We start from the raw sequence: 141,637 nt of genomic DNA, 5'->3' as shown, positions 1-141,637 counted from the left end.
ATCTTCCAACTGCTTATGTGCGACAGAGTTGGGGGAGGAGGGGGCTGGGGTCTATCTCAGGCAGCACGAGGCAGGGGGGTACAACTTGGTTGCGATTTCAGTCCATTCACAGGAACAGACTCTCGTCCGTCACCTTCTGGTATTCATTCACTCACTCATTCATTCCCATTTTCCTGTTTCATGCACCATTGTTTATAAATGATGGTATAATGGTTTGCCACGCACTCTCATCAAGTGTCTTGGGGCAAGTGTGTTGTGAAAGGCGCTATATAAATACATGCACACAGTGGTACCCGAGACGCCAGTCAGTCTAACTGCACGTCTTTGGAATGCGGGTGGATACCTAGGGAAACCTCTGTCACACAGGAAGGTCACGCCAACGCTACACGCACATGGAACACAACCCTGGGATGACAGTCGCCATGCCAACCTAAATAAAAAAAAAATAAACAGAATAAAACAAAGCAAACCACTATACCTCCACAAGAACTAGCATCCAGGAACCCTGTCCAAATGGTGGCAAACAAAAGCAACACACAAAATAAATACCGGGACTAACATCTTATATCCCTAATTCACTAATACACTGAAATAAAAACAGCAAATCTGATACAGTTTAAATTCAAATTCAAAATAAATCAACAAAATATTCCCATTTTCAGTATAATTCTCACATACACATGTAAAACCTCTGCATCTCAAATTAAGTTACACAGATGGCGCGTAAGTATTAATATATTACTGTAATACTTAATGTATGAAGAAATAATGTTCATTCAATAATAGCTGTGTAAGCGATATTAGCTTTGAGTCCAGTTCGCATAATGCTGAATTCATCTGTTTTAGCAGTACCAGAGAAAGAAGACATGCACCAAGAAAAAGATCATTTTCTTAGTAAACTAAGGGTACTTTCACTGATTAAAAGTTTAAAAGTTTCACCTCGAGTTTGCGACAGATTCCATAAAACAAGCCTCAGCATCAACATGACAGACACTGCGGAGTGACATACACATATGGGGCTGTTTTTGCAGAGAGAAAATGGTATTTAAACTGAAATGGGTTTAAAAATAGTGTGGATATATAATCTTCGATTTCCTAAGGTGACCTCCAAACGTACAGGGACCCTGGGCAAGATATGTGGTTATGGATGGATGGATGGATGGATGGATGCACAATCAAAACTGTCTTGCATCAATCATTGTTCCAAACATTCTGAAACAGCTGTCTCTGTACTGTGATGTTCACACAACCCTTTCCGGTTGGTTCTCCCCGGTGCCCCTCGACTCCTCTGCGACGAAAAAGGATCAACATGGCGATAAAGAACTCAGGAAGTCTATTTTTATACAGCATTTGGAGAAATCTGGGGTACGGCAGGAGTCTTTCGCATTACACAGCGATAAACTATTTCCAGGTGTTTGACAGGTAATAAATACCAGTGATTTTACAAAAAAAAAAAAAAAAAACACCTTTAAGGACCTAACTTAATTCATAGCGGTACCTGGGGCGTGGTTAATGGGTCAGTCTGCCATTGGAATTACCCCAGCTGAACTCGCCGGTCCATGGGGGATGGGTCTACGTCAGAAGATGAGGAATCCTAGCACCAATTCACTTGTTATTGGGCTGTCTAGGTGACAAGTATACCTATAGAGTGAGTATTTATTTCCGAAATGTTTTGTTCCGTTTTCTTGCGATGATGAATGTTTCTTTTATAAATCCATCGCTGGCTTTTAAACCATAAACAATATTTCTCTGGGCAAAGATTCCTTGTGCAGCAGTCTTGGGGAACCTTGAGATTTCCTGGGCGTGATTTAATGGCTCATAACTGCTGAGGAGCAATCCTTCACCCAAGCCGGCTCAGCCTCCACACCCAGCCGGACTCTCAGGCCCGGAGAGCAGAGAGTGAACTCCTGGACCAAGCAGATTACCCATGATTCCCTGCAGGAGGTTCCACAACTCTACTCTCAAACAACAGTCTTATCATAGACAATATAAACAATGATCAGGTATTCAGGTAATCAGGTATAATAAATTCTTTATTATTAATGATCCACCATGGGTGTTGATCAGATGTTTTTGCACTTGGCCTCGATCAGTGTGTCATTGCGATTATTGTTTATATGATTGTGTAGCATGGTCAAGGAATCAATGCTACTAATCATCTGAAAAGATAGAGGTAAAGAGTTATTATGGACAAATTCAATAACATTACACTTCTGCAGTCATCAGTCCCCTCTCTGTTGAAGAGAATTTGTAGATGCACTGTTCAAACTCCCTTGGGCCCCGCATCTCTGTCAGTCAGTCTTCCAATAAATGTTTCAACCTGGCAGCTGTTGTTTTGGTCGAAATCAAAGCCACAACAGGTTTCTCCAGAATTCGGAATCAGGTCGTCATTCTCTTGGTTTCCAGAAGGATCCCGATCTTGCTCCTCAGGAACATTTGATCCAATCGGCCCATTTTTGTCACCTCTTCACGTGTGTTTGGTTCAGGTTGTCTGCCGATGTTGTCGGGATGATTGTCGGGAGCAGCAGGTCATAATAAAAACTCCGGCCATCATCCCAGTTATGAGTTTCCGGTGTTTTCCAGGGATGAGTGTCAGCCCAGGCCGAGGCCGCCCAGCCCTGCATGCGGGATCGATCTTCAGCAGCCCGAATCCGACTCGCCTTGCTGCCCCAAACAGAAGCTTGTTGATTTGGGAACGAGAGCCACAGTTTAGTGCCGTTAAATTGGTAATAAATACACTCAGTCACCGAAGAAAAAAAAAATCATTAGCTCTCTATCTCTAATTGTGTTTTCCTTCCCCCTCATGCATAATCATACCTTATACCAGTTTCTAATTAACAATGCATGAATTAATTATGCCTTCATAGGATTTCTGCACGGTGAATCCACAAGATAAAACAGATGTCCATTTTCCCCTTTTTTCACAATTTCTGGAGTCCCCCCCCCCCCTTAATTGTATGGTTCCCATGTTACGTCGATGGCAGGATTAATTTCACAATAGATCAGGATTATTGACCTTCTCATCAATGTTACTCTATTTCTTTAAAGTGCTAATTACAGAAAACAGGGGAAGCAAATTGCATTGTAACTTGCTCAGTAGTTTTGCCAATAAGGGAAAAAAAAACATTTATCCATTTTTTTCCAGACATTCTCCGAATAGTATTTTCAGCATTTTAAAGGAATCATATACAGTTACACAGTATGACTGAAATGTGAACTTCCCCGGGACTCATTAACAAACTCTCTACCAAACAGCCCCCCCCCCCAACTGGCTACCCGGAACAATCAAAGGGTCATAAACAATTAACCACATCAGTGACTGACTCACTTGCAGTAACGGCTGATAAACACAAGGGCGGCAGACATGCAATGGACTGGCAACAGACCGGAGCCAGACATGCACGAAGGATGTTAATGGCAGGGGCAATGCTAGGATTTTTTTTTAGGTGGGGGCACAAGAGGGGCCATAATTCATACAGAGGGGGCAACCTTTTCATTAGCCAATGATATGTTTTCAATCAGTGAGTAATAGGGGAGGGGGGCAATCATCTTTCAGCTGGGGCCAGTGACCTCTGTATTTGACCCTGGTCAACAGCCACCAAGGCAGAATGTGAAGGGGTGGATCTACTGGGCGTTCAGAAGGAGAGTGTGCCGGGGATTATGGGATGGGATCACCCAGGTGACAATACTAGTATAACCAGGGCAATGTTGGTAATAATCCAAACCCTTCCTACCAGGGCTGACTAGAAGTGCAACACGCTAGACGTGACACACCACCCAGCCCGTCTCCGCCCCCCCCCAGCCTGTGTCGCTAATAAACTCAAAGGTCAAACTGCTAGTAAATCTATTAGTGGGGAATGAATCTCTCCAATGTCTTAATGCACTTTTAATTCCTGTTAGCAAAATTTCATCCCCCAGCAGTTTGCAGCCTGCTAATGAGAAATAAAACGAGGGCACTGAGCTGGGGGGTGCTCCAGGGGGGTAGGGGGGTGTGTCTGACAGCCCGCTGCCTTCCTCCCATCCCGGGGTGTTCTTCACGGGCCGGGGCCCGTTTCCAGCTGCCTGACTCTGATGGGTTAATTACAGAGTGAACCTCCATCTGTTTCCAGAGAACGCCGACTCCGGATCCCTTAATCCGTCTCGTTTGGAGACTTCGAGAGGCGTTACGGAGGGCCGGCTGAGGTGGGAACCAGAGGCAAGAGCGACTCTGACAGGCGGGACACACCTCTCTCGTCCCGGAGTAATTAGAGGACAGATTTAGCGAGACAGGAAGTCGTTTGTCAAACGTGGCCAGACGCGGAAACGCAGTGGCTTGATTGGCCGGCCACGCGACGAGAGCTTTGGCCGGACACAGACCTACCCTCCCCTAGAACCTAATACCTAATCGCTCAGAGCCCTTCCAGGTTCAACAGACAACAGTTTAGCAGAAAAAAATACGATGTGTAAGCCAGAACATCCAGCTGATTTCCATAACCACTTATCCTGTACGGAATCGTGCCGAGACTTCAGGAAACACGGGCTGTATGGCAGGGGATACACTAAATTGCATGCTAGTCCATCACAGGACACACTCACTCACACACTATGGCCAATTTAGAAACAAAAACTCACCTGTTACTGAGCTTCAGGAGGAAATTTAGTACATAAACCCATGCAAACACAAGAAGGGCAGGATTCAAACCCAAAACCCACTGAGCTCCTGCCAAAATTCAGATTGGGCTGTTACTTAAAACTACAATCTCAAAAAAAAAAAAAACTTATGGTTGTGGAGAAAGTGAACTAGCTTGTATGAGCTATAGCTACTCTGCAATTTAAGCTGCCAACGAGCGTTTCGGGGAACACGCGCAGCCCGCGCGTCGTTAACACTGCAGGGTGTAATCGCGGGCGCGCACGCCGGCCCCCACTCCATTACCAAACAGAGCCTTTTAATCAATAAAGAGATAAAAGATAGTTTAATCAAAGACATATTTCCTTGTTTGCGCGATGCCTCCGCGCACATGATCTTTAAAGTGAAAACGATGCATAATGCACTCCCACCGAGTCACTCATCCATGATAATAAAGAACGGAGCAGTCAGCAGAAAAACACACCCGGCCGGCAGACGCACCACGGCCGCCAGATTGCATTAGGACGTTTATATTAAAGGAAATTGCATCCTGTAAACTGCCCCCCATCCCTTCACCGCTGCCCAGCGGCTATTAGGACCCGGGCTATTTGTCCAACACGCTGCCGGCTAATCGCAACAGCCGAGGCGCGAAATGCGATTACGGGGAAACCCGAGCCAGCTGCGCCCGGGGCCGGCTGAGCTCACTCCCGGCTAACGACCTGCAGGGCGGCAGGATCGGGTTCCTTCCTTCGGGGTTAAACGGCTCTTGACACAGAAGGACGGAGGAAAGCGAGCCAGTGCTTTTCTTTTTTTATTGACTCCCGTACGTGTTATTAACCTCCTTCAGGCTCCTGGAGGCTTTTCCTGTAACGCGGGTCTAAGCCCTACGACTGACTTCCTAGTTTATCTTATCTACCCTTACAATAACGACGTACTGTATAAATACAGAAGGATTCGAATCCATATCTGTTGCCTGCCCTCGTAAAACGGTCCTGATTATCTGGATAATTAACTAGAAAGAAAAACCAAGTACACATTAAACACTAAAAAAAGATAAAACAGCACAGCTGAAGCTTAGTTGTGCTTCTGAGCCTTGGAATTTGTAGCTCGCATTGAGGAAAAAAATGTCACTTGAGCAACACCTTTTAAAAGCACAACCCATGAAGAGATTTAATTCTCCATTTAGCTGTTGCCAAGTGGCATGTTCATTTAACTTAATTCATGTCATATGCTTATATTAGAAGGTTTTTTTTTAAATAGATATTGAAGATGCCAAGGGTGTAAATTACGAGGGAATGCCCCCCCCCCCCAATAATCAAAACCAGCCACTACAACCCCCTGGACCCCATGGGTGGAGACCTCAACCCTTCACCCCCCCCCCAAAATGCTCAACCCAAAGTTATGCTCTTGTGCTATTGTACTTTTTAAATCTAATTTTAATGGCAGTCAAACACCCAGCTATTTGCTGTGAAATGGATGCTGCAACTACATTTTCTGGTCATAAAACAAAGTTCTCCAAGCCGCAATCGGCTGGGTTAAATCCATCTTTCATAACTGTTTAGCCAGTACAGGGACGTGCTGAGTTTGGAGGGTGTCCCAGGAGGCAGAGTGAGCGGCTAGAGATGCCAGTCCGTAGGAGGGCACAAACACACACGTTATGCTGATTTGGCTAATCGCATGTCGTCGGACTGGTTTCAGGAAGTCAGGGCTCCCCAAATAGTTCTGAGTTACAGGGATGACTGTCCTTAAAATGACCCGCAGATGTCCATGCGGATGGGTCCGGTTCTGTTGGCTTATGGTTGGCACATTTTCTTCCAGTTGAACCTATAACAAAATTTCACTCTTTGTTTCGCTCACCAGCTGGAGTTTGCACCCTTTAAGGAGGAAAAAAGCTGGCGGATGATCGGGGGAAAGAGTTGACACTTACGCACTGACGTGTTTTCAAATATCTGAATCGCGGCGACACATTTCCATCCGCGCTGCGTCCTTGGAGCAGACAGAGGCGGAATCTATTTGAACTTTAATTGAAGGTACTTAAAATATGGCAGCCACATCACGTCAGCACGCCAGCCGAACGTGTGAATTAGAGATCACAGATTAGTACCCCGGAGGTGCTGACATGGTTACAGCCAACTGATTGACATGAAGCATGAAAAAATATGTAGTGGTAATCTGTTCTTTTTTTTATTATATACTGACTGGCATCTTACCGCTTACTAAATGACAGGGATATATCATGGGTGTTTAAAATGGTTCCCTACTGTCATTTGAAGGTGGATGAGATTTGGGTCTTACTACAGCAGAATGAAAAGGGCAACACCGTAGATTCCATACACCTAAGGGGCTGTATTTTCTAGCAGAATATTCACCCTAAATGGCGAGGGAAACACATTTTACATGTATCACATGTAATAGACGCTTTTAACTAGTGCGGGCAGGAATGGAACTTTGTGGGAGGGACAGGTTGGTTGGACGGTGACTTTACTGACTGCCATTGGTCGAAAGAGGCCGTGATTGACAGCACAGGCTAATTCCAATCTGCTGTGGGTTTCAAAAAAGGGTTTTATTTTAGGCGAGGCTGTTTCAGAATTCACATGCCTACACACGAAAACAAAGATTAAATCGTCTAAATGATTTTAAAAATAAGGTTTAAGGTGAAGGCGTGTACAAAATATAACCTTTGATTTAAGTGAGTGAACGGAGTGAACCGGCGTGTGAGTGACTGGTGTGTGACTGTGCCCTGCGATGGGTTGGCGCCCCATCCTGGGTTGTTCCCTGCCTTGTACCCTTATCCTCTGGAATAGGCTCTGGACCCCCCCCGGTTTCAGGAAATGAATGGATGGATGGAAGGAAGGATGGACGAAATTATGATTAATCCACAAATGGCAAAAAATAAAATAGAACAAGCTTCACATCTCCGCTGTTTGTCATTTACAGGCAGAGTAATTTATTTCAGGAAATTTTAACAGTCTTAGAACTTAAAATCCTTCAGTGATTTTATAGCCTGGACCCAAATACCACGCAATGCACCAAAGACGCCAAGTGATACAACACAGAGCATACGACACGACAAACACAAGAAATGAGCAACAATTGCAGGATTCCAGTGGTTTTGATTTTGTGACCTTTACCAAAGCACTTCAATGGTAGCCTTGAATGAAAAGAGCACTGGAGTATCCAGCAAAATGCAGCAATGGAGACCTCCGTCCAGCAGAGGGTAGCGTAGTCTCAGAGGGACACTAATCTGGAAAGAGCACCCTCAGTTGCACTGCAGGGATTGTGAGGCCCTCTGAAATCTGAGGATCTTTGGGTCAGATCTTTTAGGGCACAAAGAAGCCAATGCCAGTTATTCCAAATGAAGCAAAATTTTGAAATGATTATTTTTTTTAGTATCACATTTTTTATGTTATGCAGTTGATTCAGCATTTTCATTATTAACATGATTTCTTTAACATATCACATCAACACAGACATCATGCTCCTCCAAGCTCTACAGTCATATGGCCATGCTTCAGCCCAACAGCTGATCCATTTTGGCTGCAGGACCAGGCTGTTATTAACACAGTGTTAAGGGAGGGGGGGCTCAGAGCAGTAGCCGGCAGCCGCACTAATAATGATTCATGCTTTCCGTCACGCAGCCCGACAGCCCGGGTTCGATCCCTGTTCACGGCACTGTAACAGGAATCCCAGGAACATCATCATAGCCCCGCGTTGCTGGTGTTGGGTGTTGACATATTGATCTGCCTTCGGTTAAGAGATTTGATAGAGTATGCCCCAGTGCTCTCTCAGAAAACTTAACAGGAGACAGATTGGGGGGGGGGGGGCGTCCTAACAGGTAAAGTTCCCAATCGGGGGGCAACTGTGTGCCACATACAGGCTAGAGGACTAGAGAGAGCAACACTGGCTGATGGGGCAGGGTGGGGTTATGGAACCAAGGGGGGGGGCAGTGTGGGGCAACCGGACTCAGGCTGTCAACACCTGTTCATGTGAGATCTAATAAAAACAGAAAACAGAGGAAAAACAGTCACATTCTGGGCCTGAGAATATCTCCCTGTTTCCGCCGCTCCGGCCATCTAGGCTAATGAAAATAAGGAAGCGACGGGAAGGGGAGGAAATAAAGGTGTCCGAGCGGGGCGATCGTGGCCTGGACCCGGGCTGAAGCTCGTTAAGCAGGCTGGCTGCCCCCCATCCCCGACGAGCGGCCCGGAGAGGCAGAGAAATGCTCATACTAACTACAGAGGAAACCGTCCGTCAGAGACGGCCCATTGTTCTGCTGGTTCCTGACAGGCCGTGATTTAGCACCGCCGAGGCCCAGCGCCCGGGTCAGAGTCGAGCTGCAGGCCCTGAACTATCTGCCCATAAGATGGCAGCATGAATCATGGCTGACCCAGTGCTGGCCTCTTCCCCGCGCAAACATGACAAATCTGGTGTTTATTTACTTAAACAGGAAAAGCCAAGAAAAAGTCCCGAAAATCGATACCGCGGCCTAGAGCCGCCGCTTTTAGCCATGGAACCCCGAGCTATTTTACAACCCACAGCAACATGGTTAACCTCCGCACCGTGTGAATTTAAAGGCGCCGTATCCATTTGTACAGCTCGTCGCGAAGTCCGAGATCTACTCACTATCCTGAACGGCACATGTGTTTTCCTTCTGTTAACTCTTTTCTTTATTTTTCCATTCTTTTCAAGGTGGATCAAACAGCTGAGATGTTGCAAACAGAATGATCTGCATGGCACCCATCTTGCAGGCAGGAGGTCAGACCTCCTTCGAATTCAGTGAGGCTTCCATCGGCGTTTCCCAGAATCGGAAACATTTACCGGCTTGTACTTTTATATACAAGGAATTTACTTTGGAGTGTCATGGCAAAACATGCAAGAAGAATCTAGACAATCAACATCATAAATTATATACATAAATAACATTTTTAAAATTATTGTCTCATCGCATCCTAAAACCTGGAACACCACATAAATGACCAAGGATCCAAGGATGATGATCCAGGAACAACTCAATCTGGAACATGCAAAACCGGTAATGGAAATGCCTTCCAAGCCAAGGTTCTTTTGCCGCACCTAAGTTTGGATGTTTACGTTTCCGCGTGTCAGTTGTGCTCTTTACAGGGTGCAACATGGAACCTACTAGAATCTCTGCCTCGCTCGAAGCCATGTGAATGCGGTGAGAGCCTCTCCCACGGTGGGAGGAGGAGAAAAAGCTGTCAAGGCTTCTGTCATATCCTCCATCACTGCCCATCCCTGGTAAACCAAGCGATGACCAGGGATGAAAGTGCTGGAAAATGGAAGTAATTCTAAACCATTTTCTGCCCAGAAGCCCCCAGCATCAGGAAGACAAATGGGACCAGGCCAATGACAGAGTGCCTGGCCCACAAATCACCAGCCACTGCCCCGTCCAGTCCTCCCCCCGATCGCCCTCCCCCATTAGTCATCAGCACGCAGAGACCAGCAGCCAAGATCAGTAATTAGACAAGGACAAATAGCCAGCCGTAGACACGGATGGCTCTCTCCGCCAAATAAGGGGCCGTTACCATACCGACCGGTGGGCAGGGCGCAGGGCTCCGGGATAGAGGTTCTGCCCATTCGCTGGCAACTCATTTGTTACAGGCATTCGCACCTTGCTTCGGAACGCTCCCCCATACCCTGAGCGTGCCCTTTCAGATCCGAGGCCAGCCCGAAGGCTTACCGAGAGGGTACCGTGCCGGTGGCAACAGCCCGTGAATCTGCAGCTGGCTCTCTGCCAATCTGGGAGCTCGACCACGCAGGTGGTGTCCGCAGACACGAGGTGACACCACCCCCCGTCCTCTTACACGTTCGGGGCAGTGAGTAGCCCATGGAACCACGGGCACATTCAGTATTTCTGCCAACCCCTTGGCATCGCAGTCTAGTACGTTTCATTTCAAAGATGTACATTTATTTATCAGACAGGCGCTTTTGTCCCGTGTGAAACCAGCCTACAGCTGTCAAGGAGCCACCTAAGCTTAAGTGGCACCAACTTAAGCCTTCAAACAAGGTCAAGTTAGCATCAGAACAAGAGCTATATGATATGCTGCAAAAATAGTGAGAAGTTAATAGAAAAAAATATTCAAAATCAGAAACAAAGTACAAAAAAAGAGTATCCTGGATAAACAAGAGACTAGCTAAGGGGAAGCAGATGAAGACAGAGCAGGTGAGCAGCTGGAGAGCTACTTGGCACAAGGTGGACTCTGGAATTCCCAATTTCCACAATGTGATGCAAACACAGTGGCGCAGTTACCGACGGCGTCGTTCACGGAGATGAGCGGGACGCCTCCCCGTACAAACAATTCGTCACAGCTTGAAATTAACACCGTCGGACAGACGCTCACCCGGCTTCTCTCTGGGAGGCCCTGGCCCGAGATTTCATTCCGCAAAGTCAAACGGGAAATAAATAAATAAGACCTGAGCAATAAAAGGTTTCAGGGCACATTAGGCGTAACGTTAGAGGGTGGAATTAGCTAAAATGAGTCACTGGTGAATCAAATTACACGGGGGGTGGGAAGCAGTCAACAAAATATAAATTGCTATTCTATGAAAAAGAGCGGGGCCCCGAATTCACTAAGGGACGGCACATAATGATTGTTTGGCCAACTCACCGCGCTGCGCCGTGACGGCAAGGGCCTTGGGATCACAGAGTTTGACCAGCACACAGGGAGAGTCCCACTCGCAGTGGGCTCCTATTGATTCTGTCCTGTGCCTAATTATTTTTATTGGATTTCATAATCATCGGGACCAAAAAAAGCTCAGGACCAAGCACAATTTTTAGTCCCGTTAACACTTTCTAAAGCGGAGAATGAATAGGTATAGTTAATACCTGTCCCCAGATATTTGAACTATCAAAAGGATTTCTTTGCAAGCTCATGCCGTACAGATGTGTGCTGGGCAAAGAAAAAGACCTGGAGTTTTTTTTTTTTCCTGTCAAAATGATTGTCGTTTGGCATCGTGAGTCACCTGCGTGATGTAGCGACATTTTTCACAACGTCGCTCCTTTTGTTTGGAGTGTAATGAAAAGGGCCTCGGTTAAGCATCATAAAATGTGAAGCGGGGCAATACTCCACCTGCAGCAGGCTTTCTGGTCATCCAGACATGAAATGACCCATGGCAATAGGAAAACAATCAACAAACAAACAATAAACTTAACAAACAATGAACTGAACAAACAATGAACTGAACAAACAATGAACTGAACAAACAATGAACTGAACAAACAATCACCGGGTTTCTCTTGGTCAAAATCCGGCTACTTTTTTCAGGGACTCTAATGACAATATTCTGTACAGGGAACTGTTTTCGTCTGTGGTGCATGAAAAGCAAAGGGAATGCTGGTTTGGGGGTGATTTAAGAATGTTTCGCGGCTTATGGAGGCCCCAGAACACAACCCAGTCCTGTCTACCACATAAACCTATTACTGAGTGCAAAATGTGACTTTCAGATATTTACCCCTGTGTCACACAGTAAATTTCCATTTCCTTAACTATAACTCCGTTACCAGAATTTTTTGGATTTAAAAATGTTCAATCTTCAGCAAATAAGTATGGTATAAACAATAGCTGTCATCTCAGTTATATTAGAATGCTTTTTTTAAAAGCAGACCACTTTGCTCTGACTCCTGGAAAAAGCACACAAACAAATACCATTTCCCCCCCATGCTATACAGGCAATACAGCCAGGGGTGTTTTCCACTGCTGAGTCGACACCAGTTGTGGTCACACTGTAGAATGTAAGACAATATATAAAGACCCGTACAAAACGCAAGTTTCCAGTGTACACTGAGTGACAGCAATGGAAAAAATACAAGAATGATGGATGTAAAAAAGTATTTCCGGGGGGGACGGACGACCAGTAAACCTTCCCCATGATGGTTAAATCCAATTGTCCTCAAGTGCTCAGTAAATTCCCATAAAACAGGGGGAATTTTATAAACGAAACAGGCAGACTTGTCTTTTCCTTTACTGTCACTCTGTCATGGTCAGCTAGTTACATCTGGAAGCGGTCAAATGGTCAGTTCTGTGAGGTGCGACCACATGAACATAACTAACATAGTGGGCAGTGGTGGCTTAATGGTTAGGGAGGTGCACTTGTAATTGAAAGATTGCAGGTTCGAATCCCCGACCAGCAAGGCACCACTGAGGTACCCTGAGCAAGGTACCGCCCCCAAGTGCTGAATTAGCTGCCAAATGCTATGTCACATATGGGTGAAATGCAGAGGACACATTTCATTGGTGTGTCAACAATGACAATTAATCAAAATATAGTTAAGCCAGGTGGCTGTCATACCTCCAAGGTCCTGGGATAAAATGAACTTTATTAATCCCACAAATGAAATGTCAGCGTTACAGCATCAGTTATAGACAGGACCAGATGATTCCCAATCTGGCTGCATGTGTGCAGACTGCATGTACTCCCTATGTTACTGCTACAGTCCAAAGGCTTTCGGTTAAGCAAAATGGTATCTACAGTGCCCATAGAGTGTGTATGCGCCCTGCAATGGACTGGTATCCTGTCCAGGGTCTCCTGTAACCCTTGAATGCCCACATTAGGCACCTGTGACCCTCCTCTGTAATGAGTATTTTTTGTTAATCCCATGGACTGAGCTCTAATTCTGAATATTGGAACAGGGGCCCTTCAAATATGCTGAAGCTGCTCATTCAGAAAAATAAGAGCAATTGCAGATAGCTATGGGGGGTGCATGAGTCCACACGTCCGACACAACATCACCAGTCACGCCAAAGGTACGTTAGACAGCTTTCCAGGTCACTGGGGACAAGTGGACTCAGATGTACCCTGATTATCACAGTACAGTAAAAGGACTGTGGTCTTCTAGGGACAGGCCCAGCTTGGTTCTTAAATTGTGTCCACAGACCGGCCCTCGGGCAGAAACAGGACCAAAGTCAATTTTTGTGGACAGGTGACCACAGCCACGCTGGCAATAACACGACAATAATGACAATAACGACTTGTACAAAACAGCAAATTTGTTTCCCTCCTTACTGTAACTTCAAAGTTTCTCAACCGTTACCTTCAAGGTACAAAAGCTGGCCCACAGCAGCAGCTGTGCTACAGAATGTGAATTTAACAGCTTTGTGTATAAGCAGCTAGTTCCTGTGGGTTTCCTCTGGGTACTCCGGTTTCCTACCACATGGCCAAAAACATGTAGTTCAGACTAATTGGTGCATTGGAAAAAAAATGTCCTTAGTTTGTGCTTTTGTGTTACGTGTCCTGTGATAGGCTGGCTTACCTCATACTCTGGGCCTTGCCAGCCTCCTTCATTGGATAAGCAGTTACGGAAACAGATGGAGAGAATTTGATTGGCTGGGCTGAAGAACGAAGAAAGTGAAGCATGGTGGTCACCAGAACATGGACTCAGTCTGAAGTGTATTTGTTTACCCAAAACTTCATATTTCACCCTTCTTCACACTTGGACATGAACGCCTAATTTATTAGCTGAAATCTCCAGTTTAAAATCCCCCCATAACATCCTGTCACCAGTGGTGGTGTTTACAATAACTCAAATCACTCAAAGTCACTATGCTAAAAATTAATTAGACACGTTCCTTATTTAGAACAGGCTGAAGCACCATGTTCTGCTAACCAGCTAGCTAACTATGGTCTTCTGACTTTACTCACTAGCTGTTTATTTAATTTTTTAAACATTTGGGGAGGGGGACAAAATTACTTTTTGAGTAGCGGCCCTGAAACAACGAGTCCATCCCTGGCTGTCACCTTAAATTAAAAAAAAAAACTCAAAAATGAGGAATTTATCACCAACCTTTCCCTAGAATTACAGCCTGCAGTCTTCCAGCTATCCGCTAACAGAAACCGAAGACCCAGGTAGATTCTGCAGTGCTGTGCATTGTCCAGAGTAGCGTTTCAGTGGCGGCCAGCCTTGAGCCAGACGGTGACATCAGTTCCAGGCAGGTCGGCTTTCACTCTTCTGTGCTCCCTAAACACAGTCCTGGCACTGAGGAGACTGCAGTTCAGATAAGGGCTGAAAAATCCAGATGAATTATTTGCGTACATTCAAGACTCGCGCAGAGATAAGGAAAGAATTAGAGGAAGAGATAGAGAGCGCGTGCGTTTGTGCAAGCGCGCGCTTGTCAGGGAGTAAATTAGGCGCCAGTTTAGGGAGAGAGACGCCACAGACGGCCATTAAAGGTGCTGGATCTGAGCGGCGGGGTGGACGGACAAAGACTCCCGGGTTTCTTTAAAGGGCCGTCTGCGTATGAAAGATAGCGTTCGTCACCAGTCAAGCAAAAATGCAAAGGCAGAAACATAGGAGCGGGGAGGGGGGCGCTTTCAGCGCCAAACCGCCCCGTAAAAAATTACCCAGAATCCTCAGCTGATATCAGAATTAGTGCCACATCACAGGAGAAGTTTGAAGGTGCATGAAAGAGTCTCAAAACTCCCCGTAATTACTGGCATTTCCCCGAACGCCATTTATCCTTCCCAGCATGCACCGATAACTTTTAGCTGTTATCCCCCTTATTAGAGTTAAGCAACATAATCGCATTTTTGTGATGATCGCGACTGTTTCCGAACCTACTGTTCAACCCATCAAATTCGCACTTCTGAGAATCGGAACCGTGCACCTCATTTAAGTCTTTAATTGTCGTCAGCATTTAACGCTGAAACGTAAACCAGCAGCCCGTGAAAGTGAAAAATAGGACCGCGGGAGACGAGCGAGCCCCCGCCTCCCTGTAAACATATGTTAACATGAATGTAATTATGCCAGGGTACTCCCCTTATATTTCATGATTTAAGACCGGCTTTGGAAGTCAGACACAAGGACCATAAACTATATTTTTAAATTACAGGGGAGTGGTAAATTAAACCATTAAAGGACATGAATAAAGCCCTTAAGTAATGAGGGGAATATGGACATTTGTTCATAGGCAAAGTGGCTTTCAAGTGAGTTTGATCCCACATCTTTCTACAAACAGCACCGGTGCATGAAGAATAGAGAACACAGTCATGGAAGTTTAACCTGGTCTACTGGAGTTTGTACCTCTAATTTACAACAGCAGAAATTAAAAGCTTGTTTTTTTTTTGTTTGTTTAAAATCCGAATCAGTTGTCACTTGGCTGTATTATGATTCTGCTTTGGTGTTTTTCATGCCCAGATGCTGGAAAGCATAGAGGTCTTATGGGGCAATGGCTACGCAGCAGAGAGTGGTATCCAAAAATTCCACATACATGGGGAATTACCCACCAGACACCAGGCTAAGGCAGCACCCTGAAATTCTTCAAACGAGAGACCATTATACTCTAATGGTCAGCAGAGGAGTAGGTACGTGTCTCTTACACTGATCTGTTTTCAGGATGCAACACAGTCTCTGGGATGGTTAATATTCTTGCCAGCCCATTACAGAGGCTTGCAAAGGATTAACTCCTTATGCTCTGCAGTCCTTCAAAACTGCACGGAATATGACAGCAGGGATTGTGAAAGACTAGCATGAAAAAGTATTCGAGTGTAAGTGGGGATAGCGTGTGGCTTAGTGGGCTAGGACTGTGCCTGTGATCGGTAGGTCGCTGGTTCAAATTCTGTGGTCAGCGGAGTGATGTCACCATTGGGCCCCTGAGCCAGGCCCTTAACCCCTAACTGCTCCAGGGACTGTCTGACCCTGCTTTCTCAAAAATGTAAATTGCTTTGGCTAAATAAAGAGAATGTAATGACACATTTTCCCCTAGGAAATACTCGAGTAATAATAAGAAGAAAAGAAGTGTCTGCCGTATGCAACTGGCTCTGTAGGGAGAGTCAGGTGTCTGGTGTTTGTCATACTTATTTTCCCGCCTTTTGCATAAGCTGTTGTGTTCTGTTTTGTTTTAACCCTGGTAACCTGGTCCATCCTGAGTGGTGTAGTTGTGCATACTGGATCTTTTGTCCAACACAACTACCTGAGTTTGGCCCATCTTCTTACCGCATTTGTTCAATTATGTCTTGCGATAACGTTCTGTGTTGTGTCGATCCTGTTCCCGCCATGACACTGTTATTCCTGATAAGGAATCGCTAATCGCAAAGAAAGCTACCTTGTCATTCTCGGTCCCCACATTCTCAGAAAAAACGGTCAAAGTTTGTACCTTTGCTTGTCACTGGGGCTGTACCCTCAAGGGTCTGCCAATTGTACCCATAGCTGTAGGTAATTGTACCTTTTAAGGTACAGAAATGGACTCTGAGGAACATTTCTGTACCACTGATGGTACATTAATGCTGTTTGTACCTTTGGGATGTTCCTCAGAGTTCTGTACCTTAAAAGGTACAATTACGAGGGTACAGCCCCAGCCCGCATGTCGTGTGGGCCCATTTTATTTCACATCTCTAACACACTGCACTACTGAGACTCATTGGCCCTCTGTAAAACTATCCGGGATGTATCTATGGCAACAAGTCTGACCTCTGACCCCCCCGCAGCACCACCAGTCACAGAACTGTCCTGAAGGAGCCTGCTTCTCAAAGCAGTTAACTTGACACACATAGTCAAGGAGATTTTCCCACCTGTATGTTTGGCATCCCAGTAAGGTGGGGTGCTTCTGGCAATCAGCTGTCAAAATGTGCACGGGGAGGGGGGGGGGAGAGAGATGTGGGCTCACGGGCCAGTGGAGAGGGCTTAAATTCCAGTGAAGATGTTTTTGGCCTTGATCACCGAGCGGGTCGATGCCAGCTGATTCCCTCTCAGATACGTCTTATTTTATTAGTGGGTTCAGCCTTCTGCAGCCCCATTCCGCCGTGATCAATACCCCGACTCGGCCACACCGTATTTTTCTCACTTTTAGTGCCTTAACGCTGTTTAACCGTGTGACCTGATAAACAGCAGGGCCTCCCGAAACGCTGATTTCCTATCGATTTCTCCCTCAGCCCCTCCGTCCCACATGCCCGTCACTCTCGCATTGTTTTTACCTCCAGTTATCTGCTCAGTTCCTCCACCTTACAGAGGCAGCGTCGCCATCACTGTGGTCGGTAAAGGGCCGCGGTGAGGTTTTCCGGCTAGCTTGGGCCTGGAAGGATTTCTGCAGATGGCGGGCGGACCTTTAACCGGGTCAGTCTCCTCTTTTCAAGCCCAAATGGTGTAAAAACATAAAGCCCAGAGAATGGCAGAAGGGTAAGGAAATTCTAATTCTTGGTCAGAGGAATGTCACACTTCTCTGTTTACAAAGAGACATTAAATAGCTTCCAAATAGGCTGCCTCATCCACAGAGACCGCGGTTTCCTCTGGGCCTGGAAACATTTGGCTTCTCTGTTTTTCCAACCATGGGCCAGACGACGACAAAAACCCCATGCTTGAGAGGTCAAACGCAAGCTAAGGATGAGTAGGGCCATCGTCTGCCAGGCGTACTTTGAGATTAAGTCCCAACTTACATATAATACCCAGTCTTGATAGTGGCAAAAATAGTATCATGCAACAGATGAAAGAAATTGTTAAAAAAAAAAAAACTAAACTGTCACGGCTGTGACACAGAGATGAAAGCAGAGCCTCAGAAGGGGGAATGAACAGAGCTTTCCTTCCTTATGCTTGAGCCATGATTAATGGAGTGACTTTTGGGTACAAGTTTAGTTTAGAAATGATACCATGAGGTTCATGGGTAGGACTGCATCCCAGCAGTCTGAAGTTTAAAGCTCTAAAATTTTATAAAATTATTTTTTTTAGAAACTTTCTATGCTATTGTCAAGATATACCAAGCCACGCCACAACAATTTGAGCTGTGTATCTTATAAATCACGTTCTTCACCCCGTTTCTCATCATAACCCTAAAGGCTGGAGCCCGCCTTCTTGTCGGGCTGCTAGCTCTGACGTCACATTCTGTCATTGCATAAGCACAGTATCATCGCACAGCCGATGGTCGCTACAGAACATTTTTATGCAGTTCTGTTTATACCTTTAAGAAAAGCGGGAGGCGGAAGAAGCCTATATAAGTAAAATAACTTTTAGGGACACCAACGTAATTTTATATATTCATTTGAATGTATTTGTTTTATTTTTGCATTCCTCAGTCACTAATACTTATAGCGCCGTAGCCAACTGTATGCCTACCAAATTTAAATTAGCAGTAAAATAATTTGTCTATTCATATATTAAGCTTGTTTTTAATCTGCTCATAATTAACTAATTTCTCTTAACTAGGCTAATACGTTAGTTATTCTTTAAATATTATTATTATTATTGTTGTTGTTGTAGTAGTAGTCTTGTAATCAACATACCGGTGCAGGTTCCTTGATGCAACAGAAAAACAAACAGGATTCGTCAGTCACCAGCCCGGCAAAGGAACGACAGCCGGTTAAGGATGTAGAGTGACTCTCAATCCACAGGCCGGTGGTTCGGGTCGCCAGACTTGTCCTGTATAACCCTTGAACTAAATAGTCAACCTGCAATTTCTCCAGTTTAATATAAGGTTATGTTTTGTGTAAAAGCGTCAGCAAAGCAACTACATGTAAAAGTAACCATCCGGAATCGTATCGCTCCATCGTGGCTGATTCGTATCTAGGAATACTTTAATGAACCCAGTTTATAGGCGCAGCGCGATTTCGCCTTAATTTTACGTAAATAGTCAAACTCCTTGCACTACCAGCCCTGTGATCATTGTACTGGCTCATTTCATTATTTATGCAAAATTAAACCGGTCACTGCTCCAACTTTGGAGCACCGCAGCCCTTATTGATCCTGTTCTTGAAGTGTTACCATAAATTTCCTTGTCCGGGCTTTAATGGCACGGCGAGGAGTGCCTTATCATTGCGTGATTTAGAGAGATCAGCTGTAAATCGCGGTGATTGCAATCGCTCAGCCGCATGCCGCCCCTGGCTTTTATGACGCCCTCTCCCCCATCTTAATTTTTAATCAACAGTAATACGCAACGTAGCACATCTATATCGTCTCCAAAAATGACAATAATTTGGTTACTTAGGATATCCTGTTTGTTGCAATCAAGAGAGCCGTGCAGGCCTATGTCAATGTTAAAATGTTAGTTTAGTTAAAGCAATACTAATTATTTCGTTCTTAAATATTTTATTACGTTTAAATATTTAACACTGGTTTAAGTGATCAATTAATGTCGACTATAAGCTCACCATGTCACACCGAAATACTTAGTGAAGATCCAGCCATAACCCTACTTAGATGAGAGCAGAAGAGCTCATTCTGCTCTCGTATTCCTTGCTCATGACGGCCACACAAGTAGATCACTAGCACCACCTAGTGGTGGCATTGTCCCATCGCAAAGCCCAACGCATTAATCATGACCAAGGGAGTGTAAAATTCAATCGGCTTCCTCCATCCATTTCAAGTTGCCGTCTGAAGGCCGGCCTTGTGTGCCTGGAAAAAAAAGCTCCCTACACTTCATCAGGACCCTTACTTCATAACAAATGGAGTGTCTTTCCCGTGGAGTTCTGCCATCGGAAAGTGCCGCTCTCTCTATCCATTTAATTCCGGGAGCAGTGGAAGGGTCAGGGTACGAGCTCCTAGCTGCATTGAGTACCCGGTGCTTCCCACTCACGCAGTAAACTACCTTTTAGGAATTGTTTCTCAATAAGAAATGATCAGTCCATTTATCTGAAGCAGGCTAGCTGTCTCCCCGCCCAGACCTCCAATATTTTTCGTTTGACCCGATCAGGGCTGTAAACTAGACTGAGACACTTTCAATTTGTCACCGAAGCCAGGGCTTTCAAGCCCAGACACCTGCTCCGAATGTACAAATTTCTCCTGCGTGAAATTATTCTCATTTTAAAATTAATTTTCAAAGCCCTGAAACGTTTGCAGCGTAAGTTCAACTAAGTGTAAGATCTATCGGAAGTTTATCCAAAATATTGTAAATAAATCAAAATTTAAAATAGGCCTACTAATTTCGTACACAAGGAAGTATCTGGCTTTTTATTTTTTGGGGGTGGGGGTGGGAAAGGGGGAATACAACATATATTTTGAATCAGATATAAGTAGATCATTTTTCATGTCTATAGATATGTCACACGCGACTATATCTCCTCCTTAATCTGATGTCAGGTAGCTGCATCATTAAGAAATGTCAAATTTTCCTCCGACAGACTGGGGTTGTTTTCATGGAATGTTCAGGGTCTATGTTGTGATTGTGATTTAAGGGTGACAGAAAACCTAGACCTTGCAAAATAAAAAACGCAGATTTAATGTGGTACATTTCGCTGAAATTTAGTTTTAGCGTCCCAGTGTGAAACTGCACAAATGAAGGTGTATAATGAAGAATTATTTCTTCTGAAGTATGATATTCTGTATTTTTTTGTTAAAAAACGGATAAAAATAAATACCTAACAAATTAATTAAGCAAAGACCTATTCTAAGTAGGGTACAAATTAAACCAAATTGGGTCGACTGATAAATCTTTAATTGCTGTGGTTTCGCTTCTTGTGTTAATGAGAACAAATGAACGTAACAGAATTTCACAAAATATTTGGCCTATTCCCCATTTTTGGGGGAACGCGGCACCCGTTACCTGGTGAGGGTAATTTAAACCAGGGCCGGCCAATATTATATGCCGCATAGGCGAGAGCCTAGGGCGCCAGCTTCTGAGTGGACGCCGACTTGCCAGACAATTTCACTTTGCTTGGGACGGTCATGCTAGCTTAGGGTGCCACATCGACAAGGAGCGGCACTGAATTAAACTACGATGCACCGTCCGCAGCATCGTCTGCTTCGGTCATCCCGCGACTCCTCCGGACCGACACTTTCCCCCACTGCGCATGTGCAGATGAGTGGAGGTGGGAAACCTGGGCTGCACCAGACCCACGTTTTTAAACATCCTCTAAAATGTTTTTTATATTGGGCTGCTTTGCGTGCAGTAGGTCTTTGCTGACGACCCGTTACCTTGTATAGCTTATTAAACCACATCGATTTGTATGGACAGCACAGAGACGTAGATGAAAATCGTCTAAATATTTTAATTTAGATTTTTTTTTTTTAACTGTTTTTTGTCTTTTACAATGGTAACAATTTATTGCTCGCATTAGTTTTATATTGGCAACAAAAAAAAGTCATATTAAAAAGAGCTTATAAATCTTAGTAAACACGAATGCTTTTAAAATGGAAATAATGATTCCATGCGGAAAATTGTTTTAAACTTACAAGTCCCAATTAGTTCTATTTGACAAAAATCCTTATTAAGAACTCAACCGGTACATTGTAAGCGGTTTACCGTGAACTAACTCACACGGCACGAAATATTAAAACAGTGCTTAACAGGCCAGACGTAGTGTCGGTTTATACGTGGCTTCACGTTTTCGGTATTCTCTGCTAAATCCAAAAAACGACAATACGTGAAACGTGAAGTTTAAACGTTTTCCCTGTATTGCATGTGGTTCAATAGTCAGCCTCAATTAGTTAACTAGTCAGAAGCTTTTCTTTAAAATCGGGGCTCTTCAGGCTTAGAGTCATTAATTTATCCATCCATCCAGGGGTGGTGGGGAGGCTCATAATCCAGAGATTTACGGCACCTAAAGGTAGCTTAATTGACGTAATTGTCATACGCCTTTCTTAAAGTGAATGTCGGTGATGGTGTATTTTTTTGTGTGCTGCCATGGGCAGGCACTGTATCCAGGGCGGTGCCTCAGGGAATAGACTCAAGGCTGAACACTAGCCCACACTGAATCAGCGACCCTGATTCTGGGAGGGGGGAACGGGATGAAGATTGTGTCGACATTTTGATTTTTCAGTTCGTCCAAATAATTTTGAGTTTCTGGTGTTTCAGTGTACCTGTAAAACCATGAAGGAAGTGAGTACATGGGGAGAAAAAAAATCAGCAGACAAAAATAAACTGTGAATAAAAGGTGCGAGTTCTGGTCTTCGAAAATGGCATCAAGTCAAACCTCTTGGAAGGGCATCAACAAGCCAGAATCGTTTTATTTTTTTGGCACAGCTATGGTCTGCATTTGACCTAAATGACAAAGAAAATCTGAAAAATGATTCAAAGTCGGGACTTATTTGGTTGCTGAAGTAGTACGTCGTATCCGTCAGTCGTCATTAAAACATATTTACATGAACTTGACAGAACAGTCTTTTGAAACATGTGTCAGACTAATTGCATCTCTTTGGGGTTGTTTTCACACAGATCTCTGTCCTTAGGATTACGGCACCATAATTTTGCTGACGCCATTTGACAAGATGTCACTTGCTGATAATGTCATCCTGAAAAGCAGCTTTTTGTCAGAAGGGGAAATCCCCGCATTATAAGTTGAACTGGAGTGATGTCATTATCTTTGGGCAAAGGGCATATAGTGTTTCTCTGTGAAGACATACAGACAAAATAACAACACTTCCAAATTATATATTTATGAATGATTTAAGGGTTAAGCAAGCCAATTTCAAATAAGATTTTTTTTTTAATCTAAGTTTTCATATTTTTACACACACACACACACACACACACACACACACACACACACACACATACATTTTGGTTCTTTTCTCTCAGTTTGCAACAGCCTTACAACTCTAGAACACATGGGACACATTCGTTCTGAAGAACAGATCATCAAACACTTTAATGTACTGGTATCTCACAGCTTTATTTCAGGATGTTCTGGACAGACCTTGGGAGATGAGCCTTACAGAACAGGAACTTCATAACTTGAGCTACATTTAGGCTGAGTACAGGTTACAGGTTACATTTACTTCTTGCAGTCGACTAGGTTAATAAACTAGAGTTGTTCATTAGTTGTAATCAGTTTTACTTATCATGCAAGAGCATTGGACTGTATATTTATTTAGCGGCTTTGTTTGACATTTTCCTTAGTACTCCTGTGTGTTTAACAACAGTTAAATCTAGCCTAATATAGGACAACAATCAATATACAACCATGCGAGCATTTATCAATAAAGTTATAACAGTAACCTTACTGAAATGAAAGCAGGTTTTAGTGGAATACAACACCGTTATATTTGCTCTCAGAAACCTGTCACTCAAGGCTACGTTCTTCCTGGAAGCTTTGTAATCCACCCACACACAAAGGTTGTCCGTATAATAACTAAGAAAGTTAACAGGTTAAAAATCAATGGATCACATAACATGTGGGGAACACGATGAAAAAAAAGCAACAAATTATGGCTTATTTCTGTTCCACGGGTTTATAAGAATGTAACAGTGATACAATTCACAGTGTTTACACATTCCATCTATTAAAATCGCAAGTATGGTTCAATTAAATTTGGCACATAATGGTTAAAGGCCTCAGAATTTAAGCTAAGGGACGATGATGACTAGAACTTGCCCAGCAGACAAAAGAAATCCTAATTTAAAGGTGTCAGAACAGAAAGCGTTGGCTCACAGTTTACTCAGCTTCTGTTAAAATGAGTTCTCCTGTCGTCTAACTTCTCGGATACTGATGCTAGGTGGCAGGAAACCTGAGGTCACAGGTGCGGATTCTCAAGCCCAAGCTGTCGAACCTTGTGTGTGTGTGTGTGTGTGTGTGTGTGTGTGTGTGTTTTTAAAGAAATGATTACATGGGGGCTCCTTCCCATTCCCGGTGTGCATACCTTGCTGTCCCACAACTCAAAAAAAAAAAAATAAAATAAAAAATTAAAAATAAATACAGAGCTTGGCATCCGGCTGACACAGAGGGCCCCCTCGGCCAGATCCGAACCCGCCCTGTCTCTATATACAGGTGTGCGGGGGGGTGAGGAAATAAATAAACACCTACACCTCTATCTAAACACAGATGGAGCACAGTGTTGGTGGACTTGTCCCCCTCTCCTCCGCACGCCTGCTGCCCCCATAGCGGTTATTCCCTCCGCTCCGCTCTTCGGTGCGTGTTGCCCGAACGCTGAAGGCAGAGCCAACTACCCATCTACCTGCCCCCGCAGGCGCGGCCCGCGGCCAGGGCAGCTGCGTGGGGGCAGCGGGCTGCGGCACCCCCGCTCAGATGACCTTGGCTCTTTTGCTGCCCAGCGACCCGTGCTGGGAGAACACAGAGAGCGAGGCAGTGAGTGAACGCGGAGCTCGATTCGGGAACATGTCGTCCACCCCCCCCCATCCCCCCTCCCCCATAGCAGCTGTACCACACATCGGTCAGCTCTCCTCCGATGCATCGTCCTAAGACATTCAGGCGTTTGTGCTATAAGGTGCAAGATATGCGACTACATTTCGGGGCACGGGAACGTCGGTTCTCCTTTAATGGTGGACGAGTCACCCGTCGCAATCCGGCGAGCGCATTATCAGAGAGTTGTTTGTTTTTTCCGTGCCGACCCCCCTACCTTGGCCTGCTTGTAAAAGTGTGGTGCCAGCTCCACCAACCAGGAGGACTCCACCGCGGTCACGTCACGCATGAAGTACTTGGAAGTCTGCACCACTTCATTGTAGACCACCCTGAGTGGGAATGGGCGAGGCGTGAGCAGATACAAAGCGCCGTGTGGCAGAGGTCGACCTGATCCCCCAATCTTGTGAGGCGGCTTACCATTTTGGGGGCTTTTCGGCATAAAGAACTGAGCTGGGGTGGATGTGGAGCTCCCGGTCGTCCCGCAGGGTCCTGGGGCAGAGAGACCAAGGTCAGGAACCACAGGTACTTCAGCCCGTAAGACACCGGACAGCAAGCCTACGGGAGTCAGGATCTCACCTGTATGATCCGGAATGGTGCAATCGGGCGGCATTGGCGAAGAATCCCGAAACGATGCATCTTAGGATGACATCAGGGTCACCTGGACGGGCCACAGGGTGTGATGATAGGGATGGAAACCGCCAGGACCTTGCAGATCAGCCGATACCGAGCAGGGGAAATGCAACACCCACCTTCGCTGGAGGTACGAGGAACCTTGAACTTATTCATGAGTCGCCGTAACTGCTCACGGACCGTTACTGACCGGAGGAGACCCTTGTAGTTAAGAAAATGTTCTTGGCACCACTGGGAGCTCTTCTGGTGCTGGAAGGCAGGGGTCCCGAAGCAGAACTCATAAGAACTTAGTAGGTAGTTTGACAGACAATGTAGATCCTCAAGGGTGACCTGTCTCACCTTGATGAAGGCCTCGTAGACGTTCAGCATGGTGAGGTGGTCTCCTTCAGCAACTGCAAACTTCCTATGTTCTCGTGCCTGCGGGGAGCAAACAAACACAGACACGAAGATAAAAACGATGAGGGTAAACGATTTGGATGGGTATCTACTCCCCTCCAAGAAAGAGGGATGGAGACAAGCTCCAGGAAACCAGCAGTGATGGCGGTGATTTCCAGGACAGAATGGTTGACGGCAAGACATTCAGCGTCATGATTTGAAACATCTACGTTGAGAGATCCTTAGATCCCGTACAATTCAGCCTTGTATGAAACATATCCCAGCATGCACTGGGCATCTGCCAAATTCACTGCTGCCTGTCATCGCTTAATCCTTGCCACATTGAAGACTTACAGAATTCATGACCATGAAGCATCTTCTCAGATGTCTATTGAGAGTCAACCTACAGCCTCCATTGGTGTTGGACACACCTACCTGCTGGTTAAGGCCATCAGATCTGGAGATTTCTGGCTCAGTTTTTGGCTTGACTATTATTGGAAGGAATTTTCAGGCAACAGAGACTTCACATGAGACCGTTCTCTGACCGCATGTGTAAAAACATCAAAAGCCAACACAACCGAGCGTAAAACGAGACACAGGCAAGAGTGAGCAAGACGAGGCGAGAGAGGAAGAGGTTTTCTTGCCTTTGCAAGGTTGCTTGCCACTTTTATATAGTTCAGAGAGAGGTAGAGAGGAGGTGCTGTTGGTGCAGGAGAGAGTGAAAGAGGAGGGCAGACCCTCGCCTGCCCGCGTTCTGGAGAAGCAGAGTCTACACTGATGAAGAATGGGGCTTCCCAGCAAAGAGAAAGACATTTCCATTTGTGAAACTGGACATGCAACCCACAAGTACTCAATGAACAGCCCACAGATTAGCAAACCCATTTACAGCGGGGTCCAAAAAAAAAAAAAACAAATGTGCCATACTGCAGCGATTACATCATCGTGACTAATGTTGGCTAATGTTGCGATGACAGCATGGGATCGATAATTCTCTGTGTAATATCCTGTAATGCCAACTGGCCACATGCGGTTCTGGGATTGACTACCTGCACAGTCCCAATCACAGCAGTTCTATGCTATATTTATGATCCTATATTTATTCGTAATTAGTGTGTAATCGTTTATTTTTATTTTTTTTAATCACATCTTTTTGGCATCAGGTGGAACTTTCTAGAATCTTCAGTCCTGAAACACATGTGCGAGCACCCAGTCGCCGCGGTTTTACGGCAACGGCCAGGGCTACCCCCCCAGGACTGTGCCCCAAAATAGCCAAAACTCACAGCTGCTTTCTTCTGATTGGGCGGTGAGACGAAGATGTTCTGGATCTGCATCATGGCCGCGATGGTCACGATCTCCTTGGAGCATCCGAAGTTGCCTGACTCCAGCAGCATCTTGGCGAACATGGGCCCCAGGGGGAACTCAGCCATGTGCACGCCCATGGGGTCAGTCAGACGCCCGTACTGGTCCAGGCCTGCGGACAGAACGTAGCGTCCTTCAAGCAAACGGACCCTCAGGGGTAAAGCTAATGGCAGCTGATGTCAGCTAATAAACACAAAGAACATCAGCACAGTGGACCAGGGACGTTTTGTGGCTCAGTGGTTTAGGACGCTTTGCTTGAGATCGGAAGGTCGCAGGCTCAAATCCTGGAATCAGCAGAGTGGTGTCACTGTTGGGCTCCTGAGAAAGGCCCCTAACCCCGAGTTGCTCTAGGGACTGTCTGACCCTGATTTCGCAAATACACCAAGGTTAGGACGCAAAACGTCCTATGCACCAAAACGTCAAGGAGAGCCAAGTTACTGCTCCAGATACTCCTCGACTTAAAACTAACCGCACTTGCAACCCTACTGACCTACACATCACAAATAACAAATTACTTTGGCGTCACAACAGGTCTGGTGTCAGCCAACCATCGGTACCATAACATGGCTGCCTCGTCTGCCACGCTAGACAAAACAGCGTCTGGTGGCTTTATTTTCATCGCTCAGGCTGGCATATATATACGCAAACAAGTGTCTGCAGTATTTATTGTTGTGTAATCAAAGTGAAAGATCTGGTGGTAGGACTTGTGCTTCAGAACTTTATAATGTTCAACTTATGACCTGACTGTTGGAAACTAAACCTGTCATTAATCAAGGAGTATCTGTAGTAATAACTAAAACAGAACCAGCCAAATTCTGCGTTTCTTTGGCATACAGTAATGATCTCATCAATACAGCATCTCTTACAGACACAGGAAAATTAGACGCGAGTTCTAAGCCATCAACTAACACCCCCCACCAATTCTACAGACAGACCAGCTGACCTTGAGAATTTGGCCAACTTTTAGGAGTGGGTCTGGAACCAACACAGCTTTTTCTTGTTCTGTTCTCATCTGGATTCCAACCCAAATCAGTTTTATTCATTGCATATTATTTATTTATATTTTATCCAAAGCGACATACAAGTATTTTTTTTTGAGAAAGCAGGGTCAGCGATTGGGGGTTTAAGGGCCTTGCTCAGAGGTCAACAGCGAAATCACTCTTGCGACCTGGGGATTTGAACCGACGACCTTCCCGATCACAGGCGCAGCATCTTGACCCTCTGAGCCCCCCACCGACAAGTGTCATTAACAAGCACCTTCCCAACCCCACCAATCAACCACTGTAACATCAATCTCAGACAGGATTCTTACTGTTACACACAGAGGCAAAACTATTTAAATATTAAAAATAATTTAAAAAACGATGGGGATTCTTACCACCCAGCGCATAGAGAAGCTCCAGGGCCTGGACCATAGACTGGGCTGGCGGAGGCTGCAACACATAGGCAACCATCAAGACACGACCAAGGGGCTGCAATGAATGCTGGAAGATCATGACGAGGCGTCTGGGGGCAGGAGAATCACTGGGCCCGCAGGCAGGGTGACCCCAAGACCACATCTGGCTCCCGTGGACACTCACTGAGAGGAAGCTGAAGCGGAGGACGTTGTCAATGCCCAGGGCTTTCAGCTGCAGGATCACTGGGGCCAGATTTGTGCGCTGCATCTCGGGCACAGTGGACGCAGGTAGCTTCTCGTAATCCTCCTCTGTGGAAGAGCAGACTTGTGTGGGGAACACGGCCACAGATCAATTTGTAAGAGGTCCCGCTCCAGCCCAAGAAGGCCAGAACCAGGGTTAGGTTTTCTGTTCCTGGGGCGCCACTGAGAAAGTCACTTCAGGGCCCCCCCTCGCGGAATTCAGATGTTTCAAAAACTAAACAAATGGCTAATGAGTGGAGTCAGAAGACCATACCTAGCTAGCTGGATAGCAGAAAATACTACTTCAGCATCCCCTGAATAAGGAACAAGTTTATTTCATATTTAGCGTAGTACCTGTTTCTGGTCCCATGTGTGGTTTGAGTGCCCCACTGTTGCTGGGAGGAACATACCTGTGTAGAGGCGGAAGCACTTTCCAGAACGGTAGCGCCCCCCTCTGCCGGCCCGCTGACTTGCGGAGGCCTTGGAAATGGGCATCACCACCAAAGACTCAATGGCCGTCTTCGGATTGTAGGCCCGTAGTTTGACGAACGCACAGTCGATGACAAAAACAATCCCGTTGATGGTGATGGAGGTCTCGGCGATATTAGTCGCAACGATCACCTGGCCACACATCCCGAAGCGTTAATTTTGCTAAATATGGAGAACGGCAGCTTCTGGAAACAGGTTTACATCCAGCATTTTTTGTAGTTTACCTTCCGTACAGTAGGGGGCACTCTCTCAAAGACCTTCATCTGCTCAGCATATGGCAAGCCGGCATACATGGGAAGGACACGTAGGTGCTTCTTCATACCGTAACGGGACAAGGACCGGGCCTGCTCCACTAACATGGACACTACTTTCTCTACCTCCTCCTGCAGAAATATGAAGTGTAACCAACACAAGACAGCTAATGAACCCTCACGCAACACAATGTCTACATTTACCCCATTTACTGATGGCCCAATAACGTTTCCACATGAGTGTTTTCACAATGTTCCTAGATACATTTTTCCATGGTAAATCGTCTATGGCTTCCTTATTATAAAAAGAATAGCTCATTCTAAAGATAACCGTTTCATATAATTGCAAAATGCCCTCCCAATAGGATCATGAGAAAAATTCTAGTTACATAGCCGGTCCGGCAGGCCCACCTGTCCTGTGAGAAAGGCCAGAACATCGCCATCATCCTCCGTTTCATGGATTTTCAACACAGTCTCCACTGTCGCCTTTACGTAATCAGGAACAGGACTAAAAAGAATCATTAGTGAAAGTGAAATTCCAAATGAAATTAAACACAATGGCAACTGATTGAGTACAAGATCTCTCTCCTCACCCACCAGTGCATTTATGGAAACGCTCCTCTTTACTTAAAAGAACTGATGACAACTCAAACCACAACACGACCCCCCCCCTCGCTCTTCACAGTTCAATCGCCTCCATGCCCCCAAAACTAATGTCAGCACGATGGGCGATTGGACCTCTGTGCTGCTGCGCTTCGCCTATGGAATGTCCTTCCTGACACACTGAGGGAGGCCCAATCTACTGACAGTGGGACTTAAACAGCTTGTATCATTCCTAATTTTTTGCTTTATAGCTCTTGTTTTTGATTGTTGAGGTTTTGTAGCTCTTAGAGCTTTACTCCAAAAAAGTGCGTTATAAATAAAATGTATTATTATTACTTCCAATGCAAGAGTGGGCAAGTTTGTATAACAAGGGTTTCAAGGCATCAGGCCACAATTACTGAGTCAAAATCATCACCATGGCAACCATCGATCGATCCATGGGCGGGGGGGATCTGGCATACCTGACCGTGTAAAACACATCCACAGGGAACGTGCGTCCCTCCACCGTAAGGATGCCACAGGTGTCTTTGGTCGGGTCGCCCGTCTCGTTCAGGTTGAAGAACTCTTGGAATTTCTTTGGGAAGATACAAGGTGTTGCATGCGTGCATCATGAACGAGAGAAATGCAGTCATGTTATACATTATGCAGCGTGTCCCTGCAATGGACTGGCATCCCAGCCAGGGTATTCCCCTGCATCTCCTGGGACAGGGTCCAGACTCACCACAGCCCAGTAATGAAAAACAGTAATGGATGATGGATGGATTGTACTGTGCATGTAATTGTCCCAATTTGAACACTGAGCCAAAGATTATGTCGTTTACCGTTATTCACGGTTGTGTTTTCTTTTCCCACATTTTCATATTTTTAAGGGCTCCTCCAAATGAACTTGCTCCTTATGGGTCTTACTTGACTTGACAAGCCTAACTTGGTTTATCCTGAGTTTGGTTGATTAACGGAGGACCAGAGCAGGCTGGTGTGGTTACAGGGACCTAATTAACAGATTCGCTAGCCACCGCGTCTACACGTGACGCCGGGTTACCTTAGCATCGAGGGTGGCCGAGGCCACGATCAACCGAAGATCTCGCCGTTTCCTTTGAATCTGCGTGGTTCAGGGAAGAGAAGATGTTGTTACCCAGAGGTGGGGGTCAGACCACAGCACAGTGTGAGAGGGGAAGCCTACACATCACCTTCTTCAGCAGGCCGATGGCTATATCTGTGTACAGCGTCCTCTCGTGGGCCTCATCCAGCATCAGGACACTGGGAGGAGGGAATGGTGGACTCACTCTTACCGTTTCCTGTTATCTATTCCTGTTATCAAAATCCACGTACTTGGTAGTGTGCTCAGCCAATGACGTCGATTTTGAAATAGGCTCAACCAATAGAAAACCCTGTGTGATGAAAAGGTTACCTGTACTTCTTCAGCAAGGGGTCGGCCATCATTTCCCGAATCAGCATTCCGTCTGTCAGAAACTAGAGGGAGGGGAGGGGGGGTGATTACGGTTCATGGCTAAATTAGACGGCACCAATAGCACGGGTCATGACTTCCTGTGCTGCATTTACCTTTATCCGGGAGGCATGGGGGTCAGAGCAGTCCTCGAATCGGATGCTGTAGCCCACCTCGTGGCCCAGAAGGGCACCCCGCTCCTCCGCTACTCGATTCGCAATCTGGGACGGAAGGATAGAGGGAGAGAATGTGACCAACAGGTGAGTGTGAAATGGACCATTCCTGGAGTGCGTTGTTGGTGGGAGGTGGGGGGGGGTCCTATGTTTATTAATAGTTAGCAGGACGGAAATAGCTAGAGAATAGAGAGAAAGCGGGATACTCACTGAAATAGCTGCCACCCTGCGAGGCTGGGTCACCCCAATCACCTTTCCCTCTGCTGCCCATCCGGCCTCTAGCAGATACTGAGGGAGAAGAGAGAGCGAGAGAGAGAGAGAGAGAGAGAGAGAGAGAGAGAGAGAGAGAGAGAGAGATGACACACTGAAGGAGAGGCACAGCAAAGGCCCCCAGGGCCGATTCTTTCAGAGCACAGCTCTCCGATTCGCTTTTCTAAAAATAAACATATACATTAGCATCAGTGGTGTCACAGCTCTGCCCGCTTCATGACACCGAGGTCGCAAGTCAGTGCTGAAAAAACGAGCTGCGAGGATTCAGTACGGTGCGTATGAAAGAACAGGAATAGCGAGTAAATAATAGAGTAAATAACACATAAACAAATATGGAGGCAACAGCGGACACTAATGACACTCGTGGTTTGAGAACAGGGTTACAAAATTCTGGGAATCTTCCCATTAATTCCCATACATTCCTGTTAATTCCCCTGGAAAGCTTCCAACTTGGAATATTTCCAAAATTCCTCAGCTTAACTTCCCATGGAATGGAAGGTTTCAGGAAAGTTTCTGATAAATTTCCGCCCCTTTGCAACTATAATTGTGAACGTATAAAAAAAAAAAAATGAAACCAAACAAGCACAACAAGATACAAAGCATGCTACAGAAATACTAATTAATTAGGTAAATACCAAATACCATCAGTTAGGGTTAATTTTTGCACATACATTTCTGATCATAGAAGATATGACTGAGGTCATTGTCTCCAGCATCTTTCCGGTGACAGGAAACCGTACAAATCCAAGGCGGTTTTTGCATAAGGCTGTACCTTACTGGATCAGCCACTGGGGGGCACCATCCGAGTCACATACCCACCTGGGGAATCTGAGTGCTTTTCCCACACCCTGTCTCACCAACAATCACCACCGTCTGGTAGCTTTCAACCAGGTACAGGATATGGTTTCTGTGCTGGAAAGGGAACAGTTTCGGGTAAATTTTAGCAGTTCGACAGAAAGGCATCGATAACAAAAGCATAATGTACCGAAACATATACAGTAATGAGCACAAAGCACCAAGGGCTTAACTTCAGGTCAGACATTGGAGGGCTCCACCCATTTAGGGAAGTCTAGGGGTTGATATTGGCCAGTTTTAATTATTGGGGAGGTTACCACCCCCCATAATTTACACCCCTGCAAATCACTAATACATAATTTATTGCTGGGAAATACTCCACTTCTGTGCACCATTATCAAAGACAGGCCATACTGCACTATCGATCTTTACTCTCCGGTGACATCATAGTTCAGTACCTTGAAGACCGGCAGTTTCTGTCTCTGCTTCTCGATAGACAGTGTGTTGTGGGGGTTATAGATAACAGGACAGCTGATGGTCTCGGTGGTCAGATCCCTCTCTTCAGACACACTAGGGCTGTCTGACCCTGATGGGGTAATATTTGTCAGCATTGTCAAAGCAGAACTTTATACCAATATTGATATTTTTAGTATTTTACTGTTATTGAACATCCTGTTTTACAGAGACACACAGACACAGACATAAAGTTTGGGTTCGGTCCCAGAATCGTCCATTTACTCAACACCCCTGAAGCAGTTTTTGGGACTAAGGGCTTAGCTCAAGAGGCCAACACTGCAATAACTATATTGCTAGCCAAGGGATTCGAACCAGCAACCTCCTGGACACAGGTACATATTGCTGACTCACACAGTTAACACAAACCGAAGTGACCCACAAGTATCTGGAGAATGGTGTGAAGTCCCATGTCTGAATCCTGCTGTGTTATATCCTTAAATGGTTTTACTACAGAACATTTCACATTTTAAAAAAGTGTCATTTCCACTGTCCAAGCCTCAGAAGTAACTTGGGACTGGTTTGTGTCTTGGGGGAGAAATTCACTCAAGCTAATATCTGATCCTACAGTTAGCAGACTTTCATAATACATTAAGTTATTTAAACGAGGTTTAGGATTAAAATGCAGGCGTTTAAACTCCTTGCGAATAAGGGAGAACAACCTTGCCGAGCTTCAATGTCGTCCTCTGTTTCCTCGGTTAATGGATCAATAACCAGACCGAAATACGTCAGCCCTCATACCCACCAAAAATAAAAAGCAAACTGAGTGCTGCTGAAAGAAGTCAGATCCCGCTAAAACCCTTCAGTAATTTAAACTAACAGCATTCTAGCATAAATGGGAAAAAGCCTTTAATGGCGATTTTAGCCTAATTATGAACATGGAAAACAAATTACCTTATGGTATTAAACTCCACACACATTTCCACACGTAATACAATTTCACAGTTATTTTCCATATTATAGCACATTAACAGCACGGTTTGCATGTGTTTTTGCTATGTTTACGTCCAGAATTGAATGAATGTCCATGACGCAATGGAAGTATCTGTTCTAAGGCGGAAGGGAGATGCCAGCAGAAAGAGGTCGCGGTTGATCGCGATTTTAGGAGCTTCTGCAAAGCCGTGACAACCTCGGTTACTGGATACATTACATGTTCACTAGAAACTGTAGATGTGAGGTTCATGATCTCATCGATGTCCTGCACGATCGCTAAGCACCAAGAGGGCAGCCGCCTACCGGCGATCCGACCTGTTTTTCTGTCTTGAGCTGTATTTTAATATATCAGTACAATACCGTCTATCAGGCTACGAACATGTATATAGCAGGAAAATTCTTTTATTTTCGGTTCACTTTCAGAGTTTTTGCGGACGATTTTGCAAACAAACAATGTCTGCCGGTCCCACCTGGCACGTTGCAACGCGCTTCTTTAAAACAGCTGCCAGGGACATTTCCGTATAAAACGCGGGATGAATGGTTTATATGCATAAGAAACCGCATTTCAATCCCACTGTGGAGCAGCGCGCGTTAAGGTTCTTACCGGGTTTCCAAAATTTCATGGAGGGAAGGGGCGCCGCCATCTTTGGTCGCAGGTCATAATAGAAACTTTATTGAAGGGGATGGTGAGAGACAGGCTGCGGAGTACTGGGCGGAAGGGGGCGCTGTCCACCTGCGGGACACTGCATGCGTGTCTGTGTGTCAGACTGCTGGAGCACATGGGTTCAGGAGGAAAAAATATACATATATGAAATATTATTTCTAAACTAATAATTAAATCTAAGGGGGAAATTCGAACATTAACTTGCTGAATTTTATCTGTGGGAAAATAATTTAAAAAAAAAGTAAACCCGATTTTAAATAATAGGAAACCCCAAGAAAATGATCTTGGTAAATGGCAATACATTCAACGTGATGTCTAGTTCGAGCATGTTTCGTTCTTTTTAAATAGAATTACATTTAGGCGTAGGATGTTACCCATAAATTCTGGACTGACATTAATATATGCAGAAATAAATTCAAAGAAATCAATATTAAGATCTAATGACTAGTCAACGCTCTAACACTTAAGTATGTTACAGTTCATTTTATAGCATATTATTTTTCCGGCATGGGGTCTTATTAAAATGCATTTTGATTGATATTTTATCGTACAATTTTTTTTCTTTGCTTTAGATCAGGTTTAAACTATACTGCACTTGTAACAAGCTCACTTAATGAAACCATTAAAAGTGAATTCCAGAATAATTTAATGAAATTCAGAATAAATGCATGGCATAATTAAAAATTTTACAACACACACTTTATTGTAATCCTAAAAAGGACCAATTGCCTTAACATTCTCAAGCACAGAAATAATGTACATTTTAAAATTATGAAAAATTCAATGCTAACAGTAGCCTAAACGCTTGTGTGTACACCCATTCAAGTTACTTTACAAACTTCCATTTCCCTAAACATTTTTAATATTACTATTATTTTACTTTAACCTTTTATACTTTGTCCATCGACGCAGAGGAGTTCCCTGCATTTCCAGACCCTGACTAGCTCTATTCTCCTGGCCATCAGTGTCTTTCCTCCGCCGTGGGCTCAGGGGGAGGTTTGTGAGCTGCGCCAGCTCCCGGCGATTGGACAACAGTGTGACCATGTGATCCAGCTTGCAGCGAATCCTGGAGTAGTGGTGCCGTCGCGCCTTGGCCAGCTTCTGGAAGCGGTCGCTTGGGGCACCGTCGGGCGAGTGTCCAGAGCGCGACCGCCCTCTCATGCCGGCGGTATAATAGGACCGAGGTTCTGGCACCGGTCCGCAGGAGGCAGGTACCTGGAGATCCGTCTGAGTGGCAGAGGTTGAGAGGCACTGCCGTGTGGGCTGGTCCGTCTGCATCGCACGATCCATCAAGGTAACACTGGTTTGACTGCAAACAAAACCTGAGGACTGGGAATCCAGCACCGGAGAGTCCACCCCTGACTCCACAGTGTTCCCATCAGACGGAGCAGCAGACACGTGTTCCGGCCTATCTGCCACTATCGTGGACGTGTCGGATGAAGGACGGCCCTCACTGGGTCGTTTCCCGGCCTCGTCATCTGGCTCAAGATCGCCCCCTGGCTGCCCACGGTGCTCCTCGCCCACGGTCTCCGGCACAGGAACCTGGTGGGGCTCCCGCTTTAACAGGGACCTGACAGGCTGAAGATCCCTGGCACTGCTGGTCTGGTTACTGGCCAGAGCCTGGGGACCGAGAGGCAAGGACTGGGCATAGAGGATCCGGAACTCCAAGTCGAAGTTCTCTGTAATCTGACCGTAAAGCTCGATCAGATTGCTGCTGTTGAGCCTCCCGTCTGTCCAGTTGAATCTGATGAGGGAAAGAAGAATGCAATTCAAATGATATAACTAAATTAATATCGCTAAATTAAACACATTAACAAAAATGCACATTTTAGATTTAGATTAGATTTCCCTTTATCGTCATCTTATCATGCACTTTCTTACAATGAAGAATGGAATACCATTCCTCCTAGATAAAACAGCATAAAAAGATAAAAACTAAAGGACATTTATATAAAAAAAAAAAAACCACACACACACACACACAGCTCGTATCCATGGTGATCCATGGTCCTTTTGCAGGGCGTAGCACCATGAAAGACCTTTTATAGCAGCATATCTTTGACAGTGTGCTGAAGGATATAGCAGTATGCACTGTTAAATAAACTGTCTTTTTATCAATACTGAAGTGCAGATGCAAGTGAAAGACTGCATTAGTGGGCAGAAGTCTGTGGTACAGGGGGGGTGAGGGGCCAGGGAATGAAGCCGTTTTGGTCCTGGTACGGATTGTACCTCTTAAGTCGTGAAACTAAATCTGCTGGCTTTCACACAGCTGTATAAGCAGTATTACCTGCGTGGACGAGATATAGTCTGAAATGATAAAGTTTCCTAGGAGAAAGACCAGGTTTACAGTAGCAGCTGTTCCTTACAAAGCTAAACCCGGACTCAGTCCTGTACTCGTCTTTGTATAGCAGCTTCCTGCAGAGTCCCTCTCGCTTCCACCTCAGTAATACAGGCCTCTCTGTCGCACAGGTTCACCCGGTGATGCTGGTCCTCCCATAATATGGATAGCTTTGCGTAAAAATGACAGAAAAGCCTCCCAATGAGCTCTGGTTTTACAGAATAACCTACATTTCTCATGCCTGGGATTGACACTATTTAAGTCCAGAACAGAAACACACACTGTAGGTAAGACAGCTTTGGGACTGGGGCAGCCAGTCCGGTCCCCCAAAAGTTACACAAGAGCCCTCCTGCTACCACTGCCCAGCCAGAATTTGACCATGACAATCTATTGTCACCTCCATCATCTTTTAATCGTCTCGCCAAAGCATACTTCATGTATTATTTCATTATTACAGTTGATTATTTTGTCTTTGGCTAACAATCATTTATAAAACCCAAACAGTTTAGAAATTAAAACTCCCTCACATTCTCCCCAGGGCAATCTGGTCCTAAACTCATTAAGTGACATTTCAGATACTGGCCCCACAACAGTGATTAGGAAACTGATCAGGTTATATAGCCCTCCCCCCCACCCCACACACATACACACACACACACACACACAAAAGTTGTTCTACCTATCTAAAAGGGGACCAACCCAAATACAAGACTTCTGGCATTTTTACTTTTTTGATTGCATTCACAGATGTTTATAAAACTGAGATTATCCAAATGATGTCCCCAAAAGTAGGGAAATTTCAGGTTTTACGATACTTTGGGGACAATTTGTTCCTCAAATGTGATCTATGCAAACCCACACACACACACACGGTGGATAGCGAGCTCGAGGTCTAAATTACCCCTTTACTTCTCAGTTATTACAAAGAACTCAATTCTGAATTTAGGTTTAGGACCATATCGGATCAGTGTCAATAGCACAAAATTTACCGTGAAGCATATGAAGTTCACTTTTGAAACCTTTTAACGTTTGGGTAGGAGACAGCACGCAGATACCTGTACGATCCCGTCGCCACTCTGTGTCCGTCGATCAGCATGAAGCGCTCGTTAGCTTTGCCCACAATCTTCGCTCCGGACCGCATAAAGTAGGTCGCTCCGCTTATTGTGCGCACCTGCATGTGCTTCGTGATATAGAAGAGTACGTATTACAGTCTTTTTATAAATAAAATACATTTGCCCTGCTCATTCGGTTTTGTTCTGTAGTTCCTGTACGCCTGTTGCATTTAAAGGGAAAAGGAAATTCAGGAAAAATAACTAAGCACAACCAACACTCCACATACATATACACACACTACAGGCATGCTATTAACCTAACTACACGTCTGTAGACTGCAGATGGAAATCATAGTCAACTGTGGAAAACGACGCAATAACGAATTTCATCCGAAAAAATATTTTGAGGCTACATAAAACAACTTTCTCATTTTTATCTAGATAATTAGGCAATCGGAGATCTTATTTTATTTGCTTCTTTAGAGAAAGACAAAGGGGTCCACAGTCTCTACCTGTAGGCTGTCAAGACGGAGGTTGAGATTTGTGCACATCTGCAGGAAGGAGGGGGTGCAGGACTGGTCCAGGAGGATGTACACTGGGACCCGACGTCCCGTACACGCCTCTTTCAGATCTCCAAGTATGTCTAGGTCGGTTAGGGAGTCCGTGACGATCGCGATCACCTTGATTAAGGTTAGGGTTAGGGTCAGGCCGCCAAGCAAAAGCCACTGAGAGAGACACCCATGACCGATCATGGTTTAAATTTATCGGGTCTCGACACAGTAATTAACCAGCCCCAAAAACATCAGTTAGGGTATTAAGCGAAGAGTGGTGACACTACCTGAAATCGAAGGGCTTGCATTTCATTAAGGTAAGTTTTGTCTATTGAAAGAAAAATTCACTGCTGAATAATTAAGCATGTTACAAGTTGCACGGAGCCGTGCTACAGCTGTACCTTTTTTGCGCTTTTAATCATGCGCCTAACAGCCTCCTTGCAGCTGTAAATGCATTCGTCGTAGCTGGGCTGAAAGTGCGCGACGGCTCGGGTAACTCCACGGGAAGCGCTGGACCTGAAGACGGGCCAGCCCAGCTCCAACGCCGGGGGATCTACGTCCGAGACGTTGGGGAAGTAGGTGACCGAAGAGCAGTTCATGGAGCTGCTGACGGATTGCTCCAGGCAGGCGTCATCCCCGCTTAAAGACACGCACTCCGGCACCACGGCTGACTGCCAGATGCGCTGTATCTCGACATCGGAGAGAAAACTGGGGATTCCCTCTTTTTTCAAGAATGATAAGTAGGATTCCTTGCCTCCCGAAACCAGCTCCTCCAAAGCAAGCCGGTGTCTCTCATTATACAAGTCCTGAAGTTGCACGTCCTTTCCGCTGCACGTTTGCCTTGAAGTGGGCAGATCCTCCAAGCACTGCGACAGCACCATCCCGAAAGATCGCAGCATCCACTGGTTTAGCGTTTCCTCAAACGCGATACAATGTTTAAAATTTAAACTTAAACCCCACGGAAAGCACACCCACTGCTGACGGCATAGGTCGAGCCGGGAAAAAGTCTGTAATCGGACCTTGTTACGTTTCCGTTCCCAATCTGAATGACAACCTCCCGAAAAAAATAACCGGGACGCTCACTGGCGCCGGTTAACATGCCAGGCTGATTTAAATTTATAATGGTGCAATAGCTGCACTCTTCAGCCTGCCTTGAATGTGACGGAAAAGTGGTCACACTAGCTGCATATGATGATCGGCGCCTGCGCAGATGCTATTAAGCTGTAACAGTTAATAAGGATACTTTTGAGATGCATTTGTAGCCTACATAAGTTAAGACAAATAAGTGTGTATTTACCAAACTTTTACGCCACTGAAAATGTGTACTTTTTTTCCTTTGAAGGAACAAAATATTGAAAACATTTTATGCATTTTCATTCGCGTATTGAAGTATTAAGATATGATTAATCAGTTTCTTTGTGAGATTATTTGTTTTCTAACAATTCAGTGTTATCGGCACAATTCATCCTGAAGTCACCTGAGGCCTGTACTACGAAGCAGGGTTAACGTTGCTGGCTTATCGGGGTAACTTGCTGGATTTAAGGTACCACAGTTTAAATGGACTTCATATTCATTTACTTACATTTTGCCCAGACTACCTTAAATCCGACAAGTTACCCCAATAAACCAGTAACGTAGTACAGGCCCCTGGTTTCGAAATTCGTTTTATTAAGCACCACCTTAAAAAATCGCGAAGTAGGCGTCACTGGACTGGGGCATTCGGGGCTAAACCGAAGGAGAGAACCGGAGATAAACCCCGGATGTCGTAACCTAGCAACGCCTAACTCCGTTGGGCAACACATAAGGAGTTGCATGACGAAATATTTTATATTAATGAGAAGTTTAAACACCTGAAAACAAATGACTTAAGACAACATAAAAACTTTTCGTGCATAATTGCTGTAAAACAGTATACAAAAGAGGCCACCCCCCCAATAAGTGAATAGTAATTTAATTATTTGCTATGATTCTATTTCCTTATTCGTTTGTATAACCATTGGCCATGAATTCTTTACAAGTCAGCTTATGTAACAGGTAGAATTGTTTAATTTAGGGTAAAAGTGCCAGCCGAGGATGTTTGAGTATCTGATAAGATGGCTTCCATCGGAGCTGTTCCCAAGCATGCCACAATGTGCTGAGACCCTGGGCCAGAACCAGGACATGCTGTGGATGATGGGGTATCCCCCTCCGACGGTCCACATTTCTCCTGCCTGCCAGACACTCCACATTTTTGCTCCATGGGAGGGAACAAAAACGTGGACTGTCTGGGGATCCCCATGGACCGAGTTGAGAAACACTGAGTTTGACTCTTTGGTGTCTCTAAATTGTCCATGGAGATACAGAAAAGTGAGATTTGCATCTGTTCTGTCAGATCTCCTGCCGTCAGCGCTGCTCTGTACTTCTTTCAGCACATCGGTGGGGAGTGGGGAGTGCATTTTGATTTATTCCCGATGTTTCAATTTCCGTGAAAAATACTTTAAAAAAAAAAAAAACAGATTTAATCAGGTGATTTTCTTCATGCTACCAGTGTAATAGGTGACAACTAAGTATTACTGAATTTTTTTTGTATGCAACATTGTAAATTTTGTGTAACTAGTGCTGGTGAATTCTGATGTCAGTTTGCCTTTCACCAATAAGCTCTTTCTGTCAAAGGAGAACCTGATGACCAAAATTCAGTTTCTGTTTTTTTTTATATGGCAGAAGTATAATTTTATCATTATTCATCATCATTTTCCCGTCACTTTTCCTGGTGACATTCACAGCGCTTGTCATTTTTTCTTCTCATTATGAACGCCGGCCCCATATTTTCCTGGTGTCTCCTGTCAATCAAGGCATTCAGTTTAAAAATGATACTCCATGCTGTGATGTTAAGTTTAACAGTAATGCCCCTTTCAATGTTTATTCAAAGCTGAGGTTTAGGGCTTCTGCAGAGGAGGTGACCATCAGTTTGCTGTGAATCCTTGGTGATATAAACACTTAGCCGGCCAAACATAAAAATTATGAAGCTATGGCCCAAGATTTTCATGGGGGGGAGGGGCTCGTAGGGTTAGGTGACTTGGACCAAAACCATACCTCAATATAAAGATGATTATGCCCAGTGATTGGGCAGTGGTGGCTGTGATTGGGCAGTGGTTAGGGAAGCGCACTTGTAATTCAAAGATTGCAGGTTCGAATCCCCGACCAGCAAGGCACCACTGAGGTACCCTGAGCAAGGTACCACCCCCAAGCACTGCTCCCCGGGCGCTGAATTAGCTGCCCCTTGCTATGTCACGAAAGTCACATATGGGTCAAATGCAGAGGAGACATTTCGTTGTTGTGCACTGTGGTGTGTTGACACTGATCACCTAATTCTAATTCTAAGAGTATGTGAACAAAGGAATTGGGACACATCTCTCAATCACTGAACTGTCTAGTGAAATTTAAACAACAAACATCCAGTAGAAAGTAGAAGACCTGCTAATGATTTTCTTTATAAGTTGATATAAATTATTGTTGTGGGTTTTCCCCCCACGGTCCCAAAAACATGCTAAGGCTAATTAGAGTTACCAAATCGCTCATACAGTAGGTGCGTTTGTGCGAGTAAATGGTGTGTGAGTGCCCGTAGCCTCCAGGATAGGTTCTGGACCACCCGGAACAGGATAAGCGGTTTCAGAAAGTGAATGCATGGGTTTTACACATTTTTTATTCCTTAATAATAATACATTATAAATAATAATTTGTTCCCCAAAATCGTCATGAAATGATTTCGCCCTGATTTAGTCCTGGATAAATTTAATCTGTATTCTTCAGTATAGCTAGTGAGGAAAAAAAAACTATCATTCACGTTGTTTTGGTGTCAATGAAAGAACAGAAACTCCAGATACTTGTGTACTGCTGTATTTCCAATCTCCAGCTCTATATCTGGCTATGTGATTAGAGGCTTCAGCTCACCAAGTTTCCATTACAAGACTGGAGTACCGTGACTGTTTTTCATACATGCCCTCGGCTGTACACCGCGAAAGCGCCGGCTCTAACATCCATGCGAGCCGCCCATTTCGTCTAAATGATGCTTGCAATGCTGTTGCTGACTTTATGGGTGTTTATCTGAGGTAACAATTATTGGGTTTACTCTAATAATAACTACTAAAGATACAAAACCTGTCTTAGATTATTATATAATATATTTTACCTTAACTGTATTATTACTACTACATAAACACCTGTTAATACCTTTCACGAGATTCGGTCAATCGTCCTTTTTGCTTTTCTAAATTAAACGATCTTGCTAATCTGAACCACAAAAACACTCGCCCCCGACGTTCCAGCGTCTACTGAAGTTACATATCAATTATCATTATCAATTGAGTTTTAATAGCCAATGAAACAGCTGTAAACCAGAATATTACAACCGGAGTTGTTTATCTGCAGCCATGTCTGGAGCCGAGAAGTTCATCTTCATAAACACTAAGCGTCTCCTCCAAATGAACGCTTTGCGCCATACTTATGCCGCCACAGGTAAGTTGGGCAAGATCTTTTCTTTTAATAGTACTACATATCTGACTTCCTTAAGTGACTACTCCGCTTTGCTTATAAAACAGTTATTTGACGTGATTTGCATGCAAGATAAGTGCAGTGATTCAGTGAACTGGCGCTCAGACAGACGCCCCACTACCCTACCGGTGCGCTGCAGCTTAGCGCTCCCGCACTTTTCCTCAAAGCCCCGATTCATTCCTTCCAAAGCTCTACCTCTCCCACTTTCGACGCATGCGTCCAACAGTGTTACGTTGTCCTCCCAGCCAATGACATTACGCTCGCTCGCTCGCTAAACCAATAGGAAGTGCTCAACTAGAACGTCAATAAAGGTTTTTAATAACCCACTTTCAATTCTGCATATCTACGATTTGCGTTCGTGCATGGTTGGCAAGGCCGTAACACTACCTTAAAATATGATTAACTACAGTCAAGAATGGAAGCATGATTCCTCGTCTATCAGTTTGGTTTGCATATTCAACTTCATGGTCTAACTGTACTACCCGTAATGTATAATATAGGCTAGTAGACATAATCCATTACAATAGAAAGGAACCACTGCAAATGGGTCTAGTGTAACAGTGGTTTTAGCTTCATTTAGTCCCATCTGTACACTTGAAATATAAATTTGTTTTGAATCTTATGGTGGTAATGGACACTAAGTTCACTAAATCATTAGTAAGACATTGGCTAACACCAATGTTATCTATATCTACTTGAGCTGGGTATGCTGTACTGTACATATGGAATTGATAAGAAAAGCCTTGACGATAGTAGCACTTTGTAATGAACACTAATGTAACTATCCAGTTGTATGAGTATCCTAAAGATATTAAAACTGTGTTTTTAAACAGCCAAATAGTCATTGTTGCGTTACTCATGTTTGACTATTTTTACGGTATCGGGCATTTATATATTAACGTACGTGAATGTGTTAATTAAGCAGCAGGAAAGCAGTCATACAAGTATACGGCCTGCAAAAGAAAAGGCCACCAGGCAGCCCTAAGCCAGTGCTGGCAGAGAGCAAGGTAGGATAGCTAAAGAACACAATTTCCCCAACAGGATGAATAAAGTGTCACGCTTCTTCTCGCTCAACAAAGCTCACTTAAGCCTATTTTACAATTTGACGCTGATTATATATATTACGTACGTACTAATACAACTGGAAGAATCTAGTCTATAGTATCAGCTAGTACCTTCATTCAAACACTAATTTGTGCAACGCAAAATTCAAATATTACTACCAGTATTAGTGAGGTCTTATAGGCCTAATATGGTCCTATTAATTTGATCACATTGTTAAAAGGCGCTATTTTGTATATTTTCTTATGCAATGTTTTTTTGTGCGTAGAATCTAAACGATATCTGATAAGACATTTTCCCAAAAATCATGGCACCTTTCCGTATTATGTGGTAATTCTCATACAGGACGTTGATGCTGTAATTTGCAATGACCTATGCCGCATAATAGCAGATCCGTGGCCAACGTATATACCACGACACTTAGAACAATTTAGAGACGCCGAGATTAATATCCAGACCGTATGGTAATTTTGTGGCTTTCATACATCCATATATGCATATTAATCCCCCCATATTAATTAAAAAAACGGGATTAATGGAACACTATTCTATTTGCTATAAAGAATACCCGAATAAGGGAAACACTAGCTTGTCATAATTTTTTAATCTTTTAGTGCTGACCGGTTCTGACGATGTTTTTGTATCATTTTATATTATTTTAAAACAAGTATTGTAATTTTGTATTATTCTGTATTATATAACAGAGGTGTCATTCTTGGTTTGCAATGTTTAATTTCCTGAATGCAACAAGTTTTTTTAAAGACAAAAGCAATATATAAGTATTTTTATTAGGCAGGCACTTGCAAGACGTGTTCGTTCAAGATTTTTGCTGTAAGTTTTTATACAAGTAATTTTATATGGTAGTAACCCTTTTATCATTTAATATTAAATGTACTTAGATTTCTCTGGCCTGGAATAATATATTATTAAAATACCAGTGATATTAAACGCATTTCTCACTTTATCAACATAAATATCAAACCATATGGTTAATAACACAGCATATTTCAACACCAGAAAGATTGTGAATTATTATAATTTCGTGCTAATCTCAGTTTCAGTCCAAATAGTGTCATTTGGCAGTATTACACCAGACACGTACAGTACATGGTGCTTATTAGCATATCAGAGCGGTGACTTCGGCGTAACTTTTGCACAACGCATCACACGCGAAAGCGTCAATTTCACGGCAGCTCATCAGTCAGACACCAAGTGCCTGATTTCTTTTGGTTAACTGTATTTTCTGCCCCCCTCAAATAAACTTTCCACCCGACCGAGCCGGTGTACCCAGCAGCAGCTCACGCCGATCCGAGGGTTTTGCTGATGGGTGACGCTCTGGATCACGTGTTCCTACACTGGGTACGTACGTAGTATTTTCTTTTGCCTCCTCTTTCTGGCCAGATCGATTCGTAATAAACAAGACATAAGAGGCCATTGCACCTTGTTGTAGTGACCATTGTCGGGTTTTTCTCTCAGCACCCGAAAGACTTCACGAGAGAGGGTCCACCCCCTCGTTGCAATTGGCACCAAGTATAGCCCAAATATTATGTTATTTATTTATATAGCTGTACGACTAGCTATTTATTGTTTATCGTACCCATTTACCCTTTGCCGAATCAACTGGAAGGTAAGTTCAGTTTCAGTATTTCGTTTCTCCCGTGGTGCCGCTATTTAATTTCACCTCTATAAAGTTACGTTAACGTTACCTTTTGGTTTGCGGTGCAGGGCAGTTTAGCTTGCTAGCTACGCGAAGTCGCCTGTTTAAAATGGCGACAGTGGACGAGGGGGGGCGCGTATTGAGTATATTTTATTTTCCGGGGGGTGTCTTCCCCGTCCCCCTTTTTTCGGGCACTGTCAGCGCGAGGCTGTAGCTCGCGCCAGCGTTAACTCCGCGAGCTAATGGAAACTTGAGCGGAAGGGCAGCACGCGCCAGTTTTGTTCGCTATGTTTTTTGAGTATTTTTTTTCCCCTCTTCATTTTTTTTCCTGCTGACCATGTACCCGCACACGTACACGACAGGCTGCACATCGGCTCCGTGTGCGCCACCCTGTACCCCAACACACAGCCCTCATCGGCTTGCCTCCGAGTCTCTGATGCCGGTGCAGCCGTGGATGAGGACAGGGATGGGAATGGGGAGGGTGGTGAACTGTTGATTTCTGCACAGAAGTTGGCGTTATGACGGGGGTGGACTTTTTATTTTCAGAGCTCGAGACTGCAAGTCACGCTTGTCTAGAAGCCAGCCGAATAGCTTACCTGCATCCAGGGGCGTAGTATCCGGGGAGGGGGCTGAGGGTACATATGCCCGCCAGTATTTAATTTGGCTGTCCTCATCCCTTCAACAAATAGACCTCTTAATTTCAATTATTAAGTGCCCCCCCCCCCCCCATATCAAACTGTCTTATGCTGCCTGGGGTAAACACTGCAGCACTACTGGTTGTTTCATTCAGGGTTTAACCTTATATCCATTTGTTGTTTAGGGATGAATCATATCGTGTATGTGCCTTTTTTCTCTACTCCGGGTATACAGATTTTCCGTATTGTTTTATAAGAGATGCCTGTTGCTTGTAGGCATTCTCAGTGTTGCAGTTCTGTTTTGGAGTAGAAAATGCACTATTTCATTGATGCTTGATATAACCTGGGTGTTCTGAGGCAGTACTGGAAATATCATTTTTGACATGTATATAAATATGTGGGAATGTGGGTATGAGTAATAGTGCTTTAGTGTCTGTTGGTTAGTGACCTTTGACTTCTCCACCACTCGTTATAGTGAATGTCAACATTGGCATGCTCTTAGTCCAACTTAAAAATCAAAATCCTACCATATGCTTTTAGGTCACTGCTAAGCTAACCCATTCAAAGCACTGTTTAACCGTATACCTGTAATCCGTGAAGCCGTCTCTTGAAATATGTTTCTAATAGCCCACATGCTTCTGTAGCTTTTACAAAGTAACACATATCAAAATTTTAATGAAGAAATAAATCAGCTTTGCTGTTGAATGGGTTTCTTCATGTTACTTGTTTGATACTTCGTGTACAGTACTACTGCTTTGGTAACAGAGAGGTCACTTAAGGTTGTCTTGGTTTCCTTTGCCATTGAAAATAGATGAATGTTTGTGTCTTATAAAATGACAATGAAAGTGTTTCTAGGAGTGCTGTTTATATTGTTTTGAGTATCATGGAACTTATTGAAAACGGTTTTCTGCAGAACTCCGACCTAAAATTATTGTTGATGTTTTGATTATTAGGTAGTTTTTCCATTAAATATCATCCAGATCGAGTACCTTATTTTTGTATTCCAGTTGTTATTATAGAATTACTTCTGTTAAAATAATTTAACAATGTAATGTGTTAGGCAGAATACTTGGCATGTTAAATGGTAGATATATATAAATTTTTTTCCAGTTTGTATGCAAACTGTTCTGTCTGGGACATTTTTGGATAAGCGTTTAAGGTTCGTTCAAAAAAGATATTTTTTTGGAATGCACAATTGGAATTGGACATTTTTTTTTTAGGCCTAGACATAATGAAAAGGAGTCCCTCTGTCCTGGGTTCTGTGTGGGGGACGGCCACGCAGCGCCTTGCTGGTTGAGAGCCTGTGATGTCGGCCATTTTAGGTGGAGCGGCATGGCGTGTGGCATCCAGTCGCTGCTCAACCATTGGGGTCTGCCAGCGAAGTATTTTCCATGGAATCTTCACGTTAGCTAAATGCGATTCCTGCTCCTGGTGCGGACTGACACCAGCAAAATGAGATTTTGCCCGAATTAAAGATTAAATAAACAGACTTGCTGTTACACAAACAGACGTATCCTTACGCAATAAATATCTCTGCCTCTGTTGCTGTTTTGAAAGCCAGCGCCGAATGTAGGGTCAGTCGGGGCGCAGAAACGGCACGCTGTGCTCTTGTCGTTTCCGAGGCATGGCGAGCGGACTGTCGACCGTAAATCCTGGTTTCCAGTCGAAGGGAACGCCAGCCAAAGGCTGCGGGTGGCATGTGGAGACTCCCTGCCCCGCTATCAGCGGCACCTAAGAGACCCGAATACCACCCGAGGCACGGAAATAGGACGGGGGCCTGGACTGGAGTGTTGCCTCACAAAGTGGGGTGGGGGGGGGGGGGGGCAAGAACTGAGTGTGGTGGCAACAGTCTGCATGTGTGAGAAATAGACTGTAGGGTGGAGGGGTGGCGGTGGTGACGGCGGGGGTGGGGGTTGCCATGGGGACAGTAACACATCAGTAGCGCTGCCGACCTGTTTCCCTGTGGACTGGGCCGAACTTGGAGAGGGAGAGGAGAGACGGCGGGGGGAGGGGGGGTCGCTACTGCCGAACGAAGGTAAACCATTTTGGAAGGGAAGCCACGATCGGATCAGGCGGACACACGCATGCATAAGGCCTGCAGAAGTTTTGTTGACCGTACACATGGAATTTTCCCCATGACTACAAAGGCGGCAGTGAGTGGTATTGTTGTGAAATTACACGAAAATGGCATACGTCCCACTGTGTGCCTGAACCATATATAGCACCAGTGTTTGATTTCACCTGGCCGAAAATAGACAGCATGCACATGAATATGTTCCCAGTTTTATACTGGAGTTTTAAAACATCTGAATGAACACTGGCTCCGGGATGTATGCGGTGGGGTCCTGCCATTGTGCCCTAATGGTCGGATTCAGAGATGCCCTTGTCTGGGGCAATTGACGCAGTTTACAAGCTTCTGCTTAGTTCAGGTTTCCAGACAGCCGTTCGGTTCAGAGAGGAAAATTCCAGAAGCTTTGGACTTTGCTGAGGAGGAGGAGGAGGAGGAGGAGGGGAGTGGAGCAGAGGGAGGGAGGGAGTGTGGTGGTGGCAGCAGTGGGTGGGGGGGTGATGTGGTAGAAAATTCCTTGTCGAAGCTTTGGACCGCCTCCTCTGCAGCTATTCACACCCCCTGCTCATGTTCGCTTCCACCCCTCCCCCCTGCAACTCAGCCCTCCCACTCAGCTCCCGTAAACGTCCATATTGCTCAGGCCTGGACCCTCCCCTGGAGCCTTTGTCATATGACCCTTGCGCCTTGCCAGGGTTGTGCCCTCTCATGTGGAACCAAACGGCTTCGGTGGGGCAGTAAGGCCGACTTCAGGGGCAGTTCTTGCCTCTGTAGGACACTGTGTTCCCTTCCTGTTCCGCCGTCACTCGGTGGTTCCACCGTCTGTGCCCTTGCCCGTACCACACCTTATGTTTTCCATACCCCCCACCTTTAAGCCATACTGAGCTGCACCGAGTCATACCACCATATTACCATTAGCAAATTAAATGTTACAGAGCACAATAACCTGTGAACATTTTGTCCCTCTTCCATACCTGGAAATGCTGGGGCCATAGACCGCCCTCATACAGACCTTTCTGATATGGCATTTACCATACATTAAACATTACGTCGTCTTGTAGTCAAGCAAATTTTTTATTTTTTTTTTGCCCAATGTGTTCACGAAGTTTCCGTTTTGGAGCAGCAGTTCCCGATAAAATAGAAAAGAATACTTAGACAACCTCAGTCAATGCCATTACTCCGGAATTTAAATGTTAAGCTAGCTATAAACAGCTCTTTATTTGAAGTTAAAGTCTGTTGTTTTATGGGCTATCTAGCCTAATTGTATTGTAGCTGACATAACAAGATAGATTTACATTAAAGCATTTTTCTAATCAGTCAGTAAATTGAATATGATCGTGATATATCACTAACTTAACTAGGCACTGCTTTTATTGAGTGTGTATAATTTTAAAAAATTTAATTACCACCTTCCAGTAAGCACACATGTCTGGGCTTTGATTGCAGTAGAATAACAGAACAGCACTGGCCAATGTAGCCCAGTTCATCGTGGTTCTTGCTTTAGATATTGTGCTTGTCGGAGAATTATGTTAGTGGTGGGCGGTGAGCTGAAGGTGTGTTCTGGTCAGGGATGCTGGAGGCCTACCTGAGCTTCATGTCGCTCACGATAACCAAACACCTACAGTGGTGCAGAAGGACTGGACCAGACCCTGAGCTGAAATACTGCTCACAGTGTCCAGGAGGATGCCTACTTCCGTTTACGCTCACCTCAGATCTGCTGAAGGGGGCGCTGTGTTCAGGCAGTGCGGAAGTTTAAAATCAATGACTGTTTTCTGTGCTCCACGAGGGGGAATGTTTTCCCGCCTCCTCAACGAGAGCTTAATTCTGCTAATAACAGCATGTCAATCAGCCCATTAATAAAGCAATTTTGATTTCGGTTTGACGAGAAAAGACGTCATTGAGTGCCGTTACATTCTTCTAGCACCGTTATGTGTGATGGCTTCCGAAGAGGCTATACACCTTGTTCATTTGGACAAAGACTAATGAGGAACACTTTTATTACCCTTTTGTTCTGGGTCTCCCTTAAGCCCTTCCTTCACGCCAGATCGTGGTCAGGTTTATTGCACCCCCTTTCTGCCTGAGTTGCAGTTGTCCCAGTAGCACTGAACTACTTTGATATCCCCACCAAAAGTCACAGTTACGTGTACCAGACATTGATCCATTCTGTGCACTTGTGAACTGGAATTTTCACTTTAAACATCTCAAGGTGTAGTTGGACAATTTGTCAAGCTGGTTGTAGTTTTTATGAATATGTGTGTGAACAACCTGCATTTAGGAACAAGCATTTTTCTGTTAGTCTGTAGTGGTGTAAATTGTGTGTGTATATGTATGATAATTTATTATGATAATTTTTTCTTTTTAATGGGGGGAAAATAAATTTGTCTGAACCATAAATTTGTCAGAAACACCAATACTGCTGAAACTATTTCAACATACTCTGTATTATTCCTAAAATATTCAATGATTATTGTCGACTTTAGTGACGAATCTTGCAAGTGTCACTGTTCTTGATTTGCTTTTGATTTGGTTATTTTGGTTGATGAAAATGCATGATACAGATAAACAAAAGATCAGAGAAGATTTGGAGCGAATTGAGGCCTTTTCTTGCACAGGCATTGCAGAGCTTGTGGGTCTGGGTTTTCTGCATTCATCTGGCATCTACATCCTTCGTAGGGTTAATGGTGCATTGGTGTAAGTGTGCCGCGACCTTTCTGCAAGCAGAACAAATTAACGTGCTGGCAAACTGGGATTAGAGGGTAAGATGGAGGTGACCCAGATTTTTGGCAGGAAGGCGGCTCATGGAGCGGTAAACATCACTGTCGACTGGTCACATTTGGTAAGCAGCACCTTCCTCTCGCTAATGGCGTGTTTACATGCGGAAGCTCATCGGCCCTCTATCCCCTAGTCTTTCTCTTCTGGTAGATTCTTTTTTTTTTCTGGAGGTTAACACCACAGCTGAGTTATATTTGGATGATGGTTCAATTATGGGTTTAAAATAATAATAATAATAATAATAATAATAATAAAAAACGAAAATCATCAGTTGGGGATAAGAATCCCATTGAATCCACAATGTGTTTACTGATTGAATAAATGACTCTGAGGTGGTCTTTGCAGATCCAGATGAAAAGGAGTCAGTTAAGGTTATTGTCCTCTGAACCACTGAGATTGAAAGTGCTTTCTGGTTGCAATAAATTATAACTTGATACTGTTCTCTTTTCTATTGTTCTTAAGAAACAAAGCATTAATTTATATAGCTGACAGTTACATGTATGGCGGTGAAAAGGAGTTGGTAAAGGTAATTCATCCATTCATCTTACAAACCAGTTATTCTGGTCAGAGTCAGCCGTGGAGAAGCTAAGCTTTGGACAGAGATTATTTGGTTCTGAAAAAGCAATATGACCGTTTTAATAAAAAATGTTCTGACACAGTTGTGATATAGGAGGTTCCCAAAATGAATTAGGGAACTGCCGTGCAAAGACGTTTGCTTACTCGTTAATGTGCTGAGATGTTGTTGCCAGCTTGTGATCTAAGTTCGGGTGCTTCTTGTTCACTGTTGATGTGGTAAATAAGGTGGAGCAGAGCAGACGACTTAAACAAGCAGGCGATGGAAGGCAGTGGGCAGATCGAGCTGGAAAATGTGACTGTTCTCTCACATTCTGCACTGTCAGTGAAATGTCATTGGCATGAAGTAAACCACTAAATGACTGCACCGTCAAGAGCGCAGCGCCTCAGCTAAATGCTTTAATCCCCCATTTCTGCATTTGTTTTCCTTAAATATACAGGGGCAAAATCCAGATTTATGGTCAACGAAGATTTGCTTAATGTGTGTCCAGTAGTCCTCTCGTGTCATTTGCCAAAATGTTGCCACATGATGTTTTCATCTTCGATTTTCCTTGTAGGTTGGTTTCTCAGTGCTGAAAACAGGCCTGAATAGGGGAAGAAACCTTGGAGGTTACGGAAAGGTCATGCAGGAACACTACAATCTCTTAATGGCTGGTCCTTGACTGGAAACACCAGCTCTACATTTAAAACCAAACAACACCCTGCCACTTCATACTCAAATACCCCTCTGTTTTTCAAAGCCATGGCCAGCAAGAGGAAATCCACTATCCCATGTATGATCCCAGTGAAGACCATGCACACGCAGGATGACAGGGAACAGGAGGATGGCCTGCTAGACTGTACGTCTTCTCGTCCTGTTATCTTCCACTCTGGAGAGGACTCTTGTGGACAAGGCTCTCAGGAGGCCGGTGAAGCCTCCAGCTCTGACAAGGGCAATACACAACGAGAAGGAGGCACATACACATGTCGACCATGCGGTTTTGAGTCCCATGACCTAAACCTCTTTCTGGACCATGTTTATAACGTCCATGCTGACTTCCGGGCTGAGCCCAGCTTCTACTGTTTGGACTGTGGAGTGTCAGCGGCAAAGTTCGAGGGGTTGGCCCTGCATAACGCCCATGCCCACCCAAGTACAGTCAACACCACGCTGCAGGTGAAGAAAAGAGACCGGCGGATAACTGTGGAGCAGAGTCTGGTGGTGAACGAGGGATCCAAAGAGTCTGAGATCTCCATCACAAAGACGCCAATCATGAAGATGTTAAAGGGCAAGTCTGAGCCCAAGAGGATCGTGGTGTCTCACGGCGTGGATGAGTTAGATACTATCAACAGTAAGGAAGCAGAGAAGATTGAGCCGCCAGCAGTAACACACGTCCCCACCATAGTTCACAATGGAGCAGTAACCAAGCCTGCTCTTCCAACAGCCTTGCAGGTTGTGAATGGCTCCGGAACTCTACCTGTGCTCAAGACTGCCATCACCCAGGTGGTGTCCGTGGTGCAGAACCGGACCCTTCATCAGCAGTCGGCCACTATGACGGCCTCTTCATCTGCCTCGTCCTCTTCCTCATCCACTACAAGCTCTAGGAACCTCCCCAAGGTGATGATTCCCCTGAGCAGCATCCCCACTTACGATGCCGCCATGGACAACAGCAGCTTCTTAAAGACCTCCTTCAGTAAATTCCCATACCCAACCAAAGCTGAGCTCTGCTACCTGACCGTCGTCACCAAGTATCCTGAGGAACAGATCAAGATCTGGTTCACCGCCCAGCGACTGAAGCAGGGAATCAGCTGGTCACCCGAGGAAATCGAGGACGCCCGCCGGAAGATGTTCAACACTATTATCCAGACGGCTCCTCCCGTTCCTCAACAGCCACAGCCCCGGCAAACCCACCATGGCCCTGCTCAGCATACCATCACTGTCCTGCCGGCCTCATTGGGCCACAACAGCATTCCCCACATCCTGCAGGGCAGCCTGGTTGGTCAGGGTGGGGTAATTGTCACACAGCCTTTGGTCGCTAATGGCCTCCAAGTCAGCAGTGCCCCCGTGGCCCTGGCAGTCACCCCCAAGCCTCAGATGGCTGCCAAGCCGTTGATGCAAGCCAGGCCCACAGCTGCATTGGTGGCGGACAAGGGGGTCAGCATGGTGGTGGGCACCGTTGAAAGCAGCAGCAGTGGCGGCAGCAGTGTCATCATCAGTACGAATAGCAGTATTAGCAGCAGCAGCAGCAGCAGCAGCAGTAGTAGTAGTAGTAGTAGTAATAGTAGTACTACGAGCAGCAGTATAACCAGCAGCAGCATGACTACCCCCAGTGGAAGCAGCAGCACCAGCACCAGCAGCTCAACAACAAGCACTAGCAGTAGCACCAGCAGCACTACCTGCAGCACCAGCATCACCCCCAGCAGCACTATTAGTCACACCAGTGTTATTAACGTTAGCAGTGGCGGCAGCAGCAGCAATAGCAACCATGGCAACAAAGGTGGTGAAGCCAACAGCAGCAGCAGTAACGGCAGCAGCAGTAACGGCACCACCAGCACTGGCAACGACGGCGGCGATGCGAAGAAAGGCTCCACCGATGACGTTGTCGGCGTCAGCGGTGACGAGAAAACGGCAGACGCGTTGCCGCCTGTCCTCAGCATGACCCACAGCTCACGTACGCTCCCGAGCAGCTTTCTGGACCCCAGCTTCTACAAGAACAAGAAGTCGCAGGAGCAGCTGAGCGCCCTCAAACAGAGCTTCATTCGCTGCCAGTTCCCCAATCAAGAGGAGGTGGAGCGGCTCACCAAAATCACGGGCCTAACGATCCGGGAGGTACGCAAGTGGTTCAGTGACCGGCGCTACCATTATCGCAACCTGAAGGGTGCACGCTCCAGCACAGGGGGCCTCTTCAGCGGGAATTCCCTCCTTGACTTTGCCGACAGCCCCACCTCTGCAGAAATCCCCAAATCCGGCCAGTCCTCACAGAGCACAGTGCAGCAGCATCACCACCAGACCTCTCCACCCGCTCCATCTCGCCGGGTCTCTCGGCAGCAAACGCCAGATTTCACTGCCATCCGTTACAAGGAACGGGACCCTCAACAGATACGGGCCCTCGAGTCCAGCTTCTTGCAGAACCCCACGCCCCCTGTTGAGGAAGTCGACAGGCTGCGTGCTGAGACCAAGATGACCCGGCGTGAGATTGACGGCTGGTTCTCTGAGCGTCGGAAGAAGGCAGCAGCTGAGAAGAAAAAGGAAGAGTTTGAGAAGGCAGAGAAAGAGGAAGATGATGATGATGTCATGGAAGAGGACACTGTAGTAAAAGATGGCAAAGATGGCCCTTCACAGGGGACATCAACACAGCAGCAAACCAAGGATGACAAGCAGCAAACCAAGGATGACAAGCAGAAGGAAGACACTCCAGGGTCTGAACCCAAAGTGAACCCCATCAAGATAAATTTGAAAATGCTCAAGGTTACTGAATCCAACGGCAAACCTGAAGCTGAGGCCAGCCCACCCACACAGGCTGAGAGTCCAAAAGTCCCACATCTATCTACGTCTACTCGTGGCAAAAAGACTCCGGACCAGCTGCATTTGCTGAAACAAGTGTTTGCCCGCACCCAGTGGCCCAGCAGCCCTCAGTATGAGGAGCTGATCGCCAGGACGGGCCTGCCAAGGCCAGAGGTGGTGCGCTGGTTCGGTGATAGCCGGTACGTGTACAAGAATGGACAGCTCAAGTGGCTTGAAAGCTACCAGCAAATGGCTGAAGAGGAGGACTACAAGAGGGGCGATACTGAGGTGCTGAAGGAGCACCTGAATACTCATGGAAAGTTGGAGGAGGAGCACGTCAAGGGACTGGTAGAAGCCAGTCGGCTTGATGAAGACCTTGTCCGGCGGTGGTTTGCCACACGCTCCGGCTTGCTCCCGGATGACAAGGCAGAAGAAATGACTGACGTGGAACAGACGATTGAGCAGAACCAGGAACCACACGGCGAGGGTGTGACAAAAAGTCCACAGATCACAGAAGCCCAGTCCACGAGTACCAAGGAAGGTGAGACTTGTGTTCAAAAGTGTTCATGACATTTTCAGGTGGTAGTAGTGAGACTTTATTTATTATCATCTTCCTGAACACTCAGTCATGCTAACACCAATCTGAATACTTGACGCCACCATAAAAGCAGAAAAAACATGAAAGGGACTGTGGAAACCAAATGTGGATGTATATCAGACTGCTTCGCTTTATATTAATTTCTGTTATACTGCTATTATAAGTGAATCAGAGGGATTGTTGTGTCTTAAGACGTGTGTGTAGGAATCTGTGCTCTCGCATGCACAAATATGCTGAGGGGTTAAGCAGGGAGGAGTCATCGCAGGAAATCGACGTTTAGAGCGGATAGCATGTCCAGACAGGAAAGCTTTCCGTGACACATTTAGCTCAGTCGTAAATATCTCAAAGTGGGTCAGAGCCATCACATGGCAAAGCAGTGCGGTCTAGTGCACTGTCTAAAAGACCAAAAGGACTGGAAGATGAAATTTATTCCTCTTGTTGTCTTCCAAGCTGTGCCCTGTAATGGAGACTTACCGTGAGTATCTGTGTGCTCCAGGAACAGACTGACAGACGGACCGCGGCCGGTGAAGAGGAGAATTCCTGGGGTTTACAGATGGCCATTTTTTTTTTTTTGGGAGTGTTGTTGGTGACAGCCTTTGTGACTGTGGTCGGATTGCACAGACATCCCCTTTCTCAAAAAGCACACAGATAGGCCACTGGCTTGGCCTCAGCTGGGAAGGGTATGGCGGTCGGCGTCCCTCTTCAAGGGTGCTTGGCGGGCAGGGATAGAAGGGTTAGGACTTCAGCCGACATGTGGAGGAAAGGTGCTAAGACCAGTAGATAGACCAGGTCAGTCCCAGCTCGAGGATCAAACTGGACCATGGATCAAGAGACTTTTTCCGGAAGACTGTAGGGTACACTAGGAACTGGAGTGTCGTCAAGTAACTTGGTGTCTAGAAGAAGCTTACTGCATTTCGTACATTTTAGCAGTCCGTAATTTAGCACAACAGTTTTCCATTATCCTGGATTTTTCAGAATCTCTTCAGTATGATGACTGTGTAAGATGTCAGTTTTACTGGATTTCAAGCATACTAGGCCTATTGTATCATTTTTACAGATTTATTTCCAGAATAAACAGTATAACTACTGAGAAATGTGGTTTTTTTCTTCCTGAAAAATATTAACATGGAACTAAATTTATGTAGCTTAGCCCCACAAAAGAAAGGTTGACAGCCATGGAATTGAATGAGTATTTTATTTCTTAGCCTTGAATATCTTTCATGTGAAAGGTAAAATTAAAGTATTTCACCCCCCACTGCTTAGGCACATTACAGAAAGACTTTGAAAATGGAACGTTAGTAAGAAAACGCAGACGAACAAAACATTTAATTGCAAACAGAATGTCACAGTTAAGTATGCAAGGCACAAGAAAGCAGACTGGTCAGTGACGGGAGAGCACTTGTGCCTAGTCGTCCACTTGTGGGTGCCTTCCGTGATCGAGACGAGAAATGTGCGGCCTGACTGGGCTCACGGAGGCGTGACGCATGGAGACGAGGCGACGGATACAGCTGGAGGGAAAGCCAGTACGTGTGGCCGCTTGGCGTCGCTTACATGGTGCTCAAAATATTCACCCTACACAAAAGCCCTGGAGCAATGGAGGCTCACTGAATTTGTACCACTACTGTGGGGGTTGGGGCTGCTTTTTTTTAAAAAAACTTTTAAGTGTGAGTGGCAAAGCAAGAAAGCAAGATTCAGAACTTTTTATTCTTCAGTCCCTGGCTACCCAGTACTGAATCCTCAAGCTGTATGGCTTTTGTTGGAATACTCCCATTTAAAAACTGGTCAAAGTTTCCATATAGCACTGTGGGGGGGGGAAAGTGCAGAGAGATGCCTTTAAACCTACTGTGCAGGTCAGCTCAGGAACTTCTGTATGATATCCATGTATAATATTGCTGTGGAGCTGGTTTACTGTCTCATTTCCCCATCACCCCACTTCTGTTAGAACTGAATGTTCCCTGGCATATGCTTCACCGCTGTGAACCAGCACATCGCTTCCTGTGATATCCTCCAAGCAAACAAACAGCCGTAAGTCTCCTCTGATCCCGTTTATGCTACACCACAGCTAGAGTAAGTGTGCAGGGATTTTCCTCTGAGCTTGCAGAACAGAAGGAATCTCCTAATCCATATACTGTCAGACAAAAAAAAAAAAAAAAAAACCCATAGTAACTGTACAAAGCAGGTTTAATGGCTCAAGACACCAGTACAGACTTTTGTTTGCTTTTTTACATTCAGAACTGATGTTCCACTACTGTGATACAGAGACACCTGCTGGCTGAAGACAGCTACTGCTACTTTGGGGGAATTCTGTTAAAGCACAACTTTAACAATTACCATTACTGAGAGAACAGAACAATAAAATAATACAATAAGCAAAAGCAGTGCAAATAATTCATAAGTAGGCCTCCAAAAATTAATATTGGTCCTTCCTTTATGGAACAACCCTGCAGTTTATTTTTTAAACTCTTGTTTAATACTTTACAGCCAGCACTTATCCAGTAAAAGGCACACCAAATCTCCAACCATACAATAGTAAGTGGCTAGTTGGATGCAGGGCCGTCGCAATTAAAAAGATTATGGAGGGTGATTATGTTTAAAAAGTGTCCAAGGCACCTGTAGCCGTACGCCGACATGAAATGTCACATGGAAATGAAGTCCGCCCTCCAAGGACAGGCCACGGAAATGACCTCCACGTAGCTGTTGGTATAGGAGATTTTCTTTAAAAAATAAAAAAAAGGGCTTTGGCTCTCAGCTGAGTGATACGAAGGGGCTGCTCATGCGGGGAATGAGCCACACAACAACTTCAGGTTACGCGAACGCCGGGAGGGGGACAAATTAAAGCACTTGTGGTCGCTGGGCTGGATCCCCACATTGTTTGAATCTGTAAGATGGTGATTGTATGGGAAGGGGAACTTAATTACTGAAAAATAAAAGGAAGGAATGCTATTTAAAATAGAAAAACGTACACTGGTATACAGCTGATTCCCAAATTTGTTTCAGGTAATTGTCCTCTACAGTCATAGAGCATGGTCAATCTTCCTCCATCCACAGGTCACACACACGTACATTTCCAAACCGGCCTCCTACGGTTTTCCTCCTGGTTATATTCTGCTTCGATCTTTAATGTACTTTATGGAATTAGTGCTTTAAGAGAGCGAGCCTGCCCCATCCTTCCTGAGATCACGGCTTCCGGCACAAACAGCTCCTTCCTGAAGCTCCACTTCCTGTTTACATCCTCCAAGGTCCTCACGGGGGGGGGGGGGGGGGCCTGCATCGGGACTGGCTGAACGCACTGCGTTCGGCAACGAGACACGCGCTAAATGAGAAGTTATTTCCTAACACATACATTTAGAGACAAAAAAAGGTAAAAAGTTTAAATAAAAGTAAAATAAGAAACATGGAAAAGGCAGCTCTCAGAGAGCAGGTTAGCTGTTCCCGGTTCCACTTCCTGGTAGACACAGCTGAGGGGAGGGGCTGCCTGGGAAATGAGAATCATGATGCATACATACTCCCAGGTTCCCAGGCGTGAAATCCACTACACCTGCGTTTAAGCGCAAGGTCCTCTGGAACAACATCTGGGGGGGGGGGGGTGTCTGGTGCCCACAAGTGTTGAAGCACAGTTTAAATGGGGGGGGGGGGGGGGGGGGGGGAGGGGTGCTGGATCAGAGACTGGCAGCCGGCACAACATCAACATTTCTCTACAAGACCACCGCCATCAGCGACCAAAGTTCCAGTGGTCCACTGCTTCTCAGCCTACACCCTGTTCTCTCCACCAACTTTGGTCCTGCGGTTCAGTCTGAAAGGGGACAAAAAAAAAGCACCAAAATATTCAAGACCTGCTAATACATTTACTTCCAAAACACCTGGGATCCCCCTGGGATCAATACAATATATCTTCTCTTATTATATGCATGTCATCTGAGAACAGATGGCTGAAAACGCTACGGAACAGCACAGAATCTGGTCAATGGTGACATTACACAAGGCTGCTTATTCTAGAAACCTCCGAGTTCAGGTCGATGGGGGCTAAACCCATTAGCAGAACATTCCCGGCAGTTAATAGTGAATTTGCCAGTGGATGATTATTAATGTGCGAAGATTGACGGGGAAGCCGGCATACCGTCTGTTCTGAGCGTCAATGTGGTCCAACAGAGGCTCCTGGGACACCCGGAATTCATCCAGGGGTGTTTGGTAACGGGCCTCGAAGGAGCCGTCGCGCCCCCGGTAGGCCAGGGCCTGGCCTGGGGGGGCGGCCAGCGGGGAGAGGGAGGCCACATCTGCCAGTCTGTCCCTGCCCATGTGGCCCGAGACTGCCGCTGTGGCCCCAAGGGGGACACCGGTCATCTCAGTGTTCTCTTGCTGCTCAGGAGAGGATAGAGGGAGAGACGTGGCTGGTAGGGATCCATCCTGCTCCGCTCCCTGCACCCCCACAGCAGCTCGAGTAAAGTTCCTTACTCTGCCTTTGATGATGTCCATGTGCACCAGAAGGGAAGCCAGTTCCAGGTCCTCGCTGTAGCTGTTCTTCAGTGGGACGGACCTGTACCCTGCAAGGACAAACCCAGAATGCACTGCTTAAACCACCCCTCACACATACACGGCAAGCTCCCTAAAGGTGCACACTAGAACCATCATGATTATGTGATTAAACTCGATTACTCGATTATTAAAAAGCACCAATTAAAACTTTGCTAAATCGATTACTTGGCAATACGTAGGTCCCAATAAAAAAAAAAAAAAAAAAAGCTTGAACTGTGTGGAAGCACTTCACATGAAAATGCAGCCTGTCAGTATTGCAAGGCGGAACTTAAATGACACCACAGTACGACTGCAATGCAAATACATCTTAAAAGGAAGAAATTCAGGTTTGATTGACTCACTCAATAATGCGAGGTTGGCATGTATCTATGGCTACTTAGCCTCCGAATAGCCTAGGCCTTTGGTTTTATTTTACTAATTTACTTTCCATGATTCCTGTATGTCAAAACAAACTGCTGAAAACTAAGGTTAGCCCTGTTGCTTAGCCACATAATACGACATACAGCCAATACATTTTTTTTGTGAATGCAACGTGTGTGTTTGGGCTGAATGATACTGGAGAAAAAAGGTCACATCGCGATATTTGAAGATTTCACAATATTTAGGAATTGAAAATTGCTATATAGACAGAAACCTTATCTACTACCGGAGTGTCAAATAAGTTAGTGGAGCTTTGATTGGTGCCACCAGACACAAAGCAGAGCCGACAAATCACTCAATATCTCTGCAGAATACAAATATATACATACACAGCGGAAGACATATCTTTGTGGCCAGTTCTTGTTTGCTTTTCCACTCTAATCATTTTTGCTTATGCGCCACAAGATCTGAGCGAGTCCAGCAGCAAGAACAAGGGGATTATCATTGTCTCGGTGCATGCAGAGTTCATGCAAAAGCAGTGGCGGTAAATTTTAAAGCTAAATTTCAAATTTTAAAGTAATTTTTTTTCCTAAACATAATTAGAAAAACTTGAAAAGGAACCATCATTAAAATTGCAAAGCTCAGGTTTGGTTTTCTATGGTTGATGCCTTGAACCCAGCAGACTATCACAATCTTTGCGATGTGACAATTGCATGTACAGTGTAGCCAAAAATTCTGTACACTGAAAAAAAATATTTTTTATGATGAAATTACATCATTTGAAAATTCCAGAATGTTTTTCTTGTTTTTTTTTATATAACACAAATAATTGTAACATGACACTTTTTAAAGTTTTTAAATCATTTACATTTTTGACCATTTTTCCCCACAGTGTACAAATTTTTGGCTACACTGTACATGGCGATATTTATCAGGCTGCGAATTGGAGTGCCTAAATCAGGGGTCTCAACTCCAGTCTTGAGCTACTGTCCAGTAGGTTTTCTATCCTACCTGGCCGCTGAGTCACACCTGTTCTCAGGTAAATACCTGGAGGAGGTGTGGCTCAACAGAAGCCAGATAGAACAGAAAACCTACTGGATAGTAGCTTTCTAGGACCGCTAGGTAGTTCTCGTGAAGACTGCTGGCCTAAATCGACCATATGTGTTACTGAATGTGAGCCAATTACAATTATAAAAGATCACTCAATGAATCAGCAGATTAAATTCAGTAGATTACTCGATTATTCATATAATTGATACTGGCAGTCCTAGTACATACACGTCTTAAAACTAGCTGCAAGTCCTGACCCATCTAGTAGGCAGGATGTGTGGTTCAACTGGATTGCAAGGGAAAAGGGGCATCAATTCACAAAGAACTACAAACAAGTGGACCAGTTGAGTGTGAGCCTGCATGGGTCTTGCTCCCATCCTCCTCATTTACAGCATATGACAGCCCCTCACCACTGCTGGCTTACAAGCAGTTAGTTTGACATGGTTCTCAGTTGTAGAAACACCATACTGGTGTTGAGCCTGAATGATTCAACATGCAAAACAAGCTTTACAAAGTACAGACCTTCTACATGCAAAATGACAAAATATCCTTAAAAAAAAAACCTGAGCAAATTGTGTTTTGGGTTAAAACTTAAAACTGGGAAAAAGGCGGCCAATACCCTTTTTAAGGCCGATGACTGGGAAGGTAGCCTGGGCGAGGAAATTTTGGTCATTGAACATGTCGATCTCGTACACCACGAATCGCAGGAATGCAAACTCGGGGTTGCAGATGGTGAATCGGAATGGTTTCCGTGGCCACGTGGGGTTGAGGCCGTTATCCGCTGGAGCAGGTGGAAGGGGTAGGGAGAAGCAGTAGGTTTTACTTTCATGGGATTAGCCATCTGACAGATTTCTGCGAAATCGAACATTCTGCAAAATTCCATCCCTTTATCACGAGAGTTCCAGGCTTCCCCCACCTTCAGAGTCAGTCTTCTGCTTGGCATTGTCGTACTCAGCCCCACAGACTTCGATCTCGATCAATGGGCACACGATGCCTCGCCCATGCTTGGGCAGGTGCCGTGCCCCCAACACCTGAATGGAAGCGAGAGTAGGTGACAAACATCACAATCTGATCTGTGATCCATTACTTACTTCAAGAAAGATCATCATGTCCATGACATGAACTTGCATGTTGTCTCGAAAGGATGGGTAACGGCAGTAATAGGAAGCTGTGAGGTGTACCTCTATATTTAGGGTGATGGGCTCCACTCCTCGCAGAGAGTTCCGGTCAAACGGGTCAAAGTTGTCATCCCTCATGATGGACGGTTGTAGCACGTAACCACTCCGCCCATTTAGCATGAAGAGAGCCTGGTTCATCTGCATGGGTTTGTCTAAAGACGAACCAACAAGGAGCCACTTTCAAGGTTTCATCATTGGATACAAGGCTCCCCATACACCTCCTACATACAGGGTAACAGGAGTTTCAAGGTATACGTCTCCGGCTTGTCCGGATCTGCCCACCTGCAGTCTGGAAGTTCAGCGCCACCAGCTGGCTGCCACACAGCCACATGGGTAAAGGGTCGTAGTTGGAGGAGTCCAGGCGTTGGCCCTTGGGGTAGATGCGGGACAGCTGCAGTCGGTTGTACTGCAGGAACTTCTTGCCCTTGATCCTGTTGACGTATTTCTCTGCTTTGGTCTCGGGGAAGGACGACATGTCCCGATAACAGGCCCGTTCCGTCCCGATCTCTGTCAGGGACAGAATGAGAGTCTTGAGGGTGTATTTCAGTCAGTGCTGGGTCTCCTAGATAACACTGGTCTTTGTCAAACACAAAGTTGACTCTATTGGGATATAAGGGGGTGAAAAAACTGGCCTTACTGTCTTCATCAAACGGCACTGGCCGACAGTAGATAACAAGCTCAGACAGTTCCAGGGCTATCCTCTTCCTCCTTTCCATTATTTTACCCTCTTCCAGCTGCCAAGAAAAAAAAACATTAACCAGAGACCCTCAGAGCATCTTAATAGATGGGATGACATGAAATGAAATGACAATAACCCAGCAATGGACAGAAACAGCTGCAGACCTTGGCCTCCGAAGTCATGGCAACCTCCCGGATCTTCGTGACCCACTCCTTGAGTTCATCCTGACTGTTGGCGGCAATGTCCAGGAAGTTACCGGGCCGCTGACCAGAGCCCATGAGCAGGGAGAAGACGTGGGGCCTGCTGCCTTTGCCTTCTTGTCTCACAACTGGTGGAGGACACAAAGGCACAGGGATCAGAGGAGGACATTTCAGGGAAAACTCTGCCAACCCCGCTTAAGTCAACAGGGCTGAAGGGCATCGGAACCAGACGATTTTTCTATTGCATTGCTAAAATATAACTTGCAAATCAAAAAAAAAAAAACGACTATAGTGATCCAACATCTACACCTTAGAAACATTCTTCTTAGAATTAATTTCATCAGTAGAGCCACTGGGAAACTGCCCATGTCCAAAAGCAAGGGGACAACTCACCGATCTGACAGGACGACACATCCACACTACCCCTCAGCAGATCCCCCAGAGGGCTGTTCTCTGTGGCTGCCTGTGTTTGAAAAGGCAAAGCAAGGAGCTGGTCAGCAGCCAATCAAAAGAACCCCCTTGGTCACATGGTGCTGCCCCGCAGGCCCTGAAGAGTTCCCATAGGAGAGATTTTGCTACAGTGGAAAATCGAGGAGCAGGCCAGCCAGCGGGGAGCACACCTACCAATCGGTCCGGCTCTACTGTAGCAGGGCTGATCTCCTCCACGTAATTTGCAGGGAACCAGAACTGCTTCTTCCCGCCGCAATCACCCTTCCACCTGGCAGGCAAAGAGTTCATCCGGCAAATGGCCAAACCAAGAGTACACTCAAGTCCGACAAATGTAGACCATGCTTCTCTGATATCTTTTATACTTCATGAAGAGTTGACCTCTGGTTTAAGGCAGTGGTGGGAAAAGCCAGACTTTGAAACCAACAGTGGGTACTCATTCTCCTTTCCAGTCCGCATCCTCCCCCAAAGCCAGCAACTAAAGCTATCCAGTGCCCTACACCAGCATCAAATCCCAAGATTACGGCACAAGATCGCATGGCTGCAATCAGCTGCAGTCATCAACCCTGCAAGCAAAGTTTCCAGGACCTCCCACTCACCAGCCTCCCTCCTGTTTCTCCACATTCTGGATGACGGCGTTCTTGCTGAAAGACAGCTCGTCGTCCCGCTGGGCCTTGTATTCATACAGAGCCTTCACGGTGCACTGAGAGGAGACGGATGGCCGTTACAGGGGTCAGGTGGTATTTTGTGTAGCTAACCGTATTTCCTATAGCACTGGTTCCCATGACTATGTTGCCTCGGGAACCTGGAAATTGCATCTAGCAAGTTACCCAAGTCGCAGCTGTATGCTTGTAATGTACCATGTCTCATTCATACATAGCTGTAGGAGACACTGACTATACCCACTGTGGTCTCTACTAGGAAGATGTACCTTGAAAGTTGGCATTTGATTGGCTTCCACATAGAACCCAGGGTTGCGTCCCTCATAAAGGGATCCATAATCAGGCTCCTGGGGAGGGTTGCACATATAAATGAATATACATTTTATATATCCGTTTGAAGTTCAAAGCTCCACATAGAAGTACAAAGCTCACCGCGGTGCCAATCTTCTCCAGGGTCTCCTCATTGATGGGGTATCGCAGCTTCATCTTCCGGTAGAGGGGGTGTTTTTCGTAGTAGCTGATGAGATCCACCAGGCTGTCGAACTCCGAGGTGCCCAGCACCACTGTCTGGCCCTCCTGCTGCACCCGGCAGTGCTTAATCTTCCCCTCCGCCCTGGTGGAAGAGGGACGATAAGCCGACTGGCCAGGACATGTGACCACCCACGGCCCACGCCCTCAATGCAGATGGAAAGTTAGGCATGGTTTACGAAGCGTTCCCTTTCAGAATCGAAGGAAGCGTGAGGAGCACAGGATCTCCTTGCTTCTATTCTCAGCACCACAAGGTCAAGTGCCCACCCAATCAACCTCAGGAAGAAGAACTTCCAGTAAAATTAGCAGGATGGGGGGGGGGGGGGCATCTGGAAGAATCACCTGAAGGAGATGGCGAAGGAGTTGGACTCTGTCCTCTTCCTCACGAGGAAGGCTCCATCCCGAGGAACCCTCATCAGCATGTTTTCTGCTTGGCCCCTCGACAAGTTCGCGTGGTACCACCTGTCAAGGCCAGAAAGGGACATGGTGACATCTGCATGTGCTCCAAATCAATAGCTACGACATAAGAGGCAGCTGGTGCCTGCCAACACAAAGCAGAGGAGAGATAAACGGGGGGGGGGGGGGGGGTGGACCCACTCCTTGCTCTCATGCGCGTTGGTCTGAGGTACAGGCTCAGTCAGCTTCATCTCAAACTCGTTGCAGCGCAGCGCCACCTGCTGGTAGTGTGTGATGAGGGCAAACAGGTTGTCGAAGACCAGGTTGTCCGTCAGGTAGAACTTGGGGCTGCCGGCCTCCTGGCGGGAGTGGATGCGGCAGTGCTGCACCCGACCAGAGCGCCTATGAAGAGAGCAGACCTTCTGGGTCAAATGCAACATGGCCATATGCATGGCCTGAGAGAAACAGCACTGATTTAGAAGCCATAACACCATGGATAGGGCCACAGCTACTAGATTTGTATCAGTTAGATAGAGATAAGATAGATTAGATAAGATATATAAAATAGATTAACAGTGACAAGGAAATAACTAAAACACAAGGTTAGCATAGCACAAAACACATATAGTACACACAGTAAACAAACATGACATTATGGACTGTGAGGACAAATAACAATGATGAATAACAACACAAAGAATGTCAGAGAAAGTACTGCACTGAACTCCATAGTAAATAAATAGTAATATAGTATTGCACAGTTGGTTGTACAATGAATGAATGAGTGTTCTGTGAATGTAAAATGTACCTAGATGGTTCCAGTCCCTTACTATACTGCTATAAGGTGAGTCATTGTAGAGTAGGGGTGCCAAACTCCAGTCCTGGGTGGCCGGAGCCCTGTGCAGCTTAGTTCTTTCCCTGTTCCACCACAAATTATTCAGCTCAACAGCTATGTGGTAATTAGCACAAGTTGAATCAGGTGTGTTAAATGGGGGGAAACCAAAAATGCGCAGGGCTCCGGCCCCCCAGGACTGCAGTTTGACACCCCTTTTGTAGAGTCTAATGCATGAAAGTAAAATTATATATGTTTTGTATTGTATACAAAAATACCTGATGTGACTGGCCTGTGGTTTCAAAGAGCAGGGGGAGAACATAAAGAAAACTATGCACATGTGGCTGAAACTGACCACAGTTTCCAACGCAACATGAAACCAACACAAGCCCAAACTAGATGCGTCCCACCACGAGGCACTGAATTTCTTTCCGGAAGAGCACTGTGGCTGGGGCTTCAAAAACAAATAACCTGGAGGACTTTACCAGAAAGACAGGGTGTAATCTCCAACGAAGGTCTCACTCTCGCGCACCAGGAAGGAGCCGTCTGGAGCGCCCGTCTCCAGGCAGTACTCTGACAGCAGCCTCTCCGCGATCTGCCGGCCATCCCGCCCAGCACCCAGCTTCCCGTGGAACCACTTCTCAGTCACGTGCTGGTCCATGCCGTTGGACACCTGTGGCGAGCGGCCGAGGGGACGACAGAGGCTGTGTGAGAGCCATGACATGACATGTGCCCACTGACCCGAATCATGTTGAAACAACTAACTGCACCACAAGCTGCAGATTTAAAATGCAGCACTGAACAGCAGTTATAGAACTTCGGGCGGAAAAAGTAAACGGTACCCTCCTCTGGATTTGCAGTATAAAGCAACAGAGCGCCCAGACATCATGGTTACAAGAAGTAGGTCAATGACATCTCACACAAAATACAGCAAGTCAGCCTGGCATGGGGGGGGGGTGGGGGGGGACTGAATATTCCAATGGGAGGGGAAAATATTTTCAGGTACCCACGGCAACCTCCGGCACAAAAATAACACCTCTTGAGGGAAAGCAGCGTTTCTTGATGGCTTCCTCACCTCTCTGTGCTCCTCCTCATCCTCATTGCCCTGAGTACTTGAGGTCTCCTCCGAGTAGTAGATTTTGCTGCTTGTAAGGACGAAGAAATGAGGGTACCACTCCTGTGGCAGCGGGAAAAGCAACATCAGTCACAAACACCCAGCATTTACTATGGAGCAAAACTTGCACGGTTCCAACCAGGCAGATGAAGTCAAATAACTACATTAGTCATGTGTTAAAATGAAGCACTAGAGCAAGATTGCTTATATAGACACACCAGAACAAGTTCATAAGTGTTAAATCCATAGTCACATAGATATCTGTAATGTCTGTCATACACAGTGTCTAATTTAGATGTGACTTTACAGACCAGCCTTGTCACCAATATAAAATGAATGTTAAGTCCTAAATCCTTGGCTGCACATGACACTAGTGATAAATCAGTCTTACGTGGTTAATGGGATCCTCCAGGTACAGGATTCCATTCTTGATGGAGTTGCTGATGTCGTTCTCTGAATACGGCGTGGAGGTCGACACTTCCTCATAGGCGCTGCCCTCTGCCAGCTTCTTGTGCTGTGTGATGACAATGACACGAAGTAGGACCGGAAATGCCAAGAATACAGCTTAGCGGCCTTCCCTTTCGCACCCTGGCTATTCCGCAAAGCAAGATTTCCCAGTTAGCTGGATAACTTAAGCCAAATGTGAGAACGGTCAAATCGGAGGAGAGAAGTGATATTCCTATGGACAATCCGTACATTTGGCTTAAGTTATCTGGCTAATGAAGAAATCCTGCGTTTTGAAACCCGTCCTGGGTCTCCTACATTTACATTTATTTAGCATAAATGTAGTGAGGCTGGTACAAGTGAAAGTAGTACTGAAGCAAGAGGTATACGCCACCTGTCAAGCAAGAACCTAATAAGACAACTATTCAAAGCGAAAGACAAAGCAGAACACCACTATGGCTACCATGTCACAGGGTAGCCCAGTGAAGCATGGGGTACATCCGTCAAAAGTACGGTCCTCGGCTATGACTCCAGCACCCAGAGCTGAGAAACCTGCCTTTATTAGGATCTTCCTCTTGAGTTGGTTGGGCGACGGGAGGCCGTCGGCAGAGATATCCACCGCCTTCGTCAGCAGCATATCCCCGAAGATCTTCTTGAAGAAGGTAGCCATGATCCTCTGCTGAACGATACTGCAGTGGTCCTCAATGGAGAGGATGATTGGGTAGCTGATGACAAAAAAAAAAAGTTGCAGAGAAGGTCTTACAAAACCGGTAATATGTGTGAAGTACCCTTATCTTAAACATACACTAGATTCCTCCTATACTTTCCTGGTTTTCAGAACTTGTTCGATTGAGGGAGAAAACATGAAATTTGTCTGTTACGTTGATTTTATACAATTGAACTTTGGATTCTAACTACACCATCAATGCTAGTCTGGATACTATAAATAGCAGTCAGTTTTTTCGACAGCAGCTAACGTAAGCAATGCTTAGTATGCATCACCGTCTGGCATAGCCAGAAGAAGCGTGATGGGAGAGGCTGACGGAGACTATACAGAACACAGCATGTCCACAGGCACGTGCGTGTGACTCAGACTCACTCAGACGAGACAAAGGCATGCTCCTTGATGGTATTCAAGACATCACAGAATTTGATCTTGGTGGTGAGCGTGTGCCCGTGGTAGATGACTGGCATTCCATCTGGGCCGTCCCAGCAGTCCACTGTCACGGAGACACAAGACCCAGGACAAGGACACGTCACCGAGAGTAATCAGAACTTTGTAAGCTAAGCTAAGCTAAGCCTGTAGACCAGTGTTGGCCAATCCGGTCCTCAGGAACCCCCTTGTTTATGCTCCCTCCCAGACAGCAAAAACGTGAACCGTCAGGCAGCTAGATGATACTGCGGCTTACAAACCATTTACAAAAAGAAATAAAAGAAAGTATCTACTGTAGTGTATAGATTCTAGCGCCTGTTTTGCGGCTCTATATCAGTGGGTGCTAATTTGTGGCGAGAGACCACATACGCTCGATGCATCGACAGCCCATCCTCAAACAGCGAGCGTAGGCCTCCAATGATGATTCGCTGGAGAACTGGTCACCCGTCAGGTAGCTAGAAACCAAACGGGAAAACCTGTCCATAAAACAAGGCCTTGGGACACCAAGACAGAGGACGAGACCATTCTGCACAGTCAGTTACATCATAAATCCCACAGAACAGATTAATAAAGCTCCTGCAACTCCAATTACGATCTTCTGAAGCGTCCTGAAAATCTGCAGTCTCAGTAAACCTGAGACCTGAATCGAATCAAATTGCCCAAGTTCCTGCAGGAGGTCATTGAGACCACCCACGACCACCACCCCCCCCCACCCCCAGGCCCCCCTCCCTTACGTGTTGTGAGATGAGGAAATCCAGTAGTGGGACAGGGGGTTGTTCATGTTCTCAGGGACCACCTGGTCCAGCTTGGAGTCCCAGATGGTGTTCTCTTTGGAGAACAGGTAGGTGAGAAACTGCGAACAGAGGAGGAATGTGTTACACCTCCTTCACAAGCTGTTCCAGCAACAGAAGAGAGCATCACTTCCATATGTATGGCTCTATATGGTGGCCAAAGGTTTTAAGGGGACTGACTGTGTGGTTTCCAGTAGACCACACTCATGAAGAAAATGCTGAAGACAAACACCTACGGCTTTGGCTGACAGACAGACAGAGAGGGAGGGACGGGACAAACACTTTATTAATCCCCACAGGAAAATGCAGGTTTACAGAAACACAATACATTCAGACAATAAAAAAAGTCATTTAAACAATCTGGTACTTGCACCTTTAATCACAGCAAAATGCAAAAGGTGGTTTCCTTTGTTCTGCCGTTTATCTCGTACGTGCATGTGTAGGGTTACATATTTCCCAGCAAAGATCTGCGTGTGCGAACACGAAAGACCCCAAGGCGCTACTGGGATTGTTTAGACAGGCCGGATCTCACTGGAAGTCGCATGTCGGCCGATCTGCGGCTTTCGGTCTCAGTCTGACTGTTACTAAAGCAGGTCTGCCGAGGCCTGCAGAGCAGCTGAGAAAGTGGAGTTTCTGGCTTTAAAAGCGGCTTTCGGTCTCAGTCTGACTGTTACTAAAGCAGGTCTGCCGAGGCCTGCAGAGCAGCTGGGAAAGTGGAGTTTCTGGCTTTAAAAGCGGCTTTCGGTCTCAGTCTGACTGTTACTAAAGCAGGTCTGCCGAGGCCTGCAGAGCAGCTGGGAAAGTGGAGTTTCTGGCTTTAAAAGCGGCTTTCGGTCTCAGTCTGACTGTTACTAAAGCAGGTCTGCCGAGGCCTGCAGAGCAGCTGGGAAAGTGGAGTTTCTGGCTTTAAAAGCGGCTTTCGGTCTCAGTCTGACTGTTACTAAAGCAGGTCTGCCGAGGCCTGCAGAGCAGCTGGGAAAGTGGAGTTTCTGGCTTTAAAAGCGGCTTTCGGTCTCAGTCTGACTGTTACTAAAGCAGGTCTGCCGAGGCCTGCAGAGCAGCTGGGAAAGTGGAGTTTCTGGCTTTAAAAGCGGCTTTCGGTCTCAGTCTGACTGTTACTAAAGCAGGTCAGCCGAGGCCTGCAGAGCAGCTGAGAAAGTGGAGCTTCTGACTTTAAAAAGTTCACAGGGTGACAAGGGCACAGCTATTCTGCCATGGAACAGAATAGGGCTGTAATCGCATCACAAAGGCACGAACCAAGAGGACCACGACCATGCAGGCTTTTCAGAAACTTTCCAACACTGACATGGACCAAAAGGATCCTATTCTGATGGAATGTGTTTTATTTTTTTATTTTTATTTTTTTTTAAATAGTGCCATAAATATTAACTTTACATAATACTACAAGATACTCCTCTGAGGGGTGCATTTCTATTTTCCATCCCACTGGTTTTAAGTGAAACGTGTTTGACAAGCCCGTGTCATGCATGTGCAACACAGTCCGCCCGCCCCCCACCCTCTGCCCACCCTCACAGTCTGCCCACCCCCCCACCTGAAGTTTTCACATGCCCAGAAGCACGTAACCAATGATGTTTATTTACTAGACTTGATATCACGTGACTGCAAGGAAACAGGCCAGGACCCTGCGCCGGTGATGTCACCCTTCCACCCGCTGGTGCGTTTAACGATCAGTGTATATTTCTGCATTGACCGTCGTGTGATATTCCCTTGCAGACAAACATGTTTAACATACTGCCATCTCATGGCATAGTTGAAACGCCAGCTGTCATTGTGTGTATAATCTAATCAAATATTTTCTTTCGTGTTTCATACATCAAACCTGATTTCATACAACAATATATGTGTGTATATATGCATTTATATCGACGTGGGCCCTTAGATATTTTTCCAAAACTAATATCTAGTATATGATTTAGAAGTCATCTAATTATAACTGCAGATGGTCTCATTTTCATATTTGCAAAGAACTTCGTCACTTGTACCGTTTTACATACAAACAATGGATGGAGTGACTCTTCAAGATGGTGTCACATTCACCACCCATTGGCCTTCCACTGGAAACTTGCCTGACATTTACTAGATATGAATGTGATTCTATGTAACCACCTCACCACCACAATCACTTCCTCTCAACTACAGAAGACTTCCTGTATGAGAGCCGCCCCCCCCCCCCCCCCCAGTAGTTCTTTTTTTAGGTATGTGTAAAATCAGAGGCAGGGCCACTGGAACCAGCTGAACGTTAACTGGCCCCAGAGTCCCCCATCCCCTGAACCTTAATTATAAGGTTGATCCCTCAGTATGAATTATGGACCCCATAATTCACGCACCCCAACTATTAAAATCTTAGAATCACCCCTGTTTAAAATTGCCGTTTACTTATTTCGCAGATGCTTTTGATTACAGTGACATACAAAGGAGGCACAGAGAGCATCCCAGCTGCCAAGGAAGCGACTCGGCATGACGGCAGCTAGGCGGAGCTTCCCACGAATGACCAATAACATCCGCAAGTCAGCATCAGACCCAGAGCTACGCAATATTCCACGAACATAGCAAGAAGCTAACAGGAGAGCGACTCCAAGCAAATTAAACATCTCACCTAAGCAAGGGCAAAAATCACAAGAGCACCCCCTGCTGGCAAGACACCATCACTCGACAGTTTAGGTAGTAAACAGAATGGATTTCAGCCTCTCCCTGCTTATTTACTGACCTCGTGACCCCAGACAAAAACATCAACTGGAACAGCCACATCGCAGGTACTGCTGCTGAACCCAAAACCCTTTTGGAGACTTAATACTCCAGGTGAACCACCTATTAAATGTAACTAACATCCGAACATGAAATACAGCTTTAACTCCGAAGGCGGAAAAAACCTATTAAGAGAAAACCAATTAAACAAAAAAAAAAAAAAAGGGTTGTGTGTGTTTTAGGGATTTATGACAACACCTGCAGGGGGCGCTCACCTCATCCTGGTAGAAAAATGGCTGCTCGATCTCCCTCAGAGGTTCTCTCAGGTAGCTGGACATGAACTCTTGGACCTGGGTAATGTTTGTGGCCCACTGTTCCTGCATACGTACACACAGAAAAGCCAAAGTTAGGACCGGCCAAAGCAAGGAATCCACATCCACAAATTCAGTAACGATGGACCTAACCGTGAAGTATTCTGGATTTTTTTCCCTTTGGAAACACACCAGAAACACACACACAGCCACACAGTGAAACTAGTTTCCAAGAACGCTTCGGTAAAACTTGGGCCCCGTTTCCTGAAGGTATCAGACCTATGTTCAGTGCAGGTTCAGACCTGAACTCTATGGTAAGATGACTGCAGCTTCTTGGAAGGCTGCCTGTATTTTTTTAACCACTGTCTTGTGGATTTACTGTAAGCAGTCAATGTTAGTCATTATTTGGTAATGGAAAAAAACATTTCCTTTATTCATGACGCAAAATGACAACGCCGCCATCACCCAGCTCAGGAATAACAGCTGTAGCAGGACCAAATGGTCAGGCTAACCTATTAGCATCGCTACTGGCCATAACCTGTAAGGTCATAAAGGGCCAGGCTAACCTATTAGCATCGCTACTGGCCATAACCTGTAAGGTCATAAAGGGCCAGGCTAACCTATTAGCATCGCTACTAGCCATAACCTGTAAGGTCATAAAGGGCCAGGCTAACCTATTAGCATCGCTACTGGCCATAACCTGTAAGGTCATAAAGGGCCAGGCTAACCTATTAGCATCGCTACTGGCCATAACCTGTAAGGTCATAAAGGGCCAGGCTAACCTATTAGCATCGCTACTGGCCATAACCTGTAAGGTCATAAAGGGCCAGGCTAACCTATTAGCATCGCTACTGGCCATAACCTGTAAGGTCATAAAGGGCCAGGCTAACCTATTAGCATCGCTACTGGCCATAACCTGTAAGGTCATAAAGGGCCAGGCTAACCTATTAGCATCGCTACTGGCCATAACCTGTAAGGTTGTAACGCCAACATCGGAGAAGCATGTCCATCCTGCACCACTTACTTTCTGACATTCTGAAAGGAAGTGCTGGAAATCGCTGAGCGAGACCTTCAGCTGATCCGACCTCTCGACAAACCTGAAAGCAAAGCGTACCGGGTGACTTCATGAGCGTTCAAAGCACCCAGATGGCACCGCAGCCGGGCAGGCGGTGGACGTGACATACCTCTGTAAGAACGGAATTTCCATCTGCAACAGGGGGAAAAAAATATATGTCAGACACCCAAAAACATTATGTTGTCCAAGCTAAAGATTTAATAATAACTGTTGGCCAAAACAGAGGCAACATGGCTGGAAGTAGAGGCTTGGGAAATAGTGATGATAAAATAACAACAAATGATAACAAGAAAACTGACTTTAAAACAGCAAGTCAGACCCCCCCTCCTCCACCTGAGAACCCTGTGGCAAAGCACTGCGGCCACTGCGGCCACTGCACACCCAGTGCCATCTATCTAAACATGAGCTGTGGGTTTCAAGGGGAAGCTTTAGGCAGCTTCAGGTCCAGCACGAGCAGCCAGGTGTCCCGGGTGTCGACTTGGTGGTGGTGGTGGGGGGGGGGGGAGGTTACACATGAAACGGTCTTCTGATCTGGATAAAGCCAGAATCTGGGGGGCGATGTGTGGCTCGGTGGGTTAGGAGTCTGTGACTGAGATTGGAAAGCTGCAGGTTCGAATCCCAATGCTGGTGGAGTGATGTCACCATTGGGCCCCAGAACAACACAGTTAACCAACCCCAAGGGCCCCAGAGACCTGATGACCCTGCTTTGGATAAAAGTGTCTATTAAAACAAAACGACAGACCAGACTGCCCAGTGACTCCCCAGGAGGTGAAACGGAGGAGATCCTTCATACACCCACAGTTTTTAATGTGCTTTTTAAATTAGTGTTTTGACTGATAATGATCAAAAGCACCGGGCACATGCAAAGTGTGGAGAGCGGATTGTGAATGGAGACCCGTCAGGCATAGTTTGACACGCGACTCCCAGACACTCTGGTTCTCGCAGAACCATCTTCACGTTTCATTGGTCACTCGCCTGCTCACTATGTTCAAAGGCTCTGAATGAATCTACTCCACAGACCTCCTTAACGATCCATTCTAAAATGGCATAATCATCTCCTGGTGTGATTCACCCATTCGCCCTCAGATCCAGGGCCACACCCCCCCCTGAATTTCTCCCCCACGAGTTCAGAGGGGAAACTCACAGATTTCTGGGCATCGAACATCAAGCTTCGGTACAGCTGGGCAAACTGGCTGTAATTCACGTCTCCATTCCTCAACTCCACGTCCTGTTGAGACAGCGGGTGCGGCACCAATATTAGGCAAGAGACTAGTTTGGTAACACTTAACTCAAGCTCATGTTTTCAGTAATTTATAACCACATTCATAAATAACAAGTCATTCATAAAGCATTATAAACACGGCTATACATTTTTATAAAAAGGCATAACACATTATAACCATGTGTATTATGCATTATAACTGATTTACAAAGCTCTCACCTATGATGCACTAGATTCCTTTATGATGCATTATAAAGGCCGGTATAAGCATTAAGGCAGTCATAGTGCATAATAAACATGGCTATAATGTGTTATACCTTTTTATAAAAATGTATAGTTCATGTTTATAATGCATCATTAATGCGTGCATAGATTACTAGAAACATGGCCTTAAGTAAGCGTTACCGCTAATTTTTTTAGGAAGAAAGTCCAAGACAACAAGCATTCCCCTCTCATGCAGCCCCCCCACCCCCAGATTAGTAAAGCCTGACAAGCAGTGAACCCACTGAATCTATTTCCTCAACCCACGCTCCCAAGTTTAGGTACGTCTCCTGGACGATACAAACCAGTAGCAGGAAATCCTCATGCTAGAATGGTATTCCTTATGCTAAGCAATCTAATACAATTAAGCGCTTCTACAAAATGAACGACGGGAGACCGTATCGCACGTTAAATTGGTACATAACCCACCAATCACGGTAAAACCAGCGCGAGGCTCCCGATGTTCCCCTCCTTAAGTTACAAATTCAGAAAACAAAACTATATTGCTCCTGAGATACATCAGCCTTACAGCAGTCGCAAACCATTCAGCTAACCAGAGAAACACTCTCTCTTTCAGTACCACAAAACAAAGCTCAAATTATAATGGGAAATTTTAACAAGAAATATTCTAATAATTCACTTAAGCAGATACAGATACAAATAACCAACTATATAAGCATCTTCGGGGTGGGACGTTACCGGAAACTTCTCTCGCAGGAACCTCATGTTGGGGACCCGGTAGTTAACCTGACCCAGCATGCTCTTCAGATCCTTGCAGGAAATCCTAAAAATAAGCATTAAAACAAAAGCATGCATTATTATTGGATCTAGCATGGTGCTTCCATGGGGCTGGATAGTACTGAAAGGTTCTGATCAAAGTTCTACTTAAAGTGCAGAACTGACTGCAAACGTCCTTGAGAGCCAGTAAGAGCCCTTTGGTGCACACGGGCTTCATGGCCGTTTCATTTACATTCATTTAACTTTAAAAGGAGTAACAAACTTTGAGATAAAAAAAAAAAACACACAAACATTTCCTTAGGAATTCTAATTTTACACAAATATAGAAAATCTCACAAAACAAACCCCTACGGGCTGATCATGTACTACATCATGTGAATTTAACAACTCTGCTATGAATTTGCGCACACGCACGCACGCACGCACGCACACGCACACACTCCTCTCCAGCTGTGCTCCATTTCCTGGATCTAGACTCGCTCCCGGCGCTCATTAATACCTGCACGGGTCCCAAGGGTGCTGGAAACAGAAGGAAGCTCCAAAAGACTGACCCCCGGGGCGGGGGGGGGGGGGGCACAGAACAGGTGTAGGGCTTCCATACACCCCCCCATCGCACACCATTTCCTCCCACTCTCCTTACACCCCCACCCACGTGTGCCCCCCCCACCCACCAAACAGCCCCAGCTTCCTCTGACGGTCTTTTCCTGGCTCGCAACATGTAGGGAGGTAAATTTAGCCTGATGCCACTTTCCACGATGCAGGGGGCCGACTACGCAGTGAGACATTGTTGACCTAAACAGACTGTGGGTATGGGGGGGCGGGGGGTGTCAAGGCTTGTAGAGTACTATCTACAGGCATGCGTGGCAGACACCCAAACAGACCACACAGACTGGATGAGCCCCCCAAGCTGGGCCAAAAACTCATCTCTTCCAGTTCATTATGAACACGGAGTCAGATCGGATTGGTCAATAAGAACTGGACATGGAGGGGGTCAATGTGACATGGATGGGGGGGGGGGAGGTGTCTGAAACATCTGCAAATCACTTTTCTGCCGAGTGTCCCTGAATCAAGCCTGCAGAATGTGGAGAGGCAGTGGGCACACTGGCAAGGGCACGGGTCCAAACTGCCCTCGAAAGGAAACACACATTGTTTACCGTCAGGTAGGCTGGGCACGCAAGTATGCTGGGAACCCATCGCCACTGAGAACTCGACCTACAGGTCCTCTTCCGTGTTCCCTAGAAGGCGCTGGTCCAGAGTGATGCCACACATCAGAGCAGAAACTCCTGCCCGTCGTCCGATCTGACAGTTCTCATGCCGCACTTCCTCCAGAGGTCTGAGATGGGGGGCACCCAGTTCAAGGCTCGCCGCGACGGCAGACAAGTGACTCTGCTCACATCCGCACCGCCATGACCCTCCCCCTACCCCCCACTGCCCAGAATCCGCGAGTGATACACAATGGCCCATGTATCGGTTTCACACTTACTTATCCTCTCTGTTCCGATCGACTGCGTGAAACTGCTTCCTCAGCCACCTAAGTAGGTGAGAGATTCAAACATCAGGAAAAGTTTTTTTTTTTTAACTCACTACCTAGAAATATTACCGCATGTGGCAACTCAAAATATTGCTCTCAGCGCTTAACAGGGTCCAAGCACTAAGACCTGAATAGATGCTTTTGCCACATCAAATATTCCATTACAATGTCTTGCATTGCATTGTACAATGTCTTGCATAAGCACAATGAATGTGCATTATGGAAGCATTTTGTGCATGTATGGTTTTATATCATCTACATTACTGTAGCAGTATAAGCCCAACCTCCTCTTTAGAGGAAGGAATTTTGCGCTGTTACACCACATTTCACGATTCTCAGTGATACACAAGGGTAATTACAGCCTGCTGAAATTTGATTGACTGGTAGTTGCCAGCCATGCTTGATGAGCCGATGAACTTTTGTTATACGATTTGCTGGGACACGAGGCCACGAACAGGCATAGAAAACGTCAGCTTCTCATATCCAACGGTTTCTGAGTTAAGAGCTACTTTGAGTCACAATGCCCCCTATAGGGCGTTTATGAAATCTGGAGAGTAACCTAGGAATGTCATACCAACTGGACATGGCAAGTTTGGTGAGAATGGGATGTTCTGTTGAAGAGAAATAGCACATTAAGTGCAAACAGGCCACGCCCAAGATATTAATCTGTAGCTTCAGAACAACGACCTGATCCAAATCCTACGGCTAACTTTTTGCCAAGATGTTGCAGTTCAAATCGTGTGAATCAAATGAACAGTCTAGGATAAGTTCGAAAAAGTAGAATTTTCACATTATGCAAATTACCAAACAAGTAAGCAGAGCTTCATAGACCGAGCTGCAATATTTTTTGGCATTATGCAAGGAATGTCTGGAAGATAATTCTGTTTCTATGACTCTAAGATATAGACCAAAACGTTAAACACTGCGCTATAGCGCCACCATCAGGCAATGAGTATGATTATGCTCGCCTGAGTAATGGGTGGAATTCTGTACCACTTTACAAATTTGCTCCCTATACCTTTTCAGTGGAGGAGGAAGAGAAGACGGATCCAAGCAAATACAGAGACCAGCACTGCTTGGACGCCAAAACATCTCCTCAGAACACCTGATATCAGGGAAGCCTCAGGACATTTCTTGAACACAGGCGAGCCTGGGAAAGCCGTTTGTACCCAAACATCCCAGAGTTTCGCCTTTATAAGTAAACACATTTGTTTATTATTTGCATATCATTATTTCTTTCTCTGTATTTTACTCTTATTCTCTTTATTGCTTTCTGTAATTTCATTTAATTGTACGCTTCGTGCCACAACCTGCTTTTAAAAGGATTCAGATTCTGATTTAGACAGATGCTGCTTACCGTTCGATCTGCAGCGGCGTGGGAGAACTCAGCGTGTCGGCCACCAGCCACATCAGGCCTTTCACCCACATGGACATCTCCTCATCCGACGTAGCTGCGAGACAGTGAAGGCCGCGTCTTAAAGGGCCGGCAGCGGCGAGTTTGCGGGACGGACAGTCTGGGAGATACGGGGGACCTACCGGCGAGGCTGACCGCTTTAAGACGGAACTCTGTGCCATACAGGATGACGAAACAGTGGGCCTGATCGGGCCGGGTCGCCGAGTCGTCCACATAGCGCTCGAAGTCTCGGGACTTATGGCCGGACCGGATCTCCTTGATCTCCCGGATGTCGACTGCGGAGAGGAGAGAGATCGATGTAGTTGGGTCTACAGAACAGCAGGGATCCCTGAACTTCTGTTGCAGATTTACTCTTAGGGTACATGAGTAAGTACGTGACAGGAGTCACATGACTTCAGGACCACAGCCTGGAAGCTGACGACACCTCGGTACCCAAACATACACCTACAGGGGGGGGGACTCCACTGGCCAGAGCTTAGGGAGAAATCCACCCTGTCGATGACCCAATAAGAGAGCCCCGGAAATCAAGTGGTGGGTGTCTTCCGAGAGATAGCCCAGTGGAGAAGAGGGCTGTAGAGAGACTGTCTACACCCATCATGCCTGCAGGGAGGGGGATGCTGGAGGTGCCAACAGGTGCCAGGAGGGGGAGGAGCCAGGCACGGCCACACAGCAGGAGGGGGAGGAGCCAGGCACGGCCACACAGCAGGAGGGGGAGGAGCCAGGCACGGCCACACAGCAGGAGGACCAGGCCAAGACACCACTGCCTGTTTGTCCCCTCGCATAAAGCTCCTCTGATGAGGACAAAGGAGCCCTGTCCAGGGGACAGGCATGCCCCCCCCCGTCCTGCACAGAGGTGCCATTTAAACAGGGGCTCCCACACATGCGACAAATGGCATGCCGGCGTGTCCCCTTATCTGTTTTTTTTTTTTTTTTTTTTTTTTTTTTAAAACCCACTCTCACTAGAGGACCCCCATGTCATTCATCTGGGCAAGACACCCACCTCAACCAAAACACAAGCAATTTAAGAGCAAAAAAACAGGGATATGAGTCAAATGCAATGGGATTCCCCACTAGGGCGGATCCACACGATGTCCTGCCACCTGCCTTCCTGCACCGGGTGAAGCTGGGGAATCGTCACACTACGTGCCACAGACGCCCTTCCACCTCGACGAGGGCACCCGCGCAGCAGGCCGTGCCAGTTTCTCTCACGCACTGAACACGCCGCATTTTTGCAGCCCTGTGCGCTGCAGCCCCAGACGTTGCTCCCTGCTCTTTCTGCGGTAACCGCTTCCTGCATCGTGTCACAGTCTGCACTGCATCTCCAGGGGCATTTCCTCCACCGCCCCCCCCCCACACACCCACCCTCCGTCCCGTCCTTGAACCTCCTGCTCACTGCAACACACGCAAACCTTTGTGCACCTGGCATTTACCGCCCGCTCCCAAAACGAAAAGCGAATGCAGGCCCATTTGTCTGGCCCCCGCCTGACCTATACATGCATCCCCCCACCCAGGCCTCCACATACAGAAGTCGCAAACGCTGCAGCATTTAATAAGAATGGCAGAAATATTGCACTTTCATTTGATACCCAAACACCAGCCTGATTTGTAAAATGAATTTCTCCATTGGGAGTTTATGGTAAGTTCAGCTCAAGACCACATTAAGGCGGAGGTGCGTGGCTGTGGGTTAGACCTCTGCGCTTGTGATTAGAGGGTGACCAGAGTAGTCGGCGGAGTAGCCACATCTCCCTAAAATACTCCAGGGATGAACAGCTGACCCTGTGCTCAGACCCCAAGTTTCACTCACTTCTGCGTGCGTTTCTTTAAAAAGGAGAGCATGATGGGATATGTGAAAACTAACACGTTCCAAAGTACCTGTTCTCATACTAGTACTAGTGTCATCTTCCATTTCTTGTGCAGGTCTGACCGAAAGACCAAAGCGGGGTGGTTAACTGGGAAATATCCTCACATCCCGAGGAGCTTGCGACCCAAACATGGCGCACTCACTCGCACGAGCAGCAGTTCCAATCCATCACAGCGGGACAGATGCAGGCAGCCCCCCCCCCCCCCCCCCCGATGCCACATGATGCAGCTTCCATCGCAGCGGCCCATGCCACAACCCATGAAGACGCGTCCTTCTCAACCCCAACACCCTAACAATGCCGCATTATTCAGAACCCACTCTAATTCACTGCAGGATGACTTGCTCGCATTGCATGCATCCGGCCGCCAGAGCGATGCATGCAGGAGGGGTGGCCCTGACCACCTCCTATGACTGCATATGCCTCGCAACTCCAGTGACCACTGGGTACCAAGATATACCTTCTGCTATTGTGTCATGTGCCATTATTAATGATGACATAATAAAGCAAAAAAAGAGAGCATCGTCATGGAGACAGACTTAAGATAAAGAGAACAGCCAAAAATGAACCACAAATCACATTTTCAAAAAATAAATAAATAAAAAAAAAAGACCATTACCAACGTTACTTTAAAATTTGTCAGTCACTTTAATTATCATTAAATGTAGACAAAAAAAAAAAACGATGCCACTGTTCTGGTGATTAAAAAAGTCCCAAGAACAGGATCTTCCTGGTGACGAATGCCGACTGAACCCGTGGCCAAAATGCACACGTTTGATTTGCCGATGGAACTGTCGGCGCGCATCCTGAGGCGGGGGTGTCTGCCCGCGTCCCCTGGGGGGTGGCAGAGAGGCACAGCTTGATTACAGAAGACACCCTACCACTTTAAGACTGGCTTCCTTAACATCAGGCTAGACTCTCATGGTGAATACAGAAGCTCCTCAACTTACGAACCTTCAGACACACAAACAAAGAGGACTGCAAGTCCAAATTGTGTCCCTTTGGTTCCCGTTTCCCGTCCGCAACATCAATTTTTTTTTTCTGTGCGCCAATTCTGCCTAGTATGACTTCTGGCCGCTACTCCCGCAGCATTGTAGCGTTTGTACTCCCAGCTTCCTAGTGCTTTGTACTTGCATATACCCTTAAAAAGATGCTGAATGACAACTTACGAACATTTCAAGTTACGAACGGCCGATCAGAATATAACTCATTGGTAAGTAGAGGAGCGTCTGTATTACCCACAACCACCTGGGAAGGATGTGCCCTTTGACCTGATTTCAACAGTCATATTTTAAAGAGTTTAAAGATTACAATTATCAGGGGATAAGCAGTGATGAAACATCTATATAGATATATATATATAAAATTTATTACACACACACACACACACACACACACACACACACACACAATCATCATCTCCAGGGGGGTGGGTGGGGGGGGATCGAGTGTCTCTGGGGGGGGGGGGGGGGGGGTCTAAAGAGCTGTTCAGACCCCATCCATTAACACACAAATGACAGATGGCTGTATTATGCCTAAACTTTCTGAAAGTTGCCAGAGGTTACATTTATTTTATCCAGCAGGTTAAGGGTCTTGCTCAAGGACTGAACCGGAAAACAACTCTGCCAACCCTGGGATCTGAACAGACAACCATCCACAGCGCCACGAATTACTCCACATACAAGTTCTTCAGATGGTAAATTAATGTGACCAAAATTAATCACCAAAGAGTTTTCACAAATGTACCATCGGCAAATTTTTCTTTTTTTTTAAGCCACCAGGTTTGTGTCTCATGTCCCACAGAAGGCAAAACCATGAAGTCTTCATATGAAATTTGATTCTCAGCCTCAACAACCTCCATAACTTAACAGGTCAAATGATGTGATGCTTGGCGGAGCAACCCTATGCTGTTAGCGGGCACATAAGCGACTGCCGACCAAATCTTTCAGGGCTGTTCACAAATTGCAGGAAAGCCTCTTGCGAGATCAGCGACAAGCTGCTCCCCAAGTTATTCTGTCTGAAATGACCCTCCCTGCCCCCCGAGTAGCTAAAAGAGCAGCTGGTACACCTACCCGACCACTCAATGACAGTCAATCTGGACGGATTTAATGTTTGTGTGAAACTGAATCTCAAACACACGTCTCTTTTTAATACGGTATTTCAGTGTGGCAATTACTTAAATTTAATGACAGCTGAATACTAAATGTGTGACTTTATAACTACTCATAAGATATACACACTTACAGGCAGTATTACTGATTACCTGTCATTTTATCCAAAATACAACAGATGTTAATGCTGCACAAATTTGTGGAACAGACTCTGCAGGAAATGAATACAGAACAGATGCTTTAAGAGACATCTGTGAGAATAGACTTATATTGCAGTACAAATTATGTGAAATAAATCCAACTGATGTTAACTGTCTGCATGACCAAAATCCTGGCTGTGAATTTCATTTACGGATGACCGCACCTAAAACCAGTGATTAAAAGGGAAAAATATATATACTTCTAGGTGCCCGAGTCAAACATGAACCTCCAAAACGAAACTGGACTGAAATATGTTTTGTTTTCCTAACTCAGCCCAAAACAGAGAAAACAGCTGGACATTCTCATATAATTTAATTACTGAAACGGGTGCGGATTGTCGTACAGTAACACAAAAAAAGAAACTATGAACATTGCTCTGCCAGTCAAAAAGACGAAAGAAAAAAAATCAGGAAGGCAGAGAGCCTACATTTCCAGTAAAAGCGAGCCTCGCAGCTATTTCTAAACCCTGATGGGCAACATTCGCCAATACTAAACGCCCCATCTGGAGTATCAAGTGGCCGATATGAGCTCACATGCATGACAACCATCTGCAGAGGTCCGCTTGTTTTTTTCCCCCTTTCTCTGCTGCATCCGGAGCAGAGTGCAGCCGTTCGCCAGACATCCTGCGAAGGACGGGACGGACTATCGCAGCAGCGCAGGGGACTCGATCGCCTCAAATAACAACAATAATAATATCACCCAAGCGCAATAAAATAAGTCTAGGCTAAAACATTTTCACGTTTCCATATACAAGAAATAAAATCATTTACACTATATGCTCTCTACCGTCTACAGCCTCAACAGAAAGAAAATACCCATGTAGTACAGCCTACGAGGCATACTGCCAACATACAGTTTTCCTTATGTTTCGGTATTTTGATTACATACTTGAATTGGCAAAATGAAATTACGATTACGCAATTATCTTACGCCGAGGTCAGCCTGTTGCTTAATTAAACGATCTGCCACAAATTCTCAGCCTTCCCAGTCTGATAATTTCAGGCAGCATTACATCCCCCCCCCCCATCAGAAAAAAAAAGAAAAAGTGTTTTGCAATCATACACGAAAAGGAACGAAATGCAACATCACTTCACCTCTAAGGCCGAGCAAATCCGATAGCACGGTAACCTTCCGGTGATCGCATCCCCTTATAAATAAACAGCATTTGCAGGCGCCGTCAATAAACACGGTTAATGGCCGCGGATCGCTTCAGACACATTACACACTGCCCACTTGCATGGATACAGTTTGTACTGAATATTTCAAATATATTTTAATTGCATCTTTGTCTTATGTCCATGACGGGATATGTCGTGTTTAAATGTTTTTCACATTTATCACTGTGTCTTGTACTACGATCAATTTCATCTCTGCATATGACCCATTGGATCATATAGCTGAAGATGACAATGAGGAAACTTTTCTCCCGATTGAGAAATGGCTGGGGAAATACTCACTCTCGCCCTCGATTTTATCCGTGCCTCGGGTCCAGATGATTTGCCGGGTCTCCAGCTTCACCGAAAATGTCCTCCTCTCCGGCCGCTGGGACTTTTTGGAGTAATAGAGAGTCAGGACGGTGCCCAGCTCCAGGTCCCTGTAAAGGTTGTTAACCTCGGCGTCGTTCTCTATCCAGGCGCCGGGTCCGTTGGAGAAGAAGGCATTGGTCCCGGCCATGGTCATTTCCCCCGTTTGTTGTCCTTTTCCTTTTAGAACAATTTACAAGCTGGGTGGCTGAAACGGGGACACCTATTTATGAGAAAAGAAACGACACTGTCACGGATTTGCCAAGAAAGAGGGGGGGAATCACGATTAAAAGCAATAACAAAATAAAACAAGTTGGCCACAAGTTGCGATTAAAAATAAATCTAAAATATACCCGGTGCAAATCGTATACCTTATGTTTTAAAAAGAGAATAATTACATTATGAGCATATTGTCATGTAGCCGTTATTGTCGCCTATCTATACAAAGACGTTTCCCACGAAGACAAAACGTGAGACTTTTAGGAAAGTGCAGCATTTAATGTGTATGAAACGCAGCCGATCAAAGGGAGCGCTTCCCTTTCCCATGCAGCTCCTTGGTTAGCTGTAAGCCGTGTCCAAGTCGCGCTCCCTCTCCCCGTTTTCGTGGCTTTTAATACAGTGAAATGTATAAATCAATCCCGACACGACAGCACTGGAGAGATTGGGGCTCCGCCGGAGGCGCAGTGACCGTAAGGAGGTGGAAGCTCGCGGCTTTAGAGGGATCGGGGGCGATCGGTGCAGGTAGCGCCGGGTTTTCTGGCCCCCTTTCCAGCACCCTTCGCCTTACCTTCTCAAATCGTAATCGGCGCAACAAAAGCAACACGATGCGTCGTCTCAGTGCAATCTCGGCCCCGCACATCGCTGCGCCGGCCCCGGCTATCCTCTCGTATGCCAGCCCTTTCCAAACCCGCCCATTTATATCATTCTGTGCCTAAAAAATGACGGTTTTCTTCTTTTTTTATTCCCGAGAAAGGCTCTGCGGTTTTTCCCTCGGCGTCCCGTAGCGAGCCTCCATAGAGTCTGCCATAGACTAGGCGGTGCGCTTGAGACGCCGCATCTGCCCTTCCCCCACCCGGACCCCTTCTGTATAACAAAGCGCCGGGCGGATCAGCCTCTTAAAGACACAGACCCGCCTTTCGGCCTGCCGTGCATTTCTTGCACCAGGTAAAAAAAAAAAAATCAACAGCCATTCCTTAAAAAGCCATTTTAGCACCACCGGATTACAAACATCTATTTTAGGAGGAAGTTAAATGCAGACTTCAGTGTATGTGCTGCCTGTACTATTTTCATAAACGCAAGTAAACATACAACTTGTTATAGTTTTTTTGTTAGTAGTCACTGTAGAGTACATGCCAGGCCTACTGATACTTACTGCTTGACCATAGCAGTCAGCTTGGAGGTGAAACACCTTTTCAGGTTTGGCATCACCCTGATGCCTTTGATCTTGTACCTTTCAGAAAAGGCACTTGACCTGAATTGCTCTAGTATGCAGCTGAACACATGGATGAAATACTGCATGTCACTTTCGAAAAGGAATAAATCAATCTGTAACCCAAGCCAAGATACCAAATAAAATGGGCCTAAACGGCGTACCAGGAAGTGTGCATCACCGTGCGCGTATTCTTCGACTTTTATTTCAGAGTTTCATGCATGCATCCGGGCTTTAAGGCTTCACTGAAAACTGGATACCTTGGTATCGATTTGTTCTGGATTGTTTTTAGTTGCACTCCACGTCACTTTTATACATGACCAGTTTTGATCCTTTACATTCCCATTTAAATTGACATTATTTTCACCCACCTAGACCAGTCAAATTCTATCTTCCACATGGGAAATTACAAATGAAACAATACAGGAAATGTCCGGAAAAACAATTCAGCAAACTGTAAACAAATGCAGTAAATATAGACAATGTAACAATATGGAACATATTAAATGCTGTAAAGATCCTTATATGATGCATCCCGTATGAATTTGCTACTATTCACGGGCAGGGGTGGAGTAAAAGCAGGGGGGGAGGTGGGGGGTTGAGATAGTGTGAGTAGGATTCCGACGGCTCCTGAGTGACAGGGCCCTTAAAATATTGGAATATAATTGGTCTGGTCAGGGTCCAATAGGCTATATGCCAAAAACATCTAGCGTTACCCCAGTTCATGGACCTGCGCTTATATTCTTCCATTATTAAAAACAAAAATGCATATCGTTGATTCAGTTTATACAGTATAAATGAAGACTGGAGTACCATATGTACACAGTTTTAATTTGGGACAAGTATTGAGTAATTGAATTAGTTTGATTCCCTAGAGTATATGCTGTGTGTGTGTGTGTGTGTATATATATATATTTTTATTTTTTTTTTTGAACGACTGAAATTTTGTGTTTTAAGGCAAATTTTCATTTTAGGCATTCCCAGGACAGATATTAAGATTAAGGCGTCATTTCTTATGGGGTCACGTGGAGTCCCATATTTTGCAATAATGATTATTAATTGCATAGGTCTACCAAAGGTGAGAGGAGAAACTGGCTGAATTTACTCACCACATGTAACGGTTTTAAGGCAGCTGTACAACTGGAAAGAAGATGACAATATTGAGGCCAGTTATCCTTGTTGCGGTAGCTATATATATCCCTATATGTCATCCAAATATCAAATAACGATACATGTATTAAGGATGAGAAAATTCAGAGGGGGATGTATTTACTAGGCTATATTGATGACATCATATAATTTAGACCTATATGTGAATTACTTACACATATCTTTCCAAAAACAATTGAAGCCTCACAATGTTTCATCACAAAATGAACATTAAGAAAACGTACCAGTATCACCAGTGCCTTTCCCAGTTCCCTGCAGTCAAACAGCAACTACAGGGACCTCTACTGGTGGTAGAAGGGATACCAAGAACTATGATGCATGTTATTAAATATTAAATAATTTTAAAATGTGTTATTTAGAGCTACTTATGATGTTGCCGTCCTTCAGAACAAGGTGACTTGCAGCCTAAAACGTAGGTCTATATATTGCCTACAGGATTCCCACCATTTTAAAGCAGTGGTTTCAATATCGTAAATCGGGGAGGGAATTAAGAAATTGATTCCTCCCTTCAAAAACAAGTTGGGAGAGATTACTCCGAATAAGGGAATTGATTTCACCAACACATTTCCCGGTTTCCATTCCCAACAATGCCTGGTGCACTCCTGCCTAATTGTGGATCCCCAAGTGTGGTTTTACAATTACATGTTTACAATGTAAGATCGGCCCACAACTGATTTAGTCTGCATCACAGTACAGTTCATTTTTTGTCATTTAACACCAGTTGAAGATTTCCGTGTTGACTTATCAATATAAGTTATGTAAGCCATCACATAAAACAACAACAAAAGTTATAAGGGGTTTTATTTTTAAATAACCTACGGGGGCGGGGGGGGGGGGGGTAAAACAGGATGGGGGACAAGAGGATTATCCGATAAAGCATTAACATTGACTAATTTCACTAATGCTTTTCCTATACAGAGTAACTAATAAATTCACATTAAGTTACTTTTTCTCCCTTTCTGTCTTTATACAATTACAAAAACACCCTAAATTGAAAGTTACCAGGTTTTTTTAATTATTTTTTTTTTTATTTTTGTTTTTTGTTTTTTTGGCAAAGAACATCTCCCTCACATATCTTTTCATTTGACCATTTGAAAGGGAAAAATATGACGAATCTACACTGGAACATTAAAATATAGGCATTTCTTAAAGTAACAGACTTTGCTTTCCCCTGGAAACAGCTGAAAGGGGAGTTGAAATCGGATGGTAACACAGAATTGTGCAGACAGAGAATTCATTGGGTTCTGAAGATGCAATTGAAAGGAAAATACTTTTCACATATGTATTGAAGGAAAAATCCCTGATAGAAACTGTAAAATAACAAACACATGTAATTCATTCACATTCTGTGTGCTAATTACAAGAACATAGTTGTAATAGTATTTTTTTCCATACTGATTCTGAGACCCATTCATTGTGGATTGAATTCCACAGTTCAGAGTAACTAAAAGCCACACTTAACGCATCACACTCTCACCTCTCCCTCCACCTCTGTCTCGCTCTCTCTCTCTCTATTCCACTCACCTCCTCTCTCCCTCTCTCTCACACACAATCACACACACGTTTTGCAGTCAGTTCATTCTTGGTTTCTCATCGCCACAAGGAACCATTTTCCTATTAAAATATAGAATTCACCAATAAATCTTGGCCAAATACAGGTTAAAAAGAACATTTAAGAAAAATCATGGTTTCGCTAAATACAGTAGCATCAAACCACAGCATACACAAGCTCGACGAACCTTTGAGTGTCAGAGCGGTGCAGGTTAGACACCAAGCCACTGTATATAACCGAATTCCAAAGATAAAATGCTCGCAAGCAGTTTGGGACTACTTCCTCATTTCACCCTCCACTTCAGATTTAAAAAAACAGTGGAAACCCATTGCTTCATAAACACAATGCTCCACACTTCATACATCTCTCACTCAAACACACACACACACACACACACACTTCAGCTCCTTCAATCTCATTTTTAGCCACGCCCCTTTGTCATCCTCCAAAACCTGGTCAAGTCGGCATATAACAAAAATCCATAACCCTAAAAAAAAAAAAAAAAAAAAAGCCAATATTCAAGGACCCGGATGCTTAAAAAGTTACAGCCAAAGCCAGTTAAAACTCAAAGTCCTCGTCCGCCATGTCGATGGCCCAGGCAAACTTCTCACGCTGGGTTTTGTTGTAGATCTTCTCGACAGGAATGTTCCACTTCTTGCACCTGGTTAAGGAGGTAAAAACAAAACAAAAAAAGTGAGACTCACGAGACGTTTGTGAGGCCCTCCCCGGGGGGGGGGGGGGGAGCCTGGAGAAGGCAGGCCTGCGCTAACGGACCAAACAGATGCGGAGATGGATGACGGCCAATGAACTCCGTGCGCCTCTGCAGCGCTCGGCACAGGAGATGTTCCCGAAATAGCGCAAGGTGCTTGCGGGAACGCTAAATCCCATTAGCAGACCATGTTTGATTTTCATTCAGCTGAAGTGTCCCGACACAGCTGTGAGTCTCCTTCCCCTGTACGACAAACATCAGCTGGGCCGTCTTTATGGTGCTCACACAACCCCATTGTTTTTGAGGCCTTAAACAAAACAACAAGAAACAAAACTAAAAAAAAATAAAATTAAATTTTTTTTTAAAACAGCCCCTCATATTCCTGAACAAGATCTTCCAGATCTGTATCTTATTTACTCGTTGAAGTGATTGTCAAAGCCAAAATTTCAACTTTAGAATCAAAACAGAAAGCTGATATTCAAGATGCCTGAATTTCATATACCAGTAAACATATCTTTAATGTTTCAATGAATGGGCTACAAGAGAGACTCAAACTGGTACCAACAACTGACACTAGACTGGCAGACTAGTTTCAGGACTTTCAGCAGGAATGGAGGAGCAAACTATCAGGCCAGACACTGTTATCGTCTCCGTTACGCACTGTTAGTGATGTTTTCCGAACTGATTTTATCATTCGCGTAGCGCTTTATAACACTAAAGGTCAAGACTGTGGCGTCATCCACCCTCAGTTGCACGGCAAGTAGGTCAGCCAGATGACGTCTGAAAAACAAGACCCGACGACAATCTGAAGGTATGCATCTAGCGCACCTTTTCGCGGCCATGCCAGGCTGTTTAGTCTGCTGAGGGTTACCACCTTCCCACTTAGGGGACGAAGCCAAGGAGAAAAAGAGGCCAAACACTAAACTACTCTTTGCGTTGGAAGAGAAAACCACTGATTCTGAAGAAATTTACAAGGTTTACAGTTTAATCAATTCCAGTAAAGCAACTGCAAATCGCAGCTATCATGACGACCACAGTATTCATGAAAGTGCTAACAACTTCAGATGTTACATCCAGTCTTCATGAGCCATAATGAGCAATATGTAACCAAGACATCTGCCAAGAAGTTCTATGATAAGCTATTAATTTAATTACAAAGCTCAACAGGAAATACAACATGCCTACGGGACTGGCAGCTATTGGACAAATGACAACATTGTTTTTTGATGTATTTTTTTGGAGAATTTCACTCATATTTCATTTATGACCTTAAATTGTTGAACTGGTTTCATATTATACCAGGATTGTATGTGTGTGTGTGAGCAGGTATACCTTACCTTATGGGGACACAATGTCCCCACAACAAATACCCGTTTTTTCCCCTTATGGGGACCATTTTCCAGTTTCCTGGTCCCCATAAGAGAAAACTCAATTTAATAAAAATCTGAAACTGCAATGAAAAACTAAAAATCCAAAAACTCTTGTATTTTGCTTGGTTACTTATGGTTATGGTTAGAGCATTTTTCCCATAGAAATGAATGAGCAGTCCCCATAAAGATATGTTTACCCGACGTATGTGTGTGTGTGGGGGGGTCTTACCAGGCTACTGAGATGCGGGGGTCCAGGTAGTTGAGTTTGGAGGTGCCCAGGGCGATCTGCTTGTTCTCCTCACGGTCTGTGGCCTGCACTTCCAGCTTCATCAGTTGCTCCTCTATTCTCTGTACAGCCTTCTTCTTGGCCTCTACGGCTCTGAAAACCAGGACAGAAGGTACCTCCAGAGCTGCCCCAACCCTGTCCTGAAGAGCCAGGTCTCACCAAAGTGAGTTACCAAATGCTACGTAAACTCGCGTATCTAGCTGAGACTTGTACACAGAGCACAAGTTTGAAAAGACCAATTTACGGACTGAAGTTTTCACCGATTTGCACTACTGCTTACATTTAAATCTATTTTATTCTTGTTTTTTTTTTTATGTATGTTTGAATGTATGCACCAGTGCTGCCAAGACAAATGCACAAGTTTGTGCACCTGGCCAATTAAATGAATTCTGATTCAAAGTAAATAAATCAACGCATTACATAAACAGTTTAGACAGACTAAAGAGCTGCCCGCCTCAAGGTCTACAGTCACATCTGCTTCTGTATCATATCATTTTTAAACTATATTGTATTATGTATGCTGACAGAGCTGGGCACGTCGCCTACTTTTTGGACTTCTCGTCTCTCCGTACTTTGGCGTCTGCCTTCGCACTCTTCAGTTCCCTCCTGGCGTCAGCAAGCTGGTCTTTCTTCGCGTCTATCTGTGGCGATTTAGAGTGTGGCACAATGGGCATGAGGAGCACTGGCTAGAGCAGTCCCTCGCCCACCCCCCTCGCAATGAAGCCTATCAGGAACACGCTGTACCTTAGTTTGCAAGTTCTGCATGGACTTCTCGAAGGTCTTTGGTGGAGCCCTCTGGTGGTTACACAGGATGGCCACGGCACGGTTGGCCCGGTTGTAGGACAGGATCTTGGCGGGTATGTTATCCTCAGCTGGTGACCGGGGACATTACAGAAGTGAAGAGTTCTTGCTTGATAAGGTCCGTCCAGCAAACCATAACCTCCACCTAGCCCCATCTCAATCAATCAGACAAAGTCTGGCAGTATTCCAAGTCCTACAACATCAGTCAGGCTCCAGGAGATGTAATGGAGGACATCAGCCTTACATGTCACACCCCAGGTGAGTTCTCGTGCCAAAGCTGGGTGTTGGGTCACTTACGGCAGGTGAGTTCCTTGACCTGCTGCTGCAGGGTGATGGAGGCGTTATAGGTTCGAAACACCTTCGCCGTCAGACCATCCATGAGCTCCTGAAGGTGCTTGTTCAAAATTGAGGTCTGTGGGGTCAACAGAGAGCACCACTGAGCATGGGTAGCATATGCCTACCTAAGCAGGATTCTGCTGGAGATACTTACTCAACAACCCTATACCTAGACTGTATCACTCCATGTTTCATGAAAGCCCCTAATATTGTACTTTCTGCTGATCAGGTTCCTGCTCCAATACCTCATACACTTGTTCATTGAAAGCTTAACTTCGCTGCATTTATTCCTAATCGACTCCTTGACAGTCAAATGCTTGTAATGTGCTATATACGAGGGTCCTTACATTGAGGCGGTCGAAAAGGTCATCTTCAGGCTGTTTGTTTTCCAGGAACAGCTGTAAATTCTTGAAGACCTAAAAGGCAGAATCAAAAAGGTACCAGTTTAATACGCTTCCTCATTTCTGAGAAATACATCCCCCAAAAACCAGGGGTCTTTATTCCACATGGTGCTTGCGTGCTACTAGCACGGAAACTGCCCCTCATCTTCATCGCCACCTATTGGTGGCTAAGGTCACTCGCATGCTACTAGCATGGAAACTGCCCCACATCTTCAGCTCTACCTGTGGTCACCTACCCTTTTCTCCACTGGGATTTTGTTGTAGTAGCGGATGGAGTCCTTTCCCAGGAAGTCAAACTCCACTACAAACTCCTGGCCATCCATCTCAGGGTACAGCTTGATGTGCTCCACCCGTAGGGAACAGCAGCCCACCGTGTCGGCCGTCTCGCCCTCCTCCTTCTCGTTGCCTGCTCTTAGTGCCAGCTGTGGGGGGAGCGAAGGGGCAGTGCTACATAAGGCTCATCTCCATGGAAACATGCGACCTACTCTCAGGGTACATCTGAAATCGCATACTTACACAGCACATACTGAAATTCGTCAGAAGCTTACTACTCAACTACTGATATAGTACCTACTGTATGTATGCATGCACTTGGACATATGGTGGTCGCCATCTTGCATGTTATCTGACCTAGCTGGACCCCTGCAAAAGTTATAAACTATCAACAACAAAAAATGGATTTTGTGTTTTCTACTTAAATTTGTACAGAGGAGGTGCTTCCTCCACCATCCTGACATACATTTCTGAGAAAGCAATGTTCTCCATCTCTGGTTGCAGCTCCAGTGGCCTTATGGGGTAGTGTAGCATCCACTGGATGTACAATTTGGAATTTTGCTGAGTGGAGTATGTCACCCAGGTACCGTTCAACTACGTTTCATTCATACTGAGGATTCAGTTCAGACAGACATACTGCTGATTTCGCCTACTACATAGCAAACAAGTATGCGATTTAGAATGCACCCTCACAGTTTTCAACCAGTTTATACAAACATTTAACAGGAGCCCTAGGGAAATTGTGTGTGTGTGCATGGTGTGTGTGTGTGTGTGTGTGTGTGTGTGTGGGCGTGTGTGGTGTGTGCATGTTTTTTACAAGACCCTGCAAATTGCTTCAGAAGCCAACGGAGTTAGTAATTATAACAGCAGGGAATATAGAGACCAGGAACCTTGATTTGTGAACTTGTCCCTTGCAATGGGCACTTTAAATGAACTGTTTTAGTACAGCGTTGTTTTAAAATCATTAAATTGTTAGCCCGTTCGACTGTTAAACAGCATGGCAGTTTGGATTAGAGAGTCCGCTATGGCTAATTTAGGCCTCGTCTACTGCCAAGGACAAGTATTTTCATTGAGCCTCCAGTGCTCGTTGGGGCAGCTCTGGGAAGAGGTTCAGAAGTGCAGGAGCCTGGGGAAACCCGGGACGCGATGCCAGCGCGTCGCTGGGCACCCACTCATACGCAACGGGTAAATTTAGAGACACCAGCTCTACCTAACCCCAGTGTTTATGGACTGAGGGAGGTCACCCATGCAGAGACAGGGAGAACATGCGAAAAATCCACACAACGGGCGGGGGGGGGGGGGGGGGGGGGGGGGGAACAAATCCCAAGTCTAGCAGGTGTGAGGCAACAGCGCCACCCACAGAGCTGCCCAGTTCAGAAGCTGTTATTAAACAACAGAAAGAGAAAACAAGGAGGCAGTGGAGCCAGCGGCTAATAGCCCCCCCGACCTTGTCGATGAAGTAGAGAGCTACAGCCCTCTGCCGGATCCGCATCTCCTTTGACTTCCAGTCGTCCCGGTACTGGGTCCGGATGCGGTCCACGCACTTCTTCAGTCTCCGGGCCGTCTCGTACTTCTGCCAGTCCTTCTCTCCCTGCCGGAGTAAAAGGGGACAGTCGTTAGGCACATTCAGGTGCTAAGCACTGAGGGCGACACCGATGCCACACCGGAGGCCCCATGAAATGCACCGAAAAGACGCAGAAAAATGCGGAACTGCGCTAAAGCTGGACTAAGCTCAGTTATACCCGTTTTTTTTCCCACGTTTGAAATCCTACAGTATGCATACTCTGTTTACTATAGTTCATCCTGAATCACTGGAACTCGCCGCACAAAGCAGACAAAAATAGCCGGAGTGGGAGGAACCTTTTCCTGTCCTGCTAAATTTACCTTGCCGAGTCGGATGGCCATGTTGGAACGGAGCTGCTGGGGAGAGGGTTGGGTGGATCAGGGAACACTGACCTTAATCCTGGAGCTGGGGTTCAGCATGATGTACTTGATGGACCCTTGGATGTTCTCAGTCCAGGACGCCAGCCACGTCACCTTGTTGTCATGCCGGACCTCCTTCCATTTCGTCCCAGGAGGTGGCTTTGGGTGCTTGGAGTCCCTGGAGGTGAGGCAAAAGACCAGGATAGGAACCCCGAGATTAAAAAGTGTGATGGTATGGAAGTTGGTCATAAAGACCTTCAGAGCTATCCTGCAGATGGAGGCAATGTTAGGCTAACCTGGATCTAATCAGAGGCACCTAGTCCTTGAAGAATAAACGTTGCGTAACCTAAATGAACAAGAGGACGTGACTCCAAGGTTGAAAACAACCTGCTCCTGCTAGAACGCTGAACAGTAACAAAATGGCGTGATGATGATGATGATTCAATTTCAATTTATATTTGTATTCTGCCTTTTGCAAGAGTCACCCCAAGACACTTCATGTTGGAATGTTGTGATACATTCCTGCATCATTTATCCAGAACAATTCAAAAACAAGGAACAGGGAAGACAAAGACATGAAAGACACAAATCCAGGTAACAACAGAGGAGAAGAACTAAAAACTCCCAAATAGAGAGAAAAAAACCCACTAGGGATCAAAGGTCAACTGGTTGCCCCCCTTGGCCATGCGTACCACTATAGATAGGGTGGGCTTGCTTGCTAAAAGATTGTGGTCAAGATCAAAACCAAAGTCCATCAATGAGTCAGTTCCCCACACTGGCCCGATTGAAGGCTGCACCTATGATGTCACAGTTCGTAAGTCACGTCTGCAATGTCACCCTTCCATGGGACTGAGCCATGATGATGATGAGGGCAGTAATCACTGAAGATACTCGGGGGGTCAATGAGTGCGAACGGCTGCTCGGTACAGCCGTCAGCAGGAAAATACAGGCCAGCCAAGGCCCAGAAACCCAGAGGACGTAAAGAGTCAGCTGGGGAACTTTTAGAATTATCATAGACATGATTAAGAGGAATTCTGGCGTGTGAGGAGGTGCGGTGGCTCAATGGGCAGCACTGTCGCCTCACTCCTCCAGGGACGGGGGCTCAAATCCTGCCTCCGTTTTTAGCATTTCCATGGTGCCCCTTCCCTCTGGGTACTCTGATTTCCTCCCATGGTCCAAAAACAGGCAGGTAGGTGAAATGGCATCTCTGAGAACCTCTAACAGACCAACCTCCCATACAGGATGTTCCTCTAGCCTGTGCTTCCTGGGATAGGCTCCAGTCCCCCCCCCCCCCATAACACTTCAGTGTACACATGGTTGAAAGGAGGGGGGGTACCCTGTGTTTCCTGGGATAGGCTCCAGAATTACCGTTACCCGGTAGCGGTCAAGCAGTACGGAAAAGAGGTGGATGAACAGAATCGTGTTAAAACAGTTTTATTAAATGAATATGACCCCATGTGTCTGACCCAGGCAAGCGGCCCCTTACGGACACAGCACAGCGCCCCCGCATACGGGCCGAAAGAGAGAGGCACCAAGTTTATTTTGATGGCAACTCCTGCCTGGTTTCCATTTAAATGGCAGCCAATCAAAAATCAAAAATTGAAAAATTCACAGCACATTTTAAAAAGATATGATTTAAATAGAGGCGAGGTTTCTGTGGGGATGTTTTCTCATTTTCCAAAATCAGTTTTTACAGGGCCACTGGACAAGGTTGTGTGTGACTCACACACACACACACACACACACACACACACACACACACACACACACACACACACACACACAGACAAAGATTTATGCGCCCAACTGCAAACCACTTACTCCACCCAGCAGCACAGCCAGAAGCGTAACTCCGATTATGACACGATTCCAGAAATGTTTCCATACGCTTCTGGAAGTGCTGGAGCATTTTGTTAAGTGATTACAGTCCCCTGTGCAGGTCAGTCATGCCATCAGCGTGCCCATACAGGCAGCGCCGGTCACCCCACTGGGCGACATAGGCGGCTGCCTAGGGCACCATCTTCTGAGGGACACAGTAAAGCAAACTGACTTCGGCTGGGAAGGGGGGCGCTGATAATGAAGTTTGCCTGAAGCATCACATGGGCTTCTACCGTGATCTGACACCACTTTGGGTTTTTGATTATCGATTTGCGCCCCCCCCCCCCGGTGCACGGCTTTACCCCTCCGTGACTATTCACCATCCCACCCATGAATCCAAAATGTAGCATTGCAGAGGACAGCTCATTAATATTCATGGAGGAAGTGCTACCTGATTGGCCAGTGAGACACCATTGTAGCGCTTCCATTACAGATATTACTGAGCTTTCTCCTGCCATCTCACGGATCAGAAATTCGAGCCCCACCCAGATCCAGTCTCACCTTCTTTCGTATGCAAGCCAGTTAGCAGAAAGATCCGAGAGCAGGGAGTGCATGCGGGGAGCGTGGTGGAACTCACTTGCTGCAGTTGATGATGATGTCCTCTGGCCGGATCCGTCTTTTCAGCATGCCCATCTTGGGGTGGTCGCCACGGCCGCGGAACAGGCCCGGCGGCTCGATGCGGAAGTTGCCGATCCGCTCCTTGTGATTGTCCATCACACAGAAGCCGTACTCCTGCAGGATCCGCTCATTCTCCTCTTTGATTTTCTGAGAGGGGGCAGAGGTTTGAGGTCAGGGACACGACCAATCGTATATCAGCGCCTGTATGCCATAACGTTACGGTGTTCATTTTTAAGTAGCTCTATGTGACTAGTTCCTTGTTTCCACAAACACGGTGCCGGAGTTGGTGCCAAACTTTCCCCCCCCCAATCTGGAACTAGATGTGCGCATTTCCACTGCAAAAATTGGCCCTGCGTCAGAAAAAAATGGCTCCTGCACGGCACCACAGAAAAGCTGGTCTCAGAATTTGGAACTATAACATAAGTGAAAGTGGGATAGGCTATCCTGCCCAAAACCTCCCCCATACCCGGAAAATTCAATCCATAACCAATGGTTTAGTCTAATATCTCTGGTGCTGGCAGTGAAACAATTAGCCAGCTTATTAGCAGAATAATGTTACAGTTTTTTTATGCTATGAGAAATGGAAGATTGATCTGCTGGCCAGATTTCATAATAAATTATGAACATGTGACAGGTCAAATAAATAAAATATTGCAGCACTCGAGTGGCGACGAGATCATGAGGTGGACAGAAAAGTTCAGTTTTTAGCAGACTGTTATTGCGCGATCCTTAGAAGGACAACAGAAAACAGTGAGCGAGAATAAACTCACTCACACAGAGGGGCAGTCTTTAAGGAGACAAAAGTGGATATAGTCGATATCCAATAGAGACAGAGCGCGACGTGTCATAACTTAAAATCCAAAATAGATCAAAATGGAAATGTGGCATAGGTCTATCGTGATGGACTCTGCAGTCACATGACTCCTGTGTTCTTGAGAAGCGGATATATTATGCAGCCTTCAAAAATACATTCAGTGTCTTTAAAAATATTCATGCTATCCTAATAAACCTAATAAAGTAATCATGACACCACAGCTACAGTATTTTCCCATCGCTTGATCCAAAAGCGACGTGCGCAAACAGTGATTAATCTGTGCGTTCCGTTTTGTTCACGATCTTCCAGCCTAATTGCATCTCAAACGTGGGATGTTTCTCTATTTCCTGCATTTTCAGCAGAAAGGCATGTCTTCATAATTGGCTACGACATTGCCAAACACTGTGAAGTCTGGTTGTTTACCACCATTCAAACCACACATTTACGTGAGGCCCCCTGTTGGCCACAAACAGTCACTACACTAAACATTAAATTTAGGAGAAGCTGAAGCAGCATGTTCTTCTCACCAGCTAGTTATGATCTTCTGACTCTACTTACTATCTATTTATTTAGTTTTTGAAACATCTGGGGGGGGGCAGCAATAAAAATCACCCAACCAGTCTTCCTGAAGATATGCTAGTCCCACCAGAAGAAGGAACCACCCCCCCATCCCTCCCAGGGAGTGCTGTAGAACCAGGTACCTGCTTCTCCTCCTTGGTCATCTGCTTTCTTGCCTCTGTCTGGGCCTTGAAGTACTCGTGCATCTCAGTGAAATTGCACTTGTTCAAGTCTATGATTCTTGACTTCTCCTCCGACGTCATTTCCTGGAAAGAAAGCAAGATGCCCTAACTGACCCCTCGCCCGCGTACCAGTGCTCCGAAACCTGTACGATTACACCAAAATAGTCGTGGACCGATAATGGACTCCAGCTTGCTCATGGGAGTTCTCATGGGAACAAAAATGTTCTGAGGGCAGAAGGAAAAATGATCAGAGAGATAACCAATCAGATTGTAGACAAGGTGGGTCCAATCAACTAGAGGAGGTGGGTCCAAGACATTTGATTGGTTGATCATGCCTCCTCTAGTTGCTTGGACTCACCTCCTCTACATTCTGATTGGTTATCCATCCGAACCAATCATTTTCCTTCTATCCTCAGAACATTTTTGTGAAAGAAAAACTCCCATGAGCCTCCAGCTCAGCCAGAGCCCACCCTCACCTTTCTCCAGTCCTTGAAGAAGTTCTTGCGAAAGATGTCCTTGGTGGTGTATTCGTGGTCGAGCATCTTGGCGAAGAAGGTGGCCACTTCCTCAGCCAGGGGGCTGAGCTTCATGTGCTTCCCTTTAAGAGACGCAGTGAGAGCCTAACCAATCAGCACGCAGCTCGATCCTGTCTGCTACTGTTATTTTTAAGCAGGTACCAAGATAATGTCCTGCATGTATGGTTTGATGAAGGATGGATGGATGTTTCAGCAAAACCAAACAGTAAAAATCACTCACAGGTGTTGACATTACAATTTAACTTGAATGATTAATATATCTACAATTCCATCCATCTCCTTATCCCAGACAGGGTCACAGGGATAACTAGAATTTATAAATAAAAATTCCTGGTATGGCAACTTAACGACCTGGAACTATGAGGAGAAGCACGCATTTACCATCATAATAAAACTTGATGTTGTTGGGGAGGGGCTCGTAAGGCGGGGCGAAAACGGGACCTTTGTGTTCCAAAAATTTCCATTTTGAGCCGTCAGTGTATCGCTCCTCTTCCCACCTAGCGTCCAAAGAAGGAGCAGAATCCAAAAAAGTGAGACCCTTCAAATCATTTTGCACATGATGAGGTCATGACAAGGGTCTGGATTGTTTGTCCCATGTAATCAACAAGGTGTCCCTGTTGACACCAGCAATCATTAGTTAATCAGTACTGGAACATAAATAATAATATCGTTAGCGACTGTACATATATGTACATATGGTAAAACAACAGGAGACCAAAATACACCATCGAGGCCTTGCTGATGGGATCATTCCTCTGAACCAAATCACATGAACACTTACAGAAACGGAAGCTGCCAATAAAAACAGTCCTAACAAAAATGATGGAGATTTAGACCAAATGAAGATTGACAAACAAAGAAGCGATTTCAGTGTCAAGTCAGCATAGCCTGTCTGGAGAGACTACCCCAACACTATGGCAAGTTAACCCTGTCCATCATCGCCAGCAGATCCACTTTGAGAAACACGCAAGTCAATAACGAGGGAATCTACATCTACAGAGTTATCTGCAAATTAGCTTCTAGTTGTGCCGTAATCAAACACCTAAACCAAGTGTACCCCTCACACATGTAAACTCAGATAAGACTAAGCTACATGATTAAGGCTATGCCACCATTTTGAGCAAACTGTTACATGGGACTTGGGGTGGGACTAGAAATGAAAGTGAGACAATTAAATCCCACTTAAATTCAGCCCCACACGCCGGCTCAGAGACACTCCCACCAACATCCACCTGGATGCTTATCGTCTGGCTAGTAGGCGCGGCGGAGCATGACGCACAGGAAGACGATGTCCTCGCGCCGCTACATCACCGGTATTGCTGAATGATTCACGAAGGCAGCCACTGCGATTATACGCTCGTTAAACGAGCGGTTACAAACTGAGGCCCCGCCCACCACTCAGAGACGGTTCACTGAATCTCACACAAAGACACAAATCAGACAGCCAACGTTAGCCAAGCTTACAGAACCCTCTAGCTACTTAATTTCGGCATGGGGTATTCTTGTACCTCTCAAGAACAAAGAAAAAATGTGGTCAAGTAAATGCTTATGAGACTCTTCAAAACGGTCAGCATGTAACGGGCAGTGTTGGGCATTTCAAGACCAGAAGCCAAAAATCCAGGCCAAGATTTTGTTTCTACCAACCAGCTGAGTTCTCTGTGACTGTGACTCTCTATGTTCAACTGGTTGGTAGAAATAAAATCTTGGCCTGGATTTTTGGCTTCTGGACTTGAAATGCCCAACACTGGGAACAGACGTGGGAGGGTCAGACATCACTGGTCTCCAAGGAGGCCTTACCACTTCCACTTCTCCTCCGGCTCCTTTTTCCCCTTCTTCTTGGTCTCCCCATCATCCTCCCTCTTATCCTTTGTTTTCTTTTTGGGTTTGACGTCCTAAGACATCCAACCAGAGCAAGAAGAAAATCAGGAGGCTGCTTCCCGTTAAACCCCCGTAAAAACCCCTGGTTATGGAACAGGAATAATAAAAATGTTGCGACGAGAAACGACACAAAGATGCGCGGCTGACCTCCTCCTCCTCCGTCTTCCTCTTCTTTACCTTCTTCTCATTTTCAATCTTGATCTTTTTGGGCTTGAATTCAGTGCTGAAAACAAACACACAAAACTCGCTAACTGAAAAAATTATACAAACGCTGTCATTCTCCCGAACTTATCAGGACACACACACACACAAACTCACAAAATGTCGGATTCACGACCCTGTAACCACACACGTAGGCATCTACCATTAGCGGTGCCCCCGGTGTGTTGGGGGAGGACACCCCCACACCAAACACCCATGAAGTACTCACTCGTCGTCTTCAAACTCCCTCTTCAGCGACTTCTCATGTCTGGGAGACTGGTAGAATCCGTCGCAGTCCGGTTCAGCTTTGACGCGTGGGGGGCTGGAGAGGGAGAGCTCGCACTGAGTATGGGTTTTCGGACACAATGAGACATAACTATGTCATACTTGACACCCATGTAGACATACACTGCATGTAGACACCAGTTCAGAGACTGCCGTTGCCAGAAGAATTTGAACACAACACAAAATTCCTACCTGGCAAATCCATTTTCCTGCTCTTTCCTGGGTTTTTCGTCAAAGCCCAGAGTTTTGTTCTGCAAAAAAAAAAACCACAGAGCTCCTCTTACCAAAAGGTGCAGTACTGACAAAGTTCACAAAACGCAAAAAACGCCAAAACAAAGAGGACTGCCACACGGAAAAGCATCAACGCATAAAAGCACTGTTCGAAAAAAAATCTGAAATTCACATTTAAGCTTTCATTTTAATGGGCTGTTTCCCCATTGAACTTGCTACATTATTCAAAATGTTTTTCTTAAATGATTTAAATATGCATGAGTTTGCAGAATCTGTGAATATCTAGGTCTGTGTGAAACTGCACCCCGTATGGTTTGGGTCAAAACGAGGTCAGAGGCAGATTCAAAAAAGGCTGCACAGAAGTAGCTTGACATCAACCTTGACATATGGCTAAGTTATCAGTAGGGTGACCACCTAATCCATGCCAGGGGGGGCGCTATGAGCTAGGACAGGGTTTGTAAAGTACCAATTCAATTAAAAAGGCCTGGATGTCACTTTAGCACTGAGTTCTTGCTGTGTGCTGATTGGTCAGTCCCCTATAATTATGCATGTGTCACTAAATGTGAAACAGCTAGATGAGTCTTTCAATCAAGGAAACAAACCAGTCAAAGCACAAGAAGAACTGAACTATTAAGCCAAGCACAGGAGCCTTTTGGTTTTAAAATAGTTTGTAAAACCTGAAGTAGCTCACAGTGCCCCCCCCCCCCACCAACACCCTGGGTATCCTAGTTCTCCATCCTGTTAGGGGGGACAGATCAGGGCTACCCAGAGACCACCCGGACCTTGATGATGTGACCCCACACCGGTCGGGGTGACCTAGAGCCGACGCCCACCTTGTCCTCTCTCCTCTTCTCCTTGTCCTTGTGCTTGTCCTTGTGTCTTTCCACGCTGCGGTCTTTGTGTTTCGCTTTGTCTTTGTCTCGATGCTTCCTTTCTGCAAAATCCTCGTGTTTGCTTCAGGGCATTATGCAAAAACAGAAAAAGGTAAATAATTGAATAAACAAGGTGAGCGGCAGGGGCGGTTGACCCGAGTGAGCGCAGAGAGATGAGGGTCCTGATGTCCTCCTGCCCCCAGGCACGTGACCCAGCCCGAGAAACATCATGCTACGGAGCCAAGGACCACAGACCACACTGCGCTGCAAACGAAGCACCAAACTACTAACAGATGTCATTAAGAAGCCCTTTGTTCTTCGGCGAGTCCATCACAGATGGGGGGGAAACGAGGGCCAGTGTGGCCAGGGGATGCAGGGAGGGGCTGAGAATAACATAATCCATCACCCCACTCCCCCCACCCTGCCGTTAAAGAGCCAAGCACTGAACATGGTCCCCGTTAAAGACGGCAGCCATAGAGCTTCTGTTTCCTACTCTAATACATCTGTCTTTTTTTTTTTTTTTGCCTACAAAGCATTTCCTATGCAAAGAACAGCCTTGCACAACAACGAGTCACTACACTGAGTCAGCGAGTCACTGTGATGAGTCAGCGAGTCACGGCAGAAACTGGGTTCCCAGTAGTACCATCATCAGCTATCAGATCCACCCCGACCAGTTGGGAAATTGAACCCTCTGACCAGCAGGGTAATCGAGCTCAGGACCTGTTAGACTTTCAGCCATGGTGGGGGTGGGGGGGGGGGTGGACTAATTTGATTGTTCCTTACACCTGAGGAAAAGCGTCAGAACCTGAGACACGCTAAAGGTTCCTCTCAGAGGCGCTGGGGGGGACGTACCCGTCAGCGTGTCTGGGCTTCACCCGCTCCCGCTCCTTGTCCTTCTTATGGTCCTTGTGCTTGTGCTCCTTGTCCCGATGCTTCTCTTTGTGTTTGTGGGAGTCTGCAGGAGAGGAAGGAGGAGCAAGAAACACGAACTGAAACCCAGACCTGGGACTTGCCGTCTAAAAACGCGGTTAGCAACAACAGCCGGGGAAACAGAGGGGAGGCATTGGCGACTGAAGAGGGGGTGGCATGGATTCATATTTTGTCTCTAATGGGAGGGGTTCAAGGAGCCCCCAAATTCCCCTCAATTTGAGCGTGCTAGGCTCTGGCCACTGAGGTGTTATCGGTAACCGCCTCAGTAACCTAAGTGGCCTGGTGCTGCTGAGAAAGAAACAAACGGAAGGCGATGACCAGGCAGACAAGACATGCAGAGACGCACTGCCTTAATTCCACCGCCTCACACACCTCAAACTGCCACCTTAAAAGAGATTCTTACGGTTCCCAGCCGCTTCACTGTAGAATTCCTGCAGCCATGGGTCTGGGTCTGGTTATTGTGGTGCTGTGGAGAGACACAGACGTATCTCTCACCTTTCCATCCCTGGTCACTGTCAGCTAAAAGACCTGATGAGGGGGGTAGGGGGGCTGCGATCTAAGCGACAGTGGCGGAGGGAGCGATCAGAGCGCACATTAAGGAGCTGATCTTCACAGACGCCGTTCCTGGCTTTCCTCGAGCACCTCCTGCTTTTCCGGCGAAGATAAAAAAGGCGGAACTATCGCAGAACCGCCGGGGATAGATCGGAGGAGCTCCACATTACGGCTTTAAAGCCGCCCATGTTTACACGCCACCCCCCCCCCCCAATTCAGGAACTTTGTTCTGCCTGTTAGAAAGGCAGAAATGAAAAGAGCGAGCTTTCCCTACTACGCCAAGGCGTGAAAGCCGCCACAGACAAGCGTCCCAGCTGGCCGGCCTGCACCCTGTCTGGGTCTCCCTGACTCGGGGGTGCTGGGTGGTACAGGGACACTCTCCTTCTCCCAGTGGATGGACTGGACCAGCCTCAAGCCCTTGGAACATTGCCGGTTCCCCTGTGTCCCCTGAACCCACAGAGCAACAAGAGGTGTTAGGTCATTTCTTCTGGGATAATAAAAGTATTCTGATTCTAATTCTGATTACTAGAGCGATTTGGGGAGGTTCTGTTGCTCATCAAATTATATACTCAAAGACTGTGTCTGTCTGTATATCCGTGGCATCACTGGAGAAAAGAAATGGTCAAAAAGCCAAAGAGGGTGGGACTATGAGCTGTCAGGGATAGCCGACTTTCTGTCAAAGGGTTAAAACAGCCAGCCATAGCAGGTGCCTAATAACTCCAATGGGTTCTGATGCAATGGCTCCAGACTCAATAGAAAATTCCAGAAACATCTGGGCTGCTCAAGGAGACAGGGACAAACAGACAAGCCCATGTTATGCCCATTTGTTGAGATGTATAAATAGCAATAAATGTTAAACATAAAAGTAAAAAAAAGTGGTAATGGGAGGGGGACTTAGTGCAGAAGTTAAGACGTCTCAGTCCAAAATGCACTTAAACCTCAGCTTTGGACTAATGAGACTAAACCACTTCTCAATTACTCCCAAACCTGCCGGAGAGATATCCCGGGAGGTGCCACACATCCTGTAATCCCAGCCTCTTAATCCCCTTTTCAGTGTAAATCCAGTGTAAACCGCAAGCATGGAATTGGTAACTGTCATAGCTTTTACGACGGAGACCACATCCAACAGGACTATTTTACACCCCGAGACACAGGGAACTTGTTCACAGGTAAATTTCTATGCTAAAGAACTAACAATTCCCATCGCTGACGTTCTGACGGTCCACATCCTCCGCAGGGGACAGAGCAGCCTCCGACAGACAAAAGAGGCATCCGTCACCTCCGTGGAGAACGGGCAAAGCCACAGATGATGACATCTGACACACATATAGATCCACACTTTTTGCGAGTTTGTTCGTGCTTTCGAAACATCGCTTCGCCTTACAGAAAACAACTCGAAGCAAAATCACCAGCCTCTTCGCCTTCATCTCGAGTTACCCCATCCTCCACCTTGACCTGTTCTGTAACTTAGGCCCTGTGTAGAAGTTTACAGCACAAAATAATCAGCAGGCTGCGTTTTATTCTCCTCAGGGCTCCTATTGATAAAGATTAAAGAATCAGAATAAAAAAACTAACTCAGTACACAAAATGATAGAAGTATTTACGTAATGTCAAGCAGGCCGAAAAGATGGGAATGTAAAGATCGCGGTCACCTGCATAACTATTTCATCAGCTATATTTACAATAAATGGCCAATATTAGACCAGAAATAAAGAATTCAACACACTGATCGAGCCTCAATGTGAGAACGCTGGAGTTAATTTGAACCGAAAGCCCCTCGTACCAGGCCGTATCTACCTCTGCTCTGACACAAAATATACCGATGGGGTCTAGCTGGTGCGTCTGATGTATGTACCCGCCACTTGTTGACAAGTTCTTGAATAAAACACGGGGCTTTTCATTTCAGTGCCCAACCTTCCCTCTTCCCTGTAACTCTGAGAAGCAGTCTCTAAGCAGTGCCGTAGAGTCTCCCCTTCCACGATGTACCTCCTGCTTGAGGTGGATGGTGGCGCTAGGCGTTCCGTGCCCCGTGTCGCCTTTCCAAAACAAAGACCCGCTACGGGGGATGCGGACAGATGTTTCGGTTTAAAATTATTTGCAGGACTGTCGTGCGAGCGGAGTTAAACAACCAGTTAGCACAGCCGCGGCGACTCGCTATACTCTCATACGTTTCAGTTCATATTAGTCACGCAAGTCATTAGCAAGTCTATCGAGAATATCTGTACCCCTACCCAAGGCCCCTCAGCAGGATTTCTTCACAATAACTCCAAAATGCGGCATCCTTTTAAAGCAAAGACCAAATACAGTGGAATATTACGGTACAACAAATGCACCTTGCATTTACACATAATTTGGCAGATATGTTTTTCCAAAGTGATGTACATATTTGTTGTTGTTTTTTTTTGTTGAGAAAGTAAGATCAACTAATCTGTGGAACAATTGGGGGTTAAGGGTCTTACTCAGGGGCCTAACACTGAAATCACTCTGCTGATCCAGGGATTTGAACCAACAACCATCTAATCACAGGTACAGTGTCTCTACCTGCTGAGCCACACTGTGCCCCCTTACAGCAAGACTAACAGCCTCCGTGAAGAATCCACACTTTCCGTGGAAGGACAAGTGGAAAACCTGAGATGTGAGGCGAATAGGCAGAGGACCGTGGCCGGGTGGGGACTTCACTAAAAACGACCGGAAACCGATACCTGCTAGCAACTGTTCCGATAAGGATTCTGGCATTAAGCGTCACCAGTGAAGTCAGCGACTGAACATTAAGCTCAGCAAATCCTTACCAGATGGTTTCTAGGAGAGTTTAGCAGTTAAAAAAAGGAGTGTTTGCACTGCCTCATCTACAGCGATCAAGCTAAACCCAATTAGCGCAGGAGTCGCTAAAATTCTCCATTGATTACTGTCACTCATCAGTTGTTTGCCCAGCGATGATAAATGCTGAACTCGTAGGACGAGTTCTCTCACTCCCCAATTCAGAGCAACGGATAAAACGAATCAGAGTTCATTTTAAGGCCTTTCCTCCCTCCGAGCTAAGAATGGTTAGACTTTCTTCCACTTTTTGGAATGAGTATGACAGTGTTTTCAAAAATTCCCGAATAATCTTCGCCGATTTAAAAGCTTAGAAAAGAAAGCCATTGTTTGGGCCGCAATCTTTAATGTGCTGCATTCGTTACAGCTGAACCAGCCGAAAGACTCACTCACCTTTCAGCAGATTCTGTGGCTAGCATTACGATTCGCTTTCGTTTTATCTTATCCAGCGTCCAATTAGATTTGCTCTATTTTGAAGTCACAATCATTTGCCAATAACCATCCGCCCTAATCTCATTGGATGATTGCTCGGTATGCTATGGCCATATAAATCACCACCAGAGCACCTCTATACTGAAAGCGGCCACCAGCACTTATTATCCTTTACAGCTTCCCCAGATAATTTTTTATGAATTTAATGTATTTTTGTAGGGTGATATAGTGGCTCAGAGAGTAACGCTGTGGAATCACACTGCTGTCTGTGTAGAGTTTGCGTGGGATTCCTCCCACAGACTAAAAACATGGAGTTAGGTGAATCTGTGTATCTAAATCGCTCACTGTGTCTTACTGGGCGTGTGCCCTGCTACTGGCATCCCATCCAGGCTGTTCCCAGCATAGCGTCCTGTACTTCCTGGGATAGACTCCAAGCCCAATGTGATCAGGTCCAACTGTACTGAATTAGCGGTTAGAGAAGATAGATGGATGGATACAAGTATTTATCTATCAGATGTGTAGAATAACCCTATGCAATTAGATATGCAGTGTGTGTCAATACTCAACTTTCAGTCTCTTGATTGAACGTATGAGTATAAAAGAAAAAGAATTAACTGGAAGCTCACAGAAATCCTGCAAGGAGGCAATACAGTATAATTAAAAACCAATACTCTCCACACTTCCTAGCTGGACAAGCCAACGAGACCAGTTGGATCATGGTTCCTCAAAATTTCATGATTATTGAGAAAATCCTGTACAAACTACTAATCGTGTGCTGAGCGAACTGGTGTAAGACTCCTGTAGGGACCCTATACCCTGACTCTGTGCCTTCCTGCCTGACTACAGATCGACCCCAAGAGGTTGGGGTAAAAAACAGTTCAGAACGCTGGAGAATGAGGGTTCCCACTGAGCTGGTCAATCCACAATTATTCAACAGATACTTCTGTAGAAGTGAGTAAAGCTCAGGATCAGGCAGTATTTAGGACACCCTGGAGCAGCTGGGGTTAAGGGTCCAATAGAGGTATTACTTGGGATTTGAACCACCAACCTTCTGGAACCAAGTACTAGCCTCTAAGCTGCTGAGCCACAGATCAAACACCGCTCTAAATGTTATCAACGCAAAACACAACACACACACCGCCCTACCCCGCTGCCCACCCTTGCTACTTGTGGCTGGAAAGTTCATACCCTCCCCAGATATGACAGCCGTACCTCCAGATGCAATAAGAGGAGGTCCCACATTCAGTGTAACAGTCTGGAAGCAGAGTGACTTCAGTGTACACCTGTCAGCCATACTGACACACACAAACACAAGGTGTCACTTACGCCAGTGGGCCTGTTATCTCCCTGCAGTCGCAACATTGTCACAAAAAAAAGAGATACATTTACGTTGACTCATGCTTTTTAACATATAGATAACATGGTCATACATTCCTAGGGAAAGTTGTAAACTCCAACACTTACTCGCAGTGTAACACACACATGGAAACGCGGCGCGCTAACTTTTGAACATACTTTCACAGCTGGTCAAAACGTCCTCATCACAACCTAAGGGGTAATACACACATATACCATTCAAAGCAATAAAAATATTACCTAACATTCGTAATCTCCATTCGACACATTATACACTAAATAATCAAGAAAATGATGGGGATAGGGCTTTCTGCCCATGTCTGAATGACTGTGGGTTCAAATCCCATGGTTGGTAGAGTAACCATATCACCACTGAGCCAAAGAGCAAGACCCTTAACCTCAACTTCTACAACAACACCGACAACCTGCTCTCTGTCTTCTAGACTTTCTTCAATTTGGACAAAGTGTTTGGAAAAATCTTATTTATTCATTACACATTGGTAAATTAATATTCCTATGCATAATTTTGATTTTTTTTTTTACTAATGCAACATAATAAACTTAAATCACCACTATAGGAGGAGGAATTTATATTCCAACAGAAACGGGCCCAGTCTGAATTTGAACTTGATCCAAGGAAGATTATAACCTGTCCAGGTTGTGGGATCCGGTATCCTTAAGGATAAAGGCAAACTGCAAATGGAAAAAATGTTATGTGTGTGTAGAGATCATGTAGTTCAGCCCCGACCAAAGTCGTGCTGTGTTCTAACATATGTAGCGCCGTAAGAGGTACTTAACACCGAGGGAAAAGTTTTCAAATGACAAATTGCCTTAATATATAAATGCTATATGAAGGAACAGTTAGGCGCAGGCTAAAACAATTACCCTAAGAAGTGATCCAACACGAATTACACCAGTTAACGCATCTCAATTAAGCCAGACGTGATAAAAAATGTAACAAACCAGCAGATTGTCCGCGGGGATCAGATTCGCTGTTGAAAGTTACTAACAATATTACTAATTCGTGCCACACGTAACCGCAACGGTAGCGTTTTGATTTTTTTTTAATTTTTTTTTTCCTAAATGAAAACTAAAAAGGTGCCAAGCATCCCGGCAGGCCGGGACCCCCCCGTTCGTCCCTGTGCCTTCGCCTCCATATCACAGCAGATCTGCACTTTGTGTTCTCGGCACTCAGAGCCGCCGGAGAAAAAGAAAATGGCGCAGAGACTAAGTCCTCAACCCCCAAATCGCCCACTTTCGGCTCCAAAAAACAACCCTTTAATCGCGATCCCGGCGTAAATGCGCCCCATTTCGGGGAAAACAATGTCCGGCTCTATAGGATCGTGCCTTCAGATGGAAATATCGGCCGCCTTAAATGCGATTTTAAAGCCCTCCATTTGAACAATAGGCACCTGCGAGTAACGGAGAAGGGACTTAGTCTCTGGGACGCCATTTCTGTCCTTAAAAAACTAACTACAGAAAACCGAGGGCTCGCAATCCGGAGTGGAAAACGAGGACGATCGCGATGCATTTTATGCTTCCTTTATGGCAAAATGTCATACTTACCACCAATTCGAGATCCGGGATCGATCTGCAAAAAGAAAAATATCAAAATTTCTCATTTATTCAAAGCGTATCCCGGCACAAGCTAGCATACCTATCTGCAAGCCAGCCAGCTCACTACCTAGCTAAGGTTATGAAAAAATGTTTTTACAGTACAAAAATCTGTAAAACTACTCATAAAGTTGTCACCCGAATATCAACCAGTTCGATAAGAAATCTGTGTCAAATTACCGCACCTGGGCGATTTTGTCAGTTTTTGCTAAAATATATTTTTCACTAAATCGCTGCCTGCCACGGCAAGGCTACATTATTAGCTGTCTAGTTATAACACTCATTGTCAAAGCGAAGGTTTTTCGGCCATGACATATCAAAACGTTTGTATCATTAGTTACCTGGGAGTCCTTATGTCCATGATCTCCACCCATTCTGTCGCCGTGTATTATTTTATTTTTTAAATAAGATATTAAAATATATAGGAGCAAATGCCGGCAAGAAGAGGTGGGCAGAATGGAGAAATAAGCAGTTGTGTAACAGACTAAGTCCAAAAAATGAGCTAGTGCGCATGCGCGGGGCCGTTTAAATGGGGGGACAGACACGCACTGTCCAATAGAGTCCCTCCCATTCCGTAGTGCACAGATTCATTTGCTCATAAAGCCACTCCGGGCTCTGGACCGGCCACCATCGGGGTAGAGGCGACCTCGGAGCTGCTGCTTGTCTTTCTGCGGGTCAGGGTCGCTGCCGCTTTTGCCGGCATCCATATTACCGTGACAGAGAAATTACGCGCGCAACTTTTACAAAGTATCCTGTAGTAGTGCGGAACTGGTAAGTAAAAAAAAAGACGTTTCATTCCAATGAAGTTATTTTTATTACTGGCATTTTCTCGAATAAGTTTGAGAGTAATTTTGAACTAAACCTTAATGGAAGTTTATTATGTCCTGTAAAAAATAACCGCTGAAAGATGTTGATTAAGTATGCTAATATTCAGGGGCACCATAAAGGGGGGTAGGAGGATTCCTAGGGCCCAGAGTGACAGGGGCCATAAAAAATTTGGAACATAATTGGATGCTTTCAAGGCACCTAAATCTATAACTGGGCCCCTGTTAATATTAATAACATTAACATATTAAATGTTGCCTATGTATTTTTAATTGCTAAAATGCTCTGTAATATTGTCCTATTCAAGGTCGTGGGGGGTCTAGAACCCATCCTGGAGGCTACAGAAACACAGCAGGGAACAACCCAGGATGGGGTGCCAACCCATTGCAAGGCAAACTCACACACTATTCACACCTATGGGCAATTTGGTAACTCCAATTAACCTTGGCATGTTTTTCGACTATGGGGGGGAAACCAGAGTACCCGGAGGAAACCCCATGAGGAGAACATGCACACTCCACAGACATGGACCCCAGGTGGAGACTTAAAGCCTGGTGCCAGAGGTGTGAGGCGACTGTGCTAACACTGCACCACTGCACCACCCAGCTCTGTAATTCACTGAAAAATCAAAGATTGATTCATGCACTGTAATTTAATCCCATAAATGTAAAATAGTACACCATCTTTTATACTGTAAAAGCATCAGCTTGATTTATAATTACTTTTTATGCCATATTTTACATAGTGCTTCGTAATGACAGTACAAACTGCGCCCCCCCCCCCCAAAAAAAAAAAAAAACTAATGAAGTAAAACATGATGTGTTTGTGTTTTGAGTCATTTCTAGTCCTTGTATTTCAAATTGACTTCATGGAGTATAGACGATGTCTTCCCTATTTCAAATACCAAACATCAATACTCAGTCAATCAGTCTCTGCCCTTAATCTGGCTGGGAGACGTGCAGTAAATTTAATAAGAACAGAGTGGTAAGATGCATGCTTTCTAATTTTCTTACAGGGTTCAGGTGGGGATCACAAAAGGAAATGATATGCTTACATCATTTAAATTCTGTGTAATCCTATTGTTTATGAAAGCAAATGTTCCCTTGTTAAATCATTACAGCTGTGTGGCCCAAATTTGTATTACAGTCCTTGGAAGTGAAAGGCCTTGATACTGAAAATTCTCACCTGTACATTTCTGAAATCATCGGTTGCTCATGGGATAAAGCACGCAAAGTGGTATTATACCTTAACAATGAACATTGCCAACTGTCATTCTACAGGACGACTTCTGTAAATCCTGTTGTAACAAAAGAGCTTGTCTCAGTATCACCAATCCGATAGTCACTCCTACAGAAAGCAGAACACCACTACAGAACACAGATTGTTCATAAAAAAATGTAAAAAAACAACAGGCCATTCAACCTGACCAATTCTGGCAACAAACACAGGATGCCATACATTTAGCAGATGGTCGAAATTTGCAAGGTAACTGATTTTTGGCGTCCTCTCCGTAGTGATAAAATATGCGTGCAGCCTATGGATGCACAAACTCCACAAAAGGGAACCGTTAATCATGATCCACCACAGCAAAAACAATCTTTATTAGGTAAAGGGACACAATGTTTTTGCAGCCCTTCCCCCCAGCCTTGGAAAAATCTTTTAAAATTGATAATTAATAAATAAAAACATCTCAGCTTTAGGTTTCAAAGCCAAGCTCCATACATCATGTACAGGAGAGTCAAACTAAACTGGAAGCAGGATTTTTCCTTGTCAAGTTCCACGCCTATTGAGGTTAAAAATATCCCACAGCTTGAAACAGGGGTTTCCAGCTTTCGCTCTGGTGGTCAAACATTAACACTTCAATGTTTATTCATTTCCTGACTTTATATAGTGTACTGTGCGTCACTATATGACAATCACAACAATTCCAGTAATCTGTCCAGCACATATGCTAAATCCAACCAGACTATGTTTGGTAGCTCAACCAAAAGCAAAGTTACTTCCGGTGTCGGTCAACCCAATTGGTGACGTAAGCGGCCACCTAGAGTGCCAGCTTCTGAGGGGGCACCGACGAGGAGGGCGGCAGTAAAGGCTGCCCCGTGGACCCTGACCGTTACTGTCAACTTTCCATCCGAAAACGTGCAGATTAACAGTTTTATTCTGGCAGCAACGTTAGCCGTACAAAATCGGTTTTCTAAGAGACAACAGACGTCAGCAAAATGAAAGCACGGCATTGTACAAAGGCACCAGCTTTTCACACAGAGTGAATACAATGACATTTACTCAATGAGATCTATTTAATATCCAACCTCCAGCAACAGCTGTACAGAACAAGACCAGACGATATTCAGTAAAAATAAGTGTCCCCATTAGGTTCCCATGTCCATAGAGTTATAAAGTTTTAAAAACGTATGCATATAAAAGTTTAGTCAAATCCAAGGCACAAGTCATTAGATAGAACTACACCAAAAACACAGTTATAAACATAACTAACAATCCTGGAATTGAAGAATATTATGGACCTTAATACTAAGGAATTTTTCTTTTGTTGAAGTTAAGAGATATTTCTGTAATTTTCCCCATTCACAATCAGTACTCATACGTTAGTCTTGATCAGACTGTTGAATTGGGTGAATATACCATAATGATTTAATGGTTTTTAAAACTCTGATGAACAGAATTATAAGTTGAAAACTGAAACAGGGACCTGTACCTAGATTAATTTTGAATTGTGGTGGACGTCACAATTTATAAACCTAAAAACCCAACCAAACGATTATCAACTGATAAAAGCAAATGAAATCTTGTACTTTTAGCAGTTAAGAGTTGTGGAATGCTGTGAAACATTTAGACACCATAAGACAAATCTGAAGTTCAACTTTCAATAGATATTTATTCCATTTTGGAAATGGGGAAAAAACAAAAACAAACAAACAAGCAATCTTAAAATCACTTAAGGCTTTAAAACACTCAAACCTAGTGTGCAGGGGTAGAATAGGAAGGGTTAATGTTGATTGGGAAGTGCCAAATGAATGGGGCATTTAATTATTTACAGAAATGAAAGTGAAATAAAACAACGAAACTGATCCACTTGTGTTGAAACAAGATGGTGGTTCATTAAAGGGTGCAGAGGGTGGTGTGGGGGGTGGGGCAATAAAGGAAACTCGAACGACCAAACTGGTCAAATCGGGCGGGGGTGGTGGTGGTATGGTGGTGGTATCAGCACTCCTGGGCACCGGTCTTGGCACATAGCCTGAAAACGGTGTCACAAGCGTCCACCAAGTAACCCTTGCAAGATGTGCAGACATCCTGGCTGTGCCAATCTCTCATGGCCAGGCTGGTTGGAGGGAATGAAGCCATCACTTGAGATTCCAGAACCAGGGGAACCCTTGAAAAAGCAGAGGAAAACCTCAACTGCATCCTCTCTGAAAAACAAACTGTACCATTTGCCAAAAAAATAGTGGCACACACTCTTCCATCCTGAATGGAGATCAGAACATAGCTCTTCTGGACCTCTAAACATGCAAGGCACGTCGTGCTGGTCACCTGGAGCTGTCCCAGGACCAACGTTCCCTCCAGAACTGGCTCTTGCCTTGGTCCTTGTTCAGCACGATCTTCTTGAAAAAGCTCATTGGGAGATTTATGCACCACTTAAAGGGAATCCGCATCTACAATGAAAAATATATAGACACAAACGTAATTAAAAAGGTGTGGGGGAGTAAATCAGATATAACAGGTGACCAAGAACAGCAGTTTTAATACTCCCAAATATCACAGAAAGATATGGCAAAGCTTCCTTACCTCAATACAGCATTCTGGGCATACGACACTGAAAGGGAAGAGATAGAAGTTGACTTTCTCCTAGTGAAAGTTTCACCCAGTTTGAATCAGGGCTATTCAAATCATGGTCCGAGCACTGCTGATTTTCCAGCTTTCCTTTACCTGTGAGCCAGGTGTGAAGCCTGTGGCCAATCAGAATCAGTGATTATTAAATTAACTGCCTGGAAAAACTGAAAACAAGGCTTGGATTTGGAATCAAGGACCAGATTTGAAGAGCCCTGGCTAAATACTAACAACCAGGAGTCTTCACTGCTGTATTCTATACTATAACCCATACCAGTGATTAAATGATTGACTCATTGGTGATTCATTTCTGAAATCTAGACCCGGCTCAAGAATAAGTGTAGAGAGCAATGTAACAGAAATACAAACACATTTGATAGAGAGGAAGACTTTACTTGTTGCATAGGGAGCACAAGTTATGCCAGGTGAAATATACACTCCTCTTCGAGCAACAGTGACACACCTGCAAAATGGCAAATTGGAATCACCTTAATATTCCAATATTCTGGTTTTCAGTACATTCTATCTGTACACCTAAGAAAATTGGTTCACTTGTTTGAACTATATAGCCATAGAAAAAAAAAATAAAACCACTCTACATTTTCAAACAAATCAGCATTTTTAAATCCTGGTTTAATCATGGTTCTGCTGGCAGAAGGCTACACTGAGCTCAGGCTGCTTCCAGCCTCAAAATTTCTAAGACAGCAGTTCACAAGAAGAAGGTGAAGCAGGAGACCCTGAGAACGACTAGAAACCAGTCAGGTAAAGAGCGGAAGTGACTTTCTAATGCCAGAGATGACCGTTAACTTATCCGACAGTGCCTCATGAATCAGCAGATGACCTCAAGTGACCTTCAAAAGCAACGGGAAACATTAAGTCCAGGTGTGAAGTGCACTGCTAGGACAGTTCATATCAGGCTCCTAGAAGCAGGACTGAAGTTCCATAAAGCAAGGAAGAAGCCCTTCATAAATGAGAAACAAAGAACCAGTCCGGAGTTTACAAAAAATAAATTCACAGACGCACACCCATAAATAGAGAAATGAGTAAAACAAAAAGTTGTGCTGTGGTCTCAGTTTTTTCCCCAGCTGTATGTTCATCTAAACTCTGAAATTACTGCTGTATGTGCAACACTTTCCTCCTGAGATCAATAAGGTTTCTCTTAATATTAATTTCATATGGCGCTACAGGATATGCTCACCCTCCAGTTTTTGTATCTGTCACAGGATGTAGCTTTCCGGGCCCTTGTCTCCATTTGGCGCACTTTGATGACCTCAGCAATAGTTAAAGGGACAGCTACCTTTCCAGGGACCTTCACGTTTAAAGAGGACTCATCAGGATCAGTGATTGACTTGTCATCCTTGTCAAGTAGAGTCACAGGGTTAAGCTCATTAGGGGAGATCAGGGCAGCAGACGTACAGACTGCAGTTTCAAGTTGCTGGTGAGGGAACGGGACCTCTGCTTCATCCTGGAGCAGCCATGGTGGGGGTCCATGGGCGAAGATGACAGCACGGGGAAGAACAACTCCTGCTCCAGTACTGAACACACCCAAGGCAGAAGTACAGCTTTTGGGTGAACATAGGGACATCCAGCACAAAGCATGTGCCCCCAAGCATTACAATATCTATATACACACATCTGAGGGCAATTAGCAAGGTCTGTACCTGTTATGTTGTTCTTCCGAAACAATTTCTCATCATGCAGATCTTCCTAAAAGCACAAAGAGCTGGCAGCTTTTGTACAAGTTACTCTGATCCGATGAGAAGCTAGACCAGTTGCATATCTATGTTATAGCTCATTCTTCCCTATCCTTATTATGACAGTTTGGGAGGGATAAGCACTTACAAGTAAATGGAGTCTGAAAAGCATCAGGGGGCAATCAATCAATCACTGGGCAGAACACTACCTCACAGTCGTCTTCCGGAAGATCAGGCACCAAAATGGGATTCAGTAGAAAGGAGGCATCCTCAGAGGAAGAATCCGCAAACGCAGACTTCTGGCACCTTGTGGGAGAGCCGGGGTTGTCTGTGCAAGTCGAGAAACACTTTATTTTGACTGAAGTAAAAAAAATTAGAGCTGCTTTCCGGATCTCCCAAGCACTTAAAGCGTGTGTCGAATCAGTTGAAAGTACCTTTACGTGCTAACCTCCTTTTATGTGAGGATAACAGTTTCTGTTGGTCCACCGACTGAATTTCCTTCATCAGTAGCTCGTGTACGCTAGCCTCCTCTGTGGGCCGGGTCTTCAGCTTTCGATCAGAGGCCTGCACAGAGAACATGGGGACGGGTCTAGGATGACGTTGCTGACCAACAGGAGTTACCACGGCGAATCAACGGAACCCCAAAAGAGGATGCCATACTCCTGGCACCCCGTACCGCGGTCTACAAACTCACAGGCTTCAGTTTGGGTCTCGAACGGACAAATTCCAGAAGAGATCCATGGGGATCCATCCACTTACGTCTGTTATCAACAGTCTGCAGAAGGAAAAACGTGAGGAGGGCTGAACCGACCTGAAATATTCAGTGTCAAACAGCAGAGCCAGACACGAAACAGCACGGCTCGCCTGGACTTTGCGTAGCTTGAATCTCCGGTGTTGGATGTCTTCCAAGAGCTGCTGGAATGGGGAGTGCTCCGCAGGCAAGGGGGCACTCATATTCAGGCGCTCCTCTACGTGCCTCAGCTTCACCCCCCTGCTCAGCTCATCCACCAGGGTTTTCCACGCAAATACCTCAAAAAAGAAAATGCATGCATGGTCACCATAGATATCAACTCAAGATATACACATATGGTTTTATTTTACCCATGTTGACAAAGACAAGTTTCACTATTGCCCCTTCCCCAGTCAGTAACTCTCCCCCCCACCCCCCACACTATTCACTGCAGCCGGATTGACACGTATGGGTCACACATCGCACAACTGTAAACAGAGAAAAATACCTACCCAGTTTGATACACCTCTTGTTTCTGGTTCTATGACCAACTTTTGTAGAGTCTGGTAATATTCAGAAACATATACATAAAAAAACATGTCAACTTCACACCAACATACAGACCTAAAACCAGTAGGTCACAGAAACAATGTTAGCAGTGGCAGCATGATGCATTCATATGAAAGCAGCTGTTTGACCACCTAAACCCACCCAGGCTATACCCCAGCCCTGTGCTCCATGCTGCCTGAGACAGGTTGTAACCCTGACCAGGATACGCAGTTGGAGGATGGATGGACAGACAGAAACATCTAGTAGTAACCATCCATAGTAAATGGTCCACAAACATGAGATATGTGCTTAACAGCAACACGATAGAAACACAGGCAGGAAGATTGGCTTGCACAGGGATCCTGTACACACTTCTCTGGCACACTGCATGGTGTAGAGGTACCGACACAACTCCACAGTCTCCGAGAAGAGGGTGCAGCACACTTTCCTGTAATGGTGTGCGGCCTGGTCCGGGTCGTACAGACGGTCTTTACAGATCTGAGCCAAGGGATGACAAACAGGCATGTGGAAATCAGCAGCATTTCCAACTAAGCTTCAGAGTAATCGTGCCTCGATCATCTGTGGCAGTCATTACACCTTGCACATGGCAACAAATACTCAGTCTCAGATTTTATTTCAAGTCAGATGCATTTATCCACAGAGGCTTGCGATTTAGAAAGCAGGGTCAGATAGACCCAGGAGCAACTAGGGGTTAAGGGCCTTGCTTGAGATTTCGGCCACAACCCACAGAGCCACAAACAGGCTTAACGTATGTAGCAGTATAATCAGTAGCAAAATCAGTGTGTGAGATACGTCTGATTTATCTTTGCAATTAACTTCAGATAAAAATTAAAATAAAAAAAAAAAAACAAAAAAAAACCCCACAAGACTGCAGACTACAACTACCACAAGATTAAGGTCTCCTACCTGGATGACCTCGGCGAGGGTGCGCACAGGCTGAAAGGAGTCCTCCATGTTTTGGCCGAGGGTGACCTTAGTCATCTGGCAGACCAGACCTTCCAGGCTCGCATTCAGCTCACGTTCCACATTGTTGCCCAGACCCCAGTCCAGACAGGAGTAGATCAGTCGTCCAAGGTAATCCACAACCTGGAGAGGTTCCAAATCGATGGAAATACAGCCAGGACGAAGGCACACATTCCTGAACCTCATGGTAGCCATGAATTGGCAGAGCTTAGGCTACAGAACTTCAGCTTAGTTTCAAGGCTTTAAATTACGGGGAATTTTGGATGTGACTTACCTGATCTTCAGTCTCCAAGGTAAAATAGTTCTCTGAAGGTCCATGACAGAATGAACGAATTAGACCAATTAAAGTTTTGCTAGCAAATTTACTTTTTTATATGTAGCCTATACGTGAAACTAAATATTCACAAAGATTAAATTCTCTACAATAGCTGATGTGATCCTTAATCAGCGTTGAGAGAGGTTTTAAAGAAAATAAACGCACCCGCTTCGTTCACTTTGAGGCGGACGCTGCCGTCGCCGGTCAGAAGGATCCCGTCGGTGTCTCGGAGCCGGAGAGCCTTCCGGGGGCCGTAGACGCCGCCGTCGGACAGTAGTACGGACAACTGGTAGCACAAAGCCCAGGCTTGCTCCTCACTCACCGGCTGGTCCTGCAGCTCTAGGATGTCGTGCAAGGAGATGAGGGAGACGCCGGGCAGGGACACACGCCCCTCGACTTGCTCCAAGGCGTGCGAGCTCAGTTGCAAAGCTTTTAACAGACCCTTCCCGGCCATCTTTCAGTCAATTACACCCGGGAGGTTTCTTTGCTGGGCAGGATCTCCAGTCTACGATAGCAAATTCATCAAAAACAAAACAAGTACCCTACAGCTGATACCACCTTCGGAAGTGATTCGGGGAAACACTTTAAATCGTGCGTTACGTGTTAATAATACTAAAGAACTGTCTTAAACCGATGCCTAAACTAAAAATGTTGTTAACCATCGGAGCCAAAGTAATTGGAGTTACGATCAAACATGGAAATCAAAGTGATTCTTTCCTTTTTTTCCACCGTCGGCGTGGCTCTGTAATTAGCGTAACGTTTTCCACCTGGATGGCTGTTACACAGACCAGCCGCCTGATAGACAATCTTTCTCAGAAAAGCGGCATCATCATGAATCATGAATTTCTGATTGCAAGCATGATTGTTTTGGAAGATGTCCTGACTTATACTGCATTTATCGCTAAATGTCAAAGACTCCCACGTTCACGCAAGGAATCCTACGGTAACTATATTATTCCATTATAAACCTAAAATTAGCTACATCAAAAGCGTTGAAATAGTTTGCAAACACAACCGGTTATTTGCAAGGTAATAAAACTGTTACATACATGCAAAATACATGTGCAGACTTGTCTCGAATTGAAAATCTCAGGCCAGCCACCTGACCAAAGTTGGAAACCCTGTGAATGAATGATTATAAATATAGCCAATAAAACACTTTAATAGGCTACATGTTGATATTGGCTTCATATTTCTATATTTCGCTTTTCCGTGAGTTCTAATGTTGCCCCGTTATCCACGTGTGTTTAGTTCTTTCTCTTGCTGACGTATTAGTAGCACCTGTTTCACACCTCTAGCATGGGGGGGGGGTTTGAATCCTATTTCCCCCTCTCTGTGGGTTTCCTCTTTCAGTCAAAAGTCATGTAAATTGTGAGGGACTGGCCTCTCATCCAGGATGATCCTCTCCTGTTTGGGACGGGCTCCAGGCCCCAATGTGACCCTGTACTGGATTAGTGGCTGAGAGATGTTTGGATTTTATGTCATCAGTAAAATAACCAATAGGATAAACCAGATGGAGAATGACGTGCATAATCCCGCCCACCGCTTTGAAAGCCCCTGCTCACCCATCATTTGACAGGTATCTGTACATTGACTATTTGTTGTGAAACCCTGGCTGGTATCACAAGTGTGTCTATATCCATTATTACATTTTCTAATGACACGATTATATTACAATAGGGTAAGATCCTATTAATTGGGAACATCACCGACACTATAGATTACATGGTCACTTATTAAAAATGAGGCCTGTTTCCTCCCATTCTTACTGCACCATATTTGACTCATTTAGTGATTAAAATCACCAACATCGCGACTATTAGGAATAAGACCAAAAAAATGTATATCAGTGTTACTTTGTATTATCGCAGTAAATTTATTTTCGAAAAAAACGCCACACATTTGGTAAAGCACACAGTGGTGTTACTCTAAGCCAGTTAGTCCAGTGTTACAAAGACTATTCAGTGCACTGGTACAGTGGTTTGTAGCTTTCAGTAGTTATAAAGGCTCTGAAGTGTTTGTAGCTGCCTGTTATTAAATCACATAACTTTCACAGAGTTTTTTTTAAATCAGAGCTACGTCTTTGCACCTGGGTCATACAAAAAGAAAAATGTCTAGGAACCATGATAATTAAACAGATCTCACATTAACAAAAAGTGACTTAAGTTTAAAGCCTATTAAAAATGCTACTGCTGTGAATTTTATTCATATCTAAATCATGGCTAAGGCATTAAATAAATCTCTCATCCTATTTCATCGCCAATAAAGTGGAAAATTACATTCTGATTTCAGCAAAATTATATAATAGAAACTATAGGCGATATATTAATCCAGCAATTAAAATCAAACAAAAATCTTCGGCATTGCAGCAGACCTTAGACACAGTAGTACTGGTCAGACAAACGTGTATGATTACTTCATTATAAAAAGAAAGAAATCAAGTAGCTTTGACTATTCAGAAGTCATTTTGATTTCCTCCGCTTGGCCTGGGTAGGACCTGCTCCAGTGTTTGTATCTGTAAAGGAGAGAGAGTATCCATGGCATAAAAAATACTTCTGAACTTTCTGCCTGTTAATCAAAGCAAACGGCCATTAACACTTCTGGAGGCTGCCAATTCTTCCTTTAAATTTATGGCAGTGGGTATTCATCAGTTCATGCCATTCTTAAAACGACATTATCTTGAAAACTTTAGCTAATAGACTGATTATATTCTTTGTCCAGCTAAGATACAACCCAACAGAGTAATTATAATATAATAAGTATATGTTAGACCTTGTCCAGTGGCGGTGGTACAGATGACGGAGGCAGACCCAGTTCCCGGCTTCTCCATCCTTTTCCTTTGTCCTCCATCAGGCACCTCCAGTGGCGAAGGAGCCCCTTCATCTGGCTCCTCCTCTGCCCATGAGCTGCGTCGGCTTGCAGGGTTGGATTTCTCTGGTTCACCCACAGCATCCCTTTTTAAAAAAGAAATAAGAGGAGCAGCTCACTCTAAACCAGGGGCCACCAACCTTTTTGAAACTGAGAGCTACTTCACAGGTCCTGAGCCATACGAAGGGCTACCAGTTTGATACACTCTTCTTAAATAACAGATTTGCTCAGTATAATAAACATGTTTAAAATGCTTTTTTTTTTAGATACTGTCATTTTCAAATCTATATAAATGCAAATATGATTAAAGAAGAATAGCAACAGGATAAAATTAATTTTAGACGCTGCTCACTGGTGAGTTGTGCTATTCTTAGAACAGGTCCGCGGGCGACTCGTGGTCCTTGGGGGCGTCCTGGTGCCCGGGGCGGGGGGCACCATGTTGGTGACCCCTGCTCTAAACGTCAATGACTAGAAGACTTGGAGTAACTGAAAATTTGGGCCTTTACATGCGAACCAATCTTGGGTCTCCAGTGAAGAAAACAAAAAGGCCCAGTTAATATGCTTGGCCTGCTGAGATCATTTCCGAAACCCATCCGTGACACCAGTCAGCATTGCGGTAGCTCTCCGGCCTAAGGTACCGTGCCTCTAACCACCAAAACTCATGCGGAGAGCTAGATGCTCTTCTCCTGTATGCAGTACAGCCCTGAGCCATAAAAAAATTACACAGCATGTTCATCAACAAAAACTCAGAGATATTTCTGGTCACCACATTCCACATGCATTAAACTCTTGCACTTCTACACTTCTACTTGGAATATGCCCAAATCCTTCTGGGGGGAAATGCTCTAAGCCCCCACCCCATTTCTTAGTACCTCCTTCAGAGATGCATGATGTTTATTGGAATGGGAAATGGAATTCTGCTGCTTATATGAAGAGATCTGCATATTAAACAGTCAGGGGTAACATACTACACGGTGCATGCTATTTATCGGTCATACAGGACATGTGGAATTAAATAAGGCGTAATATCAACCCCCCCCCCCCTTGATGACATCTTACCCATTCTCGGTTAAAGCTGCTCCGCCGTCATCTCCTTTGGTGGTGGGGGGAGGGAAGGGGGGGTAAGACATGTGGTTAATAAATTGGCACTCATTACCCGAGCACTATTTCATTTCAAAATCAATTTGGTACTAATCACCCTGGTAATATCACAACATGTCCAATATACCTTCTTCAGTTTGATATGAAAAGCAAAAATATTAGGAGGGATCATCTACTTATCCCTCAGGTAATAATTCTTACATATACAATATTATATGATAAATAACAATAAAATTAGTAACGGGATACTGATACAATGCTATGCTGAACTGAAACACTTATGTTAACATAAAGTCGCTGTTACAGGTATCTATCCATCCAGCTTCCAACCATTTGTCCCAGTTAAGGTCATGGAAGGGCTTGGATCAAAATCCAGGCAGCACAGGTATCAAGGCAGGACTACATCCTGGATGGGAAACAAGTATCACTGGGAATGTACGCAACTACACTGTAGCAGCTGGTTCCACAGCAGATGATTGTGGTTCCTTTGAGGTAGTTCCGGAACCTTTTTTTAGTCCCTACTCTGGAGTAGGTACTTTTTGCTTGACCTGGAGCTGCTGAATGGGGCTTATAGTGATAAACTTTGCTGACTGGTTGACCACAAACACCAGAGCTCACTTGGAAGTTATGTAGAAGGGCAAAGTAAAGAGATTGAAGTAGTGGAGCAAAAATTGAGCAGATGGGATCATTTTTGTATATTAGTTACATTAAATGCTTAATGAATACTTTTTTTGGCTTGGATCTCCATATTTCTGCATTGGAAAATTTTATTGATAACCAATATACTTCTGTCTATTATCTCCAGTGATGAAACGTGCCACTGCTTACTAGTGGAATAACGTCACATTTCTTATGGTGGGGAAAATGAAAGATCGATTTGCTGGCCAGATGTCATAATGAATTATAAGCATGCCGTAGGTCATATAAATAAAATGCTGTGTCCTGTTTTGAGATGGGATGCGATTTGTCCAGTATTTTTGGACCATGCACATCATCCAACACCTTGAAGTACAAAAAGTATGGTACCTGGTGCAGTGGAAAAGCGCCCTTAGAGACACCGGTTCACATAACAGGGGGAGAACATGCAAGCTCCACATACAGAGTGGGATTTGAACTCCTCACCATGGAGGTGTGACACTACGGTTCTATGCACTAAGCCACCCTATACATCTTAGTAAAATAGTTATTTTCTAAAAAATTTTTGTTGTACAAAAATCAGCTCATGTAAGTCTAACACAAGGCATATGATAAACTGTAAAACAAAATTTACCAGTATGCTGTGCACTGTTTAACCTGGGTTCTACAGCTTGGATGCTTTCTGGAGCCGGTCGGCTGGTTTCAACCACTGCAGGTGGGCTCTGCTCCCCATCTGGGGAGGGTGGTGCTGATATGGCTCCAGAGCTGACTAAAACTGGTCCAGGATCAGCAGTGTCTGCTGGGGAAAAGTTAGGGGGAAAGGGGAGCTCTGGAACAGGTTGGGGAGGTTGTTTTGGAGGAGAAGTGGATTGGTGTCCCTCAAGAATCTCTGACTGGCCAGCCGGATGGGAAGAGTGAGGTAGTATACTTCTGGATGTATGGTCCGATTGTCCTGCAACCTCAGAAACTTGAATTGCTTGTTCATCCACTTTCTCTACAGTGAGGGACGGAACTTCAGTTGATTCAGTCATGAGCACCTGCCTTGGGCTGCTCTTGGACAAGGAAACTGTAGTAGATATGGGGTTTTCTTGAGAATGAGCAGCAGTTCCTGGGCTGGAACACAGTTTAGCCGGTAACAGGGGCTTGGAGACAGAGGATGCCTTCGCTGTATTGAGACATAGAGATAGCTGCCCAAGTGGATTATGCTTTAGTGCAACTTCTTCAGCTGAATCTTTTTCCTGCTTTAGGGTTCCAGGGAATGGCTGTTGAGAATGGTAAACATTGCCAACAGCAGCAACTTGGTTTGAGGGCATCTTGACCTGTGCAACAAGTTCATGACCTGCCTGGTTGTTGTGAATGCCATTTACAGGAGACTGAGCTGATGTAGGCACTTGTGCGAGCTGGAGATCTGTTGACAGTTTTACTGACCCCACTGCAGTTACTGGTAGGGACATAACATTTGTACCGTGGGGAATGGAAGAAGCAGGATCCTGAAGAATTGAGTTGATTAAGACAGGAGTTGTTGGAAACTGAGGGGAACAAGAGTTATGTGCAGTTGTAGTAAGCATGGCTCCTCCTTCCCAGGGTGCAGAACCTTCATTAGGAGCAGTAACTACAGCAGAGACTAAGGCTGGGACTCCACTAGAAGTTGTGTTCACAGAAGAACTAATGGAATTTGAGGAGACAAAGATAGTGATTTGGTTGGAAGGAACGGAGGCACCTGAGGTGACACTCTGCAAGACTGCAGAACTTGTCAAGGAGTTAGTGGTAGAGTTAGGGCCAAGGTTTTGGTTAATGGTGACACTAGGGTGAGAACCGGAAATGGAACTGTTGATTGACTTTGGACATGAACTGGAAGTAATGCCTGAACTGGAACTGACAACAGTGATGAGGTTTTGATGGACATATGGGTTAAGTTTGGGACTTGTAGCTGAACTGAGTTTAGACTTCACTTCTTGTTCATTTTCTGTAAGGGTGGTGACATCAGAGTGCAGTTGGCTTTTGTCACCCACAGTGCTTTCATTTTCACTCATATTTCCCTCTGAAGTATGATCCTGGTCAGGTTTTACAGAAGTTGTGTCTGGAAGCGAACTGTCCAACAGCTGATTTGAAGAGGTTGGGACATCCCTCAGAGCTACTGAAGAATTGGGTTTAGGTCCCTGTTGAGATAAAGCCTCAGTCCGTTCTGCTTTTTTTACATCCTGAATTTCTGGCTCTCCAATAACACATTCGCCACATGGAGGACTTATAACATTCTCCCTTGGAGGGTCACTTGTAAGCTGGGAAAACTGATGCTTCACAGGTTGTATTCCTTGTCCTTCACGAGTCATGTCAGTGGGGTAGCCATGGCGATCATGGAACGGATTTTGGATCTCAGGCACATCTTGAGAAGAAGGGTGCATGGGCGTATGGCGAATCGTTGCATTTGCATTATTAACCGGGGGCTGCTGGTGTGTCGGGGAAGATAGGGACGTTTTAGTGCCTTTCTGGCGTCCAGGGCTAGGTACTGTCTTGCGGGTTGACGCTGAGCTAGCATGTCTACTGTTGCTTGGGCTGGCTCTTCTCACCGGGCTTCCAGGTTTCCCACCTGGGATCGCTCTATTGCTAGCCTCAAGAAAAGACAGCTGATTATTGTTGTTGCCATTCACTAGTGAATTCATATTGGTAGGGGCTTGCCCAATGGCTTTCAGGGTCGTGGGGTTAAGGCCCTGCTGGTCAAATCCTCGATTAAGATTAGACTGCCTAGGAGGTAAAGGAATGTTTATCTTTGGTGGAAAGAGACCAGCTATTGAAGCATTTAATCTCTCTGGGGAGAGATTGATCTCAGAGGGCTCAGTGCTAGGTGGCCGACTGGTTTCGGGAAGTGGATTGTGATATGGCCTGGGACTAGCTGGGTTGGGTGTCTTGGGCCTGGAGCCCTGTGAGCTGGGCGAAATGCTGGTGAAATGAAGGCTATGTGAAGCTGGCATCGTGCCAGCCTGCTGCGGCTGTTGCTGCTGCAGCTTCTGGGGACTTGCTCCTTGACGCTGTGGTTTTGGCGAAGTCCCTGACTTCATCGGCTGAAGATCACAACCTTGATTAAGAACCATATGTGGCACACCACTTCCTGTTTCATTAGAAGTGTTAGTCGGCAGAACGTGTATTCCGGAGGCTTCATCTGAATTCAGTGATGGACTTCCCCGTACCGAATCAGGGACAGGAATCCTTCTCGCAGTTACCTGTGGGTTCATCATGAAGGGAAGTCCCCTCGGTTTGTCAGGGGATGGTGGGACACTGCCATTGCCTCGTAGGTTAATCATTACTGGCATGTTTCCCTGCTGAGAAACAGGCATCCTCTGGCCATCTGCTGTATACAGGACTCCCTGGGAGAGAGGCATTCTATTTTTAGCTTGTTCTTGCTGCCTCATGAGCATTATCATCTGCTGCTGTTGGTGATTCAGCTGGTGATGTTGCTGCTGCTGCTGCTGGATCTTTTGTTGAGGCTGGAACTGGTGTGGATTGACCTGGGTCTGACCTAATTGTTGGCCTTGGGACATTCGTCCAACTTGACCCAGGGGCACCTGCAGACTCTGCAATTTCTGCTGTTGCACAAACTGAATGGGTATTTGATGTAAAGCCCTTTGATCTCCCAGTTGACCTGGAAACCCTAAGAAATAATTAAAAGTAATCAAAAATAAAATTAAGTAATAATAATAATAATAATAATAATCGATACTTTATTGATCCCTTTGGGGAAATTGTGTTTTACGCTTCCCTCAACTTGCTCTTTTTCATAGAGTAAGCTGTCTGTGAAGGGCAGCCACCTGTAGTGGCACCCAGTGAGCTGGGGGTTAAGGGCCTTGCTCAAGGACCTGAAGACGTGCTGAGGCTGGGTTTGAACCGGCAACCTTCTGATTACAGGCACACAGGCTTAGCCCACTACATTCCCATACCTCTATCAAAGAACATTAACATATGTAATAGCGATCATGAATGGTAATAACTCATCAGCGGGTAACAATACAACACTTACCTGTAGGTCTGTTGGGGAGGTCTGGCAGATGGGATCCAGTGGGATCTATTCCAGGTCCCTGGTCCCCATGCATCAACTGCACCTCCACAGAGTTCTGAGGGTCAAGTCCACTGCAGAAAACACAATGCTCTTAATGAAGCCATTTCCATCACAAAGAAATAATCGCTTTCTCCCCATTTCTACTGCAGGCCACACTTACCAAAGGGCAACTTCTGCTTGTGCTAATGATCCTGCATTACCTTTAGCTTTTTTTTTGCTCGGGGTTTTTTTCTTTTTTGCTTTTGATTGGTTTGTAACCCCTTGCTTTCCGCTAGGGCCAACGTGATTTGCCGAGACGTCAGTCTGAAGGAGATTGACCAGAAGGGGACTTGTGAGCGTGATGTCGTTGTTGACCGTGAACCCACCGGTCTGCACGCACTGGTCTCCCATGCTCATCTGTCCTGGAAAATGGGGGTCGAAGGGCATCCCATGGCCAGAGAACTGACTACTCCCTACCAGCATTGACTGGGTAGTTGCTATCTGTGGATGCTGGTTCTCTAGGTCAGGCAATGCCTGTTGCAGAGGCATCTCCTCTGAGATGATAGTGTTATCCCCAAGTGACCGTGTGTGCTGCTGAACATCCTGCTGCGGAAACGGTTCCAGCTGCTGTTGAAACTGCACAAGTGCTGGATGAAGGCCTGCTGTTTGGTCGGCATTGCCATTCACTGGACTCTGTTGGAGTTGCTGCAGCTGCTGAATTAGATGCTGTTGCATCTTCTCATGCTGTGTCTGTTGAACCTGTTGCTGTGTTATCTGATGCTGATGCTGGAGTTGCTGTTGGGATTGAAACTGCTGCATCATCTGCTGGTACTGCTGTTTTTCCATATGTTGCTGCTGCTGTTGTTGTTGTTGTTGTTGTATCTGCTGCGGAGCCGACTGCTGCTGTTGTTGACCCATCTGAGTGTGAAATTGGACCAGGTTACCTTGCATGTTTGGGGACCTCATTATCTGACCATTAAACCCAAAGTCCTGCTTGTTTCCTTGCATCTGACTGACCATCATCTCTGTCATCATAGCATTTGGCTGCTTCATCATTGACTGGTTCCCCTGGTTGCCCATAAGCTGCCCTTTTCCTAGTAATGTGGGTGGAGTCATCCCTTGTTGTAGGCCCACATTGAAGTTCTGGTTGCCCATCAATCCCGGGTTTGAATGTTGAGGCCTGGTGACAACTGTCTCTCCCCCGACTTGGCCTTGAACCACCTGGCCAGCAAAGGAGGTGTGATTGCCCTGGGAGGTGGTGGACCCCAGTGGTTGGCTAGCCATGCCACTCTGGTTGCTTTGTATGAAGTCATTCTGATCATGTGACCCTTGCATATGACTCAGGGTAGATGGAGAATTGAGAGCTCCTGAAATTCATTAAAATTATACGATTAAAGGTCAGCAAATAATAAAATCCATGTAATGCACACAGTTTAAGACAACCACACATATCATACTGGAACCATAGTAACTCAAGAAACATTTTTAGAAACAGAACTCTGCTATAGTAACTCATAGTCTGTTGCCACTAGGTCGTGTTCCAGAAGGGACCCTGGGATTTAACCCGAATTGGAAAAACCTGGACAAAATCTAGATAAATCCGCAAAATTGTTACTATAGGAGTTATGTGTCCAAACCAAATAAATTTCTATACATCCATCATTCAACCACTTAACCAGTCCCGGGCTGCCTGGAGCCGACCCCAGAAAGCAGGAGGCCTGGGGACCCTGCAAAGGATGCCAGTCCGCCGTAGATACACACAAGCAGTTTGGGAAATTCAGCGTCACCACCCGCATGTTTTTGCACCACAGGAGGAAATCAGAGTACCCAGAGTACCCAGAGCACTGCCGTGCAGACATGGGAAGGACATGGGAAGGACAGGCAAACTACAAACGGGATTTGAACCCCTAGCTTTGGAGGTGGGAGGGTACGGTACCTCCCACCGAACCAATGTGCCACATTACGCAGAATTACACAATAAACCAGAATTAACGCCTCCTATTTGAGGTTTGCCTAAACCACATTTATCTACAGCTATATGTTAAGATGTTACGTCTTTTAGGTTGTATTCTCCTTAGGCGTGATCTTCCCTTCCAGCGCAATTACCGTCTTGCAGATCCTTGACTTTCTATACTGAGAGCTTTGCCCTGCTTTTGGATTTGTGGACCAACAGCTTGCAGGCAAAGGATCAGGAGTGACAATGACTGATGAGCAATAGCACCATCCTTCCTGGATGCAGACTCATGCTCTCATATCGCTTGATCAAAGATCGATGACTGTCTGCCTGACATCTTGTGGTTACACCTCATACAGATCCATTACTGAGATGTCGGTTCCTGCATGTGGCAAGTTCGGGCTGGTTGGCAGCTGAGGGTTTGTTCTCAGGTCCGACATTGAACTTGCCTCTGACCACCTTGTGCACTAACTAAACCCAGGGGAATACGATTGGACATGTCTATGGTGGAGTAAAGGTGATGTAAAGTGGCCTGAAAATGTCCATATAAATGAAAATGGCTGAATACGGGGGGGTGACACATACCTCCCGATCCAGCATGGGGGACCTGGGCCACCTGGATCTGCTGGGAGGTGACCATGACGTCTGGAGGAGAAGCACCACACTGCTGGCTGAACACCATCCTGCCTGGAGAGCTGATGGCGTGTGGCAGCCGGGGGCCCAGGTGGGCCTGATTCTGTCCCGGCTTTGGGGGAGAGGGTTGTCGGAAAGGAGAAGGGGAAGAAACAGGGGACTTTGAGCTGAGGTGACCCTGGTGAGTTGCATAGGGTAGTGGAGGCGCAGGGACTTGTGGTCCAGCTGGCCTTTGGAGGCCGTTTGGCTGCGGGGCCATGAATTGGGGTCCTGGTTGCTGTTGCTGCCCCATGGCATTGAAGATCTGGCCAGCTTGCTGACTCCCAGAGGGGTACGGAGGTGGAGGCTGTCTTGGAATTAGAACTGAGGGGTGCTGTGTCACTTGAACTTGCTGAAGCCCATTCCTCCAGGTCCCACCCATGGACCCCTGGGTGGGTGGCGGCTGCAGGACACCAGACGGGAGCCGGCTCCATCCAGCCGGAACGGGCATCTGATTGTTGAATGGAGCACAAGTGCCCCCTGGCTGCGTGAGCTGGGATCTCTGGTGTTGAAAGTGCAAGGTCACTGGGTTTAGTTGCCGTTCGGACTGCATGTGGGTAGGCACAGAGAGCATGAGGACTGGGCAGCGAGCTGGTTGAGCATGATAAGACTGTTGGTGCTGATGTTGCTGGTGTTGCATGGAGGGACTGAAGGCCATGGAGTTCGTTGAGTCTAAGGTCAAAACACAGAGGTGAAACAAAATGCCCAGCAAGGTTCCCTAGCTGCCAAAGGAAGGCCCTTCCTTACCACCAGAACCTTGTTATCATTAGGACACTTAGCAAAGCTGTGGGACCAGCGAGATCTCACCTGCCGGGGAGTGAGGAAGGGCAGCCCTCACCAGTAACTCGCCAGTGGCCCCTGCCACCATCCCTGGGGGGGGCATTCCTGGGCATTGGGAAACCATTGGCTCAGAGGGGTTGGTCACCCGCACACCTCAAATGGGAAAAAAATATCTGTAAAAATATAACCTTTAAAAACAAATGATACAAAAGATTCATGTGTTTTTCCGAGTTTCGGGAAGAAGTGTTACAGAACTTATTTTCAGTTCTAGTGGTTATTATCATTTTCTCTGATATCAGAACTAATGTCTTAGGTAGGTTTAGGCATTTAACTCCCAAGACATGCTCTCTCCCCACCTGGACCCATGTGCATCGGGAAACTCCCATCCATCCTCATGTGGGCGGCCGCTCCAGTGGGTCCACTGACCCTGACCTCCAGACCTCTATTCTGCGCAAAGGCAACATTTATGGCTCCCTCCCCTGAATGGAACCAGAGACACATCAATCATTTCATATTCATACAGTTACGGGAATCTAAGCCAATCAGTGTGTTTATCATTTTTCTAAGTGGACTACAATTGGTGCAGTTTCATCCAATCCCCTGCGATTTAATGTGAATAACCGAATATCAGAATGTTAACACACCAATGGTGGACAGTCAGGAACGGATATAACTAGTGTTGACACAGAGATCAGAATAATACTGACGTTTTGCATACTGTTGAATCATTGCTTTCCATAAGGCCAATCTCTATGCATGTAACAAAGTTCTCTTTGAACATGCAAATAGTCGAATGAAAAGATTTATTGGGTTACTGTAAATAAAAGTCAAAATATGCATAAATAAACTGAAGCAATATAAACTAATTGGCCATAGGGATATTAATTGATGGGAATTATTTAGTTCCTATCATAAAAATACTCTGTGATGTCACTAAACATTTGGAAAGTGAATGTCGTAAATTAAGAATATAATGAAGTAATTTTCCAAGAGTTACCAATACAAAAATAAATATTGTAGATTAAAAAGTAAGCAATCCATTGTAATTTACAAACACTAGCTCAACACACACTAGCTAGTCATCTTGTCCAACACACGAAGGAGCTGTCTGCAAATGAAGCTGTGCTGTTACACCTCCCGTTTAACGAGGTCAGCCCGGCGAGGCTCCCCTACCCTCGATCTGCACGGACAGGATGCCCAAGTCTCGCAGCTGCTGCTGGCTGCACTGGGCCATCAGGCGAAGACGCTCGGCGGCATCTCGGGGGACGCTGAAGGTCACGCGGACGCTGTTCCACGGCTCCACACATAGGGGGCGCAGTCTCTCCACATCTGACGGCAAGTGGAACCAACCAGGGGGAGAGCCAGGGGCAATTCCGCAATTTTTTTTTTTTAAGGTGGAGGGCATAAGAGGAACCATAATTCATACAGGGAGGCCAACCTTATTAGCCAATCATATGTTTTGAATTGGCAGAGTGACAGGCGAGAGGGCATTGTGGGGGCCAATCGGTTTTCAACTAAGGCCAGTGTCTCTCTCACCCCGCTTCTGAGTAACAGAGTAACCAAACCCAAAGGAATTGGCTGGCTAACGCTGTCCATTTATTATTAGGTCTGTGTCCATCTTACTCCTGGGCCGTAATTATTGTGTCTTCTCATTATTAAAAAAACGCAGCATATTTTTTGCCAGACGCCCTGTGCTGCAGTCATTAATGCTGCTTCCAACAACTGGGCCCCTGCTGTGTTGCATTATCAGCCTGCAGAGATGAGGACCAGAAACCCCAAACTGGCTTGTGTTCAGTGGGCCGACTGAATGGCTACGTTCCCTCCCTCTCCCTCTCCCCCCCCCCCAGCTCAAGCAGGGCTGTCCGCTGTGGATCAGAGTGTCTATGGGGGACAGCACTCTCATCCAAGCGCATCATTACCGGTAAGGTGAAATGAAGTCACAGCCTGGAGGAGGAGTGTGTAAATTCTACACCGTTCCCCAAACAAATCACAAAGCAAATAAGTAAAATAGAACATTTTTGCAGAATGTAATTTTATTTCCAAAAAATGTCACTCACAGACTCACCTAATTGCAGTAAGCCAGGTATACCGCTCAAGATGCTGTCAAGTTTTTCCTGGAAGTCTTCATCGTCCATACTTCCCAGGAAGGCGATGAAGACTGTGGATTCCATCTCCTGCCCCATACAGGACAAGCTGCTTCCATGGTTACCGTCATCATCTTCCAGACTACAGCCCTGCCCAGACTCAGAGTACATCACGACAGCCTTCGCACAGCCACTAGGTGTCGCTGGCGCTCGCCGGTGCGCCGTCAATCCCGGCGGAGAGCCGCAGCAGTACCGTCCCACACTGGCTACCCTGCTGGCCTTAAGCTGTACATCTGCAGGTCACGTGACACACATGCATATGACACAAAAGTCATGCGGACAATATGGAATAGTGGACTACGACTTTGATTTTGATTGGTTTAAAAATGAAAGGCTGGATATAAATTCTTAAACTAATGTCTGCTAATAATATTCACATAGATTGATCATGCCTTAAGTTAAACATGAGTTAGTGACCGTTCTATCGTTTGCTTAATCTGTAACCATGCGTTGCATATGTAAAAAATAAACTCATAACCTTATATCTCTGAATGCATTATTGCGATCATTTACCGTTTTTGAAACATAGCTAAATACTTCGTTATGTGATGGTATCAATGGTTTATTATAGTCGGAGTTCTAATTAAATCAGACTGCATATTTGCTATAATTAAAATTAAAAACACATAACGTGTCATGAAGTGGATTATTTACTAATAAAATTGCAATGGGAATTGGAAAGCGAGCAGTATAGCAACAGGTGGAATTCACGGCCGATATCCGTACGCAGGGGGATTAGCGCTGGGGTACGTCTGGCAGTCCGGCCCGTTCTCTTGCGGATTCATTTGCCACTGGATCTTACTAACCGCAGTAAATGGTTACTTATCAGTTTCAACTATTTGTTTTATGTATGGGGTAATTTCCGTTAATGGCAGTGTGTTTCCCAAGAACTTAAATGCACCTCGCAAACTGCCAACTGTACTTTTCGCACTGTTTATATAGCAACCTCATCCAGATAATGCAGCGATGTGCATCCTGCTCTTCATATAGGGGGGTCTGCATTTATTTCACCCCTGCTGGAGCGGAGGATGCTCGGGTGAAGCCTTTCCGTCAGCGGATCAGGAGTAAACCGCGCGCTCCCGGCTCCCATCCAGACGTTGGCGGCTCACACCTCGCCCGGGCATAAGGCCCCGGGTTGCCTAGCGCTCCACTCCGCCACCATGGACCCAGCCTCCAATACTGAGCTAATGACCCAGGAGCACCAGCTCCAGCACTAAGTGTCTGCTTATAAGTAAAAGTATTCGAACTATTTACGTTTCCCAGATAGGTAACACAGTGCAAGTAATGTAGCTAATATATTTTCATGTTCATAATGAATAAATAAATAGATAAATAATCCCTTACCAGGTCAGTGCATTTGGAAATTATCCCTCCTATTCATTAACAAAACAGGCACCAGGTAACCGTGACCACACGCACGAAGTGGGAGGAACAAATGAATCCAATCTCAAGAGTCACTCCCCCCGCGCGTTTTCTCCACATTCTCGAAGAAATTTGCACGTAAACTTCCTTTGTACGCTAACTACTGCGCCGTTTGCGTAGGGCCACAACGCTGCAAGATAACTATGGTTGCAGTAACGGACAACCGGATTGGTCGAAATGTACCTACAATCCAGCAACAGTAGATGTATCTTGTTAAGGGCTGGACCAATAGTTAAGTTACAGTTTAATCGCAATCAACTACAGCAATTTAAGTAACAGAGATACCTAACCCACATCTATTGACAGTGCCGAGTTAACTCGGACATCTAGATATTTTAAAGAATTCTAGGACTTTAATTTTTCAAATAAAAACTGGAAAAATACAATAATCTACAATGCCTGCTGCATAATAATTAATCACATACATGTCCGTTTGTCGACTTAAAATAACTTTAAGAGCAACAATTCTAGAGAAAAAAAAGATTGGGGATATGAATAAATACGTTTTATAAACATCGCAATATATTTACATTTAGCTTTTTTCAGTGGATAAGTAGACCCCATTTAAAACCGTACCATATTATTAGCCTTTTACAGACAGTAGATTCAAGAGCCATCTGTGAACCTTTTTTCTATTCCTCATACAAAGCACAAACATTTACAAAGACTGATATATTAAAGCAAATCAAACATCTATAAATTAGTACTTTAGTCAACTTCTAATCATGGGTGCTATTAACTACTACCAAATTGAAAAAAGAAATCTGATTTTGCCTACAAACTCAACCAAACTTCACTTGCTAAGAGCAGCTTAAACAAAACAAAATAAATGGTCATCGAACACAGAGGAATTTGTGAGCAGACTACTAAGAGGGAAATAGTAACAGGTAAACAAGAAAATGACCAGCAAACTTTTAATCAAAAACAAAGGAATAAACCCTAATTCTTAAACTCTTAAAAATAAATTGTTCATATTATTTTCCGAATATATTCCTTCTCAATTCGGAAAGAAAGAAAAAAAGTATGCAGCATTTTAACGGTAACCTTGTAAATAAAGACATCACAAAATGGGGAATAGTAGAATGCGGATGTTTACACAAGGTAATGATCACCCAAACATACTCAATGATGGTTTAAGAGATTCTATTTTCTTTAAATAAAGAAATGTTTAATATAACAGCAAGACTGAAAAAGGACTGCAATCTTGAGAACCGTTCAGAAAAATACTCAGACACGCAGATGGTTATAGTTATCTGTGGTTACTTTTCTTAGCACACAAACTTATTTACAAATTCTTAACTACTTTTGCCGTCCATTCATATGGTGCTGGATGGATGTGGAAGAGATTTAGGAATAGTATTCTTAGCAGTACAAGAGCAGCGCCATAACTGTAATCTGAGGTAACAGTACAATTCCTTATCTTCCATTATGCATCATGCCTTCCGTAGCCTCTGCTCAAAATAGCGGGGCTTCTACCCAGCATAAACACAATGTGAGTGGATATTTAAAAACAAACCGTCAATTAGTACCGTAATTTCCTTAAAACAACGCAACACACTCCACAGTCTTATGCTTGTATGACATTCATTAAATGCATAAACATCTTTCTGTTTTAGAGGTTTATTTTATAGATCTGTAACAAAAGCAAGTCTAACAAGACAGGGATCATAAGCAGTATTTCCCTTATTCAGTTTTTGAACAGAACAAGTTTTAGCAATACTAACAGCGATATTTATGTGATTATTGACTTCTTTGGAACCCCGTTTGCAGTCACGTTATCAGCATTCTCCAGCATTGCTGTCTTTGTGAGGTTCCAGTTAGTCTGGCAAAAACACAGGTTTCACGACATATTACGAAAGCGGCTTTGCGTGGATAGTGTTAGCTCTGCTTTGCAAGATACACCGGTCACAAATTCATAATGTCACACGCAGGAGGGCTTGTCTTCCAACCACTGTATCAATTCAATACTTGATTACTTCTGTAAATAACCATGCACGTCCGATCGGTGTTGACTGTACCTCACCTCGGTAATCTCGAGGAAGATGGAGGTGCTGAGACTGGTTATTGACTAGACCAGAGGGGATTTCAAACCAAAACCAACATGCACATTGACCTTCCTTTCGAGTGCTCAACACAGAAATGGAATGACAAGAAAGAGCCATACTTACAGCCTTGAATAAGCAAACCATAAATGATTTCATGCTGCTAAAATGCCACGATGATGTTACAGACTTCCCTAACTTTGACTGTTGAGAACTGGCAAAAATTACTTGTCTTGCATGCTTGTTCCATTCTGAACTGGAGGAATGATGAACATTGGGAATGCTTGGCATGAAATGTACCCAGAAAGTTTGCCGTGTGTTAGTACATGCTGGGATTTGTCTCCATCTGACCTAGCATGAGACATTTCACTCATTGGAGTTTTGTTTCAATTTAAAATTGTTCTGGAGGGCAGGAGGGAAAACGATTGGATCAGAGAGATAACCAATCAGATTGTAGAGGAGGTGAATCCAAGCAACGAAAGGAGGCAGGACCAACCAATCAGATATCTTGGCCCCGCCTCCTATAGTCACATGGACCACCTTCTCAACCAATCTCTGTTCAGAGAGATAACCAATCATTTTTTTTCTTCCCTCAGAACATTTTTCTGTAAGTAAAACTCCCACGAGCAGTCATATCAACATTTTCTATGTAGATATACAGTGAGAACACCAGGAACCAGAGAAGATATGCCATTTATTGCCATGGGTTGTTATGGGACGTACTCACTTTACACACGAATCAGACCTCCCAACCCTGTTCCCAGTCCCTGAAATTGCAGCCACTAGGGCATGGACATGGTTATAGCAGATGCATCTGAACTACGTGGGTCCTTCACCCCGATGATCAGGTCGTTGGTCCGTCTTGTACCCTCCACCAGCGACAGTACTGCTACCTGCTGCACTGCGTGTCCCTTCAGCCGGAGGTAGTCCACATCCTCCTTAGTGAACTTCACTGAAGGTCCGACGAGGACAGACACACGGGAACGAGAACGACACATTGAGACAGTGTGTGAGAGCAGTATGTCTGAATTTTTCACAGCTGTCCCACAACTGACATAAAAGCACTATTCGTAAATACGTTAAGGCTAAGTACAGATGCTCCTAGCTTTATGACAGTGTTACAGCCATGCACATTCAGTAATCAAACTTTCGATTTGCTCCTGGGCAATGACAGGCCACACGATACTTTCTGCTGATATTGGGTAATGGAGGCAGCTAACCGTCCAGTCTCTGTAGCGATCCAAGCGTAAACATCTCATGCAGTGTTTAACAATCTATCCTACAGTGTTTAACCAAAATTTCCCCAAGCCCATTATGTCTATTAAACACCCAAGTGTGTCATATCAGATCCATCTTTGACTTACGATATTTTCAATCTCCGATGGGTTCGGCAGAACGTAACCCCATCGTAAGTCAAGAAGCATCTGAATACATGCATGTAATGATATATGTAATATATTACACATTGACGCAGGTGACCAAATAATACTTACAGTCCACTTGCAATGTGTTCAACTCCAGCTGTGGATGTAACCTTCCATAAGATAGACTGTCACTCAAATTTTTGCGAAATGACAAGACGTTCAATAAGACCTATAAGGAAAAATGATCACAGTCAATAAAGATGACCCAGAGGTAACCAAGGCCAATGCTTGCATAATTTACAAGAATTACCAGAATAAAATCCACCAAACTCCTAAAACATTCTGAAGCCACTTATTGAGTACAGCTGCGATGAGAAAATAACCAGTACGGCACAAAAACACCATAATTGAAAATTCAAGTAGTATCAAAACAAATAGACAAAAACACGCTAACGAAGGGAGACACACCTGGGTGATGCCGCTGAGAGCACGGTCCCCATTGGAGGAACCAACAGCAACATAGGTACCGCAGAGCCCCAGGGAAGGCCTCACCACAGTCGGCAAGAGGAAGGACAGGGGTCGCTTACCAGGCTGAACCGAGTTTCTCTGGATAGGAACATGTTACCAAGCCCCAGAAGTCAGCAATGGGATTTTAACCCAAGAAAGTCACTGCTATGTCATCACGCAGTACATTTATTTAAAGGGGACCTATTATGCTCATTTTCACTGTTCATAATTTTATTTCTATGGTGAACTAGAATAGATTTGCATGCTTCAATGTTCCAAAAACATTATTTTTCTCATACCATAAATCTCTATTCACCCTCTGTATGAAACGCTCTGTTAGAGCTTTAAGCACCACCCCTGATGAGCCCAGTATGCTCTGATTGGTCAGCTTGCCCGATTGGCCACCTTGCTTTACACGTTCTGCCCCTGTCTTGCAGTCTACAGACAGATCCTTGCAGGTAGGCAGCCAATAAGGATACTGCTACAAAGTGACCTCACCACGTCACAGAAGTATGGGCTGGAATTCCAATGAGGCGTTTCAGGGAGATTAGAGAAGTGTGGTTTCTGTGGTCAGAGTTACTCCCTTTGTAGGATTAATAAAGTTAATCTCATCTTACTTTGAGTTAAGACTTTGCAGACCCTTTTCATGCACATAAGGCTAAATAACACACTAAATAAAATGGAAAAGCATAATAGAAGCATAATAGATCTCCTTCAAAGACTGGAACACAGGGTACAAGTGCACACTTTTCAATACTTAGTACATAGAGCCATCATGTTCTTGATACAAGTGCTAAATTACTTTCACTGTCCTAGGGAACACAATTATGAAAAACTGTCTACCCCCCCCCCCCCCAAAAAAAAACTAATTAGAGAGGGGAGGACTGGATTTGAAAACTACAATAAACCATTAACATTAACACAAGGAAATCACATCAATTACAGGATATGATGCAAGTGAATAACTTGCGAGTGATTGGCCATCAGTACCGGGTTGGCCTGGGTGGGGCCATCAGTCTTGTTGGGCCAAGAAAAGTCCAGGATCTGACTGTTCAAGAGAATCCCAGAGCGGGACACGATCCCACTGCCAAATGGCCGGTTCAGGGAGCTGTGAATAGGAGGAATAATGAGACGGGAAGAAGAAACACATTCTGTACCATTGAAAGGGAAGGAGGTCTGATAAATGATCACGCTGGGAAAATACACGGGGGAGACGGAACAGAGTGTGAAGATGCCTTACCTCATAACAGACACGATGAAGTCATCTGGTCCCATAACCATCACCTGGCTGGCCACATCCCCACTTTCCAGTGAGTGATAGCTGGCGTAGTGTTCTGGTGGGGACGCCTGAGAGTCATTGATCATTTGGCGGAACATGGCAGCCTGAGACTTGCTAGAAAAGAAAAACAAAAATTAAAAACCAAGATGTGTTATCATAATGAGATCAATCCATCTCTGTAGCAGGTCCCTTATCCTGCTCCTGGAGGCTCAGCTCATGCCCTGGATTTTGTTCCAGCTGTGAACTTCATTAATTAGCGCGGCTGATCTTCCAGATCAACCGACAGATCAAAGTTTTATAATTAAGGAGTCCAGTGGGAACAAAAGTATTGATAGCTTGCCAGAACCAGAATTACCATAGTTTCAAGTTGCGAAATAACATAAATGATATCTGACCAGAAAAACAGGAAACATGAATTCCTCAATAAGACGTTCTATGACCATCATACGACCAAGAAGCAATGTACCTTGTCATCTCAGCCACCACTTCCGAGATGGAGGAGTCAAACA

The 141,637-nt window shown here is 45.3% G+C and overlaps 8 protein-coding genes and 2 long non-coding RNA genes across 24 annotated transcripts in view; 2 read left to right on the top strand and 8 right to left on the bottom strand.

The window, feature by feature from the left end:
• Positions 1-2,015: 2,015 nt before the first annotated feature.
• LOC111837049 (uncharacterized) lies at positions 2,016-15,273 on the bottom strand. Of its 2 annotated transcripts, XR_002836556.2 has the most exons (4): positions 14,963-15,273; positions 14,406-14,852; positions 13,875-13,953; positions 2,016-2,680 (listed from the first exon to the last, which is right to left on the bottom strand). It is a non-coding gene; the product is annotated as an uncharacterized lncRNA (long non-coding RNA). The 2 variants fall into 2 exon arrangements; XR_002836555.2 differs by lacking the exon at positions 14,963-15,273 and having other exon boundaries at positions 14,406-14,956.
• A 7,853-nt stretch (positions 15,274-23,126) lies between these two features.
• On the bottom strand, positions 23,127-34,850 carry dhx35 (DEAH-box helicase 35). Its single transcript, XM_023798989.2, has 21 exons — positions 34,695-34,850; positions 33,103-33,230; positions 32,669-32,761; positions 31,790-31,867; positions 31,523-31,627; positions 31,371-31,432; positions 31,150-31,219; positions 31,002-31,061; positions 30,424-30,536; positions 29,771-29,867; positions 29,333-29,491; positions 29,030-29,240; positions 28,564-28,688; positions 28,362-28,416; positions 26,905-27,095; positions 25,589-25,666; positions 25,369-25,498; positions 25,196-25,277; positions 25,037-25,108; positions 24,837-24,948; positions 23,127-24,540 (listed from the first exon to the last, which is right to left on the bottom strand). The coding sequence occupies exons 1-21, from the start codon at positions 34,732-34,734 to the stop codon at positions 24,502-24,504; spliced, it is 2,100 nt and encodes a 699-aa protein (XP_023654757.2). The 5' UTR covers positions 34,735-34,850; the 3' UTR covers positions 23,127-24,501.
• Positions 34,851-35,383: 533 nt separating this feature from the next.
• Positions 35,384-39,594, bottom strand: LOC111837032 (protein FAM83D). Its single transcript, XM_023798778.2, has 4 exons — positions 39,097-39,594; positions 38,657-38,824; positions 38,148-38,272; positions 35,384-36,498 (listed from the first exon to the last, which is right to left on the bottom strand). Exons 1-4 carry the CDS (start codon positions 39,592-39,594, stop codon positions 35,631-35,633), a joined length of 1,659 nt encoding a protein of 552 aa, XP_023654546.2. The 3' UTR covers positions 35,384-35,630.
• Positions 38,818-45,156, top strand: LOC140579335 (uncharacterized). The gene is made up of 3 exons (XR_011983430.1): positions 38,818-39,012; positions 39,129-42,783; positions 43,103-45,156. It is a non-coding gene; the product is annotated as an uncharacterized lncRNA (long non-coding RNA).
• Positions 45,157-45,329: 173 nt separating this feature from the next.
• On the top strand, positions 45,330-57,162 carry zhx3b (zinc fingers and homeoboxes 3b). Of its 2 annotated transcripts, none has more exons than XM_023798880.2 (3): positions 45,330-45,646; positions 52,547-56,011; positions 56,565-57,162. In XM_023798880.2, the coding sequence occupies exons 2-3, from the start codon at positions 52,732-52,734 to the stop codon at positions 56,573-56,575; spliced, it is 3,291 nt and encodes a 1,096-aa protein (XP_023654648.1). In that variant the 5' UTR covers positions 45,330-45,646; positions 52,547-52,731; the 3' UTR covers positions 56,576-57,162. The 2 variants fall into 2 exon arrangements, with proteins under 2 accessions (XP_023654648.1, XP_023654646.1); XM_023798878.2 differs by lacking the exon at positions 45,330-45,646 and adding an exon at positions 45,653-45,914.
• A 558-nt stretch (positions 57,163-57,720) lies between these two features.
• On the bottom strand, positions 57,721-86,462 carry plcg1 (phospholipase C, gamma 1). The gene is made up of 33 exons (XM_023798946.2): positions 86,175-86,462; positions 85,322-85,610; positions 79,816-79,968; positions 79,637-79,730; positions 78,232-78,279; positions 76,710-76,794; positions 75,672-75,755; positions 74,637-74,659; positions 74,477-74,549; positions 73,417-73,518; positions 70,379-70,497; positions 70,014-70,099; positions 69,591-69,711; positions 69,048-69,216; positions 68,439-68,561; positions 68,009-68,110; positions 67,419-67,606; positions 66,303-66,503; positions 66,048-66,167; positions 65,610-65,790; positions 65,447-65,524; positions 65,115-65,218; positions 64,693-64,786; positions 64,462-64,531; positions 64,033-64,196; positions 63,827-63,923; positions 63,472-63,696; positions 63,193-63,341; positions 62,928-63,042; positions 62,631-62,792; positions 60,521-60,609; positions 60,186-60,424; positions 57,721-59,861 (listed from the first exon to the last, which is right to left on the bottom strand). Exons 2-33 carry the CDS (start codon positions 85,542-85,544, stop codon positions 59,819-59,821), a joined length of 3,924 nt encoding a protein of 1,307 aa, XP_023654714.1. The 5' UTR covers positions 85,545-85,610; positions 86,175-86,462; the 3' UTR covers positions 57,721-59,818.
• Positions 86,463-88,770: 2,308 nt separating this feature from the next.
• LOC111837094 (DNA topoisomerase 1) lies at positions 88,771-111,880 on the bottom strand. Its single transcript, XM_023798897.2, has 21 exons — positions 111,730-111,880; positions 111,341-111,365; positions 104,543-104,645; positions 103,652-103,772; positions 102,780-102,838; positions 102,532-102,624; positions 102,249-102,324; positions 102,021-102,115; positions 100,605-100,720; positions 100,164-100,285; positions 99,649-99,771; positions 98,093-98,280; positions 95,671-95,815; positions 95,162-95,305; positions 93,678-93,863; positions 93,388-93,456; positions 93,002-93,116; positions 92,648-92,775; positions 92,450-92,544; positions 91,847-91,996; positions 88,771-90,199 (listed from the first exon to the last, which is right to left on the bottom strand). The coding sequence occupies exons 1-21, from the start codon at positions 111,760-111,762 to the stop codon at positions 90,097-90,099; spliced, it is 2,289 nt and encodes a 762-aa protein (XP_023654665.1). The 5' UTR covers positions 111,763-111,880; the 3' UTR covers positions 88,771-90,096.
• A 3,201-nt stretch (positions 111,881-115,081) lies between these two features.
• LOC111837052 (protein spire homolog 2) lies at positions 115,082-121,200 on the bottom strand. 4 transcript variants are annotated; one of them, XM_023798812.2, is made up of 16 exons: positions 120,495-121,197; positions 120,288-120,319; positions 119,957-120,136; positions 119,402-119,527; positions 118,993-119,043; positions 118,615-118,779; positions 118,445-118,525; positions 118,185-118,314; positions 117,960-118,078; positions 117,718-117,763; positions 117,473-117,591; positions 117,255-117,365; positions 116,452-116,519; positions 116,015-116,042; positions 115,760-115,881; positions 115,082-115,601 (listed from the first exon to the last, which is right to left on the bottom strand). In XM_023798812.2, the coding sequence occupies exons 1-16, from the start codon at positions 120,781-120,783 to the stop codon at positions 115,433-115,435; spliced, it is 1,836 nt and encodes a 611-aa protein (XP_023654580.2). In that variant the 5' UTR covers positions 120,784-121,197; the 3' UTR covers positions 115,082-115,432. The 4 variants fall into 4 exon arrangements, 2 of the variants coding, with proteins under 2 accessions (XP_023654580.2, XP_023654581.2); XR_002836558.2 differs by having other exon boundaries at positions 115,490-115,601; positions 115,685-115,881; positions 120,495-121,199; XR_002836559.2 differs by lacking the exon at positions 116,452-116,519 and having other exon boundaries at positions 115,587-115,601; positions 120,495-121,200.
• A 981-nt stretch (positions 121,201-122,181) lies between these two features.
• Positions 122,182-136,015, bottom strand: LOC111837103 (nuclear receptor coactivator 6). 3 transcript variants are annotated; one of them, XM_023798922.2, is made up of 13 exons: positions 135,859-136,015; positions 134,436-134,747; positions 133,544-133,699; positions 132,727-132,849; positions 132,398-132,523; positions 131,504-132,262; positions 129,982-130,331; positions 129,146-129,882; positions 128,947-129,056; positions 125,569-128,580; positions 124,257-124,290; positions 123,102-123,283; positions 122,182-122,844 (listed from the first exon to the last, which is right to left on the bottom strand). In XM_023798922.2, exons 2-13 carry the CDS (start codon positions 134,623-134,625, stop codon positions 122,792-122,794), a joined length of 5,832 nt encoding a protein of 1,943 aa, XP_023654690.2. In that variant the 5' UTR covers positions 134,626-134,747; positions 135,859-136,015; the 3' UTR covers positions 122,182-122,791. The 3 variants fall into 3 exon arrangements, with proteins under 3 accessions (XP_023654690.2, XP_023654689.2, XP_072558023.1); XM_023798921.2 differs by having other exon boundaries at positions 129,146-130,331; positions 135,859-136,014; XM_072701922.1 differs by having other exon boundaries at positions 129,146-130,331; positions 134,436-134,604; positions 135,859-136,014.
• Positions 136,016-137,540: 1,525 nt separating this feature from the next.
• The window catches only part of LOC111837067 (glutathione hydrolase 7), an 11,219-nt gene continuing 7,122 nt past the window's right edge, over positions 137,541-141,637 (bottom strand). For all 8 annotated transcript variants that reach the window (XM_023798845.2, XM_023798842.2, XM_023798836.2 and 5 more), the window contains 6 exons: positions 141,595-141,637; positions 141,090-141,242; positions 140,840-140,957; positions 139,811-139,948; positions 139,472-139,571; positions 137,541-138,930 (listed from right to left, as the gene is read on the bottom strand). The exon at positions 141,595-141,637 is cut by the window's right edge and continues 46 nt beyond it. In XM_023798845.2, coding sequence (XP_023654613.1) covers positions 138,761-138,930; positions 139,472-139,571; positions 139,811-139,948; positions 140,840-140,957; positions 141,090-141,242; positions 141,595-141,637 — 722 coding nt within the window. In that variant the 3' untranslated portion in view covers positions 137,541-138,760. The remainder of the gene's footprint in view (positions 138,931-139,471; positions 139,572-139,810; positions 139,949-140,839; positions 140,958-141,089; positions 141,243-141,594) is intronic.

Source organism: Paramormyrops kingsleyae, chromosome 18, assembly GCF_048594095.1.
Source record: "Paramormyrops kingsleyae isolate MSU_618 chromosome 18, PKINGS_0.4, whole genome shotgun sequence".
In the NCBI taxonomy this organism is placed as follows: domain Eukaryota; kingdom Metazoa; phylum Chordata; class Actinopteri; order Osteoglossiformes; family Mormyridae; genus Paramormyrops; species Paramormyrops kingsleyae.
Note: the sequence above shows the minus strand (reverse complement) of the source record. Positions and strands in the feature narration are given on the sequence as shown.

Coding starts and splice junctions, on each gene's coding strand:
- dhx35 (XM_023798989.2), bottom strand. CDS start 34,734: ATGGCGGCGCCCCTTCCCTCCATGAAATTTTGGAAACCCG. Junction 25,667..26,904: donor CCAATCAGAAGAAAGCAGCT/GTGAGTTTTGGC, acceptor TGCTCCCCGCAG/GCACGAGAACATAGGAAGTT. Junction 24,949..25,036: donor GCCGAAAAGCCCCCAAAATG/GTAAGCCGCCTC, acceptor ATTCCCACTCAG/GGTGGTCTACAATGAAGTGG.
- LOC111837032 (XM_023798778.2), bottom strand. CDS start 39,594: ATGCTGCGATCTTTCGGGATGGTGCTGTCGCAGTGCTTGGAGGATCTG. Junction 38,825..39,096: donor TGATTAAAAGCGCAAAAAAG/GTACAGCTGTAG, acceptor ACCTTAATCAAG/GTGATCGCGATCGTCACGGA. Junction 38,273..38,656: donor TCCGTCTTGACAGCCTACAG/GTAGAGACTGTG, acceptor TATATCACGAAG/CACATGCAGGTGCGCACAAT.
- zhx3b (XM_023798880.2), top strand. CDS start 52,732: ATGGCCAGCAAGAGGAAATCCACTATCCCATGTATGATCCCAGTGAAG.
- plcg1 (XM_023798946.2), bottom strand. CDS start 85,544: ATGACCATGGCCGGGACCAATGCCTTCTTCTCCAACGGACCCGGCGCC. Junction 70,100..70,378: donor ATTTCCTCATCTCACAACAC/GTAAGGGAGGGG, acceptor TTTGGTTTCTAG/CTACCTGACGGGTGACCAGT. Junction 59,862..60,185: donor ATTGACGCTCAGAACAGACG/GTATGCCGGCTT, acceptor GTCCCCTTTCAG/ACTGAACCGCAGGACCAAAG.
- LOC111837094 (XM_023798897.2), bottom strand. CDS start 111,762: ATGGGTGGAGATCATGGACATAAGGACTCCCAG. Junction 102,839..103,651: donor AGAAGAGGAGAGAGGACAAG/GTGGGCGTCGGC, acceptor TTTTTTTTGCAG/AACAAAACTCTGGGCTTTGA. Junction 93,864..95,161: donor CTCTCTACTTCATCGACAAG/GTCGGGGGGGCT, acceptor CTCCCCCCACAG/CTGGCACTAAGAGCAGGCAA.
- LOC111837052 (XM_023798812.2), bottom strand. CDS start 120,783: ATGGCCGGGAAGGGTCTGTTAAAAGCTTTGCAACTGAGCTCGCACGCC. Junction 117,592..117,717: donor TCGGAAGAACAACATAACAG/GTACAGACCTTG, acceptor GGGTGTGTTCAG/TACTGGAGCAGGAGTTGTTC. Junction 116,520..117,254: donor ACAGATACAAAAACTGGAGG/GTGAGCATATCC, acceptor GCCATTTTGCAG/GTGTGTCACTGTTGCTCGAA.
- LOC111837103 (XM_023798921.2), bottom strand. CDS start 134,625: ATGTACTCTGAGTCTGGGCAGGGCTGTAGTCTGGAAGATGATGACGGT. Junction 123,284..124,256: donor GCAGCTTTAACCGAGAATGG/GTAAGATGTCAT, acceptor TTTTTTAAAAAG/GGATGCTGTGGGTGAACCAG. Junction 122,845..123,101: donor TACCACCGCCACTGGACAAG/GTCTAACATATA, acceptor TCTCCTTTACAG/ATACAAACACTGGAGCAGGT.